Source organism: Onychostruthus taczanowskii, unplaced genomic scaffold (genome assembly GCF_017590055.1).
Source record: "Onychostruthus taczanowskii isolate IOZ18803 unplaced genomic scaffold, ASM1759005v1 scaffold7, whole genome shotgun sequence".
In the NCBI taxonomy this organism is placed as follows: Eukaryota; Metazoa; Chordata; class Aves; order Passeriformes; family Passeridae; genus Onychostruthus; species Onychostruthus taczanowskii.
The window spans coordinates 5,328,157-5,472,335 of record NW_024504786.1 but is presented as its reverse complement, the minus strand read 5'-3'; the positions used below and the strand labels follow the sequence as shown (position 1 = coordinate 5,472,335).

The following is a 144,179-nucleotide window of genomic DNA, read 5'->3' as shown; positions in this document are numbered from 1 at the left end:
CGTCTCTGCCGTCCTGCTCCTCTCCGCCATATTTGTTGTCATCCCGCCACCCCCCCAACGCCGCCCGGCCGTCGCCATGGCAACGCGCGTCACCGCCATGGGGGAGCCCCGCTCCCCCCCCCAACATGGCGGCGGGGCTGACGGCCCTCCCCGAGGACAGCCTGCCCGGGGACAGCCTTCCCTGCGAGCGCCTTCCCGGGCTCATCCTGCCCGGAGAGAGCCTTTCCCGGGAGCGCCTGCCCGGGAACAGCCTGCGAGGGAAGCAGCGTCCGCTTCCATCCTCGCCCAGCCGGGCGGCCGCCGCGGTGGCGGCGGGCGGGGCGTGAGGGGAGCACCGCCGGCCGCCCGCCCCTCACGCAGCACGGCTCCCTCCCGCACGACCGCGCCCGCCCCTCTCCTCCCCGCCTCCCGCGGTCGCTGTGTACCGGCGCTGCTCGGACGGGGAAAGGAGGGTTCGTTTTTCGCTCCCTGGTGGCTGCCCGGCACCTCGGCAATTGCCGTCACTGCGCCCCCGAGGACGGAGCTGTGCCGGTACCAGAGCTCCTCCCGGGGCTCCTGGCTGCCCGTGGGAGTCGGTGTGAGCCTGAGGTGCGCACAGGGCGCTGTGGAGGAGAGGCTTGTTATCACAGAGTATCGGTTAGGTTGGAAAAGACCTCTGAGATCATCGAGTCCAATCTAACACCACTATGTTACCTAGGCCATGGCATCAAGTGCTATGTCCAGTCCTTCTTTAACACCTTCAGGGACCGCAACTCCATCGCCTCGCTGTACGGTCTATTTCCACATGTAATCACCCTTTCTGTGAAGAAATCTTCCTACTGCCCGGTGTCCTGGTGTTACACGTCCCCCTCCACACAGCTCAGGGCAGCGCGGGGCAGAGGGGCCGGCGGTCTGTGTGGGTTCAGGGTCTCTGTCGCCCCAGGGGAAGCGAGCACATCCCTCCTGCTCTCAGCAGCGGCAGAGATGGCCAATGCACGTGTGCGTGACTGCCCCGCCCTGCCCCAAGACTCAGCAGGTGAGTCTGGTCATGCGGCAGTTATGTCAACTTTTTTTCTTTTTTTTTTAATTTCTTAAGGCGGCCCAGTGGGGAGCTTCATTATGTGTGTGAGTGTTGCCCGTCTGTCTCCTTGCCCCAGCCCCAGCAGGGGAGCCTGACCATATGGCAGATGCGGTGCTGGGGACGGGAGGGCTCCTGTGTGCGCGTGTTCGCGGGCCCGCTGGGTGACACTCACCATGTGGCAAACACGGCCATGAAGGCTCTGGTGTACAGGGGCTAATTATGTGTGTGAGTCCCGCGGGACCCGGAGGCTGGGTGTGATCATGCGTGTCTCACTAATGCTGAGGCGCGGGCTCCATTGTGCATCCTCCACGCAGACAGCTCCAGCCTCTCGGAAGCGAGGGTGACCGCGGGATGAGCACAGGGTTACAAGCACAAGCATCAAGACTCTTGTTAATGTGCATACACAGGCAGACGTGGGGCTGAATGCACCCTGAACCAGGCGGCTCTTAAAACTCTGAAACAGGGAGTACACAAGCAGTGCTAAGCAATGGAAACAGGCAAGACTGTGTTTATGGTTATGCACACACTAAGGTGTTTGCTTCCTTAGATCTTAGTAAATTAATGTGGTCACTTCCTAGTGACCAGTGACTATCAGGGAAACAATCCAAGATTAAAAATTAAAGCATGTAAAGTTGTATCTTTCTCCATCTAAGTTCTGTTATTTAAACATCACTTTACCTCTTTGTCTTCCTACCTAATATGTGCCTTTTCTGCTCCAGTTCAGCTCCTCTTAACGACACTCAGGTGTCTGTTATACCTGTCATACCTACAGGTTCTACATACTTAGATTTTTCTGTGGGTCACTTGCTACCTTTCTCCCTAGAAAAGAGAAAGCCTGCTCCTTTTTGCAGCCTTGTTCATTCTTCTTTCAGTTCATAGTTCTCTGGTTATTTTTGCAGCATTTATTTTTGTGGTTTCACTTCCTTTACTGCTTCCTTTCTTTTTCAGTGGCACTTAGGCCTCTTTCCTTTATCTATTCCTCTTCCCTCTCAGTATTTTACTTTAGTATTATATAAGCTAATTGAATGATACTTCAGCCACATTCCTATTCCATGATGAAATACCTGTCTGAAGTGTTGTACCAAGGGGGCTTTGTGATGGGCTTGGAAGATACACCCTTGCCTAGAAGAATGTTGAAGGTCATCTAGATCCAAGCTCTGCAAAAATATTTTCTAGACTTTCCCCTCTGCAGTCTTTATAAACTATAGGTGGTCACTTGCATACTAAAAAGGTGGATTTGTCTCGCTGCTGACAGTGAGCTACACTAAGTGCACACACCCCCACAGACACATTCTTTCTCTTACAGCCTTGCTCCAGGTTAGCAAATCACCCAGGCCTTCTGCTCTTCCTTATCTATTGCTGGGTGAATGATCCTGGGACTTCCCTCTTCAGAATATGTCACACATACTCTGATCTTTCTCTTTTATGTTCCCTGATAGCCATGTCCCATCCCAACTCTCCTTCAAATAATTTCTCATAGTACTGATCTCTTCATTCCTTTACTTGATATTTCTTTTTTTTTCTTTTTTTAGGTCTTAAACAGTTCTGTCCAAGTTTGCAGCTCTAGTCTAGTTTCTTACCATGTCCCCACATCCCCTTATTCCCTTTGTTCTACTTGCTATTCCAGCTTTAGTGTCCCCTCATCCATATTTCATTTCTATCTATTATTACCCATATAGCATTTTTCATCTGTAAATTTCTAAGAATTAAGTGCCTGTGGAGAGACTTTCCATATCTGTTCTTCGGGTGACCTCTTTATTCACATTTCTCTGAGACTCGCTTCTATGGTGACCACAAATACTAATCCAAAGGCCTTTTGCATCTAATTGCCAGCCGATTAACTCAATTGAAATACCTGCAAGAAGTTCTATTGAAATCAGAGACATTTGGGGGAAAGCACTTTTTCCATTCAAATTATCTCTTCTGAGTTAACACACTTGAAAAACCTAGAAATGCCACGCTCATTTTTTTTAGTCTGAGTTTAATGCTATGTTATAGTCACCTCACCAAGCTGAAGTGGTGTTAAATATAGATGATATGCAGTCTTTCCAAAAACAGTAAGATAATTTGACAAGAGAGGACTGGAAAGTTCATATAGAAAGTTCTTTTGGAAATAGAAAGATAACTGAATGGTGTAATTCGAATCAGGGCTGAAGAATGAGGGAAATGGTTTTCAGGAGAAGCAGTTGCTTATTTTTATTTGTGCATTTTTAGAGCACCTGAGAACATGTTGGGGTTGTCATTAGGACAAAGAGGCCTTTGGCCCTAACAGTCTGATTTTGGACATTACAAAACAACAAAGAATAACAGAACACTGTTGCAAGACACTGGTGCCCTGGTTATCCTCACATTTGCTGCTTCAGCCCTATTCCTTGTTCCAGAACATCCCCCCTCCCCCTTCTGCATCTTGGCAAGCAAAAGCTGCCTCACTTCTGTGGCTCTTTGCAGCTTATTCCCACCCCACCATCTTTTAATAGCCTATGGAGAAACCAACGGCTTCCCCCCACACATTTCATTCAGTAATAACTCTCTACTTGTTACATTTTCAAACCAGCACCTTCATGCTTTCCCTCGCTGCTGCTTCGCACTCCCACTCACTTAATTTTCCTCCTTCAAATCCCTCCCTAAAAATCTCCTCTGCTGTGATGTCTACCGAAGGAATGATAATGAATCGTCAGCTGTGTGCCAAGCTCAGTGTCTGTCATGGGGACTGGTCTGATGTGTTGGGCAGCCACTGCTTGTGTGGGACTGGCAGTGCCTTGAGCAGCCCCTCTTTTCACTCTGCTCATTATGGGTCCTGGAATGGGCCCTTAAAACTCATTATATAAGCAAACAAAAATAAATTGAGGCAATCGAAATGGAAATGGAAATGCTGGCCAAAACCGGGAAGATTAGACAATATTTCAGTTATGATTCATCAGCTTAGGTAAATTTACATAAAAATTAATGTGACTGACAACTCCCTTCATTACAAATATTGAGAAATAAATTATTTTTCTAAATACAAATTTGTGCCATTTCTTTACTTATTTTTAATCTATAAGGACTTCAGGGGTATGCTTTACTTTTTTTATCTGTGCTTGTATTTTAAACATTAGATATTCCATTGTTTGTTTATCTTTCGTTTGCAGCCTGCAAGGCTGTGGTGATTAAAGAACATAAGAAAGAATAATAACACAAGAGCAAAGACTTGAAAGGAAAAAAGATTCCCAATCACTTCTTTTTTAACATGAGGATAATTCAAATATGTTGAAGATCGAATGATTTGTGTTATACATTCAATACTTCTGATTCAGCTAGAGGTGGCTGCTGTCAATACATGTCTGTTGAAACCCCAAAGAAAATCAGTAAAAATCCAATTTTACAATCCTGATATTTTCAGTGTTTAAAAAATTGGCAAAAAAATGCCCTTCCTTATACATTACAAAAAAGCCAGTAAGGTGCATTATTGATTTTTCACAAATCATTTGTAAGTGACTGTTAAGGCTGGATGAGAAGGAGAAGATGGGGCATTAGCACAAGTTTTGCATCCGTTTCACATGCCACATGCATGGTGCATGTTGTGGGTCTTCAAGGTGGGGATTTAAGAATCCAGGTGCAATTGTGTAGAAATCACATAATTACTCTTTTTTTGTATCTCTTTCCCCATGTAGAATGCATGTGCATGTGCAAGCATTCAGGTATATTTCAGCTGTGACTGCTGTCAGAGAAAAGGCTGTGGTTCTGATGCAAACAGGACATCGATGGTGGCTGTGCAAGCAGAGCAGGCACAACCCAATTTTAAAAAGAAGGAAAAAAAAGAAAATCAAAAGTCTGGTCAGAGTTTTTTGCCAGGTTGTTATAGTCTGGTGGATTCAGAGATAAAATTAAATCTCATAAAGAAAGAAAAAGCCAAAATGAAAACCAAAGCCCAGACGGAGGTAGCAAAATTGAAGTGAATTTTAAACTATGCACGCATAGTGGAGGAATCCTATAATCTTATTATTGTAACCTTGATCCATTCGTTCTCTCAGCATTTATTGCTCTCATTAGTTATGTAATATCTAAAAGCACACTGTAAATTTTTTTTTGTGTCGGGACAGTATCTTTAATGTATTCTGAACACGCCTAGTATAATTAGAGCTTTATACAAAAATAATATTACCTGCTGGGTTTTTTTCTATATTATTTCTACCCATAGGAAGAATTAAAATGCAGCAAGTCTGGAAAGGTCAAACTGAATCTCCCCTCATTCTGTGCATGATTTCAGAAATAATCAAAAAGTTATGCTGAGATAACTGATATGAAACCAGTGACACTATCATCACAAAACTTGGATCAATTTGTGCCCATGCAGGCGAAGCATCATCTCATTTCACACCTGAAAATATTTTTTTTAATTCTATGTTTTATAGATATTTTGAACTGTTTGTTCCTAACGGTTTGTTCTCACAGATGTGCATCAATATTGTGTAATTACACAGAGACACTGTTGGCCCAAAGGAACCCAGGCTGCAAAGGACAGCTGTGCTGTAGAGAAGGTGAGCAACTTGTGCCTCCAGGACATGGAATGCTACCTTGCTTTTCCACTCTTCCACAAGCACTTCTGGGCTTGTAAAAGCCAGGGATCACCAAGGTGTAGAGCTCTCTCAGGAGCACGTCCTTGCTCTTTCAGTGCCCCTCTAAGCCAGGCAGGGCTGACAAGGGCTTGGCTGCCAGCGTGCGCTTCTGCCCTGCGTTTGACTAGGAAAGGGAAGGAAGGTCAGTGCCAGCCACCTGGGTGCAGAACGGAAAAAGAGATGTTACCCAAGGCCACGAGTAAACCCTTGCTATTACAAAAGTGAGACTTTGAAATTCTTTTCAGGAAATAACCTTCATTTTTAAGTTCCCATCAGAAAGGTATACACACATATGTGGTAAAAGCGCACTTCATCTGGGAAAGGTGAAGGGCTAGGTCAGTTCTCCTGGGATTTGAGCATGTGGATCAAGATGGTTTAGGACTTCAAACCCAAAGAATAATGTTAAGCTAGAATTCTGTGCCACTCAGAGGAGGAGCCCAAAGAACTCTTCTACACTGGAACCCTGGAATTCCTTGGAAGCCCTCAGTGGGGAAAGTGCTTTCCAGGGGGTTCTAATTGTGGAGCTGCTAAACACGATCTGTAACTTGACAGGTGTTCCCAAAAGTCTACAGGATCCTGGTCCACTCCCAGTGGCAAAGATTACTACACCTATACTTAGAAATTAAAATATATGCTTGTGTGATGTTTTAATATACTTACTGGAAATACTTAATATCTAAGTATTAGTTTTTCATTAGTATTTCAATATTATTATGGACATTGTCCAGACTCAGTCCTGTGTCTATATTTGCAGACACATCTTATGCACTGCATTTTAATAATCTATAAATTTTACAGTTCTCTGCTGTCTTTTAATCCTTTTCAGTATCTAGTCTGATAAAATTCTTTTAATGTAGCCAATGAACATCTGGAAAAATGAGAGAGGTACAATGAGAACTTAATTTTGAATTAACAATTGTTTGCTGTCTTGAAACTGTTTATTTGGCCCAAAAACTGAAATTTAATTCTTTATAGAAAAGAAGAATTCATAATAAATTTAGGAACCATGTTAAATTCCATACTTATAAAATAAATTCATGGTTTCTTAAGGTTCCAGTGGCACAGAAAAAGGAGCAGCAAATCTCTGAGACAATCACTACATGTAGCAGCTGGGAGAGAGGAGGTAAACTGAAATGGCAGGAATTTACTTGAGAATGCAATAAGCTTATGTTCACTAACACATGGCAACTAATACACGATAAAATCCCAGTGCAGAAAGGCCATTTTTAGTTTTCACATTTGTTAGCAGATCATGGTAAACAGTTGGCTCACCCTAGTATGCACTTGTCTTCCCTAACATTTTTTTCTCACACTAAGTGGCAAGGAACTCTCTTTTGCTCCTATCATATACAAGTCTTACAAGTACTCAGATAGGAGTGGAAGAAATCTGTGCCAATGTCAGCCACACAGATGAACAATGATGGGTTTATTCCTTTCAGGAATCCAAGGAATGAACTCAGGGGCTGCAGGCTGATTGCCTTTGGTTGCTCAGTTGTTGTGAGGGCTCGAGACTTTCAGTCCTTGGGGTCCTGGTTCACCTTTCACCTTCACTGGAACATTGCTGCACTCCCAGTTACTCCACAAACCCTTCAGTGCCATCAAAACAAGTCCTTGCAGTGAAAAATATTATCAACATTTGCCTTTAACAATAGTACAGTAAGGAAACTCAAGCCCATAGCAGCACTCCATCAGCTTAGCAAAGGGATAAGAACACGTTAGACCCATTCTCTGTGGAATCCGGGGTACAGAGTAAAGCAAAATATGGGACCAACCGAGGCCAACAGCATTCCCTCAAGAATACAAAAACAAGAGTTGTTCAGTGAATCTAGTCCTAAATACTACCTGATATGGCAAAATAACGAGAACTCAAGAGAAAAAGATCATTATGCCCCTAAGGAAGATGTAATTTCTGATGATAGTCCACAAGATGATCAGGGACTAGTGCTCCCCATGCAAACTGCAGCCTGACTGTGGTGAGATAGGCAGGGACCTGGCTTTAGCGGTGCTAGAGAATCAGTACCCCAAGGCCACATTCACAGTAACATTTTTAAATCACTATTTTATGTGTTTGGAGACATGAAACACACAGCACCTTTTCTTAAATCTCCCTATTTCGTCCAAGTAATACAAAATTCTAGATATTACTGAAGACCATGATTACCAAAATTGTTTCCCTTGTTATAATAGCAGTGCTGAGAAGTGAATATCCAGTAAGACATAATCACACCCAATTATCTGTCCCCAACCTTGAACCTAAAGTCTGTGGAAAAAATCACATGAACTTTTTAAGGTTGTATCCATAATATTTTCTGCATTCTAAAGCTTCAGTGACCCTTCCAGCCTGCAAACTTTCTGCCCCTCACTGCAACCTGACCCTGTAGATGGTAAAAAACTCTTCAAATTAACATCTTAAGGAAATGAATGGGTATATATGTATCTGATCAGAATCTGCAGAAATAATTTAATGTAATTACTAACTAATCCATCTTGAAATCAAGGACAATTTAAAAATTAAGGCATTAGTATGAAATTAGAATCACTTGAAGTTTGGATGAAGGAAGTACACAGTAAAAAATGTCGTTACATTACCATGTTTATCTTCTAAATGAAGATATTTGGTGAAGCACAGATGGGCTACATTATTTTGTAATCCTCTGACCCATAACGATTGGCACTGAGACAGTGTTCCCACTAACACATCTCTCACTCCATACTTTTTCACGTGGCATTGAAATACTACATTTGGGAACTCATTGACTCACTTAGGAGGGCGGCTGCTGTACCAGAGAAAGGAAGCTGATTTCCTTTTCATATTTTGAGCACACATAAAAGTGGTAGCAACTTAGGAATCAGCTCTTAGAAAAAGGACCTAGAATAGAAAAGCTCTTAAAATCTTACCTGCCAGAAAAAAAATGTTCTATTATACAGGAGAAAGGAAGCTTAATACGGAGGGTCTGATTAAGGAGAGGGCACAGCCCTGTCCAGGACAGCTAATCTTGACCATTCCTGAAACTGTGCCACAATTGTAATGAGGGGCAGAGCTGCTCACAAGCCAGGCATAGTATCTGCACCTTGACAATTTCTGTAGAGGAGGGCTTCCAAGTAAATTCCAGCTTTGCTTAAAATTCTGTGCTGGAATCTGCAGGATTGGACACTACAGCAGTGACCCCGTCAGCCACCTGAAGTTACACCCTCCTGATGGGGTCATGTGTGACTTAGCAATCACTTAAGGATTCTGCTATAGTACAAGAAACTGATTTGGATTCCAAAATACCAGCCTTACCCATCAGGACCTTCCTCCCATACAGAAAGCAAGAGCTTTTAAAGGAAGCAGCTGCAGCCAGCCAGTGAACATGAAAGTGACAGAAATGTGGGTAAAATGTCCCAGTGTGGCATGGCACTCTGACAGAGATACACACAAGAGGCACAACTAAAGAAAACATAAGAATAGATGCTATTTAATTAGGACCTTCACAGAAAAGCATCTGGTATAATTGGTTAAGGGGAAGTCTTCACTCAGGCAACATTTATTGGGATATAAACAGTGTCCTGTTGCAAGCACTAATTAAACAGCAGGGCTAAGGTAACTGAGTTTTGCCTGCCTGCCTAAGATGTGAGGTTTATAATCCATGCTGTTATAGGACAACTGTGAGAACAAATAATTGCACATCCAAAACGTCAATTATGTCCTTCTTTTTGTAATGACATGCTCCAGAGGTCAGAGAATACTTTGTCTTTAAGTAACAGCCAGTTTTTGATAGATATTGACACTTAACTGCTGTTCTGTGTTTGTGAGGGAAGTGGCAGTGGCAAAACAAGCCTGATGGATATCCCACCGTCTGGTGGTGTCTTATGTGACCAGCACCACCAAGCTCTAGGCACCCTCATGCCCTTTGGTTTCAACAAACAAATTCTCTTGATTTTGAGCCGTGTGGCCCATAACTGTTCCACTAGGAACTCATATCATTGACCACATATTATTTCAAAATGTCCTTTCAAAGAAAGTTCACTCACAAGTTTTCATGATAGTTACATATAAAGTTTGAATTAATGCAAATTCCATGGCAGGTACACGTCTGTGTAGCTACAAATTCATATTGCAAACCCATATTGCAGAACTTCTTCAGGTCTTCTGCAATGGATGCAGCCTGGCTTTACCTCACCCCTCCCAGGCTGCCCCCAGGTTATTCACAGGCCAGCCTGGACCTTCTACAGCATCTCCAGCTTCCTTTCTCCTTGGCAGCACAATACCTGCCATGGCAGTTCTTTCAAAGACAGTCTCTATAACAAAGAAAATTCTGATTTATTAATGTTCTTCTTGCTTATCTTCCTTGTACTGTTGGAATAACCTAATGCTGCAAATGGGAAGAAAATGAGAGGTTTAGAGGGCAGTCATCCAGAAGCACAGAACATCTCAAGTTGGAAGGTACCATAAGGATCATCGAGGCCAACTCCCTGCTCCTTGCATGACTCTCAGTCCATGTCATCTCTGTGAAGAGGGAGGGATGTTTGCCCTTGAATGGCATTCTAGGCACTAACACAATCTGTGGGATTAAGAAGCACCATTTGTCAGATACAATGAACAACTGAAGTAGAGAATCTGCCATGAAGAGCCCTCGTCCAAACCAGTGACACCCACAGGAGCTTTATGTCCTTTATGCAAACACCATTAAGGCTTTATTCTTAACAATTATCACGACACAGTATAGGCTACAGTGCATTTGCTGCACTTTCCCACTGTAGCCCTCAAACAATGTGAATTCTGTGAGAAGGCTGCAGGCTGAGCAGTGACAGACAAATGCACTGACATCTTAGGTTAGTTTATAGCCTTTTAAAGTGCACATAATTTTCTCACAAAATAAACACCTGCAGCAAGTAGAAAATCTAACGTCAAAAACTTGTAATTTCTTTAAAGTTCATAGCCTCTAGCAATATATTAAAATGAGCAGAAGGTATAAAACTGTACTCCAAACCTTAAATGTTTTCACAATAATTTTTACTTTTAATAATTTAATTTATTGCATTTTAGGTTTGAAAGTAGCAAGGACAATTTCAAACGAAAACTTCAAAACCAAGATATAACCAAAGACTTTTTAAGGATGAAAGAACACATGTAAGGAGGATCAAGACCCAACAGTGAGATCAGCTATTAGCTAATTAAATATGTGACTAAAATTCATCATTTTAAATAGCAGCCGTATTGATGGTGAGCAATCTGGTAAGCAAACAAATGATAGTGGATTTTTTTTCATCTCTTCAGAGAGAAACATTTATCTTAATAAGATTCACTGTGCCATAATACACGTGGAATAAGTCAATGTCTACTAATTAAAGGACATTGTCCACCTGATTTTCTAAACAGCTAATTAAAATATGTAACAACAGCATTTCTTGCAAAACATTCTGTTTAAAATACACATCCCTGGAAAAGTTACTTGTTTTTCTATTCCCTTGTGTTTGCCTTTTTAAATGGTTTTTCAAGAAAGGAGGATCTGCTGAGCTGAGGTTCTATTTCTCTACCAAGTTCCATTGATAGACACCCCTGTACTAAGGCAGAAGCCCAATGATTTGTAGCTCTAAAAGGCTAGACAAGACAACAATGACACCAATCCTAAAGGTTTGGTGTTGTTCCTTTTTCAGAGATGACATGATATTCCCCTCTCTGGTTTTTGTGAGGATTTTAGATAGTCTACATGTTACTTGAAACTGTAAAATTTTCAAGAAGAAATGCGATTTTCATATTGATGAGGAATCTTTAACCTCCCATTTTATGTTACATTAGTTTCTCAGAATTAGCAGGCTTCTCTCTTTCTTATTCTGATTCTGTAAGTAGCTTTTTCAAGAGAAAGAAGTTGTTGTAGATCTGTCAGCAAGGCTCTGGGAGTAGGAGGATGTTTGGATTTCCGGCATATTGCAACGCAGTTCTTGGCCACCAGCAAAGCTATGTGTGTGAATCTCATTTTATATCCGTTGTTTGCAATACCACATATTTTAAGAGGCATTTGAAATAGTCTCTGTACTCCTAATCACAAATCATTCCCTAAAACACACTGAGAAGGCAAAATAGAAACCTTTACAGGACTCATGTCAAGACAGACAGTGGATGAAATGATGCTGTCATGGAATTAAAATAAAATCAGTTATATCTTGAACAATATAGTCTGTGTTCAAAGTTCTTAGCTCACATCAGTTTATTGTTATGTTTGTTTTTCTCTCCCAATTCAGATTGTCATTTTCTATGACATACCTTTTACATTAAAATATTAGCTGGCTAATCTCATTAGCCAGTTTTAAATCTATCTTAAAATGTATTTTTGCAGTGCAGAAACCTGAGACAGTGGACAACTCTGTGACTAATTATTTTCAAACCTGGAAGTATGCAGAGCTCATCTTCAATTCTTATTTGCATTATTTTTTTCTCTAAAGATCACCCGAGTCACCACTCCCACCATTTCCCCTTCTTTTCTAGCCTCGACCAGCACAAAGAAAACATCATTTTCCCAGCCAAGGCATATGCAGCATCCTTCGGAATGCGTCACAGCAGATCCCTCATCAGCCAGAGGAATCGCTGAGTTAATATGAAGTCCTTCCTGCCCAGCAGCACAGAACAAGCCTGAGATCACCACACGTTTTTTATTTTCCATCAAAGAGGTGATTTTAGTATTGTTTTACCAAATGAACCTTTTCCTTTGATGTAGCTGTGCCCTTTTGTGGGCAAGCACCCAGCTCCTCCTTTCAAATTAAGACAGCTCAGTGACTGACCAGAGGCTTTGGCAATCTTATATGGGACAATGACTTGAAACCAAACCTCTCTCTTGCAAATAATTCCAGAATAAAATGTAACTTTGAGGACTGTGTAAACAATGACTTAGGAGGGCAAAATATGTTTTACTTTTCTATAGCTCTCTGCATTCTACAGTGTTTACAGGACTTAAAGTCTAGTTTAGTCATTAATCAGGTATGAATCGAAGAAACTCAGGAGATGTTGTTGTTGAAAAAGCAGAATTATTTTCACACAAAGAAGCATTTTCCTCATTTTAACTTCTTCTTAATGGGTATATATCTTTAAAAAACAAACCCATTATTTTGAATTGTATCAAGAAATTTTCATCTGTAATATGGCTCAAACAAAAAATACTAAAATGCTAAAGGCGGTCTGGTTTTTTAAATACACATCTAGTATGTTCATTGCCATAATGCAATATTGTAAATGCCAAAAAAAGTGAATCACTGATATATAATTTTAAAATGCCAGTGATTTCCCAGCTGTCACTGATCTTGGAAAATTTCCCCAGTAGCATGTGGGGATCAATAATTGTTTACAGACTTTTTAGTCCCAGTTTATAAGGAGGATATCACTGTGGACTATGTCAAATCTTTTAAATGTGAAGTTAAAGCCTGGTTTCACTTAAAACTATTCAAAAGCCCATCACGCTAAGAAATGCAAGAATGATGATCCAGGGAATTACTGCTTGTCCTCTGGGACAATAATGCTGCCAAGTCTGCAGGAGCCATTCCTGAAGAAAGAAAGGTAATTGGTAGTATCCAGCATGGCTTTTCCAAGGTTTGCCCAGCCGGACCTTATGTGATGCCCTGGAAGATGTGCAGCCAAAGGCAGAGCAAGGCTTTCAGCACGGTCTCCACAGCAGCCTCGTATCCAAGCTGGAATGTTACAGTGTGGATGGGCACACTGCAACAGGGATGAAGGTCTCCTGCCAGGCCCAAGGGCTAACGAGTCCTACTCCACCTGGCAGCTGCTTACCTTGGAATTCCTTGGGCATCTACCCTTAGACCTAAGCCATGGAATACCTGCCAAGTGTCCTGGAGGAGAACACAGACCACAGATTATTTATCCCTTTTTATTTTTTTTAGGATATTTAAGCACTGAAGCAGGTTGCCCAGAGAGTCTGGGGAATCTCAATCCTTGCAGGTTTCCAAAACTTCTTTGCTTCACGTCCTCAACAAACTGATGTGATTTCAGGGCTGACCCTGATCTGAGCAGTTTGCGCTAGGAAACCTCCTAAACTCCATCCCAACTGAATGATTCTATGATTCTGAGCAAAAGGCTTTTCAAAGCTCACCTTTGCCATCCATCCTATCCTTAGGTTTTCCCTATACATGTGTAGTTCTGGGCTGATGTCAAAAGTAAGTAAATTAACATGTCCTCCTCATCCTTGCAGCTCAGAAGCAGGTCTAAGATCAATACCCTGTGCATGCTGATCCCAAATTCCATGGCAACGTTAATGTATCCCATTAGCAGAAAATACCCTTCTCACTCACCATTTTTCTCTCCTTGCACATGTATTCATGTGAAAGCAGGTAAAGAACCTTTCTCTTCTAAATCCAGATGATTTTCTATTCAATGTTTTTCAGAAAAGGTACTGAAACATTATTTTGTCTTTGATTATGTCTCTTTACAGCTTATTCATCAATGTTTTTAGTTATGCCAGATCAATTATTTTCTGTGCTCATCCGTTTCTCTTTTGTTTCATCTAATTTTTCATCAGCTGAGTCTTTTCCTTATTTAACTGAAATGAGAGCCAAGGTTTCACACGCATCACTGTGTCCATAGCTCTAAACATTAATTGGATAAGAAACTGTGATACAAATTGGTAAAAGGGCATGCTATATCCCAACACTGTAAAGAAATGGGAGTTTTGCACTATTTTTGTGAAAGCCCAAATTTAATTCCATTACTCCATGTAGTGAAGTCAAAAACACTGAATCTGGTGTCCCTTACAACCTTTCAGAGGTTTCATCTCTTCGCAGCCACATTCATACTGCAAACTCCCTGCTTAGCAAACCAGGCATTGCAGGCAATTGTTCCTCAAAAGGAACAATAACACTGCAGTGTAGTCATTTGTCACAGAACTGCACATTCTAAATGTGACACTATTTAGCAAATAGTAGAAATGCATACTGGAAATGAACCATATATTTTCTGCCTAATTCCTTTATTAAGAGTGGTTAAATACATTAAGTTGTGAAGTTTCATATCCAAGGACTTATTTCCAGCATTATAAAACACTGCCAGAAAGTATTTAAACCTTCTTTGTGTGTATCATCACAAAGAAAAAATCTGAATTGTAAGGAAAACTTCCAAACATACACATTTAAAGTGACAACTGGAATTCTCCAAATTTGTGCAATTAAAACAACATGAAATGGAATTTCTAAGATATTACATATGTACAAAATTATTAAGCATGAAAATAGCCAGAAGCCCCTTTGGGGCAACTACAGTATACATTGGTGGCTCTGCCACAAGCTGAAGACAAATCAACTTCTTTTAAACCCATGAGAAATCCAACACTTTTCCTGAGGTGCAGTACCGTGTATATCAATTGTGGAAGCAGTTTAAACGTTTTCAAACAGAAAAAATATCTTAAAAGTCCAGAAAGATATAAACAACATAGTCTTCTTCTTTATCCTTGTTCTTTTCTTCACTCCTGGCTATGCAAATTAGAAAAAAGTAGAAGGTTGTGATAGCAGTGGAAGACTCACCAAAATACATTTCAAAACTAAGAAAAAATATTTAAATTGGTATTAAAAAAAAAAAAATCAATAGTTGTACTGACAGTTGAAGGCAGAGTGAATACGAAGTCATATGGCTCTGAGGCCTGATCTTTTAAGCTGCTCCTAATTAAATGCAGCTTTGCTCTTACTGGATGTTAAGAGCTTTCCAGGTTACAGCCCGTATTAAAGGAAAATTAGATACTTATCTGTATGAATGTTGCAAAGTTGATTGAAAAAAGATAATGTGTGAAGACTGTGTCAAAAAAATAATATTGCTGATTCATTCTAATGTGCTTAGACATTCCTGAACTCTGATGGTTCATCAGTACTTCATAGTATGGGTCATAATCCTTAGCAGATAAATGCTTAATCCGAGATAAATCGCAATAAATCCAAATGAGATTAGACCTTTACCAAAATACCCAATGAGTGGTATAAAAACATGTTTGAGTGACTATGATACATCAGTGGGAGTCACCAACTGAATTCTTTACAGAATAGCAGAGAAGGTGCAGTAATACTTAAAAGCAAAGCAGAACTGTTCTGATCAGCACCACTCGGGGGCTGGTGTTGAGTGTTCTTCACCAGCCTCCCTTCTTAACAATGTTCCTCTGATCTGCGAGGCTTCATGGTTTACATCAGTGTTCTGTCAAAGTCACCTACTTTCTGAAACAAATGTTTTATTTATCTCCTCCTTCCCACTCCTACTATTGTGAATCCGAATAAAACCTGCAGGAGCCTTAAGGCTAAAACATTCAGAGGGATCCACTGGCATTTTCATCCCCTCTGTATTTGGTATCTTATGATATCAGGTTAACTCGTTAGGTATTTACAGTAAAGGACATCTTTGCATACCATTTTAGAAAATCAAAAAGCCACAGTTACTGAAATTCATGGTGCTATGAATAAGCGCATTATGGTTAGAGAGGGGCAAAAATATAAGAAAAGCTGTTTGCTGCTAAGATCTGAGATTGCTGTGAAAATCTAGACTCTTTACCTGGAAGAAATTTTGCTTGCCTTTACTTGTGACACAAATATAATTTCTTAACCTGCTAAAAGTAAACAAAAAGCTATTGTCTTGAATAAAAAGTACTTCGGCTACATTTTTAAGTTTTTTCTTCTGTAATAATAAAACCTCCAAGAAATTTTATTCTAAAAAATTTTGTTGCCTTATATCCAGCGATTTAGAGGAAAAATCCTGACAAGAAATCACTATTAAATAAATTGCAACCTGAATAAAATTACAATTGTGAATGAAGTTGCCCATGAAAGTCTGAGTTCCATTAGCATTACTGAACATACTCAGAGTTGTGATCCTGGGACATTGACTTCATGGGAGTTTTGACTGTGGGAAGAATTAAAGTTTGTATCTGATGTCCTCAAAGCCTTTGATGTGTTTATAGCTTTTATAGGTCAGTTGCAAAGATAAGCTTTGTAATGGCTTTCTACACTTACCCTGGAAAAGCACTTACACTCTCTTTCCATTGCTTAAAATACAGAACTATTTACTTCTGACATTTGCTATTTGTTCTAAACACCGTGGTGTGCATTACCCGTGTATCGATTCACAAAGCATCCTCCGAACGGGCAATTTCCTCGCCCTGCTTGACAGCCCAGAGAAGCCCCCAGATGTTGTCACTGTCTGACTTCGGCTGCTGCTGTCATTTCATCACCAGGGGATGCGAGCACAGCTCTGCCCTGGGTGCTGTGATTTTAGCCGTGACCTGGGTAAGCGCTTCTCACTGGCAGCTCCCGCCCTCCATCCAGCCCAGGTTTCCAAACTCCAGCAGATCCCGTTGCCGGTGGCCCCGAGGAGACAAAGGAACGGGGCGGGCAGTGGGAGGAGAATGGTGAGCAGGGTGCTCAGGTGGAGACGGAGACACAGAGCAACACAGGTGAGCTCTAGCGCAGGTGCAGAATGAGCACTCATCCTCTGAGCTGAGACTTCACTTTCACTGCCTACAACACACGACTCATTTTTCTGAAGGAGAAAGTAAGTTCTTATTTTAGAAGGTGTTTTTGTTGGTGGTTTTACCATGTAACTAAGAAATGAAGTAGCATGAAAATGAACTAAATCTTTTACTCTGTGTAGCCTCTAAATCATGCATTAGCAGCATTCAGTTATAAGAAACATCCACAATTACTTCCTATTTGAGCAGATCTACCTAGAATTCTCTTTCCATAATAACTACATTGGTCTTTACATTTCTCAAGGGTACAGAAGGCTTTCCTATGACTATTTTTGGTTACATTTTTAAAGAGTTGGTAGGAATAGCCTCCGAATCCAGACTCGCATCATCAAGCCAATGCCACAAAATGATCATTAGTTGTACAACAGTGTAGACCTTTCTCTCCACCTGTGGAGAAATACTTGCACTGTGACCAGATCCAGTGGGAACTATAAAATAATAGATGTGCGTTTTTGCAGTATTAAGTAATTTTTTTTTTTTCCTGAGACCTAAAACTTCTAGGCAAATAACTGAAATCCTGAATAGTGCAGCCTGGGTATGCCACAAATAAAAAAGCTGTGTAAGAGATGTCATTTTCTTGGGTATACAGAGCTCAAAGTGAAATGCTTTTAGAAAAGCTGTTGTCTAATGTGGTGATACCTTATCATTTAATGGATTGATGCCCTTTTCCTGACTTGTTGTTTGCAGCTAGACTTCTCAGTTTTTAAGAATATCAATACCTCTTCAAAAGTTGTAGAGGCTGTAAGTCAGGAAGGATTTTCCATCATTCTGTCAAAATCAACACGAGAAAAATATCCAGCACACCTAAAAGTACTGCAAAACTATTTTGGGTAGGAGAGAAGCACTCTGAGCCCAGGACACTGGGAAGGGGCAGATGATTTAATATAAGAGTGCTGTGAGAAAATCAAACTTGTTCACAGGAAAACAAATAATCTTACTTTAGCTTTGTCTGGATTTCTGACAGTGGCATTTCATATCTCCTCTGTTTAGAATAATTCCTGTATTTTAGGGGTTGCCTGCACAGAGTGTATCACAGATCTTTTCCCTATGTGATAGCATGTCTCTAAAACAAGAGAATTTGGACCAAACTAATAGACAGATGAAGCCAAACAAACAAATTGCTGCTATGCTAATTTCTGAAACAGATGGCTCTGATCCAGCATTTGCTGGGAAATGCAATTCCTTGTCAATCTAACACAGAATCATGTCTGCCTTTCTGTAATCCTGTATGTATAGCATATAGGGAGGAATCTGGCTCAGGATACTCCACCCACAGCTAAATTTATACACAAAGAACTGAAAATCAAAGTGCATAAACAAGTACAATTTCTGCCGTCCATACTGGAAGCGGAGATTGGACCCTGTTTTGAAGTTTCAGGTACAGATCTTCAAAAGGCCCATGATGTTCAGTCTTACCTCACTTTGTGGTAGAAATACCCTTGAAATTAATGCTAGTTGTATACATGGCTTGCAGCACTAAAGTAAGCCAGGCAAGCTGGAAGCTAGAATCTTCTAATTCTTTTAGACTCCAGGTATTTTATTTAAATGTCTGAGATTCTGTTACTTTCAACCAAGCTACCTGAAACAAAAATAAGTCAGTAAAAAGAGAAATAATTTCACACCCGGGTTCCTGACCAGGCCGCAGCTGAGGCTGTGGGTCTAAGTCAGTTTCCTCAGACAGTCTGTTTTCACTGCTGGTGCATCTTCATCTAAATTTAGCCTAATGTTAGGAATGACCTACACAGCAAGAAAATAAACTGTTTGAAAAAATATAGGACAAAGCTTATGTCTAAGGAAAAGCTTCCCACAATGTTCTATTTGTGGCACACGATCATACATTTGTGTCACATCATCTTATCCTTTCCTTGATTGAAAAAGAGGCTTTTTAACCTACTGAAAATTCTTCCTCCATACATCTTTACGGCCGAGGGTCACGGACCCGGTCAGAGACAGCAGGAATCACCCACATGGCGGAGATCAGCACAAACCTCGCCCTGCCCGCCGCACTTCATTAATTTCCATTCCCACACCGGGAGCCTCCTGGGAGGCACCGGAGCTTCCCGGACCCTCCCGGGTGCGTAACCCCGGCTCCGGCTCTTCCCTCCCGGCACGCCCGCGTGGGCCTCTGCCCCCCACACGTGTTCCCTCTCGGGGCTGGCCCCCGCACCCCGCACAGCTGCCGCGGGTTCCGCGCTCCATAAGAGCCCTCCCCGCGGGCTGCCAGCGGAGCGCTCCGTTGGTGTCGCCTCACGCCGCTGCGGAGCGCCCCTGGCCTGCGCGGGAGACCCCGTAGGCGCCAGCGCCACGTGCGGCCGCGCGCCCCTCCTCGTGGCCGTCCCGCGGCGGCGGAAGATGCGCGGCCGGGGCGCGGGGAGCGGAGCCCGCGGCGCGGTGAGCGGTGGGCACGGGGCGCAGGGGCCTTGCCGCGTTCTCCCTTTTCCCGTCGGCGAGCCCTCCCGGAGCGCGGAGGTTAAACTCCCCCTTTCCCACTCCCTTTCAGGCGGTGGATCCGCCGCTGTGGCGTTGAGTGCCGCCGGGGGCGGGGGCGGGGGGTGCCGCGCTCGGACCGGTTCGGGTGATGCCGGCTGCGTTCGTTCCGCTCTAAGCAAAAGGCTTTTTTCTTTTTTAAACGACGAAAATGCAATTTTGCGCTGTGTTTCCTAAATCAGAGGTTTTAGAATGAAAATGTATCCATCGGGGGCTTGCGGGGTGCGGCCTGCGGGCCGCTGGCCTCCCCCGGCGCCCATGGCCGGGCGCTCCCGCTGGCCGTGCCTGGGGGTGGCTTCTCCCTCTGTCTCTACCTCTTCCCGTGGCTTCTCCTCATTTTTCTGCCTTGCTTCCCTCTCTGCCTTAGCTCTTCACCTTCCTTCTCCTCAATTCTCTACCCTGCTTCTCCCTCTGTCTTACCTCTTCACTTCCCCTGGCTTCTCCTGGCTTCTCTACCTGTGTTACTCTGTGACGCATATGCGAGTTCCAGGCTCAGACCCGTTTACTGTGATGAGTACAATTAAGGTGTTTTTAATTAAAGTCATTACCCATGACTGTAGTTTTAATTGCCTAATGGTTACTCTGGAAGTTAGTGCTGTTTTTATGCTGATAGCATTTTTTTTTCTTCCTGCGGCAGGCTGATGGTATATATGACGTATTCCCAGGTGTTAAAAGGTTGGCATGGATAGAGTTTAGACTTCTGTTCATTTCTTATGCCATAAATAAAAGTCCTAAAGCAAATTCTATCAATGAGCATTTATGTTAAAGAACATAGATCTCCCTAAATATTTTCTCCGAGTTCTTTTTCAGTGAAGTGGCACGCTTTGAGTAAGACTCTGGTTGTGGAGGCTGGCTGGCAGTGAGGCTGCCTACAGTGATAAATCATCCTTTAAATTTCACCAGAGCAAGAGCAGGACAGCTCATATTGCATCACTTGCTCAATTTGTTTATTGGGTCTTAAGTAGGTCTCCCACTGGCGTCATTGGAAGGTTGTTGTATCCAGTGGCACCCTCAGTGCTATTTAAGACTTTTATTATCTCCTTGTATTAATAGAGGACCACAGAATATTATTTAACAGGTATATTGGAGGTTTGGTTTTGTGCCAGCACTCGGCCTTTTCATGTAAGAAGAGCCAGGGAGAGCAGTTGAAAATTCTTTTAATAAAAACAAAGCAATAGTTCCCCCTGAATTTTTTAATTCAAAAATTCCAAAACAGTATTGGAAACCTTAAACAAGAAAGTTCTAGTGGTTGAGAAGCACAGCCTGCAACACATTCAAAGCAAAAATGAAATTGATAGTCTAATTTTACTATCCACACTGAGTGACATCCGAAATAGTAAGGAAGCCCAAATGATGGAAAGTAAATTAGATTTTTAAATTAGATAATGTTTGAAGATGTTAGAGTATTACTACATTTATTTCCTTGTTAATATTCTGAGATGTTTTAGGAAAAAGTAAGGAAAGATAAATCATACCAAAATAATTTAAATGACACTTTAAAAAAATCAATTACAGTGTGAGGCTTATTGCTATGCAGAGGAAGAAGCCTTTGCACAGAAATAAGCCTTTTGCTTTATTCCACCTATTGAACAGAAAAGTGTAGACTAGGGAGAAAGTGCTTGTCTAGCTTTGGCAGTAGAGAAGCCTGGAAATAGTCTGAGGAAATGGAGATTGCATTCCATTTCAGCACTGCTGGTGAGTTACCTGGCACAGGCATGTGCATTTTTATCTAAATTTTAAAGGGGTTTTGAAACACAGTTAACTTTTTTAGCCATTTGCAGGAAGGACTTGTTATTTTTGTCTCAATATGGAGGAAATGCCCGAAATTTACAAGTTTAAAATGAATGACTTTCAAGGAAGATGTGTACTGTGTCATTAGTGAAGAGAAGACTGCTTTATATGTTTACTGGTTTTTGTGAAAGGGGAAAAAGGTGACACCCTACAGCCATCAGTCAGAAAGCTACAGGCAGGACAGTAATTGTCTGGAACTTTAAGTGTGGAATGAGAAAGGTGCTGTTGTGTGCAGACAATTATTCCTGGATAGTTTAAGGATTACCTTATTAGTGTATTTTAGGAGGCTACAGATTTCTCATAAATGTAATAGTATATTTTTTTAAAAAGTGGCATTTGGCTTCTATGTGGGTGCAGAAATAACCTGGAAGATGGTTCCCGAGTTTGGTAATCACAGAGTTAACTTGTATCCCAATGGAGGGTTGGGTTTTGTGCCAACACTGTAGGGGAGAGGCAGAAGTTGTTAATTGCAAGTCATTTTGCTGTTTGCATTCTGGGCTGGGGGTGGGAATTCCTTTTTCCCCCATTTTTATTTTGCCTAGGTATACTTGGGGCTTTTACAGCTGGGAGTCAGCAACTTTTTATTAATTTTCTGGAAATAGATGTGTAGCAAATAAGTTCTTAAATAACTCCAGGTTGTGTCAGCATTTTTCTTTGCTTGTTTCTATCAGCATTAACTGTTACCGTTCAAATCAGCCTAGTAACAGTTTTGAAGAATGGCAAAAGTAATGAGAATGGATGTATTTTCACGAAAGGGTAGTATATAAGAGCAGAGAAGTAAAACCTTAATATTGCCAGTTAGATTCCTATTATCTGTAACTGCTTTCTGGCCCTAAGGGAAGTAGATACCTCTAACAGTAAAATCTGTGTGAAACAGCATCATATTCTTATACTGGTCTAGCTGCCTGGATAAAAGGAAAACATGTGGAGTGTAGCATTATTGATGTTGCAGTTTTATCAGGATCCATTTGTAGTAACTGTGGATTTGTTCAGGATTAATGGGGGGGTGTGTATAATAATTATAATTCTGGCCCTGCAAGAATGATACTGTCTAGGCAGAGAAGAGTGTGTCTCAAAACTAATGACAAAACATGCCTGCCATACAGAGTTAAAGCTCTGTGGTGTTTTCTTCACTTTTGCTTAGTTTTTGAATAAATTGATGGAAGAATCCTGCATTGAAACAACAGAGGAGTTCAAACAAGGTGTAGGATTAAAGAGCAAGCTGAAAAATCATGACTAAACTCAGTAACAGTGGCAAAATAATTGTGGTCACTTCTAATTAGCCTGTTTACTTCATGGTACCAATTCAGATTTTCCTAAGAAAGTATATACGCTGGTGGTTTTTTTAATTAGCTCTCCTTGATTTTTCTTACATATCTTAATTAAAAGTTTGGTGGTGGCTGTTAATTATGATGTACTTGTTTAGCCTTTTGTTTAGTCTTTGTTCTGTTTATGAATGCTGCCTTCGAACAGCACTGCTCTTACTCAAACATCTTGCACGATAGTTTTCCTTGGGGGTTATGGAAATGATAATCAGCCTTATGCTTGCTCTGTTTCCAGGTGCCAGAAAGACTCTCTGGAAACAGGAGCTCAACAAACAGACATTTTGTGTTGTACCATCACCTAGTCCAGTTTGTCAAAGGTGGAAATTTGAAGTATTAGATTGGGCTGTAATGATAAGCAATCTGCTAGGGGGTTTTCATGTTTCTGCCTAAGTTGGACTTCAAAGTTCTGGTTTCAGTGACCTCCTTTGTTCTGTTTTGTGTGAAAAGAGGGTTGTAGTGGAGAATCTAAATTGTGTTGTCCTTCCTGCAGTCTTTTGTATTTTGTTGGGTTTTTTCCTCTCCAAACTCTTGCAGCAAGTGTGGCATAGAAGCACAGAAAACTCTTAACCTCTTGCAAAAAGAAATAACATGTCAAATATTACAGTATCTAACTGGATTCAGAAAGCAATTGACTTGTGAACCAGGCTTGGTGAACCATTTTATTCACAATGTCTTTTCATTACTTATTCAGATAATTGATGCAATGTTTGAAGTCCCTGAAGTGCACAGAAGCATCTGCAATTTCATTGACATAGTAAACTATTTTAGGAAAAAAAGTACTTCAGTATCCTTACAATAGACAAAATATGCAGCCTTTGTTTCCACAAAGATTTAAAAGTTAATGCATGGGAGATTGAGTTTGGGATTTCCATAAATTAAGGGGAGTTCTCACCTTTCAACAGTTGGGTTTTTAGTACTGAAAAACAAATGTAGTTTCTCTGTGGGTTTGTGTGACTTCATTAAAAATAAGCATTCTGGTGCTTCCCCCTGGTTATAAAAACTACTAATAATAAATGGTGGTATTTGTGAAACTGCTGACACTTCAGCAGTCGAAGAACACATTGAACAGATGCCTCCTGTTGCCCTCCACTTCAGTGTGTTTACTGGTGCTTCATGCAGCCTAGGTCATATCCTTGTTTTCGTGTTTCTGAGTGCTCCTGTAGCCTCTTCCCTCTGAATGCAGTCAGCTGCTCCCTGATTTGGTTTACGTGCTCTTAGTGTCTCCCTCGGGTTCTCTCCATTCACCCGTCTTTCACAACAGGCTCTGCAAGCTTTGTTAATCAGCTCATCCATTTGCATTACAAGGTGGGGTTTTTTTTCCAACACAAGAAAAATGGTTTTCTTCCCTCACTGCTTGCTGTCATTCCTTAGTTTCAGGCTTCCTAGTTTATCATCAAATTTTTCACTTGCTGTACTTAGAGCTAATTTTCTGTAGGGTTTTTTTTGCATGTGTGTCCATCTATGTTACCTGGCCCCTTGCCTGCCTTTTAAAAAAAGCTTATTTTTTCTTCTTGATTGATTTCTTCCACTTGGTTCCTTTCATTTTCTTCACTGACTAGTAGTTCTATCACTTCTGGGATTTCATGCACTATTTCCAACACAGTTGACTTTATTTGAACCGTTGTCCTCCATATTTTCATGCAACGTATAGCTAAAGAGTCTTTGTGTAGCTGAAGTCATTGCATCTGGCTGTTGTTAGTTTGTTTTCCTTTGTTTTTTAGGGCTTTTTCATTAGGCACAGTAGCTTGCTGTAAAATACCTACATGGCAATGTTTTCTTTTGTCCAATATATAAACAGTGGAATTCTTCAGCTTCCTATCATGTCTACTATACAGCCTTTTGCATTTACTTCTTACAAATGCATAATTCTAAATGGCTTTTAATGAGTTGTAATATTTCAATGCATGCATTTTTGACATCCTTGCCAGTTTCTTTAGTTGCAGTAGCCCAGTTGCCAAGCTGTTGCTCATTGCTTATGCAGAACCCCAAATTGTCAAAGGTATATAAAAATGGATATTGTTAAAAGAAATAACTTTTATTGGAGGAGCTTTGTATGTCAAAAGGGAAGCTTTCCTATTAAGCTGATGTGATACAAAGCTGGTCTGATACACACTCCTGTATCCAGGTCTGTCACTTGCCAACAGTTTTAGTTGTTCTTCCTCATTCAAGTATTTCTGGTTTTGGATAACTTCTGTCTCATTTTGCTCCTAGTTTTTCAAGAGAAGTCCTTTCTCTACCCTACTTGTCTGTTGTTCATGTATTCTCTGCTTAATAGATTTCTAACCCACTGGGAAGTCTTGAACAGATAGCAGAAAGGTGGAATTTTCAAAGACGCTAAACTACCACAGATTTTGTGAAATCAAACGTCCAGAAAGGGTCTTAATTTGCTCTCATCTCTTAGGGAATTGCACAGCGGCAAGACTGGATGCTGGAGCCTTAGAAAAGCATTATTTCTGCAGGACAAGGTTCCTGCTAGCAGCCTTCATGTGTGGGAGATTATTTCTGCCGTGCCATGATGTGAAGAGATAAAGCACTTTGTATACCCTTGCTGGCATCCTAGGTAACATCTCATAATCCAGACAATTTACTTTTGCTTGTATTGAGATGCTTGTTGATGTTCACAATACCAAGCTTTCTGTTAATGTACTTATTGCTGAATTCCACTGCTCTAAAGAAAACATCAGCTTTAATTATGTCTTGGAAGAGTTGTTCAAATTCCTGTCACTCAGGGCTGCACACTGTGGTTTGTACTGGGCTCACTGAGCTCTTCTCGGGCCCTCAGCAGCAGAGAGCATGCAATAGCATCAGGGCTGCTCTCTGCAGCTCTCCTTGGACATGGCACCAGCCAGAGGAAGTTAATAAACACAACAGATGAAAGCAGGGAAGGAGGCAAAGATGAGAAGAGATTGGTATAGAAGGAAAAAATGGCATTTCCAGAAGTAACTAGCACATTAAGCAGATTGAGTCTGGTTGGTTTGTTTTGGGTTTTTTTTCTGTTCTGAGGAGGAAGCATGATATTTGTGGGCCAGAAAAGCAGATTCTGGAAGAATGATGTGCCTAGAAAGAGAGGACTAAACCTCAGCATGCTTAAAGATGGTTGCTGCGTGTTTCACTCAGGGCTGGGATGTATCCTTACTGTCCTGTACTTCCTCTGATCTGCATAAATTTTCTGTGTAGTTGCTCCTATAGGAGTCAGCTCAAGGATCTCAGGCTTTGTGCAGGTTGGAAGAACCTCGAGCACCTCTGATCTGCATAAATTTTCTGTGTAGTTGCTCCTGCAGGAGTCAGCTCAAGGATCTCAGGCTTTTGTGCAGGTTGGAAGAATCTTGAGGGATGTCCACTAGGCAGCTTGTTTTAGCAGATATGTGATACAGAGGAAGGAGCAAGAAGAAACAAATACTTGATATTTGGAATGTAATTCCATGTCATGCTGGACACTTTTCAGTCTATCAGATAATTTACACTGACTGAATAATGTCAGGAGGTTTTACTGTTTCACATGATCTGTGAAGCCTCTCTTTCCCAATAAGTCAGAGTCCTGTGATAGCTAAACTGGGCTTACCCTGTCATAATAGGACAGCCAAATTTCCCACTTCACCAGTGGGACCCTAGGAGGAAAAGCAGTTGCCAGTTTGCATTTGCCACAGCTAGCAGAGTGACTGGAGAGGTGAGAAACTTCCTCTCCAGCCCAGATATCTTCCTCTGGCAGCAGTAAAGACAAACTGATACCAGATTTCTCTTTACTTGTCCTCTGATGGTATGTGGGGGAAGATATTAAGGTCAGCCCCAGGCTCCGTGTGCTGTGACAGCGTAGGTTGTTCCCTTTACACAGATGGTCTGGCTAATGAGAGTACATTGCTGAACAGTTCTGAATCAGGGTTATTAACACCCAGAACTAACTACACTTCATGGAACCACAGAGTTAAATCATCTGTAGTACTGGGATGCTCTGTGTGGTGCAGACACTCACTTCTTGTGTGCATTTTACTAGTCTTACCATGCAAATGACTGATGAAAATCCCAACCTGAGATACAGTATTGGAGATAGGCAGCATAGCTCCAGCTCCTATTGTCTGTTTTTCTATCCACTTTCTCAGTGGTAAATGGTCTACTTAGAAACTGAAAACTCAGAATTTTGCCCTCTGTACCCCAGCCCTGAGCTTAAAGGGAGCATGTGCACTGGGGTAGTGGTGAAGGCTGCAGGTAGGACCCATCAGGGTGCTCAGACCTGGGAGTACATGGCAGTGCCAAGCTCCCAGCTCTTCTTCCTTGCCTGACTCCCAGAATCTCATGTTTCCCTCTGCAGGTCACTCTACTGGAAACCTATTTGAAATTTTGCCAGGTTATGTTGCTTTTTGTAGCGTTGAACAACACATTTGGGATCTTCTTGCAGTATGGGCATGTCATTGGTTGATGTGCTTTTTTTTTTTTTCCCTGTCCTGTTAACCTGTCAGCTCTGATGCTCAGCAGTTGCCCTTTCACAGAATGGTCAGGCTGAGTTGGTGGGCAGGATAGGAAAATGCTGAGGAGCAAATTTGGTACACTGGAGCATCTGTCCTGTTCATCTTAATCTGAATCTTACCAGCAGTTGCTCTTGTAGAAATTGTGAGGGTTTTTTTTTCTGGTTTCTTAAATAGATGAATCAAGTGAAGCCTCCATTAAGCTTGATTGCAGTGTTTTTAAAATTATTTCTATCTGGGTCTTGTGGAAGCATTTGGAGCAAGATTTTACTGTATACACTTAAATGTTGTTTTTTTCCCAACATTCATTTTTAGTATCTGGTCTTATTTTGGTTTGCATAGTTGATGTGACTGTATCTGTGAGATGTTTTTTTCCTTCATTCATTACTTAAAAGCTTATGAAATGTGCAATAGCATCTAGTTTTGACAGATTTTTTTAATAAATTACTGTTATGATCCTAATGATACAGAAGGAGAGGTTGGCTCTGCTTTCCACATGGAACAGCAAGTGATGAAATTCAGGGAGTTCATTACTGAAGGGAATTCTGCATCTGTCAGCAGCATGTGCAGAGTGCAGTCCTTATCATGGCAGTGTTCATACCTGGTGCTGTGGGCACAGGCCCTGTGTATGGGGGAGTCTTGAACATGCTAAGACCTGACTGATGCCTGTGGAAAGAGGAAAGAAAACCTTTGTGTGTGTCAAGTCATCCAAGTTGCTGAGGAATGTTCTGTGCTAGTAGAAGTTTCCTGAGCATCCAAGTCTTTGTGCCTATGTGGCAGCTGAGAGGTGGCAACAGCAGGAATGGATAGAGCCATGCCATCATCCTCTAGCCTGGGACAGTCTCCCAACCAGCTGAAGAGGGTGGCTTCCTGAACAGATGATTGCTCCTAAATAATTGGCCTCATTTTCTGTGTTGACAGTCTTCCAGTTAACAGTGAGGTCAGTGGGAGTAATTGGTTAATAGCTTCATTGTGCCTTAAATTTAAATAGCACCATTAACCTCAAAGGTCATGAGCTGAAATTTCCACTACCAAACCACAAAATGTTATGGTGTGCACCTATGCTGCCCTGTTACTTTGGCAGAAAGCACAAAATTATGGAAGCAGTCTGGAGAAAGACACAGCACCAGTATGCTGGAGGGATTTTTGCAATTTGTTGCCAGCAGTTGAAATTCTTTGTCACATGTTCCACAGCATCACTGATGTCTGGCTTTCCTTTACCCACAGAAGTAGGACCCTCTACCATAGCAGAATAAACTCTTGTCCTTTGACGCCTTAAAAAAAAAGTAAATATATTTTTTGCACACTAGGTCTATGTTGGTTCTGTGCTTGCTTGGAATATTTTAAGTGAATTTTTTTAGGCATGGGTCTATGGAAAATGTGAAAAATAGACGACTGTTTTGTTTATTACATGAGTTTAAAGTTCCTTCATTGTACGATGTCAGAAGAACAATTAAGTTTTATCTGAGCAGAGCAGGGTGTCCCTAGGTGCAGGTTACAACGCATCCAGTGATACTATTAAAAGAAAGATTGTTTGTTGTTGCATTGGGGAATCCTTATAAAACATCAGGAAAACTGCCTGGAAGAATATAAATGTGTTCAGGCAATGGAGTGAAATATTCTTAAACTGCAGGGTGATGGCCTGTAGCTGGATAGGTTTTCAGAGCAGCTGTTTTGATGCGATTGTTGCTTTTCCCAACAGTCATAAATTGGATGTACTAGAACTCTTTTTTTTTTTCTTAAGGCTTTGCTGTTCGGAGGTCCAGAATCAAAGCTTCCGCTATGAAAGCGAGATTATCAGCCTAGAGTTCATGAAATCAACTTCACTTTTTTTTTTCCTTTTGATGAGTTGTTTACATGCTTCCAAAGATGTTAGGTTTTTTCTGTGTACAGACCAATGTAGTCTTGCAGGGTTTGCTTTGTGTAGCTGTTATGGGTGTATTGAGTGTTGGCCTTGGTGTGGATCTGTGGTCTGTCTGTGCTGAACTTGCCTTGCAAGTACTTATTTGTCCTTATGAACAGCTGTGCTGAGTTAAATTGAGGATTGCACTGTGGCAAGGGTCAGCTGGAGACCATCTGCTTTGGTCACCTGGTAAACCCATGGTGGGTTTGGTCTGACCAAAGATGGACTTTCTGCTGGAGCAAGGCTCCCCTGGTGATCATTGGAGACTTCCTTAGTGTGCAGCCAGTGACAAAGAGCATGATTTATCATCTTTTCAGAGACTTGTAGAGCAGGACAGATGAACTGTGCCTTGCAAGTGCCCATTTCCTAGAGCCTCCCGTACAAAGGGCTGGAGAGAGTCGCTGCCCAGCAGACAGGTAACCTTGGGTGAGGTAAATTCATCCACACTGGCTTCTAGGACTGGTAAAGCCCATCCTCTCACATGCAGCTTTTCTCCAGACACTGGAGAAACCACAAGCAGCCTGGCTGTTGCCTCATCTTTTACCTGCCTGTTCAATGAAAAAAAACAAATCAGCTGTGGCTGTGGAAGAGGCAGTTCAGCTCAGAAGTGAATTCACTCTTGGGTGCCAACCTGCCAGCTTCTCCAGCTGGGCAGCACAAATCCCTTGAAGCCCAAGCACCATATATCTATTGCTAGGTAACTGTAACATAAAGCTATTTATTAGGAAGGTTAGGCTGCAGAACAACTCTTATACCTACTAGCATATTTTTAATTTGTTTTAAAAAGGACAGTATCAAAAATACCCATTGTCCATCTGCCCTACTTTAAAGGAAGCTAAAAATCATCTGCTAAAGTATGTCACGCTTTGCAAAAACAAGTTTAAAGAAAACCATAGGTCTGCATGAAAATCTGAGAATTGGGTAGGAAAGCTGGAGTCATCCTGATCCCGAGAGATGAGCTCCAGGAACTCTAGAGGGCAAAAAGAGGAGCTGCAGATGCTTTCTTTCAGTTGTCTTTCTTTAGCTTCTCCCTGCTTTTGTGTCAGTATGGAAAGTTCAGGGTTGGCATTGCTCTTCTCTTAAATACTGCATTAGTTCTGGTTTTTATACCCATTACCCTCTCTGTATTTTACTTTGTTTTTCCTATTATAAAATTGTAACTTCTGTAATCTAAATTATACACTAAAGACTTGTGTGAGCCATATTCACAAGGGAGCTGTTTATCCCTGAGATTTGGGTACCTTATTTAGGCAGCTTACCTAACCTTTATTTCTTAAGGGGTAAAATAAAACAGATGTACACAGGAAGCTTCTTGAAAGTACTGGCACTTTTACATACAGGCGTAAGCTTTGGAGCATGAGGTAAGCTTGGTTTCTGTAGTAAAACCATTTTAAACTTCTTCTCCTTTCCAGCATCCTTGGTTTGAGGATAAGGTTGCATGAAAGGGTTTACCCAGAAATTACTGAGTATTGGTTTTTTTTAATGTATGAAATGGTAATACTTATTTACCTTCTGCCTGCTGCTACTAAAATACTCTAAGTGCCAGCTGCTCTAACGAGAAGTAATTTGGACAATTAATAGCTTTTGACGCTTTTTGTTGTCTTCATTCTCTTTTGTATCTTCCCTGGTTCTGCATCCTTCCTGTGTAATTGCAAGTTGCAGGAGACATAACCCTTCTGCATGCTGCTCACAGGTCTCCTTTGATTCCTCCTGTACCTCTGTTCTGATCCAGCCACCTTGCACTCGTCCCCAGATCTCTTTCTGATCACTGTCTCAAGGCTTGGAAACATCAGCACATTAATCCCCTTTCAGGTTTTTATCTTTGTTCTTGTTATTGATATTATTTGGCCTGAGTGCAAGGTGGATAGCACACTGTATTACAGATGGGCTTAAAGCAAATCCATCAGCTGTTCTAAAATTAGGCAATGGTGGTTGAAAGACCCTGTTCACATTTTTTATGAAGGTTTTTGTGCTTATACATAGGCACATTAAAAATGGCTGAACTCATGTAAATCTCCCTGGTAAGTCTGGAGTTCTTCAGTGTCTAGATCCTTTCATTATTTACAAGTAAATACATTTTAAAAATGCAGTCATAAATCTTTGAAAACATCTTCATTTGTGCTCAGTTGAAACTTTGCTAACTGTATTATACAAAATTGACAGCAATGTAGAAATGTTTTAACTCTCCCTGTAGGTAGGATTGAGTTCTGCTTGTAGTGATAGGAAAGCAAGCTGTAGGATTTAGTATGTCTGTCGCATGCAACTTTTAGTATCTCTGAATTTAAAAGGAGGAAAACAAAATCAGGGGACTGAAGGCATTAAAATCTCTATTCCTGAGCCAAAAGTAAAATAAATGGAAAGGGGAGAAACAAAAATTACTGGTACCTTACTGCTGTGTTAACATGTTTACCTGCAGCAACGCTGCCTTTTGCTTCTCAGTCTTGTGGTGCTGGCAGTGGGTTCTTTAAAATGTGTTGAAAATGGGCCAGGCAGGACATAGTGGGACCGAGTAGATGCTCTGTGTTGCAGTTCAGAGCTGGGAGAGGAGTGTGGGGCCAAGGACATTGCTGGCCTTCAGACTTGCTGGGAAGGTGCTGAATCATCTTCTCCAAACCCTTCTTGCACTGCAGCAGAGCTGCTGGCCCCCTTCCCTGGCTGGCCTGTGCCCTGACAGTCACAGGAATCCTTTGCTGAGGTTATTCACTGGCACACATGCGTGCCTAAATCTGTGTGGCTGCCCAGCTGCCAGTTGTGGCACTGAGGATGTGGTTCCTATCACTACTAAGGCTTCTCTCACCATCAGAGCTATTTACATCTATTCATTTTGTTACCTCTGTGCTCTGCTGTGCCCTGGAGAGTTTTGTTCCAGTCTCCTGGCGTTCAAACATAAGTATCCACAGTGGGGTTTGCAAATACACACATCTTTGGAAAATTGGCATGTGATACTTAGAGCAGCTATGCAGCATCCAAATTACACATCTCATAAGGCATGAAAAAGAAAGTGGGCAAGCAACATTAAATAGCATATTTGTGCAAAAGCAGCTGAAGTGTGATTTCTGTGGGAACTGTGACTACTTGCCTAAGCTTTGTGCATCTAAATTCCTCATTTAGGGTTGTAAGTATTTAGGAAGGCTTTCTGTCTTGTTTTGTATCTAGTGTCTAGCTCTTTAAGGAGCTAGAGCTCTGACTATTCTTGATTCTTCTTCTGAGTTGGTGGGGTTGTTTTTTTTTTCCCTTCTCCCTTTTCTGGGTTCAGATCCAAAAGGTGATAGTTTTTCCAGGTAGCTGTGTGTTGTATTTCATCTCCTCGGCATCAGGAGGAATTTCATTGCACCACACAGAACATTGCATCGGCAGCAGAGATTGTACAGCTTGTCAGTGGGTTCCACAGCAGGGGCAGGGTAGGAGGCAGGGACAGGTTCCTGTGTTTCTGAGTGGATCATCAAATAAAATAAACTAATAAAAGCTCAGGATCATGTCAGTTATCTTTTTCAACTAGTGTTTTCTCAGAAATTGTATGGTGTTTTTTTATATGGCTAGAGTTCTGTTATCATGACTTACATATTTTGCAGTGAATCCTTAAAAATTTGACTTTGCTTCATGAAACACATTAATTCACTAGCCTTTAAGAGCAAGAAAAACATTTTCAATGTCATGCAAGGTTAGTCTCAATCACCCACTCCTGCCTGATTTCCACAGGGCAATTGGTAAGCTGTTTTATTTTGCTGGTTCTTTTTAAAATTACTCAGTAGATGAACAAATTATGTACATAGACACTTAATTGTAAGCTGTTCAAGTAACAGTGGAAAAAAAACCCCTTGTTGTGTGAGTAAATAACCTGTTTAGCCATTGTTTTTCCCTCTACCCCCAGTCCCTGCCACCTCCTGCACACGTGTTGCAAAGGGTAGTCAGCTTAATTGGGCCGTTTTTTTTTTTTTTCTTTCCTGTTCTCTTTGCTGAAATCTGGCTTTGGGTTAGATGTCATGAACAATTCAGCTCTAGCTTTCTCATCTGAGTTTGTGACTGTCAGTATCACATGAATTACATGTTTAGTTTTTCAGTTTCTTGTAATTTCATGGACGGTTTTAAATTAGTTAATTTCTTCCCTCTGTATATATTTATAAGGGGTTTGCACACCTTCGTGTTCCTGTTTTCTCCTAGTGCACTTTTTTAGTTAGTCATGCAGTGCATTTGGATGGGGTTATAGGTGGTGGAGGATATTTTAAATTATTATGAGATCTTCTGATGAAAACACTGTGTGAGCTCAGTGTTGCTGAAGACAGTGTTGATGTGGTATCTTGAACTGGAGGCTGTTTCCACAGAGGTTCTTGAATTACTGCATAGGACAAACCCGGGTGCTTGCATTGTGTAATGTCCTTTCCCTGCCCGTTATCTTTATTAAATCATTTTGTGCACGAGATCCATCTCTTGCTCACACATGCCTCTCCTTGGTTCCTCATCCACCTGCACCCTCCCATCTGTCAAACAACAAAATAACTCTTTGATAAGAATTAAATATTAATTTTATGGGAGGAATGTCTTGGAAAAGAGTAAAATTGTTCCAGAGATAAATGCTTAGTTCTCCAGAAGAGTAGAAAATGAGGTGATGGAAAATGCCAGGTTGTAGTTCACAGGCAGCAGCATTTAAATGGTTTGCTATAATCATATTAGGATAGAATTAAATTGAGTTCTTTATTTTGTGCTGCAGTGGAATAGGACTGTTACTGATCATTTTCTCCTCCCTCTTGCTTTGATGATTAGTGTGAAAACTCAAACAGCAAAAATTACAGGAGTTCTGCAGCAGTGCAGGGAGACAGTGGTGTGAGGAGGTCTGACTTGAAGTGTTGCGTCCTTGCACATGAGAGCTCTGGTGCTTCCCTAATAGACTGAAAATGAGACCACTGCTGCTTTATAAGAGGTCTGTTCCAGCCACATTGCTCTACAGCTTGGCAGATGGTGGCATGTGAATGGTTTCATATTGATTGGATGGATTTGCCTCGGGGTAATAGGAGTATGGGTCCTTAAAGATGTAATTCTAGATAGTTTGTTGTTTTTTATTAAAAAAACACAATAAAAGTGTGCATTTGTAAAACACCTCTCTTTACATGAGAGGGGTGTGTTGTAATCAAAGCACTGAAGTTACGTGGAAATAAAAAGTCCTTAAATAGATTACCACAAAGACCAAAAAGCCAAGAATACTTATTTACTAAGTGATTACGTTTTTACATTAGAAGAAAGTGACACTTTTAATTAGTGTTCAAGGCATATGGTAAATGAGAAAATAAGCTTATTTCATGCAAACAGAAATCGATGCAAATAACCTTTCTCATATAAAAAGGGATGACTTGAAACTCAATACATATTCAAGAAGGTTAAGTCATTACTGCATCACTTTAATATTAGTTAAAGGCCAGAAAAGAAAATCACTACTCTGCATATACTTACTCAGCATGGATTGCTAGAAATGAAAGGAAATAGGTGATGGTGCTTTGTAGGTGGTAAATCTAAAGAAGCCCTTGTCCATCTGATGCATTTATTCTTTAACCTCAGTAAATAACCTTTTGGGTTCTGCCTTGGCGCAGGTAGTTGCCAGAGGTTCCCTATTCCTCCAGTGATTTTTCCCAGCTGGTAAAGACATTTTGTGATGCTCCTGTATTGTTCTTTCTCACACCTCTGCTTTGTGCTTTCAGTCTTGTAAATGTTGTTTGTAAATCCTTCGCTATGAAATTACTTTCCAAATGTGTTTGTACAGCACCTAACACGAAGATCCCAATCTCATTCATGCCTCTGGGTGTTGCTGTAGAGCGTTGAGTGAATTGGTATTTTTTATAGTAATGGAAGTATTTCTTGAAGTATTTGACCTTAAATAAAGTGGAGAAAAAATACTTAAATAGCTTGCAGACATGATGGAATAGGGACAGTTTGATACCTTGGGAGACTTAGGTGCTCTTGAACACTGGATTTCCATGTATTTAGTCTTGTGCTCTGATGCGTGCAACAGTGGTTTCATAAATGAATTTAAGCTACAGTAAGTCATAGCAGTATCTTATCAAGTTGTCTTCAATTTGCTTGAAGGTACTGTTCATATTTTCTAGCAGAATTATTTACATGCTGAATTTTGTCTTTCCATGAAAGAACCCTCTTTTGAACATAATCCTGATTTTTGTTCTTCTGTAGTACAAACCAGTTAGTTGGGTGTGCTTTCTCTCTTAATTATACTCAAATAATTTGTTCTCAAAACTGATTGGATTTTATCACTTTTGCTGAATGAAAAGCTCCTGTAAAAATTTTGAGGTCCCTTTAAAAAAAAAAAAAAGTGTGTTAAAAGCTAAGTGATGGTAGGGTTTTGTTCATGGGCTTGCTGCTGGGGAGGAAAGGGCATAAAACGGTGACAATTTTTTTTCCTCCTGCTTGATAAGTGTAGGGGGGATTTACGTTGTATATCACAACCAGCAGCTATTCCAAGAAAAATCTTTAAGATGGTTACTTGGATCTGTGTACACTGCCCACCTGGTGGTTATGGAGTGAACTGTTACTTTAAAGAATAGTTTAAACAACAGCCATGTTTGGGGCAGGCTAATCTTGCAAAGAGAGCAGTACATATAACAGGAGTCTACAGTGTGATAAGGGGAAAATTCAGCTCACTGACTAGATGTTTTAATGTGCGAACTCTAGGGAAATAACATATTGACTATTCTGTTGTGCGCAAGAAAATTGAAGAACCCTTTGCAGACAGAGGGCTTGCAAAGGATTCTTTCTGTTTCTCTTAACCAAAATCTGTGGCAAGATGTTTGAAATCAGCAGGACGCTTAATGCTGCTTTGTTAAATAATGAGGTAATATTTTGTCACTTTTTCTGGGCAGCATCTGTTTTTTCTCCTTTTTCATATGTTGGTGAAGGATTCAGTTTAATCTTATGCAAGTAAGATTTTTTTTCTTTAAAAAAAATCATTCTTCAATTTATTATTTTTTTCCTTTTGATGCTTTTGGAGAATTGGGTTGTCTTTTATTTGCGGTTTCAATCGGCTGCTGTTGCCTAGGACATTATGCCACGTAAGGCTTCTAAACTGCACAGAGTAGGTAGTTATTAACGCTGAATTGGCTTCTGGTATAGTCCATCTGGGCTCTGTATGAGAGAGCTTGCTAGCGGCTACTGATGCTAAGATACCCGCAACCTTTGGGATGTATGCGTGGTGGAGAGGGGCTCAGTGATATGAGATCACTTCTTTTAAGGGAAACTGTCATTAATGAGTCAAGAAACTGCTCATTTATGGTAAGGAGAGGGAGGGGGGGGGCTGGGAAACAACCCTGTGATTTCATTTTGATATTGGATTAGCTGTTTAAGACAAGTTTCTTTTTGTGGGGATGGAAGATTGCACTAAAAATATGCTTTGCTCAGGGGCTTGCTGGCTGATGCTGGAGAGACTGTTTAGAGGATCTGATGCTTTACAAATGTCACCACCGTGATGCGGTGGTCAGTCCCTTTCCCTGAAAGATAAATGGTACTATTGGAAACACGAGAATAAGGTTGACTTTTTCAACAATAGGATTCTGCCTTTGTCTTTCCAGAGAGAGGCCTCTGAGGATGTTTGAGCATTTGTTTTAGTGTTTCTCGGAAAGGCTGCGTGTGTGGGGTGCTTTTTGGGAAAGCGGTCAGTGTGCGGAGTACCTGGATTTATAGATGGATAAGATTAGCTAATTTTTGAGAGGAGCAGCGTGCAATTATTGTTTCAGAAAAATGGCTGAATCTTGATGTGCATAACGAATTTACAGTAACAAAGTAGGCTGAAGTTGAAAAGACTTAAAAATAATTTCTGGATGCCTTCTCTGGTCTTATTAACCCCTGAAGAGACCTTAAGTAAAAAATATGCATTACAGATCTAAGTTTAAGATTTGATGTATGTTTGCACAAGAACCTGTGGTAATGTACTAGCTGTTGTAGCATTTTGATGTCTGTGTGTTCAGTCTAATAGGTCACGTAAATTTGAGTTGGAAATGTATCTTACAGGCTAGTTTAATCTACACTGGTTTTTACTAAGCTACAAATGTGCTCAGAGAGATTCGTGGTGAGAGAAATCCTCTGCAGCCTTTCACATTGTTCATATTTTAATTGAATTCAATGCTCATTCCACGAATAGATTCTATGATGCTTTTTAAATGTGATTTTTCTCCTTGCTTGGTTTGTGTATAGCTTGATTTTATGAGCTTTACTACATTTCATATGATTTATTGGTGTGTTTAGTCTCTGTGTGTGTTTGAGCGTGTCTGTGGTTTAAAGAAATTTAAAATGTACTGAATGTCAGTCCCCAGCTTAGCAGTGTGGAGGGAATATTTATACTTTTTAGAAGATGAAACTCGTAGAACAATTATTTGATTTACGTGTTTTGAAAGTGGTTTTGGTGGTTTGTAGTCAGGCTTTCTTTCTCTAGGAAAGAGCTAAGTGAGCTTATAATGTGGCCCATCATAGCTTTCTCAGTTTTCAGCTCTTACATTTAAAAATGCTTGCAATGATACTGAATTTTTTTAAGTATTTAGTTGTTGAAATGAATCTGTGGACAGTAAAGCTAAATGATCCTATGTGTATTAATAGAATAACACTCGGTTGCTGTAGTTGAGATTAATGTAAATTCAAGGTTTGTTGTAATTACACAGTGCTATGCCTTGTTACTTAGTACAGAACATGGTTTAGGAAAATACCTCTTAAGTAAAGAGAAAGAAATGAATGCTTCCTAACTTGTGAGAATTCTTACAAAACTTGCTGTGGTCGGAAGGGGGTAAAATATTGCTGTTTGGAAGTGAAGTTTTGTTAGTTTGTCAGTGGCAGCGAGCGGAGGATTAATGAGTGTGCATTGTTAAGTTAAGCACGTTTCTCTAAGGCTGGAAAAGAAAATTCTTTTAAATGCCCAAAGTTCACTGTTGTTTTATTTCCTGTCGAGCTGAAGAATAATGAAGCGAGGTGGCAAAATAATTCTGAAATACTACTGTGGTTCGGGGGGAGCACCCGATAAAGAGATGTCTGCTGTGCCTTAGACATTGTCAAGTGGCAGCAACATCAAATCCACTCCTTTAAAAATACGGATTTTAAAAAACCTCACCGGGCGGAAGGAAGGAAAGATGGGTTGATTATTAAAATCAATAGTACCTGAAAATAAATGCAGCTTTAAATGCACGTCAAAGTGCTTTTGTTGTGCCTTTAAGCCTAGAGGCAGATCATTAAATATGCATTTCTCCGGAAAGCAACTGTCGAAAAAGATAAGGTGGTTAAAATACGCCGGACCTGGGAGCGGGGCGCGCAGGAGGTAAGGAGATGTAGGCACTGGAGCATGGCCGAGGTATGGCACCGCCGGGCCCAGGGGTGGGAACAGGGGGAACCGAAAAAAAAAAAAAAAATTAAAAAAAAAAAAAAAACGGGGCTGCGTGTTGTTTCTTCAACCGGGCCTTAATTACTAGACACAAGCAGCAGTTCAGAAATCTGGTCTCTGTTGTTGTAGAGGTCACCGCATCATTAACATTGTCAATCTGGCAGCGGCTAATTTCAATAGCACCTGATGTCGCAACGCCTCCCCCCCCACACACACCACACACACCCTCCCNGCGTCCCGCCCCGCGCCGCTCCGCGCTCCGCCCGCCGCCGGCGCCGCCGCCCTCCCGCCGCAGCACCACCACCACACTGAGACAACGAGATAATATACTTAGCTATTATTATTTATTATTATTATTATTATCGCTGCCGCTATTATTATTTTTATTATCGATAATTTCTCGCTGCACAAACGTCTAGCAGTGTGCTTTGTGGCTCTTCAAAAAAAAAAAGAGAATAATAATAATAAAATAATTCCCTGAAACCTTAGCAAAACCGTTAGAAGAGTTGAAGCCTTTCAAGACACCCAATATTTGCCATTAAGAATGGTTATGGTAGGTATTAGTAGTTTTAAAATCTGATCGTAGCGGGTTTATATAGAGGTAGATATAGAAGCTAACATACAGGTTTTCCCCGAATCTGCATCATTCTCAGTCTGTGTTTTCCCATGAATTTAGTTTTCTGCTACTGATCTGTTTGTACATGATCTCTGCCTTTCCCCCCCTCCCTTTCTCTTTTCCCCCTCTCTCTCGCTCTCTCTCTTTCATATTTAATGTCTGCGTATCCTTTAATAAAGGATGTACTTTGTCATTTTAAGGTAATTGCGATTTCTCTCAGAATAAAGAGAAAAGCTCATTTCTAATGCAAGGCTGGTATGTGGCTAACTGAAATGCAAAAGGAAGAAGAGGCTTTTTTTTTTTTTAAGGGTGGGGGAGAGTTAATTTCCACATTGACATTTTGGAGATACAAATGCAGAGCAAAATCCTTGGGGGGGGAATGCTAAAAAAAAAAAAAAAAAGCCTCGAGATTGGTAATTTTGTTGTTGGTGGACTGCGCAATAGGTATGGTAATTTTAAAAGAGGGTGATTTATATGAGCTTCAGTAAATGCTGCATATTGTATTTCAAAGAGTTTCCTGTCGTGACCTCATAAAAAGAGGAGGAGGCTTGTATGTGTTGCAGTGCCTAGTATATGTCGATTTTGTTGCATCGTTGGGCAGCAGCGCTGTAAGAAGGAATGTCAGCTTTTACATAACGCTCTTTTTGCTTTTGACTCTGTGAGGGGCTGTAAGGGTCCATCTTTGTGATCACAGATGGAGTGGAATGGCTTGAAAATGGTAAGTGAACGGGGAGAGCCTGCTCGTGGGGTTTTGTCTCGTTTCTCGTGTGCCTCGCGAATTTCTTTTGTTCAGGGCGGCGGATCGTGAGTCATAAAATAAAATTAGAGGGCCTTTTTTTTTTTTTTTTTTTTTTTTTTTTTCGGTGGGGTATGTCTGCCTGTGTGTGTGCATATGTATCTGTACATCCATTTACCGTGCCTAGCTGCGATGGCACTCCACAGCGTTTCCATTGAACGCTGCGTTTCAGTTGAGCGCGGATGGTCTCTCTGACAGTCACGGTGTCATGGTACCGCGTGTGCCTGGCGGAGCGGGCGGCCGATGATGCCTTTTCATCTCCGTTCCTATTGCACCAGCCTTAAATACAAACCTAATAATCGCCTCTAAAAATCCAGGTATCGCGTTTCCCATGGAGCCGGTGCTGTCGAGGATGGATGGATGGGTGGATGGATGGATGGAAGCAAGGGTGTGTTTTTTTTGTGTCGGGGGGGGGGCTGGGGTTGGGGGGGTTGGGGGAGAGCCGTGTTGTTTTGTGCTTTTTTAAATGCCGGGAGAAGTCAAAGCCATTTATGTGAAAAATAGTATTTCTATTTTTAGCCCGTATTCTCCTGGCGGAGGAGCCCGGACGTGCTCATCTCGTCCCCTCTTTTGTGCTTTTCCTTACAGATTGTGCAAAATGGCATGATCAGGCACACAACTGCGGGCACCGGGGCTGCGCCGAGCGGGGCGACCCGGGTGGGGGCTGGGGCCGCCCGCACAATACCCGGCCCTCCTGCCAGCCCCGGGATGGGGGGGCGCGGGGACCCCCCCTTCCCCCTAATTTAACGTTTTGCAGACTTTTGCCGCGGATATTTATTATAACCGGGGAAACAAAGCGACGGTCTTTTCCCATTCTTACAGGATTGTCTTTGTCTAGCTGCTTGTTTTGATGGGTGTAAAACAAATAAGATTAGACTGAGCAGCCGAACTGAAAGCGATAGCTGGGAGGAAAAGCCAATGAAAGGTTGCCGGGGAAACGAGCATAGGGGAAGCTGAGTGGGGGAGCAGGTGGCAATCATGTGGGAATACTGCAAACAGTGTAAAAAAAAAACCCTAAAAAAAAAAAAGAAGCAGGGGCTACCTCGATTATCTCTGCTCTTCTTTGTGGCAGTCACAACTTTAATTATTCTTTATAAATAGGTGTTAATTACATTTCTGGCTCAGGCTTACAGTGATTTCTAGAAATCTGGTTTTAAGCATCTGTTCTTTCTCCTTTGCAAAAGAGGGTTATCTTTTTTTTTTCCTTCCCCCTCCCTGCTGTGAAATTGTACGTGCAAAAAATTGCAAGGAATCCTGTGAGGCAGTATAAAAAAAAAATGTAAATTATATTGAATGAAGTTGACAGAGGTATAATAGTGAACTCCCACAGCTGATAGCTTCTGCAAATCATTTCTTAGAATTTTCCAGCAAATGTCCCTATGAGAACAGTAGGTAGAATGAATTTACCCTAAGCAATGATTTTGTGTTAAGTGATATTGGTATTTTTACAAAATCAGATGGTTATATGGCAGAATAATCAGTTCAGGGGAGTTCACCATATTTTAGGGTTTAGGCACTGAGAGGAATTTACAAAAATACTGAAATTATTCTTCTCTTCGTCTCCGGCCCCACCTTTAGCCACAGTCTGCTCTATATCTGCTGGAGCAATATCCACTTCCAGTGTCAGGCTTCTTGTGGCAACTCTACTTTTTAAACCACGGCTGAATATTTTTTTAATTGTGATGGTCTCTTAATTGTAGTGACAAACAATAATGGGAAATAGCTGGTGGTGCTAGAAGTGTTAAAAAAGCGTAGTAGACTAGTAAGTGATAGACGGTAGCGTAAAAGATGTAAAAATGTGGTTGCCCAGAAAATGTTCATCTATCACACATCAGGAGGCATAAGAAGCAAAGCAAGAATATAGAACACGCCTTTCTTTCTGTCTTTGGATTTGCAGATATTTTTACTTTATTCCTTTCTCTGGTGCAGGGTTACTTTGAATGCGAATTCAACAGGGATAGTAGTGCTTGGTTGAAATAGGAATAAAAAAATTAAATAATCTTTTTAATTTCCTTTAAGTATTGCTTCTGCTGCAGTCCTTTCTGTGAAAAAGTGATTGAATGGCCCTCTGAAAACTGCGCTGCTTTACAATGTAGAGGGGGAGAAAAAAAATCTTGAGGGGGTGTGTGCGTGTGTAAAATTCCGTATTTTACAGTCTGTGCATGTGCAGAGATGCATTCTGACATGCATTGTAGTTGTACGTGAGAGTAAAATAATTTTTTTCTGTCCAAAACAGAGATACTGTGTTCTAAATCTGTTAACTTAGTCATGACAATAAATAAGGGTGCCTTTTATTATACACAGCTGCATTGTTTGTTTTAAGAGTCATCAGCTAGTAGTTACATTTTCATTTTCTGTTCAATTTCGTGTTTCTACAAAGATTTAAAAATAATGAAATCCTTGTTTTACGGTGCACGTGTTCCTGCCCTGGTCTTCCTCTTTTCTTTGTTTTAAGATTATATTAATGAATACAGCCTGCATGTACATAGTGACATTTTCTTTCTGCATGTAAAAGCTTGCATTGTAAATCTTCCTATAGAAAAATAGCTATTAAGTTAGTGAAATAGAATTAAGATTGCTAGCAATACTACATGATGAAAATGTAAAACCTTTCTGTTGAGACAAAAAGATACAGAAAATGTTGTTGTCCTTAGACATGACATTTTTCTTTTTTTAAAAAAACTGTTGTCTTGGTGTACTAGTCAGAAAGGAGGCTATCTTACAATTGGATATTGATGCAATGTGAATACCAGACATCAGTTTAAAATCCTGTCCTCATGTACTCTGCTAATCAAGTTCCCATGTTAGATACAGGGATGCCTCTCCACTGGTGACTGGCTTGGTTGCCTCCTTTGCTTTCTTCCTCTTTATTAATTTTACCTTTTTGAGCTCTCTCAAAGTGAGCCCGAGCTGTTGTGACAAAGGATGGTTACAATGAGCTGGAAGGGGTATACTTAAGAATCCCATGTGAATGGGTTTGAAATAGTCTTCATCATTTTTATTTGGTCCTGTTAAATATTGTGACTCTATTGAAAGAAAATCTAGTTGCATTAATCTTACATATATTTAATGGATTAATTTTTTTAAAATAATATCTTCTAACTTACAGGGAGTGTGATTTTTTTTTTTTTTCCCTCAGCCTTCCTACTTGGTATGCTGGGAGTGTACTAATTAAATGCAGGTTATTTTCTGTGAGTAATTGTCATACTGTTGGTACATAACCTAGAGCCACTCTACACCCTGAAGTTTTTCAAAAGAAACAAGGTATAATTGCATCCCATATTCTAGCAGGGGAATTTGGCGTCTTCTTTGGGAGCTTGGACTTTGAAAATAATTTCAGCAAACAGCCCAGGCAAGAAATGGGCTGTGGCAGAGAATACTATGGTAAGAGAGATGCAGATAACTTGAGAAATCCACTTGTCTGTTTTGGCAGTCTGTGTCCTCTGGACACCTCATTTACATGCCTGGACACATTAGAATGTACATTTGTTTGTCTGTGGGACAGCTAACTGGATACACTCCGATGCACTGGCAAATACTGCAATGCAGTATTTTTTCAATGTCATTGGGGTTTTGGGGAGAAGTGGGCACAAACAGTTTTCTTGCAAGTGAGGTGATGTTATAATGTATGGTACCTCTGTAAGGGATAGGCCAGATTTTGCAAAATTCACTAATCTGGGATGGAAAGCCACCCCTCCCCCTTGCACTCCTCTCCTTTTGCTCTTTTCCTTTCTGTGTAGGGTGGAGGAAGAGATGGGTACGCATGTATGAGTGTGTGTGTTTGTCCGTGTGTATCTTCCCTTCCCTTTTGAATGGATGTTAAGGAAAACGCTGGGACTTGGATGAGGAGGGAAAGGGTGTTTGTGTAATGTAACACTTCCCAACTGTTTCTGTAAATGTCCAGTTACCAGCAGTGCAGGACTTGGAGCAACTTTAAAAGAAGGCACATTTTTAATTTTCTAAGGAACTTTGTGAAGAGGAGGGCAGCGTTGCAATTCAACAAGTATGATTGAGAGATTAAATCCTAATAAAACATGTTTAAAGGGTACCTGTACCTTGCCTTAGCCTTTGGGTTCATTTAACCATTTGAGGTAATGTAAAGGGAAATGTTGGAGAAACAGATGCTTAGAGACTGCTTGCTTGCTTTTCCCCTCAAATAATCAGTCTTTACTTTTTTTAATACTGGAATATTTTAGGTGCAAGGGGCTTTTGTAGGTCACTAGCTTTACAGCAAGAAGAAGAAGGGGGGGAGAAAAGGTCTCAATGTGTCAGAGGCAGTAATTGTATAAAATTAGCCATCTAGAAAAGGCAGGAAAGGCTTGGAGGAAAGAAGGAGGCACTAATATGTGAAACAGCACTGTGCTAGTCGGGGAGATAATGAGTGATAAATTTGAACTGGTGCAGTGGTGTGATGCCCATTAATTTCTCAGAACCTTGACTTTGCAGGTTTGTTACTCCGTTGTTCACACCTTTAATTATAACTAGTTTTGGATGATAGCTTGGGGCACTGAAGATGAGACCTTTTGTTTGTTGTTTACTCATTTAAATATTCAGAGTTTGCAACAGTGTTGGAATATCAGTGTTAGGAATTACATACTCTCAGATGAGATTATAATAAGGATGCAGTTAATTCTTGGAACTGCCTAACATTGTCTTATCTGTAGCATTTACATTCCTTACATGAATTCATTAAGAATTAGCTCAGCAATGTTAGGTGGAGATTTTTCTGTAGTGAAAACACGTGTGCCCTAATATAGCTCCTGATGCATTATTGCTTCTGTAGAGCCCCAAAGAGTAGGGAGGAAGCGGGGAGAGCCTGTCTTACCTATTGTTCTACCCTTGACAGTGTCTTACATGAGGACTTTCACCTCAATGGCTAAGAAAATGTGTACAAGTCAGGAAATGCTGAGAACCAGTTAGGAATTGTAAAATGGGGAGAAAAGACAGAATATTAAGGAGATAATTAAAATGAAGGATAGCTAAACCTTTGTGTGTCCTCTCTGGAAATGAGATGTAGTTGCACAGTGTAAGATACAAACCTGGCTTTGACAATATTTAGAGGCATGATGTATAGAAAATGCTGTAGTACGCCTTCGTTGCTAAGGCACGCGCAGTTGCGTCAGCAATGCTGTTGTGATGGGAAATTATTCGTCCTTGAATTCTGGGGGAAAAATAAGCTTTCATTTATTTTATTATTTTAAAATTAAACTTCTCTAATTGCTATAAAATTCCGTATACGTTGCTGCTGGTAGTTTTCCCAGTCTGGAGACGTGCGCCAGCATTTTTCGGCGTCAGGGCGGTGACATTTGGTGGCTTTGGAGCATTGGGAACCCTTGGAGCTGAAGGTGGCGCGATAACGTGTGTTTGTTTCAAAGCAGACGCCCGTGACTATGGGAGGTGGCTCTCGCTTGCAGTGCTTCGAGAAGGTTCCTCACGTAACGCGTCTGTGCCCACGTAAGTGATGTTGGTGTTGGCAGAGGGCAGCAACGCCACTGGAGCCTTTCCAGTAGCGCCAGTCCTTCAGATCCAGCCGCTCCGCCGCGCACCTGGCGGCGCTCGCCGAGCCACGCAAGGAAACCCAAACCGCTTCCCCGGGTTTTTGCTTCCTGAGGGACGCTCGGTGAGAAGGTCCCACCTGATCTCCATGTAGAGGCCCCTAAAGGTTGCTGCTGGAGCAGGTAACTGTGCCCCGGTCCTACCTGTTGGCCTGTAGTTGCATGCACTCCCCTTTGGAGAGGCTGAGTGGTTTCCTGAGCACTTCCAAGTGTTTTCTCCCAGGCTGAGTGCTGTTGAAAAGCCTTTGTAGAGACATGAGGGATGAAGGACGCGTGTCCTCCTTGCTTTTGTTCCTTTCAAGAATCTGTCATGGTTGCATTCTAGAAAACTGGCAAAGACAACAATTTACTCACAATTTATAATTGAAGGAGAACTGCCTGCTCTTGTAATGTTATGTCTAATTGACCAGCAGGGACATGGAATCTCTGCTACTGCTGGTCAGGACCGTTTCCAGAAGTCCTTGTTTCCCTACTGTTCTTAACTGCAAAACTGATATTTGTGAGTTTGAGAATTATTATTGCTAGACTGAGCTTTGCTGTAAGGTTTGACATTGATAATTTTTTTGTTTAATGTGTGGATTAATTAAGACTCTTGATGTCTATGAAGTGCTTGGTGTGTGTGTGGAAGTCAACCTGGTTCTGGTAGTTCTGATTAGACAAGGTCATAAAAAACTACATGGGCAAAATACTAACAAACCTTTTCCAAGAGTTGAATGCGAATCCGGAGGGGAGGCCAGGCCTTTTTTCAGTCCCCTTCAGCTGATACATAGACGCCTGTAGTCAGCAGCAGTTTAATGTTAGATAATGTGAAATTCATGACTCAACGGCATGAAATAACCCATATTTAAGTCACTACACTGTGGTTGAGTGTTAACACTTTCTGCTTTGGGGATCGGAGATATTTGGGGTATGTGGCTTTTCTGCTTGCTTGAAGGGTTTATAAATGTGACTGTTAATTGCAGTACTCGTATTAATCTTCTGTTGGTCCTTCTTAATCTTTTAATGGTGGTCGGTGACTTTTTGCTTTACTATGTGCAGAGGATCTTGTGGGCAAAGATGTTATTTCTGTAAAGCAGAAGGCACAGTCACGACTCCGTAGAAGTAATAATGTATGTAAATAAATGCTTCTTAAATAAAAATAGTTCTAATATATCTTTGTTCCAAATGAAGTTACTGGCTGTAGATGAGTAGGGGGAAGTTGATTTTTAGCAGAAAGTATGAATGCTGGAAATTCTTCCTAATATGCCTGTGCCAGCTATACTGTGACAATGTTGCTGTCGATTCCCTTCCTGTGAGAGCAGCTGTTCAGGGAATTAAACTCTTTGCTTGATGCAGAGGGTCCTGAAAAATTCAGTGTGCAGCTACGGTGGTGGCTGTGGCCATTTTTAGTGTGGCCGTTGATAGGAACTAACTCCGTGATCCAGCACAGTAGCATATTGTTCTTTAGCCTAACTGGGCCAGGACAGAATTATCATTTTGTATTTCGTGTGCTCTGTGAGAGATTCCGGAGAGCACTTCAGAATTTGACATTGTGTTTGATAATTTATAGAGCACAGTTTATATTTAACTGTAGACATCCTAATCCAGGGAAAAAGAGTAGTATATTTTTAGAATCCTTTTTTTATTGTCTGTGCTTGTCATCACCCAACTACTGAAAGAAGTGTTCGCAAATGTAAATGCTCAGATAGAAATTGAGTTTAATTTCCATCGTTAGTCTTTGCTAAGTGCAAAAGTGAGTATTATTTGTGTGATGTTCTTTGTGGTGATCAAGGAGCTTTGCAGCCATACGTAGCTGATGTGGCCACATTCTCCTCCAGCATTTCAGCACCAGGCTGGACCAGGACACTTGGGCTGAGTGCCTCCATGGCCGAGGTGCTTAGGTGATGTAGTAGTTTTAATAGTGACAGTGTCACTTCTGTCACCAGCCTGTTTGAGGTGAAATGGATGGAAGTGGATCCAGCTCCAGGTTTAAAGCGCCTGCCTGTGGCCGCTGTGTGTTGTAAGGAAAGCATAGCCAATAGAGGACAGTAACTTGGTTTGACTTTTTTAATACTCAAGCATTAGTTCGTGTGTGTTTAGGCTCGTGGGACATTTCTGCCTGCTGATCTCTAATAGTGGATGTTGTATTTCCAGTTGCCTTTTGACATATAAGTGAAATGTCATTTGTGGGGCTTGGAGTCAGGACAGCTGGGGTGGTCTGTGTTCCCCCCTGTCCCCAAGCACCTGAACTGGGACTGAGCTTTGCAGGGCTCCCATTGGGTGCTTGAGCAGAATTGCTTGAACCAGGGGATTGTTATCTGTAAGGTCTGCTCACCTTTTTAAGAGGAATTTTGGTGCATTTTTAATTTCTTGCTGTTCAGGGTATGTTTGTTAATTTACATTTATTAAGGAAGGTGTTTGGTTTGGCCCATGGCATGTTTTTCTTCTGTAGTACAGAGATTAATAGTTTGTCTAGGATAGAACATAAAGATCTGTTAGCCTGAGCTATGACAGACATGTACTTGATATTTTGTCCTTTATTGATGAATAATGTGTTCCTAATCTCTAATAATGTCTTTGAGCTTAGCGTAGATGCTTTCATGCATGATTGTTTGAATTTAAGCATTACTGGGATATTTATCCCATGCAGTACTTGAAAACTTCTGCTCATTTAAGCCATTTTGTAGCTAGTTTTGTGAGACCATCAGAGTAAACATCTACCTCTGTTTACTCAAAGGTGATTTCTGATGATTTTGCTCCTAGAAGCTTCTCAAGTTTACAGTTTCTATTATCTGCACACTATCTTCAAGATGGGAATGCATATTATTTTCAGTAAGTCATTGTAACTTTGTCTACCATAGGTATGTTACAGAAGTAAGAATGCTTATTTCCGTAAGCAATGTTAGTTTGATACAGAGCTGTAGACTAGCAGGTGAATTGCGGAAAAGATGTAAATTTATTATTATTAATCTAGTTAAGTTTTGAGAGAAATACTGGTAGCTTGCAGCAGGCAAACATTTCTAATGATGGAGATAGGACTTAGCTGAACATCATAGTTTCTATTTTGGGGTCTGTCTTGCTTAGACCTGCAAGCTGCAGTATCCATAGAGATGCTATTGCCAGCAGTTGAGATGTACACATGTTGATTAGTGTTTCCTAATTGCATTTAGCAGTGTGTCTTCATTAACATCCTGTTGAGGACAGAGCCTTAAAACGTCTTGGTAGGGTCGTGTATTTCACTAAGCCATCCATTCCTGCCTAATGTAAGCCTGGCTGTGCATGAAAAATATATGGGCAACATTTTCAGAAGAGCTTATGGCTTAGGAGCTGAAATCCTATTGCAGTGAACTTTAATGAATATTAAATTGCTTAAGGGCTTCTGAAAATTGTAGCTTTTTGTTTCTGGAACTTCAGTAGAAATAACAGCAGTGGGGGGTTGGATGTTCCTAGGCTTCACGGAGAGCCTGCACTGTCCTTGCTTTGCTTTGCCTTCTGGTAAGTAGATGTTTTTAGGTTTCAGTATAGCTCGTAACACAGGTTTCACTGACTAAACTCTGGGGCTGCAGATAATTCTAGATTATTTTTTTAAAGGGAAAAAAACAAAGTGGAATTGTGACAGGTCTACAGCAGCTGAAGACTTGCAGCTGTCTGCTTCTTTCATGAACATGTACGTCCCCGTGGGAATCTGTGCGTCAGTACACAGTGCTACATACATATTCCCAAGTCAGTAATAGAATTCAGTTACAGATTAGCAATATATAAGTCAGTAATAGAATCAGTAAACCAAACAAGTAAGTAGTGATTAGGAAACAAAACTGAGCTAAAAATAAAATTCAGAAAGTAACCAGAAATATAAAAAGACTCTCAATTTCCTTTGCTTTCATTTCAGTGTATTTTTAGGCTGCATGTCCTTTAGACTGAGAATCTGTCTTAAATGTTGATCTCTACTATGTTCTTACTGTCTAATATGTAGGCTTTTGAGAGAACCTCTTCAGTCTTTCAGCGTTTTCCTCATGTACTTAATGTTTTTGGTGGTATATCTGGTTTTTTATCACCCTGTTAACACAAATTTCAAATATGGTTTCTGTTAGTCACAGTCTCTTTTTTTTTCAAGAGGGACAATGCAGTCACTGGGAGACCTCTTGCCTTTCTGGTATCTAATAAACTCTGCAGCCCATGGAGAAAGAAGATGGTTTCATCAAATTTTGGCTAGGAGTGTCAATCAAAGAGCTCTTTTTGCTGAGACTTGATTTTTTTGGATTCCTTTAGCCTTCGTATACATCTTGAGAGAGCAAGTAGTAGCCTCAGTGAAAAGACAGGAGGGAATAAGAAGCAGTCTGGAATGATGAAATTACTAAAATAAAGCCCTTGTAAAATTTTAGGCACAGGGTTGCCTGGTATGAATTTGGCAGAAGTGGAAGTGTGATTGAAGAAGAAATAGATGTTCCTTCAGAACTGAAAGCCTGACCGTGTTGTCTTTATTTCAGTCCAAAAATAGTGCAGACCTTTGAGCAGAGGCGGCGGGTGACCCCCGGAGATGCAGGTGGGCAGGAGCCATTGATGGCCGTGTCCCAGGGCAGAAGTAGGACACATCCCTGCCACCAGCCTCCGTTGCAGTCTGTGGGATCCAAGTGGTTGGAAGGGGTTTTAACCCGAGCTGCTTGGGTCCATCTAATAGACAGGACAAGTCTGTTTTCCGCTCCTGGTGTTTTCAGTGATGGCTTTCTTCAAAGCTGTGCTCCAGAGTGGTGTTTGAATGCTGTGAAATCAAGGCTGTGTTTTCCCTTCTCTTCATGTATTAATTGTGTTTAATGGTAGAAATTATGATAAAATCAGGTGAAACTGTTCTAAATCAAGTAGGGGATATCTGGCTGGCATTCCAAAAGTCAGTTTGTCTTAATGAAAGGACAACCCGGATCCAGGACAGACGGAAACTTCTGTGCCCATCACCTATTACACCACTTTCTTCCCTACCATGTCCCAAGTGCTGTTGCTATAGACTTCAATAAGATACTGGGGGAACACTGAAGAATAGAGCCAAAAACCTCTGAGGTTTCCAACAGGCATAGTTGCTGGAGAATCTTTACAAGAGGCAAAGAAGAAGTTAGAAAGTAAAGCTCAGTAGAAGTTCATAAAGCATCTCACATTTTGTGAGCTGAGGTAATACACAACACAGACCTATAACTATGTTCTTCTTCTGGACAAACATTGTTGTCCTTAAAAATGTGCCACGCTTCCCAGAAACTGCTGTGCATGGAGTTCTTGTCTGTGCACCTGCTCCCCAGTCCTGTGTGTTTCCTCAGAGCTTTGCAGAGTGCTGAGCTGTATGAATGATAATTGTAGTTCTCCTCCTCCAATTTCTTACCCTCAGAGTACCTGCAGGAAGAGTAAGAGATTATGCAGACTATGTGATATGGTGCCTTTGTTCCTATCTTTAGTGTAGTTATTGGATGTGTAGTTCCAAGAGTGTGTTCCCCTACTGCTCAACTAGTAGGTATTGACGTTGAAGTAGTTGCAACTTATTTTGCTGTCTACTTTTTGCTCCCTACTCATTCCCTTTTGTTCTTAAAATCAAATGCAAAACTGTAGACCCCATACTTTGTGGGAACAGAAGACCTTTCTCTGAAACTCTCGAAAAAGCTGCAGTTTGGTGCATCATTATTGTACTGGTTTTCTTTTTTGATAAGGTTGTTAGGAGTTGTACCTTCTCAGCAGGCCAAGTTTGAGGGTAGGGTGGTGCATTACAGGGCTGTCACAGCTTCCTGTGTAACTTCAGCAGTTTGCCTAGATACTTTAATCTGGTTTGACTTTTTTTATTTCACTTCTGTGAAATCTGGAATAAAAAGTAACAGGTTTTTGTCAGGTTTTTTCTGCTTTTTGTCACTGTGTTGGTAGAGCAGCAGTCCCTGCCTTACTGCCCATTTGTACAGTGCAACTTGGTGCTGCCGTGGGTCATGTCCTTCAGGCACTGCTGTGATAACAAGTAATATTACCAATAAACTTTGCATTCATTTCACTGCAGACTGGGGACAGAATATTTTGGTTTAGCATATTCATGCAAAAGCCTATGATGGACTGGTTCAGGATAAATTTAGCTATTAAAGAAAATAATTTTCTCCTTTATTTGAACTGAGGCTTGCATCTTAAAATGAACGCATTTGTTGTCTTCTCCATTTGGATCATTTTTATGCTCTGTACAATTATTGTGGCACCCATAAATGTGAATGTGCTGAAAATGTTTGAACGCCATTTCAACCTGAGTGCAGCATGCTCTGAAAGCAAGTTAAGACTGCTATATCTGTGCCATGAGAGCCAGGGATTGCCAGTTTTCTGAGCTGAGACTTTCAGCTATTTCTATCTTTAAAATATTAAATGTGACTTTTACTCCAAGGAAGGTAAAGATGTAGCATGTAGAAGTGTGTGTGAGTGGGGAACACGTCAAATACAGAGGGTTAGATAATGATTTGTTTCTGGGGTATTGGGTTTGCCTCCAGGCAAATAGACTAAAAAGCTTCATTTTCCTCCTTTATTTCATGTTCATGATGTATTTATTAGGTAAATAATAGCAAAGTCTAGTTGTGCAGTATGGAAGCTTTAATAAAAATGTAATTGACAGTGAAATTTGACAGTTGTTACAGTAAAGAGAATCTGTACTGGGGCTGCACATAGAGCATTGTTTGCTGCTCCTGAGGTCACTTTAGAAAGAAGCCCACGTGTGGTCCAGGTGCTTCTTGCTGTGGCTGCAGTTGTGGTTTTGAACCAAAGAAGGCTTAAAATCACTTTGTTCTTTTCCTTTAACACTCTGATGGGAAGGTGGCATGATGTGTCCTGAACATTTTGTGATCCAGTGCCTCATTCTGCAAAAATGTGCTAAATCCCCGTGGAGCAAGTAGCAGTTTGGTGCATTTTAAACTGGGGTGGGGTTCCTGGGCTGAGAGGGACCTGGATGTGTTTGTGTGTTCTGCTCCATGCCCGTGGACCAGCCTCCTGGCTTTGGCATGGCTATTCATGGCTCAGCAGATGGCAAGGCTGTGGATGGGCTGGTCAGGCAGCCCCCCTGTACATGGGGTTTTTCTCACCTGCAGAAAAGTTCTAGGGGAACAGACTTGTACTGTGCTGACTTCCATTCAAAAGAGCAGATATGCAGGGAGTTAAAGCCTGTTTCTCATTGTTTGAGGGAAACCTTTGTGAATCTACATTTATTTTCTTTGAGAGGTTTTGTTTGTTTCTTCTTTTGTCATCGTTTTTCATGAGATGGCTGTGGGACCTCTGCCATGGCACCATTTGTTTTCACTTGCAAAAGCAAACAACTTGCAATGCTAATTAAAGAGCTTTTTTAGATAAAGTAAGAGCTTTGCATTATTTATCTAAACTCTTTTTTATGGGAGAATGTTCTGAGTTTGTTCATTAATGAACACTTAGAAATAATATAAAATTAGACCTCATGAATTCTTCATGAGGTGTAATTTGCCATGATCTTTTTTCTTGGCATTTAGGTGCTGTGAACAGTTCATTATTCATAGCTAACTTTTTTGACTTCTGAGTCCTCAAAATGGATATGTCTGCATGAATTTTTTGGGGTTTAGGTTTTTTTTTCAGACTTTGATTTTAGGAGAAGATAGTTTCTGGTATGTTTAGAGTGCCTCTTTAGTGCCTATAAATAACACTTTTTCTTAAGATTCTTAATTGTGATTATTTTTTTTATACATACCAAATGAGTTTCTGTTTATTGTGGACTGGTCAGTGGAGTATACATAATTCAGGTATCAGGAAGGTGCTGAATGCAGCTTCCTTTCCTTGTACATATGTGGCAGCCTCAATTCAACATGCAGACCTCCTTTTAAACTGCTGAGAACAAATTTCGTAAATATAAAAAAATGTATATTTACATTTACCAAGCCATTGGCTATTGCTTATGCATGCAATAGGGAGATAAGGCTGTCTTAGTCTGTGGGTAGTTTTCCAAATGATTCATTAACTGTGCTTTGTAATGGTAGATGGATGTCACACATTTACTGTAATAAGTGAAGATTAGTGTCAGTTACTCCAGCTTGTAATAGTTGGTAATTGTAATAGTTCTGTTTATACTTACAGGTATTTTTTGTATTATTGTTGGAGCTAATATTTAGCAGGAATAAATTGAAATTAGTTGAATTAATTGAAAAAACAATGGAGATGAGATGGAAGTATTTCTGAAACATTAGTAATGTAGGAGTAGCTCTAATGGGTATTTGTGGCAGATACTCTGTGGGAGAGGTTTACACCAAGCCTTTTGGTAAGCAGTGTTTTGTAAAACACTGGCAAAGCTTATGTTGTCTTCCCCAAAGCATTTATTTGTGAAATCTGTCAAACTAAAATACCTCATACTTTGCTGATACATTACCATAGCGAGAAAAATAGTACACCAGGAAATGGTCAATTTTTTAAAGCAGCAGTCTGATGAAATACATGCACAATTTGGCACATGTAACTTAGAAAATTAGTGTAGAAATTCTATCACAGATAGTATTTGGCAGCATTAGAACACTCAGATTATTAGTGGCTAAATGATCAAATGTCTATTAGCAATAACTGCAGTTTATTCCTCAAAGATGCTAATACCCTATATAGAGAGTATCATATTGCAGTATTGGGAGTTTGGCAAGTTATTGCCCCCAAAAAAATAAAATGTCTCTTTATACCAGTAGCATGTGAATGTCATCACACATGACATTTGCACTGTAATATTTCAGGACCGGTAGTAGCTGCCTAAATTGGGTCAGAAAAGGTCTACAAAAAGAGCACAGATTTCGCTAAATTTACTTGCTTATGGCGGTTTAAGAATATCTTTAGGGATAACAGTATATTTTGTTTTTAAAAAATTACTGTAGGTGTTAAGTCACTCTCAAATTTTCAACATTTGTTTTGCCTATATCCAGATAAGCCCTTGATGAGTTAGGCAGACTTAGAGCTTTCTTTGATATTTTTGTAGAATTTAATTGCAGCCCAATACTTTCCTGTATTTAAAAAAAGTTATTACCAGTAATTAAAACACGGTAAGTTACCTGTGTGCCCTGGAAACTGGAGTATTGATTTTAAAAACATTCATATTGTGATACAGGTATTGAATTAAAAATTTAAATCTTAGTGTTGTGGATAGAGAAAAAAAAACATACAGCAACTGTCATGTTGAAATCTATTTGAATAAATAATATCCCTCTTATGTAATGTGCTGACTGACGTGAAATCAACGGCTACTTAATATTAAAAACAGTGCTTGACAGTAAACATCCCAGTGCATGCACACTGAACTCTGCCCGGGGTTTGAGCTTCAGGCATGTCGGGGACAGGACCAAATGCCTGGGGAGGAGAGCCGGGACTTACCTTTTGGTTGCCATTAATAATGGAAGTTTTACTTATGGCAGGAGTCAGTATGCACACCTAAAGTGTTATTCCTTTGTGCCTGTGAGAGCTTTGAATGCCAGCTCTGCTACAGAATTGCTTTTGCACAGAAATCACTCTGTAAATGGAGACTTAAAATTATGCAGTTAAAAAAAATGAAGTCCTTTATCAGAAATGCTTTTTTATAATTCTTCAACATTTCTCTCTATCCATTATCTTTTTTTAATACATATATAGCAAATGGATTTTCAGTAACCTATGACTTGGCAATAATTTGAAGGGCAAATAAGTGCCTTGGTTTTCCATTCTACTATTAAAAAGTCAGGAAAACCTAATTGGAGTTGAGAGTAACTAGGAAGAAAACCTGGCACCTGGTGCAAAATTAGTTTATGCCAAGATACTTTGAAGTATATGAGGAAATGTACTTGTTCAGGAACAGATTTTTACCGAGCAGCTTACTCTTAATGTTCTGAATGTGTTAAATGTCTTGGGTTGAATTCTGTTCCTTTGCTTGGTGGGGAAAGCATGAATGCTGAAAATTTAACTAAAAAGCATTTGCAAAATGCCTAAGTAGGACACCAACCAGTTAGGAATTTTGTTTTCTTTCACAGATTTTAAAAGATCCAGGGTTATTGTCTACCGCCGGGAACTATAGATAGCTTTTGAGTCTGTTGCTAATAATAGGTGATGCACCTTCCTCGGTGTGTTGTGCTGAAGTCCTGCTTGTGCTGAAACTGAAACCAGAGGTGTGGTATCCCTGCCGGCTCCGGAGGGGCAGGATCAGTCCCTAAAACTGCAGCTTATCTTGTGGGGTTTTATATTGGGAAGAATATGGTCCAGTGATGTAACGGCGTGCGGGAAGCTGCCGTTAACCATGTCAGCTGCTTCACTCATCCTCTGGCTGTGCCTTAGCATCTCAACTGGGATTTTTTCCCCCAAATTTCAGTCGGGTGGCTGCGGATGCAGCCTGTAGGAGCAGGCTGTGCTGAGCTGGAGCGCGGCCGCCTTGGGGTGCGAACCCCGGCCCCGCAGCAGCTGCTGGCAGAGCTCGGAGCCGTGGGGTCGCGGAGGTGCGGAGATCAAAGGATGATCTTCCACCTGGAATCCCGAGCTAAACAGATTTAGCAGCATCTGAAGCGTTTAAGTAGTACGTGTGAGTAAATACATGGATGGAATTAGCTTGGAGAAGGGAAGGAAGTATGGCCGATGCCGGGTAGAAGGGGGAATCTTGAAGGAAGAGTGTGTGGGGCTGGCACAGCTTGGCCAAGGATGCCAGCAGTACTTGGTGCCACGTGGCTGGTAAAATTGGCAGGGGGATTCTGGTTTGGATGTGCCCATGTCTTTCAAGAAGTGACTATTTTTGTGCAGTTTATTTTCAAAATGATTCTGCTGTGTGGTTTTAAGGCATTTCTGTTAAGCACAATGTGGCAAGGCTTCTTTTTATTTAAAAGCTGTTAAACCAAGTAGCTATTCCTGGGCTTGATAATAAAAATAATGGTAATTCAAAACTTATTTCCATTGATAAAAAAGAGAGTTATTTCCTAAATGAGGCATTAAACTAACACTGAAGCATTTCAATTAAAAAAAAAAAAGACATGACCAGAATATAACCTATTTAGATTCTGAGCCACCCTACTGCAGTTAATTTTGGAGTAGACACCCTTTTTTGGGGGGGGTGTGGGGGGGGGGGGTGGCCCCATTCTCCTGAATTACAGGCCTAAATTGTCACAATATGTACCTCCCTGGATTTAAAAAAGAAAGCAAATTAAGTCTTGAGTAATTATAATAATTACAAGATCGGCAGAATACCAGGTTCAGAGTGTGTGGTGCCTTGGCCCTCTGTTCTCCCGTGTTTGTCACTGTCCCTGGGCAGTGGAATCTCCTGCCTGCAGCGGCAGTTTGCATCACTCTCTCTCTGGTGGAGGGAAGCTGAGCCCATCTGAGGGATGATCTTCGATTCTAGTGAAGCTGCACAATACGAACCTCGCAGCAGGCAGGAAAAGCCACCATTTGTGTTGCTTTAATTTATCCAGAATTGGGGCTAAGCTGTCCCTTCCTTTGGCAGCACTGGGGACAGTGAAGATGGGCTAGAACCCACAGCAGAGGCAAATTATATGGAAAAAGCACAAAGTACCCAGGTTTTTCTGCTTCCTTTGTCTGCCTGTGCAGTTGTGGGATGAAAACTTGTGTTCTGCAGATCAACATGCAGGCAGCTTTGCTCACGTGACAGATGGCACTAGTGACAATGGGTCTACTGTTCTGCAACACACTTTGCTAAGCTGGATTCTTATTTGTCGTTTTTTGGAAAGGTCTATTTAAATATCTTCTGTGAAAACTGGAGACTTATGTTTCAGGATAGATGTGCTTGTTATAATTGCAGCCTTCACCTGTGCCTGATAAGCCTTTCTTTGATTAAACCTTTTTGAGTCTAGTAAATATCTGAAGACCTTTGTATCTGTGAAGATTGAAAATCCAGGGCTTTATTATTTAAACAGGTGTCAGTTCGTTAGTGGAAAATATAGGTGGAGAATATAGGTCATCACTGGAACCAGTCAATGGTGTGTCTTGGGACACCAAGTTTATTAATTGAAGGCAAGCTGAGTGATGACACGGTGCAGATTGACTGTGCCTGGTTAATGTTGTTGTCATTGCACTCTGTGATACAGTTATTAAATAGGTAAAATATTTTACCTTTTCATATAGAGCCATACACTTACTTCATCTGATTTAATGGAACTATAATTTTAATTATGATTATTACCTTAAATTATAATTAAATTTATGTGGTTTAAATTTACATTTGTGAAAATGGCTGCGTGATGAAAGCAGAAATCAGCTTCGCATTAACAAAAAAAGGTTTTTTTTTTCACTGCATCTTAGTATATGCTCACAGCCAAAGACTAGCATGACCTACTTTGCAACAATAACAGAGGAATCAAGCCGGGTTTTTTTGTTGAAGTATCTAAATTGGCCATGAATGCTACCTACTCATTCGTTTGTGAGTATCTTTAAAAATAGCTATTGTATCTATGAAACTTAAGGGTGGTTTTTTTCCCTTTTCTCTTATTTTGCTGTAGATAATTAGCACCATGGAGCCTCAGGTGTCGAATGGCCCTACTTCCAATACAACCAATGGACCCTCCAGCAACAGTAGAAACTGCCCTTCCCCCATGCAGACAGGGGCTGCTACAGATGACAGCAAAACCAACCTCATAGTCAACTATTTACCCCAGAACATGACCCAGGAGGAGTTCAGGAGTCTCTTCGGGAGCATTGGTGAAATCGAATCCTGCAAGCTCGTGAGAGACAAAATCACAGGTAAGCGCTTCGCGTTGTGGGTTTTGCCTGCTAAGGGTCACCTCGTGTTTGGGGTCAGCAGAGCCTTGGTGCTTTTGTATTGCAAGTGCTAACACAGGGAACGCAGCAGATGCAGTGCTTAACTTCAGGGGCAAGCCTTTCCTTTTCAGTGCTGCACACTGGATCTAGAGCAGCTGAGAAGCCCCTTGTCTCTCAGCCTCTACAGATCTGGGGGACAAGTCTGAGCATTGCCAGTCTGCCTGTGTGTAACACACTGTGCAGCTTCTTGCAGGAGAGCTTAGACAGTGGCCTTGCTTTCCTGTTCATTCCCGTTTTCATTTAACATGGACTTATCTGAATAGCTTGAGCCGACTGATGGTTCCTAATTCCGACTCTGCCATTTGAGCTTCACCAAACCCTCGTTAAATTTCTGCCTGTGTAAGGACACTGTGAAGTGAGGGGGTTCTGCATGTCCATCATAGCTTATTGACCATGGTGTTCTGGAACAGCAGTGGGCTGTAGTTGAGACATGCTTCTCTGGATTTCATTCAGACATCTGTACATAATAGTTAATTAACTCTGGTCCTAAAAAAATTTTTAGTTTGAAGGGATCCTTTTTCGTATGAAGCAGCACCTCTTGGTAGGTGCCTTCAGAGTAAAAGCCTCCCATGGCAGATGCTGCCTCAGCAAGGACAGGTCTGCACTGTCACTGGAGGTGTGGATGGGTGCAGATGCACCTGGCCTAATCCACATCCCTGCTGCTGCAGCCAGGAATCCACTGGTGCATAAGATGGGATGAACAATCAGCTTTTATAGCTTGCTTTATAGGTTAGTTTTCTAGGTTGTGTGTCTACTCGCACTGTAGGTGGGAGCAGCTGAAATTTCACTGCTGTTCAGTGCATCACCAGTGCTGTTATGTTTAGCACAGAGAGCAGCAGCCTTGGGAGAGAAAGGGCTCCAAAAAAGGAGTCAGCTCCCCTCAGAGCCTCTCCTGGCAGCTTGGGTGTGTGCTCTGTGGGAAGAGGCACCATGGGAAGATGAGGAATTAAAATGCAGATCTTCATACCTGCTTCTATAACATCCCGGCAGCCATTGTATTGGCAGCATTAGCATGATCTGCTTAAGTGCTTTTCAACATGCAATGCTTCTTTTTTGTTTACTTCCCAACACACAGCAATGCTCTGGTTGAGCACAAGGCACATAACAAATGGCAGTAGCTGCAGGGCAGCTTGAGTCCTCCCTCACAAGTGTAGTCCAGCAGAGCTTTCTTTAGCACATTGACCATGATGTATCTATTGCAATAAATCTTCTGATTTGGCCACAGCTCCGGGTGTTCTGAAAAGAAGATTGAAAAATGGAATTGACTTTTATTTACTTTGGTTTTTTTCTACAGGCCTTTGTTTTACTTCTAGGCTGAAATAATCTGAAAAATTTAACTGCAGGTTAGTTTAGTTATTTCAGGCAGAAGTGAAACCTTCATCTACAGGAGTCCAGGGTGCTCTAGCTTGAATTTTCATCTTGTGTTTCATGAGCTTTTACTACTTACTCTATCCCTCAAATTCATTATGGTGTTCTTACAATATGTTTTCGAGACGTAAGATATCAGTGTTGTTTTCATAGGGAATGGGTTGTCTTTGGACAGAGACCTGTGACTTCAGCAGCAAGGAACAGTATTCTTTGTTTCATTCCATCTCCAGGCATTTGCCTTTCTGTTTGAAGATACGAGAAATTTGGTATATGATCTTCTGACATATTCTTGGGTCGTTCTTTTGCCTATGCTTTTTCTTTCAATACAAAGTGCATAAATCTTTGATCACTAAAATACTTTAAAGGAATCATTATTTTAAAAAAACCTGCGCAGATGCCTTGAGGACATGACCCTTACATGTTGTTTTAAGAAGTGATACAAGTACAAAAGAGCCATATTTGCAAAATTAAAAAAAAATTGTTCTCCAAATTATCTGTGCTGGTTTTGAAAACAGAATTTCATCTGCCAAGGTTTTCAGGCCTGTTATCAAGGCATTGTGCAACATTACTGAATTTGAGGATGCATATTCATTCCTCACATTGAATTCAGAGTTAGTAAATCAAATGCAGTCCTCTGCCAGAAGCAGTTCATGTTTTTAAGGTTCTTAGAACATGTAGAGTAACAAAATGGAAATGCACTGAGGTTATACCCAGCTCATCTTTCTGGATCATCATGTAAGCATGTTCTTCATTAGGCCCCTGGACTGGTTTTTTGGGAGGGGTGGGGTGGAGGTATGCCAGGCTGCAAGAGGAATGACTGGCTTTTCAGGGGTTCTTTGCTTTTTCCTTATTAAAAATCAATAGAACTATTTTTTCTGGCAGTGAAAGCTGTATTGCAAAAAAACCCAGTGAATTCTTAAGCTATTGCTGAAGCAGTGAAGATGTGAAATAGTTTAGATTTTGCTTGCTTTTGGTTTTTTTGTTGTTTTTGTTGAAAATTTTGTGGCTTTAATAAATCTGAGCTAAGCATGCTCTGTTTTGTTATGCCTTTAAACAAATGTGCTGTTCTTTCTGTTAAAAGTCTGGTTTGTCTTCATATACTGGAAGTTTGCTTCCTTCTTGCTGGGCTCAATTATCAGGCAAATCAAAAAAAGTCAGAATAAAAAGCTGTAGAGAGAGCTCGCTTCAAGAAAAATAGAAAAGGTCATAAACCAAATAATGATTAAATAGTTATCCTGGCAAAACCGTAGTAGAAAATCTCAAATGTATTTCTGAAGCTAGGTAGCATTGAATTGGCTCATGTAAAAGATTCTGTTTCCTTTGTCAAGGAGATGCAAAGTTTTTTTGGGGGGGAATAATGTTGAGTCTTCTGAAATTATTTTTTTCAAGGAGTTAAAAGGTATAAAAGTCTTTTTAAACATACTGGATCTCTCCAATAAAATTCATGACCTGAACTCTTTTATTAATTTTAAATGTGGTTGAACAATGACAGGAATAGTCATCTGCTCCAAGTCTTTTTGCAGTCTTAGAACAGTAGTAGGAGTTTTTAATAAAATTGGTTGATGAAGTTGCCCCCTCGCTTTGGAAAGGCACATGTTAAAACAAGCATATTCCTTTACTAAAAAACTATGCTAATTTGGTAGTACACCGTGCTGAGTTGAATAGGAATGACAGCTTCTAAGACAGCCTTTAATTTGGTATTCAAAACCAAAATCGTAAACTTGGGTTTTGTTTGGTAGCTTCTCAGAACAGGCAGGATATACAGTAGCATTTTTTAAAGATGCTAATGACTTGAGAGAGGAGATGGAAGTCAGGCATACATTTTAATTATGGGGGAGGGGTTGCAATAGCAAAAATGGTTTGGACTTTTTTTTCCACTGCGGAGATTTTAAGGGAATGAGACAAGGAAAAACAGACTGAAGATAGTTGCCTTCATTTGGCAGGGGTGTTTAATAAAAGCAGAACTTGTGGTTGTAAAGTGTGCTTATTAAATTCTTCATTTACACTACCTAATTAATTCTAGCATTTTAAATTAACAGTGAAACTGGTCCCTGCTGTACCATTTCATAGCTACAGCATATTTCGTCCAACAACCCAGTTGTTCAGGTTTAATCAGCTGCGCTCAAAAAATGAGAAGGAACTTAGGTTAAAAAAAACCCAGCTAAGTGGCATAAACATTTTAGAACAGCATTAGATGAGAGGAGGTGACTTCAGGGAGGAAACCTATGGCTTCGGATGGATGTGAGTGAGGCTCAGCACTAACCAGAAATGCTAAGTTAGAGTTGCAGATGCTCTTTATTTCTTATTTTGTCTGAAGAAAACCAGTGACAAATATCTTCATTGCTTGAGGGAGAGGACTTGAATTCATGGGAATTTTCAGAGAAGGAATGCTTAACTTGTTTTGTCCTGTGTTTTCAAACAAAAGATCCAGTCAGTGTACTGTCCGTCAGACACTGTAAGTGCTGCTGGCCCTCTGAGTTGTCCTTGTTGACATAGTTTGTGTGTGGGAGAAGAGGATGTTTGTTACTAATTTTTTAATTCGTTTGCTAGGGTTTTTTTTCCTTTTGTTTCTCTGTACCTTACCCAGGAACTTACCTCTTTGAATCTTCAGATGATTGGTATCTAAAAATCTTTGGCTTGCAGATCTTTCACATCTTCAAATGATCCAGGAACACTGCAAAGCAGAATTTATTTATTGATACAAGATTTCTGTGCATCCCTTAAGTTATGGCAGGGTTTGCATAATTCTAGTGTGTGGCACAATTTGATGTTCTTTGCATGTATAATCAGGAGCTTCATTGTTCCTCTATCCAGAATATAACTGTTGTTTTTGGGGTTTTTAATGGCTCTTTTTTGAATTTGCAATTCCTTGAAGATTACGTACAAAGACTGAAGCCTTTCACTTTGGTTTCAGGTATTTATAATAGTACTGATGCAGGTTTAGATTAAAACTACAGTTCAGAAATAATCATGACATTGCAAGTATAATTTAAATATCAGTGAGTGAAAAGGAGAGAAAGAAATAGTGGCTGCTTTACCTATAGTCTTTAGAAGATGTGGATTGTCCACTCCTTGGACATTTAAGCATAGGATCCAAGAACCAAACCTACTAAAATGGCAGAATCAGAAATCATGCAGCATTGTTAGAGTACAGGAAGGTGTTTTTCACATGAGTAATGTGCAGTGCGCATTCTTCTGTGGAAACCAATAAATTTTTGACCTGGGAAGGCTGTTCTGCTCCTTCAATCCAGAAGTTTGTCCACACTGAGTTGGTATTATGTGCCGTCTAGAAAAAAATTTTCCAACTTTCCTGTAAAATAAGAAACCCATATTGAAAAGCTGCTGCTGTAAAAAGCAGACCCAGATTTTATTCAACTAAATGATGGGGAACTATTGTGTTTCTATCTAGAACATGCTGTTCAGAGCTGCATGTTTGCAGTTTGCTGAAGTTTGGAGTTTAATTAAGCAACGTTAATTTCAGCATCTGCATTTGGAAAGCAAGGGATGGAGAAGGTGTATATCCTCAGGAGCAGAAGCCATTAAATGCACACTGGTGATGCCCAGGGAGGCAGGAGAGAAGCAGGCAGGAATGGTCATGTTCTCCAGGGGGGAATTTCTGGGGTCTAATGGCAGGTGTGCAGTAGCAGGAAAACACTGAAGCTTTCCCTGGTAAGCAGACATCACCTAGTATTGGCCCAGTGTTTGCAGCAGCCAAGTTTTTATGTGTTTTAATTGGAGATTTTGAGGCATGATAGAATAGAGAACCAGGAGGTCCCAGTGTGTCCATCTGGGTTGGAGTCAAAGGACGACTCTGGAATCTCATCAAAATGTAAAGAGACAAAGCAAGAATGGGACTAATGGCGAAATTTAGTTACAGGGAACAGAGCTTTGGTAAAGCAGTTTTGACAATAGGTAACTATTGCAGGTTAAGTCTACAGGTGAAACACTTAAACTGGAAATTGCAGAGATATTAGTGAAATTGTGCTGCTTTGTCAAGGAGAGAAAAGATTTATTTTTATTTAAGGGAAATAGTTCACAGCTATTTATGCTTAGAAGCTGCAGATAGAACATGTATTCACTGAAAAATTCACTTACAAAGGCTGGCAGTGTTTCATCTATATTTTCTTTAATAATTTTGTAAAATGGTGTGCCAAAAGTGTCCTGTGGAAAGAAAAAAAATGGTCTGTATGCAGACTAATATAGCTTACAGTGAAACCCAGCATTAGGGTACCTGATCTGACTGCAAGTTTAACCTGAACATAAACTACTTCTGCATTTGATGTCCAGTTCACTGATGGTGCTTTGGAAGTACCTTCCATTTTGAGATATTACTGGTTCCAGCGGTTTTCCCCACGTAAAATGCATTAAACAGATAGGATTATACAATGCAAGGATTATGTTAGATAAGACTTATAAACTCTTTAGAAAGTATGTAAACACTCATGCCTCATAGCATAAGCCCACCTAATAATGGGTTTAGGAGAAAAATACCTTGTAGAGGTAGTTTGTTCCCTTGTTGACTTGGAGGAGGTTTTTAGTAATTCTCTGTAAAGCAGTGGTAACTAGTCACTAATCTCTGATCATTTGTGGCACAGATCTTGTTGCCCTGGACTGAGTGTTAGCAACAATTTCATTGCTCTGGTAGAGGAGGAGAATTAATACAGTCCTTAAGAACAGGGGGAAGAATGCGTTCATGCAGTGGTGTTCACCATAAATTGAATATATATTTCTGGTATTTGGCTTGATTGCATTTAAAGGCCATATTTAGTAGTGCCCCTCAAATTGACTGTATAGAGAGTCTCTGTAAGAAGCAGTGGAGTTCTTGCATTTGACTTCCTTGAAAGCAAAAGCCTTAGTATTTGCTGAAATAGGAAAAATATTTATACAGCAAAGTACTCAGCTAGAGTTCTTTTGTCTGAAAAAATAATACCGAATTAGGTGAATTGCCTTAGGTTTTTCAGGAAGCGACTGTACATTGGCACCACTGTATTTATTAGGTAAAGGAGATTTGTATGGAAGTTACTTCTGTGTGTTGGATGCATAGACAAATGCAGTGAGGAAAGAGTGGTCAGAGCAGTGTTACTGCAGCTGAAAGTCAAGTGCCCAGAGAAGCAGAAGTCTAAGGTAATGTAGTTTGGAACTGAAAAGAAAAAAATTCTTTCTGCTCATCTGATAGAATACAGACTATACTTTATTTTTTCATTTTATGCAGAGAATGAAATACTAAAAGATATGGAAAACCAGACATGTTTCAGAGTCTTTTAAATTTGAAATCTAGAATTATTTTTAAAGGACTAAATATATGGCTCTGAATGTTATTAAAGACCTTTGATAAATTGATCTTAATTTCATAGCCTAGTTATTTTTACAGCTTATTTCCTGAAGTATATTCTGTTCTGGAGCAGAGATAAACGCAATTTCCATGTTGCATATCCTATTTTAAGAGCTGCAGATTCAAGACAATCCCCAAATATTGATTATTTTAATGAACACTTGCATTAAGTATCTGAACTTAGCACTGTGGGGGAGGAGACACAGAAATGGTAGCGAGTGTCTCAGTGCTGGATCTCTAAAATGTTTTTTGTGTCATTTGATGTCTGTGCTGAACGCTGAGAAAAATGGTCAAATTAGCATCCATCATTTTCTTTATCACTTCTCTGCAGTCCCCTGGTGCAGACTCTGTGCTGGCGAACAAAAGAATTTTGATTTCTTGATTATTGGAGAAAAGCAATTGAAATGAGTGTTGGGGCAAATAGGCAGAGAGCAAGCAGGCACGGCCCTTGTGCTGCAGAAGAGCTTTCTAATTAACTTCTCTGGTTTCAATCCTGAGCTGCTTCTGAAGTGTATTAAATGCCTCTAATGCATATTTAGAGTATTCTTCAGTTTTTGCTGTTTGGTTTGAGTAAATACCATCACCTTCCCATCAAGCCCAGTGTGGAAGGATTAGCAGAGTGACTTTGCTCAACAGCACAAGCACGCCAACACCTCTCAGCTCATGACCTCCTGATACAAGGTGACTTGTGAGGCTTTCTGGTGTGTCTGCTGACCTTCTACTCTGAAGCCTTTTTTCCATCCCTCCTATCACCTGTGTTGAAGACAAGCTGTCTGCCAGGGATCAGCCAGTGAAATAGCTCTGGTGCAACCCTCTGTTGGTGGCACTCCACCCTTCACTTCTAGTGTTGTCTCTCCTTTTTGGATCGTTCTGCCTTCTCCTCAAGTAGCCCAGACCCTGTGCTTCAGCACTTGTGCACAGCTGCTTCTCTCCATAACTTTTTCTTTTCTTTCCTTTTAGCCCAAGGAGAAAGGGGAGGAAAGGAATGTGAGTGCCTGGAACGTTCTGGGAAACTGTCAGCCGCTAGCAAGGCACTCCCTTCCAGCTGGGGCAGGGTCCTGTGGGGCAGCAGCAGACAGCACACCCAGGTACCTGTCAGGGCTCCCAGGCTGACTTTCCCAGCATTTTTCCATTCTCTGCTGCTCAAGGAGTTCTGCCCTCCAGCCACACTTACGAGCAGCACAGCTGTACTGCGGCTGTCACCTCTGCCTGGTTCCCCTGTGCTTTTGCTACACAGCTTGTCCAGGAACAGGAGTGACCTGTGTAAAACCAGTCCAAATGCTTTGGAAAGTGATCTGCCTCCTGCTCTCCCTTTTCACAAGGCTAATTTTCACCAACACTGCATTTGGAGTTTCTTCTTGACTTTCAGAAGGTGTTCAGTAAACTCGTGACTGGGGTTACTTGACCTGCCTGCAGTAGCTCATTCTCTGAATCAGTGAGCCAGGGAGTCCTTGTCCCTTCTGTCTTGCAGAGCTGATCCATCATCAGTTGACTTCCCCCTAGCAAGCTGTTTGTTTTCTCTTCAGCCAAAAGAGTTCTGCCAAGGTGATCTTCACCTTGGCTTCTGGGAATGGTCAACGTGAGACCTTCAGACCAGCATTGGGATCTGCTGCTCCTAGGAGTGTGAAAGGCCTCAGCATTCCTGCCTCTCCTGTTTTCTGCTACCTCAGTTGATATGCAGTCGCTAAACTGATGGAAGTCATCCTTCAGTTTCCATCCCCTCAGAATACATCCTTCAGATTTTTGCTTTTGGAGTTACACTCACTGTGACTTGAGGAAAGACCCATTTACATGATCAAGCCAACCTCTTTTCTGTTTGTCAAATGGGATGCAGTTTGTCAAGGGCAAAGTTCCTTTTGGGATATTTACTGCATGGAGGTCTTCCCTGACCTTAAATCCTTTTTTTCCTCCTTTGCTTCCAGAGCACTTCAGAAGTTCAATCTCACTGCTTGGAAACTTAGGCCACCATTTTAAACTGACTTACAGTTAAAACTTCTTCTAATTTTGCTGTTAAACGTAAGGATATATCAAGAGGGTGTTTTCTACACCCTTAATACTACTCACTACCTCTTTTCTCTTGCTTAAAGCATGGCTTCTCTTGCTGCCTGAACTGGGAGTCCAGCAGTCTTTGTGTGCAGCTCACTGGCAGTCCTGTGCTTAGAGTCAGCACAGATAACCATCTCGGGAATCTGGGCTATTGGAGGTTGCTCTGATGCACAGGCTTTGCCAACAAATCTCTGGATTGCATCAGCATTCTCTTCATGTCCTGTGCTTCATTCCTGGAATAGTCATTGATAGGGTACTGCAGCCTCTGACTTTTCAAACTGTTTGTGATGCAGCCTGAGTTTTGCTTGGGCTCTTCTGAATCTCTCCACATCCATTAAGAAACGTTTTGCTCAGGTACCATGTTTCCCATTTCTGTGATTTCACAATCTCGTGGTCACTCTCCACTCTCATGCCTGTCAAATTCTCATTCTCTGAAAAGAGAAGAGGGAAAGAAAGCATCATGGCCAGTTCATTTATTTGGCTTTGCTCACTGGCACTGCTTTGGCTGACTCACTGCTGCATGTTGTTGGATTCCTGAGCAGGATCCATCACTGACTTTGCAGATGTTGCTGCTTGCCCCTGGTAGGAATTTCAGTGCAAGTAACTGACTTGCAGGTGCTGCTGGAGGCAGGATATTGGAGCAGGCAGACCTCTGCTTTGACACAGTACTGCTGTTCTTACGACTCTCAGCATCTGTTTAATCAGTGGAATATATCAGCTTGAGGCGGGGAAAAAAACTGAACACTTATTACTTTTATTCACAAGCGCCTAAACTGCCTTTTTTTTTCCCAGTTAGATGGTTTTCAAGGGGTATTGCAAAAGCAGATGGACAAAAAGCTGCGTCATACTCACCTGCAAGCAAACAAATGGCAGCATTGCCAGCGTGATTAATTGTTCCTGTACTAGAGGGACTGCTGTTCCTGCAGTACAAGCTCTAATCTCCCCGCTGCCCTGTTCAGATAATTGTGCTCACACACATTTGGAAGCACCTTAAGTTAGGTATCAACAGGCTTCCTTCCTCTTGCTGCAGAATTCTAGGACCCAAGAAATGAGGCTGCCTCCTTCTTCCCTGGGAAGCTGTTAGCTGGATGGAGGGGGTGTATTGACTTCCCTGGCTGTGAGGATGGTAGGTAGGGCATGAGAAGATAGGACATGTAACAAGAAGTATTCTCCAGCAGTTCCTTTTTTAGACTCCTCTGTTCTCCTACTTGCTGTATCTGTGTCATTTCTATTTACCAGTGCATATCTTTGCCCAGTTCTGTTTCTTTAAACATTTTCCTGCTCCGGAAGCCACTTTGAGTTATCCAAAAAAAAGTAAAACCGAAATCCCAGCCCCAAACATGAACAGCTTGGGAGCTTGACTGGTAACATATTTTTCCCTTATGCTTTCTGCTGCATTGGAATAGCTGCTCTGGTGCCTTCATTTTGGTTGTTGGTAGTATTGTGGTCCTCACTTGCTCCAGGTTAGGTGTTTTGCCAAACTGGAAACAAAAGGAACAGGTTTATTGACCACTTGACTGTGTAATATTGTGAAAAACCTTTTATAAGAGTTCTGTATCACAGAAATTGCACTGTTTTTTGTGGTGGTAAGCCAACCATGGCAGAAATCTGCCACTTTGAAAAAAGAACAGAATTTTTGTGCTGGAGAAAATTTACTGAGGCGCATACTCATGCTGATATTCTTCTCAAAAAAATTACCAAGGTTGTGATAGAACTAAGTAGTATGTGCACACAAAGTCAGAATATTTTCTCCTTGAAGTAGTTTTCATTACTTCTGTTACCTGCAGGTACCTAAAAGGAATGTTACAAACATTTGAAACCCTACTTAATTTCCTGCTCCTGCTTTAAGATTCTTGGAAGCTCTGTCTTAAAGGCTGAAACAAATTCATGGTGAGGCTCTCTGCAGTCTATATATCAGTGCGTTAGAAAATTTTTATAGGTAGCATGTTTTGGAATATGATGAAGTAGCTTTACCTTTCTCAGCATCTTTCCAGATGCTGTGTAAAGTCATCTACGTAAATCTAACTGTTACAGATTAACCTTCTGAGCTGTCAGGTTGCAGCTTTTATTTATGTTTCTGCTGATCAGATTAAAAATGCTGCAGTCACGGGTTGTGTTGTTAATATTAAATTTTGTATTTCAGTCTGTAATAAATTACTTTCCTCTGTGCATTGGAAAAAGTGGTTAGTAGAGCTCAGAGTTTAATTAGTAGGCTGTTGATGAGACAGAACAGGTATTGAGAGTCATTGTTCTGAATTACTGTGAAATTTGTTAGTATTGTTGTGGCTTTTGTTTTTTGCTGTTTGACAGGGGCTGAGGTACAAAACCTTAAATGTTGCCGAATTAAATCATTTAATGACAAAATTACCAGGGCTTTGAGTTTGCAGTCAAACAGGTTTCAGATATTGATGCTGCAGTATAATATTATGTCCTACTTAATATGCTTGTTTTGCAAAACATACTCTTGTTTTTCTCCAGTTCTATGTTCCTCTGCCATTTCCTTTAGACTGGAAGCATTACTGCCACCATTTCTATGTGAAATTATTCCTAATTTGCTGATGCACTGACTTTTTCAGGTCTTGGCTGTGTCTTCCCCATGTTCTCTGCTTGCTTCCTTCTTATTGACAGAGTAGGTTTTTGGCCTTTTTAATAAAAATCTCTAGCCTATGAATGAAGGTTTTTGTTCAACCAGGACTCTTTTCACTCTGTGGTTCTCTTACCCTTCATGAAAGTAGGAACCTTGGTCTGTGTGCAGAGTCTATCCTGGTTCTGTCCTTTTGCCTTTCTTCTACCACTCACTGCCATCATTTTCTAGTGGAGCTTCTTGTAAGCTTTGACTCTGGGTGTTTGGCATTGCCCTTTTTTGTACAAGTTTGGTACATTTGCACCAAAACTGTGCATGTGGTATGGTATGGACTCACTGTACTCTGAACTTACTGTGCCTTTGGTTGAAGCCTGACCAGTGAATAATCAGTTTCTTTTGGTTTGCCTTCAGCTTCTGGTCCATTGTTCAGTATTAAATTTTTAGTTGCATTCTACTTTCATCTAAATTTCAGAAGTGCCAGCATTTGGGATGATATGCAGGAGGGATGATACATCTGCTGTAATGAAGCGTGTGCCTCTTCTGTGACCTGCTGGCTCATGCTCTTGGAGTGCCTTTTCTCTTTGGTTCCAGACAATGATTCTTTCTACCCTCTTGTAATTTCATCTTTTTTTGAGTAACAATATTAAAAGCAGCACACTTCTAATATTTCATGTTCAGTCATAGTCTTTACGCATTTAAAATATCTATAGGCTTTTGTATCTCACTTTGGTAAAATTTCATCAAAGGATACCGTACTTCAGTGTTTTAACACTGAACACTTCTAAGCTTGTATCTTAAGTCACTCTTGAGCCTTAGGTCTTATTTTTAAAACGTCGTGACTGCAGAAATTTGCCTTCAGTTCATTGCCTTCCTTTTCTCTGGTACGTACATTCCTGGTTGGAGTTGTGTGGTCCTTTACCATTCTTTCTGTACCGCTAGTGCGGTGATGCTGTGTGCTTTTTCCTCAGTGTGACATCCCCTGTTTGGGATGAGAACTGCTTCTTACAGCCTAATGCATGCTTGGTATGATGCAGTGACTTCTTTAATTCCTTTTGCAGATTGTTTTTCCATACTGCTGATAACCATTTTTCTGTGCTACTACATCTTTCAGGGGGTTTTTATCTGGATCTATTTGTTTTCACTTTTTCTCACTGAATCTTGTTTTCACTTAGCCTGTTTGTTTCCAATGTCTGCATTTTTGTGCTTAAGTCGTCTCTTCAGCATTGAATTTACTGTTCAGGATAGACAAGTCATGGCTGTTTCTTGTCCATTCATGCCTGTCCCCAGAACACTGGATTTTTATAGTACAGTCCCTGTTCTGTTCTGGGACAAAGCAGGGAGGAGTGCAGCCTTGCTCTTCTCAGAACAGCTGCTAATTCAGAAGCTGTGTGCTCCTTGAAGGAAGGGGGAGGAGAAGATGAAAAGAAGGGGAAGCAAGAGATGTCAACTGAGGGGAGCAAAATCTAAATATTTGTTCAGAAATGGAACTCACTTGTCTTGTGTATGTCAAGAGCAGTAGCTTTTCAAAACCTATTTAATCAGTTGCATGCAGTAGTATGAACACACCCATGCTGAAAATCCAGTTTTGCATTTAAAGAAACTTGATAAAAGCAAGCAAACAAAAAAGAAAAAGGAGGATAATATATTCTACAGAACACGAAATGTGTGTGTTGTTTACAAGATATCTCTAGCCCAGCACAACTCTCAATGGGCCAATGATAAGGTATCCAATCTTAGCGGGGGGGGGAGCTGCAGTTTTAGCTCCATGTTTTAGTGGCTGTCTTACTCTGTCCAAGTTCACCTTGGAAATTGTGATGCCTTTCAGTTTTTCTTCTCTGTAACAGGAACAAAAGTGCTTTCCTCAATGGTGTGTGTGAAGAAAGATGTGTTTTAGAGGTAAAATGCTTCCATGCTATAGTAGTGGGAACTGCAGAAGACTCCAGCCAAGTCAGCAGCATCTGTCTCCAAGTGCCACTTAAACTTTGCAGGCAGATTAGTCCATGTCCTCAAGCACAGCAGTGGCACAGCTGACTTGGTTGGACTCTGTAGTCTGCAGGTAAGAGCAAAGCCTTGTTTCAGGTGATATGCAGAACATCTGAAATGACAGAAGCCTTTAGGACACTGTAAGGCACGATGTTCAAGAGCAGGTGTGTCTCACCTTGCTGGTGTGGTCAAGTATAAAATGGAGTAGTTGCATGGTTTTGGAAGCCCTCTTGAAGTTTCTGCAGGGGTAGGATTTTTGCAAGGATCTGGTGGCACGGGGCAGCCCCAGGCTGTCAAAGCGTGCTCCATCTTGTTCTATGTTGGGAGTTGGATATATGGGACCATTCCGAAGTGAAAATAGTTACTGTATCTAATTTTGATAAATGGCAGTTACTGTCAATCGGTATTTGATTTAGACAAGAACTGCTAATGCTTCAGCATCTCTGAAAATCAAGACATTAAATTACACCATCTTGCATTGAGAGATTTGTCAGAACTACAGAAGAGGACAAAACTCATGTAATCTCCTCTGGCACTGCCTGGCAAAATCAAGCTTTCTACGTGAAGGTGCTGGCTGAATGATACTTCTTTCTGTTGTAGGTAGCTTGCAGATGGGTTTGGGGAGTCTTGCTTTGATTTTGAGGTCACTGTGTCCAGGTCCTTGTCGTTCCCTTCCAGTGACATGTGAAGGTCCAGGGCTTGCAGTTACCTCACCAGCACTAATTTGCTTTAGCTACATTTATAGAATTTGTTTCACATTTTGGGCAACGCTTCTTTTTATTCCCCTTTTATTTTTCTAGGCTTGTTGTCATGGTATCTGGCACTTCTCATTCAGATATTAAAATTGAGTGAGTGGTGTCTGTATGTCTGGTTCATTTTCCCTCTCTTATGCTCTCCCTGAGGGAGAGTTTTACGTGGGATGTAGCACACTGTTTGCACGGGCTTCCTTTGGGGGATTTTTTAATCACGTAGCAGTGTCTCTTTTGGGGAAGGCCTGGTGCAAGGAGCCCCTTCCACTTGGGCTGGAGTTTATTAAATCCTGTGTGCACAGGGTTCCCGTGGGACCTCATTGTGCAACTTGTGTCTCCCCTCGAGCTCCCCGAAAAAGGCCTCACTCCTGCATGAATGAGCTTTTGGCTGAGTCTCTCTGGCATTAAGGCAGTGATAGGAATTTTCCCTGTGCTGATACCTGAGGGGGAGGGCCATTGCTGTTTGGGTGTCAGGGCTCTGCCTTAGGAGGAGAGTTTGCTTGAGGGGTCTTGACCCATCTGAGGATCTTTGTGTCATTGTGTAGCCTTCGCAGGAGCTCTAGCTGTGGAACATAGAGGATTTTTCCCAGAGGTTTGGGGTTAGCTTTACTTTATTTTTTTTGTCAAACACAGGTGTGTTGCTTAGGAGGAGATCTGTTACAAGTGCATTTCACTGTTTGTCTACAACACAGCTTTGCTCTCCAGTAGAATTTTAAGGATCTACTGAACTCAGATAATGCATGAGGCTGTTTTTAAGCAAGGACAAATCATGCTTCTTAATTGTAGGTGCACTGTATCATCGCAGCATATCGGGGGCTCTAGATTGGATTGCATTTAAATACAGCTGACCTTTCCTAATGTATAGGGGTGGAATCTTCTCAAAAAAGCTAAGGATAATTCAAATATAGTAATTTGATGGAAGGTTCTAAAACAGAGCTTGTATCCAGACACCTTCCTATAAAAAAACAAGTGGTTTATCACTCATGCTTCTTTGTTTTTTGCTTTGAGAAAGATTGTGCGTTTTCCATAAATTCTTGCAAAAGTGAGAGTTAATAGGGGGCGAATGTTTTCTTGCTGTTCATGGACAACGTGTATTGAATGAATCCTAGTTTGTACAAACATAAGGAGTCTGTATTGTAAATAAGCTATAGACTAAATGCGTGCTGTGATAGAGCTGCACTAAGCACAGAACAAGTTACCCTTCATAGATGGGCTGCAGTGAATTGTGACAGTGACAGCCTTAGCTTAATTGTTTGGTCCTAGGAGCACTGTGTGCAGAAGATGCTTCCCTTCTGGTCTGGTTCTCCTGAGACTGCAGTGTGCATTGCTGGGGTGACAGCAGGTGATTCTCCTTGGTAAAGAGGTGGAGGATGAATGAGACCGACATCACTGGTATAAAAAAGTGTCAGACAAGGTGCAGATTTTGAATTGGTCTCATGATCAGATCTCATTTTCCCTTGATCTGAATTTTCTCTCTATAGCTTACCTCCTTTTTAAGGTGAACAGCTCTGTTTGTTGGTGACTGTTGTGAAAACAACAAGAAGAAAAAAAAATGCAAGTCATTTCACTTGACCCTCTTTGTATATTATGAATATATCATCTCAAGGATATTTATGCAACCTTCTCCAAAATCCTCTACTTCATAAAGCTTTCATATGAGCTGCAGTCATTCCTTTTCATCCCACGAGTGTTTAAAAGACTTCTGAATTGGTTTGAAGGCTCACAGGGTGGTGTTCTGAAACAGACCTGCCTACTGGAGCAGGGTCTGCCTTGAATGTCAGAATTCTCTTTGGTTACTCTTCCTTAAAAGACAGAAAGCAATCTCCCTGCCATCCATACGTAGGTTCTATTTATTACAAACATCTCAATCTTGAGAAACACTGGGAAAAGTGGAAGAGTTATATGCAGGTTTGCTTGGAAGAGCCACAGGTGGACAGCGAGTTGCACTGAGCTTTTGTGACAGAGAGAAGCTCACCCCATGACCAGTTTCTTCCCTAAATTTCACTGAGGTTTGAACAGGCAAAAATGGATATGTGGAGAATTCGTGGTGAGCATTATTTATCTTTTGGTCCCAAAGGCAGTGACTGAAGGCTGTTCCTGTCTGACGGCTCCTGCCTGGCTGATGGGAGATGAGCTGTCAGACGTGTCCTACTTCTGAAGGGAGGGATTGTGTCGGCGCTCGCGGTACGGCTGTCAGGAGGGCAGCTTTAATTAGCTTTTACATTTGGGCAGGGGACAACAAAACCACGATTTGAGGCAGTTCAGATTGCTGCTGTCCCATTCTGTGCTTGTTCTCATGAGTGACTGCTTATAGTGGGGACCATAGTTCTTTCATGTGTTACATTCCACAGTAATTTATTTCCAAATAAAAAGGGTGTTTCTAACCATTTCTTTAACTTACCTGGTCACAGATGGGCAATTAAAAGTTGTACTCCTCTCTAAGTTGCTCTTAGAATAGTTTCCTGCAATAGACTTTGAGAAAGTAGTTTGCTTCCGCTTTGCTTGTGGCAATGATTGTTCTTCATAAAACCAGCAGGAACTATGTATTTGTAGAGCTTCAGAGTAGAAGAGATTATAGAGCACTTAACACATCCTGCCAAAACGTTCCCTGGATTAATTTCTGCTTGAGCTAGAGCATAGCTTTCAGAAAAAAATCAAGCCTTCAGAATTTCCGGTGGTAGAACTGACAAAACGGTTGGTAGGTACTTAAATTCATGTTACCTTCTTCAATGTCAAAAACACAGAGCAAATGGCTTCCACAGGAAAACAGCATTTGCTGTATTGTTTCTAGTCTGGTTTCACTTGCCAAGCAGTGGGATTTGGGATGCATAACTCCATGGGCAGACATTAGTAAGAAGAAAAATAATTTGTACTTCAGGTGAATACTAATGTAGTAGTGTTCGGATTCAGCTTTATTCAAATTACTGTTGCAACTCTTTTGGTCGGGTAGGCAGAGTGACCCCTTTATCTCAACTGAAGGAGTTCCTGTGCTGTTGTCAGTTCTCAGGGCCCCATCACCAAGGCATCAGTGTCTTCCTTGGAGCATATGCACCAGGACTGGGCTCTTCCTCAGCAAAGCACAGGCAGATCAGAAGCAGCAATTTTTCTTTCCATTTCTGATTCTGTGACTTGTATGGCAAGAATAGTTTTAACTCGTGTCAATGTTGCAAGCTTGGTGTAGCCTGTGTCAGTCTTTCGTTTCAGCATTCCTAAAGCATGGCGCAGCTAATTTGGTTTGTCAGGATGTAATCTTTGTGCTGTGCAAATGTGTATTTGTGGTTTATTGTGGAACTTAAATTGCTTTGTGCTTTCCCTCTGTCCTCTTTGTGCTTATCCTCTCCTCCTCCTGTCTTTCTGCAGTCAATTTTCTCAAGCAAGGAGTTTGGGTTTTTTCCACTTACTGGTGGAAATAAACAATTTAGGGCCAAGATCTGTTTCCTGAGATAGACCTGTAGGAAAGCTGCTTTCTCGTGATTTCCTGTTCACAATTCCCAGTAAGAGATCTGTTGGCTTCTTTAATCCATTTAATGTGTGCCCTGTTAATTTTGTTTTAGTCAATTAATAAGCAGTACCAAATCAAGTCCTTTAGAGAAGATCAAGTATATCAATGTTGATTTAATGGCATTCTTAAAATTTATAGGTCAAACTTGTAATCTCATCAAGAAGGTTGTCAGTTCAGTTTGACAGAATCTATTTTCCATAGACTTAATTTGATTGACATTGATTTTATTACCCCTCACTAATTCTTTAATAATAAAAGTCCAGTATTGAATATTCAGTAGTTTTTGCCTTGCTCACCATTAGACTGCTGGACCTGTAAGTACTTGGGCTGTCCCATCCTCCCTCTTCGAATTCCAGTGCAAACACTTTTTCTCCAGGCTTCTCGAATTTGTTGATCACAAAAGAGAGCCATTAGCCCCTTTTCTTTGGAGTCTGTTCTCTGCAAGTAATCCAGTAATTTCATTTAAACATACATAACTTTAGGAGCTCCTGTTTAGCAGTCACCTGGATATATCTTCACAGACTTCTTCAGGTGTACATAATGCCTCTTGCCGCTGTACTGTTACTATCTCCTGGTGAGTCAGGATGAGTGTGTTAAGGGATCTTTTTTTCTGTAACCTAAAAAAAAAAATTTATTTTTTTATTCCAATCTTTACTAGCCACAGTGGTTTTATGCCTTTTTTTTTAATTGGGTTTCTATGACATTTCTAACTCAAAGGGGTTTTTCTGTGTGTTTTCCCTTTAACCCTTTATATAAATATGGAATTGGCCAATGCAGACTGGCTTACAGAGGAAATAAAGGAAGGTGCAGGTCTTTGACACTGCCGTTTTCACAGTTGCTGGTTTTTGGATGTATGGATAAAAATTATACAGAATGAATTGGTTTTTTGTTCTTTCTCATGACTTGTTTTAAGTGTAGTTTTCAGCTCTGAAATTGAACTTTCTCAAATGCAAAACATGTAAATTTCAGTTTGGGTTTGGCTTTGCCTGTTTTTTTTTTGTTGTTTTTTTTTTTTTTTAAGACTGTCAAGTCCTTTAAGTTCTAACCCTGTTACTGCTCATTTTTAGACCTATTCCTTACCAGATTCTGGGAGGTCCACTCTACATGTTCTGCTGTTAGAGAAAACATTCAGAAAGAGCAGTGGGAATAGCAAGATAACAAGGTGTTGTTTTAGGATCATCTAGAAATATCTCTTGCCTGACCTACTGAATCACAGCATGTGATGAACTATTGGATTCCAAATCACAGAAAATATTTACTATTTACGGTGCTGTTCCTGGGAAGTGTAGCATGGGAATGAACTACAGTGTCTGTGTGGGATCCCACTGAGAGGTCCAGCTGCTTGCTTTGTGTTGCCAGATTGTGTCCAAAGAAGTGTTACCCTTTTGGAGTACATGCAGGAAGAGCACATGATGAAGAAAATAAGGAAGTTCATACTGTTTACTGTATTTTGGAAGAAATCCTTTCCTTTCTTCACCTGTAACAGTTTTTAGCTCTTTCATATCTGGAGTCTGTTTTTTTCTGACTTAAGGTACATTGCTCTTGAGAGGAATTTGAAACTCATGTTTAGCTGCACATATAAATTTTTTTGCTTCTAAACTGTGAATGTTTAGCACAGTAAAACTTTATGATGTTTGCCACAGTCATCATAAAGCTTTTCACAGACAAAAAACCAATCTGACTTTTTATTTTCAATTTTTTGAGACTGGGGCATTTTTGTCAATTTTCAAACACATGATAATATTTAGGTGAGATGGTGGAAAACACAAAACAACCAAATCAAATACACCCCTGAAGTGGAAAGCTCTTAATGGGAAGGTTTTTTTCCCTTCCATTTCACTGGTACAGTGAGGTCTATGCCAGGATGCAGCAGAAAGAATTTGCTGATGGAAACAACTGCACCGAGCTTTCAATGGGCTGTGAAGGGTGTGGAGTTTGAGAGTTTTTAACATAAAAGGGATACTCATTGAATTAACAGAAATTCAGTGCTCAAAATTCTGAGCATTCACCCTTTTTTGAGAGAGTACAGTACAGCTAATATAGCAATCAGTGGGATATGAATTCATAACCAAATGCTTCTGAGCAACAGGCCTGCAATCCTGTTACAAATTTCATACATTTCTTATGTCCAGGAGTATATACACTAACAAGAGGAAACTGTGTTTCTGCAGACCTGTTATTTGAAAGGAAAATGGTATGACAGTGTAATAGTTTTCATTAAGCCAGGTTCTGCAGTCCTGCTTGCAGACAAGACCAACCTTATTCGTTTTGGTCTTTGTTATCCTTCACCTTGGAGAAAATTTATTTATCCATTGCCACTTGGTAGTGAGAATGAGAGATGATGGTACCTAAATAACTTGAATGTTACTGGAGGACTCAAAAAAATGTTGTGTAATTGTGATCTCATTATTTTCTTGTATTGCCATTTATTTCCCTTTCCTACTGCTAGTGTAGTCTGTGGGTTTGCAGTCCAAGGTCTCTTGTGTAAGTACTTACAGAAGTGAGAATGTCTCTATGGGAGCTTGTTGAAAAGCAGTGTATACATTGTAGAGGTTGGTCAGTCCATGTGCCTTGAGAGTAGCAGTGGCTGGATGTGGAAGCTGAGGATCAGACATCGGCCATAAATCCCAGTCTCACATCAGCTGCTCCTGCTCTCCATCTACCTCTGAAGTCCAGAAATGATTAACAGGGAAAGCATACAAACACAGGTTATCCAAGCTCTGATCCTTGAGTCTTCTTCCCCCCATAAAAAGATGTTTGTTTCCTAGGGAATGGCTTTCCTCTCCCTAGGATTGTTTAGGATTAAATGCATCAAAGATTTTATATGTTCAGAGGCACAGGGATTGGGGCTATATAAAATACCTCAGGTAGGCAAGCAGAAGAAGGCATGGCAGGGAAAGTATCTTTACAGTATTTTTGCTCCAGGCTTTATGCTCTGCCAGACTTCAGGTCATTCTTGGTTAATGTCATGTAACTTGGGTAAGAATATTTTTGCTGAGATTAGTTCAGCTCTCCAGGAAGAGCGAGTATGTTTTTATACTTTTTTCTGAAGTTAAATTGATGGGATGGAGTTGCTCCCTGGCTGTATTGTATGTTAAAACAGCCATTTCTTCTCCTTCGCCTGCATGTGGGCATTTCAGGCATGAACTGCAGTGTTTCCATGGATTTTTCAAGTCTTCCATTGCATAGTTAGCAGCTTTTAGGGCTTTGATCTGATTTCGTAAGACAGAAGCGCTCCCTGTATTTGTGTTACAGCAAACGCTGTATTTTTGGTGGCGTCTGACTTTGAGAAACACACAGATGCTTTTTTGTAGTCCAGGAGACAAAGAAACAAAGCTTTGTGCTGGGAGGCAGGATCTGTGCCTCCAGGGGACATCAAGGCACTTGGTGTGCAGCTGCCTTCCCAACCTCCCCTTCCTCCTGGTGAGCAGGAGCTGCGTCGCTGCTTGCTGCTCCCGTGGCTAGAAATCTCCACAAATGCTGCTCCTCTCCTGGGGAGGGATTTTCACACGTTTCCTTTCTCACTGCCTGTGAGCAGGAGCATTTTGATCCCCTGCACATCGGTGCCGAGGGACAGGTGGTTTTTTGGCTTGCTGTGCTCCAGATATGCAGAAGAGTGTATGAGAGGGAGCCTGACAGGATGGTTCACCTGCCTGCTTGGGCTTAGTGATTCTCGAAATGTAATTATTTGTGCGTGTTTGTGTTCATGTGCCTTAAATAAAACCCAAAAAACTGTGTTTTCCAAACATGCAAAATAAGTTCAGTAGGATGCTGGAAGGAAGGGATCTGGAAGCGGCTGTCTGTCACGTTGCATTAATAGAATTGGTGCTGCAAAGCTGCTGCTTGGGAATTGGGAAGAGATCCATGTGGAGCGGGTTCTCCCAGCCCTGTGTGTGTCTGTGATCCCTGCAGTGCCCACAGCATGGCCTCTCCAGCCCCGTGTCACTTAGCCCAGTTATTAACCGGGTCTGTTCCTGCTGCAGACACACACACGGGTCTGGCTGGGCAGGCAGGAGCTGTTGAAAGGCTTTTGGCTGCTGCGGTGGCCTCCTGCCATCCCGTGCACAGCAGCAGTTGTTGCACTGTTTGGGTTTGCTGTCATCTCGAATGCTCCGAGGGGAGCTCTAATGCGGTCCCTCACCCGGCTGCAATTTGGGCTGGCCCTTCTCCTATTTACTGGCTGCATGTAAAGGTGGTTTTCTGTTCCTCAGCTTGTTCAAGGTTAGTGTTAAAATGCAGTTTCCTGATTTCTCAGTTTAAATACTTCAATACATGTTTATAAACAGCAGCAAAATTATATGTGTGTGTTTATTTAATTTTAAGAGGTGGCCTTGTTACTGGCAGGTCAGCCAGTTATATTTATTAGGAGCTCAGCACAAAACTATTACGGAGTTCTGTTGCTGTCAAGCCTCATACATGCTTTGCAGTAAACTCCTGGGGAAGGCAGGGTGAGGAGTTGCTGCTTCTTGTTCTTACAGAAGGATCTTCAGAGCAGCAGTTTAATGTTATGATGGCTCCCCCTGTATTAAGGAGATAAAGAAATGGTGAAAAACAGCATAGAAGACTGTAAGGGAAAGCAGGGATGAAATGAACAGTGTAAGAAAATTGTGCTTCCACTCTTGGAAGTTGTTCCTGTGCTGAAAAATACTAAGTCCTTTTTCTTTATTTCTTGTGTTTCAACAGGGCAGAGTTTAGGGTATGGATTCGTTAACTACATTGATCCAAAGGATGCAGAGAAAGCCATTAACACTTTAAATGGACTCAGACTCCAGACCAAAACCATAAAGGTAAGACAATATAAAATGCTTTTTGCTCAATTCAGGAATGGGAGAAAGTAGTTGGAACTGTTTCTGGCAATTTCATCACTATTTTATTCTCCATTGTACGGGGGTTAATGAGCTCCTCCTTGGAACAATGGGGAGACATGCAGAAGATGAAATCTCTCTTCTCTGAAATTGCTGCTATTGTTAAAGAGAGGGGAAAGTAACAGGAAGCTCTTTAAAGTGTGACAGTGAGGCTTAAATGTAGAATAGAACAGCCAGAGTGATACCATTATCCATAAACAGGGGAAGTAGGTGATGGTGTATTCACAAGTTACGTGTTTTCTTATGTTTTAATGGGAAATACTTTGTCACAGAGTTCTCCTTTAGTGACACTCCTGTCATTATCAGGTGTTGAAAGCATGTTTCTCACAAGTTAGAATATGTCATTCTCAAAAAAAAAATTTTTCTCAATTTCCACATCCTTAATTTGATTTATTCTTTTAAAAGCTGGAGGCTTCCCACCGAAGTCTCTTATTTCATTGTTTGTAATAGACCATTAGTTATTCAATGACCTTCTTAAGTGGTCTCACAAGAAAAGCAAGCTTCTACACTGTCACAGTTTTTGCTGCATGGCTGATAAAGCTGTTCTGGAACAGCTTACGGAAGATTTCCACATCCCAAATTCTGACAAATAATACAGCTTAAGGGATGTAAATCAAAAAATTGAGGAAGAGCAAACAGCAGATCAGATTCAAATTATCTCAAACTGCTTTGATCATTGTTTTGAATGCTGGCTTTTGATTTGCACCATTTTCTTAATTTTTCTTCTGTAGTTAGTTTGTATTTCAAAGCTAATATGTTAATATAAAAATAAATTTTTTACTGTACTGACTATTGGTACAAGTAATGTCAGTGATGTTGTATCTTGCAAAAAAAATACAGTGTAATGTGGTCGGTACTGTAGGTTTTGGCAGTCTGGCTAAAGATTATGGTTTAGACAAAGTGGTATTCCTTGAAGCAAAATTATTTATTGGATTCTGGGGTACTTCAGGGGAAAAACTTGCTTGAAACAATCCTTAGATGTTTGATCAGTGAAGAGCAGAAGTGCTGAGCTGAGGGTTATGAAAGTGGTGGAGCAGCTGCATGGATTTCATAGAAAAGGCTGCTTCCAAACCTCCCTCAGACCATCCAGATTCCATCCCACAGATAGGCATGTGGGCCATGCATCAAAATGCTCACAGCATGGTTTTGTAGAGCTAATGGAAACACTTACAGGAATATGTAAGGCAAGGCAGCAAAATCTACCATCTTATCAACTGCTGCAGGTGGAAATGCAGGCTTGGACTCAGCAGTTTCCACTTAGAGTGAAAAGTTGCTCTCCAGATTGCTTTTAAGGCACATTACCAGGGAAAAAATATTTTGAAAATACCTATTAACAACTCAGTAGAACTTGAAAAATCTAGATCAGTTTTTCATGCAGCAGATGTATATTTTGAACATTATTCAGCCGTAGGAAAGAACTGCATTTCTTGTCCCTAAGTACCTTTGTTGCTTTGCCTGTGTTTTTCTTCTTTGTGAACCAGAGCAATGCTATATACATTCATAATATTTCAAGGTTACAGGAAACTCATGTGGTAAAAGGCTCCAGAAACTGCAGTCCACACCAATTATTATACATTTCTCACACGCAAAATTAAACCATTACACATTTATCATCTGTAGCAAGACCTTTGTTATCTGTGAACTTCCTATGCAAAATCTTATTTGTGGTATGTTTTTTAATTTTAGAAATTCAGTGGCTTGTTTGTTTTGGCATTTGCATGTATATTAATAGCTCATAGACAAGCATAAAATAAAAGGATATTTTTGGGGGGTGGCTCTTGAAAGTTGTTAAAATTTAATAATAAGCAAAGCAATTGATCTAATCTATATGCACAGGGGTGCATAAGTTCTTCTGTGACTGGGAGAAAGCATGGAGTTTGGGGTTTTTAAATTGAAGTTGTGTTTATGCAGTTGCCTAAAACCAGCCCAAGGGAGCCTTCTATCCCAACAGCAAAAGTTTTGGCCCTAGGGACATCTAATCAGTAGTCTCCAACCCAATTTTTCATTGTAGAATCCATGTGATTACCTTACCTTTACCCCCTTGGTTTTTTTTATATTTTTAATTATGTGGTACTTCTGGAAATCCTGATAAATTAGGTCTGCTTTCCCTAGTACTCTGCAGTGGGATGGAGCTTTCCCTGTGTTCATGCTGAGGGATAAATCAGGTGTATTCAGTGCTGCCAGTGGCATTTCTGTCGCTGGAGATAGCTCTGGTTTCAAGGGGGTGTGGGACAGTACTCAGCACTGCTGAACCTCCTTGCTTGCCCATTTCCCCCATATGCTGATTTCCAGCCTCTCACTGTCGTTCTTTGTAAGGCTGAAGTATTTAAACTTGTGGAAATACTATATTTAATTATCAGACCCAATTACTTTAGCTACAGATGCCCTTTACAGTTACTAAAAATGCACCATTGGTGCATTAAAAAACCTCTCTCAAGAGAACATCTAGAAAGGAATTTGGTGACATATAGTTTTGTAGACCAAAAAACATTTAGTAGAACAACATGGAGCTGAAAAAGTACTGAACATTACTTTGTTCTGCTTTCTTCATGAACGTGGCTGGGTTTTTTGCTTCAGAATCAATCTGTAAATATCTTATTGATGGATGGGCTGAACCTTGGCCCCTATTCATGTGTGGTGGGTAGCTGCAGTCCTCCAGGTAGAATTTCTCTGGCTGTCTTTTGGAAGCTGTTTTGATTGAAAGAAAGTTGAAATGAGTAATCTGTGAAAGCCCTTTTACAGTGGCAAATTACTTCTGCTTGCCAAGGTCACTGTGGTCCTGCTGGTTTTGTCCTATCTGTGTTGTGGGCTCTGCTGTTCCTTGCACCTAGACTGAACATAAGGTGGCTCTGGGGAGTTGTATTTGCACTCCTTTTTTGAGCCCACAAGGCTAAATTCCTCTTTAAAAATAATATATGTATTTTATGCATGTGGCCCAAGATGCTGTCCTTTTCACTTCTGTAACATTTTTGTGGCAGCTTAATGTTCTCTCTCTCCCCTGATGCCTTGCAAAACAGCCATGCAGTCACAGGAGGAACTGGCTTAATAGCAGGATCAGCAGAACAGCCAGGCACAGTCGGCTCTGATGTGTGGACTAAAATAACGGAAGAAATGTTCTTTTTATTCTGTCATTGTTATGATAAATAATCCCTTTTCACTCTAGCAGCTAAAATATTTATGTGCATTTTATTTAAGTCAATGATGCCCTTTCAAGTCAAAGTTGAGAGGTGACGATTTACAGAATATCTGTTGGGGGAAAGCATTGGAGGGAGCGTTGTGTTTGGTGGTAATAGGTTATACACATTTTGTTCCTCCTCAACTGATCATAGTGCATCTTTTATTTACGCCATTTCATAGCAGCATCATCATCTTGTGAGAGAGAAAAGCTTCACTTTATTTTTACAGCTAAAGCTTGACATAATTCTGCGAAACATTTTAGAATGAGGGAAGAGACTGTGTGTTGAAATAAATATATATTCCAGAAATTGAATCTATTTTTAGAAATTAAATTTGCCCATCCATAAAAGCATATGAAAGGTCACTGCTGCTTTTGAAGATTGCCTGGCAATTCAGTTGCATCAAATATCAGAAGGAAAATAAGATGTGTGATGCATGGGGTACAGATTGTTTAAACTACTGCTTTGCCCTGAAAAAAGGACAACACCTGAAAGGATGTGAAGGAAGTGTTTTACAATTTACTTGGGGATTCAGGTGACCTGGCTTCATTGGAACAAGGGCAGAACAGTTTTGAAAGGAAGTTTGAAATCTAAAAAGAGCCAGTGACCCCCTGAAGTGCAGTCTTGTGCACCCCTCTCTTCCTTTTTCTCTGTTGTCTGAGAAGTAGGTTTGCTTCTTCCTTCTCTCTCAGGAGCAGGTACATGCTGTGACACTGCTGGAGCAAAGGGAGATGTCCCCAGAGAGGGGAGAAGGAATCTGGGTTCTCTGAGCCCTTGATAACCTCCAGTTTTTAAATCCATCATATCTATCCAATGGTAAAATACCAAATGGATAAGATGATTTCTCTGTGCTCAGAGGCTTTTTCTAGTTACTTTAATTTTCAGTTAAATTGAATAAATAGCATGGAATTTTGTATTTCTGCTTTATTCTCCTGTTTTGATCAATAGGTCTGGATGGTCCTAGTTTAAAATACAGCAAATAAGGCTGTGGGAGAAAGCAATGCTGCTTTTTCTGAAAATAAAGTAGTAGCATTGCTGCTGAAAGATCTTCCTATTTATCTTGGTTTCTGTGGCATTTCTCAAAATGCCAGCTATTTCCACAAAACTCAGGCTCTAAATCTGTCCATGTTAATTCTTGTAGTTGTCCACAAAACTACAAACCATCCTGTCACTGTAGGGTAACCAAATAACAGCAGCCTCAGACTTTTCTGTCCTACAAAGTCATTTGTCAAAAAGATTGCCTTCCAGCCGTGCTCAGCGGAGGCGGAGGAATTGCAGCAGGGAGCGCTGGGGAAGAGACTGCATCTCCTGCACCCCATCCTAGACTCCTGGGGAGGAGTGGGGGGAGCTCAGCACAATTTGAGTGGCAGCCAGAAAGCGCTGAGTTGCTGACAGTGATGGTGGCAGAGCTCTGGTGTTGGGTGCCTTTGGTGCAGTGCATGGCCAAAACCCTGTGTTTTCCAACCATGTTCTTCCACAGCCTCCCTAGGGCCACCGAGCCTGCTGGGCACTGCCTGCAGCCTCCTATCCCTCTGAAGAAATGGGATGTTGTGCAAGGCTGGGTGGTAAGGAGAGGGTGTACAGAGAGATCGGGGCAAGGCACAGGAGGAGCCTGGATGCTCTGCAAAGAGGAAGAAATGGAAGGTTGGACTATTGGAAGATGCTGGGAGTAGCTGAGTATGTTGGACTGCAGCAAGGAGGGATTTGCATTTTTGAGTCTCTTGTGTGTAGTTGCATTGAACCCCCTTTTTTCCCCTTTCCTGCAAATTCACGTTACAGACACAAACTGCAGATTGGGATGTAGCTATTTGATATCTCCTTCTAAAATTGAAGTAGCTGCTTGTTCTCTTTTATGGTAGCTCAGAGTTAGTCAGAGGGGTTGTCTACTGTGGCTGCTGCTCCCCACGACAAAGTCTTGGATCAGAAAGTTGAAAGATGCCGCAGACCTGGAAAGCCTCAACTAAGTTGACTCCTGCTTTGCTCCTCAGGAGCCTCTGTCAGTGTAACCCTTTGGGATTCACACTGCTTGTTAACAAACCCTCCTCCACTCTTTGTGCCTGCAATGGTACTGGTGCTCAGAGGACCTTTCAGTGCTACATTTGTCGGTTCAGCTTCGGTTCTGCTCTTTCAGCAGGCACCAGAGAGTCTCTGCCTCTTAATTTCATGCATCTTCTCTTAATCGGGATTTCTCTTTTTACTGCCTCGGTTTTGCCGGTGAGTCCTTTTCACTCCACAGAGCCAGAGCAATTATTTCTCTTAGCCTTGCTCTTGATACATCCAAGAGTGTTCCTAGGTTATTATCTATGGATGTCTTTCCTGAAATGATGGGATAGACCATTGTACCTGCAATTATAATTAATCTCTGTAAAATGGCATTGAATCGCTCAACAGTGAAGTGCATCATCACTCCCCTCCATCCCCCAGCCAAGGGCTTAAAGAGAAAGGACAGAGCAGTGCAAGCATCAGATGTGCAAGTATTCCAGATTCTGGTCTTCATCCTCTGAACCAGAGGGCTTTTGTGTTTGCTTGTTCTGACAAAGCACAGAGCTTTCACAGGAGGGTGTCTCAAATCTAGTTTTGCACAAAATTAGGACACAGTTGAGGGTCTGGAAGTGGCTGTGAGGAAATATCTCTTTCTGCCATAGCCCATTCACTGATGCTAAGATGATTTTACTGCTAGTTCTGGATGCGCATTAAACAAGTGAGACTGTGCTTTATTTATGTGTGAGACTTTTGACCAGCTGTGTTGAAGCTCTTTGAGTCCGTACCAGTGGAATAAGGGCCAACAAGTGAGGGTAAGGGTTGTCACCATTTTAAACTGGACTTAAGGCAGAAAAAGCCAAGTGACTTACCCCAGAAATCACAAAAGAAATCCGAGATCTTGGGGAGTGACAAAAGGACAAAGCCGAGTCTCTGTTTTAAGGTCACCATGAAGTCTGGTATTTTTGAATGTTACACAAACTTTCTGAAAGCTGTCCAGGGAGTCACTTAACGCTGACTGCCCCTTAGCTGCTTGTGGCTGGAGGTGTCTTGGGGACTGCAAGTGCCCTGGGTGGGTGACTTGGTGGTCCTTGGGTGCCTGTGCTGCACCCTGATTCAAGGCTCCTGCATGGTTTCCCATTCTCCAGGTGAGGAATGGTAGAGGCAGAGCAAGACAGATCTCGGAGAAGGTTGGTATCTGCAGAATTCGCTGCTTGGTTGCTGCTCACATGTGTCCAGGGCAGGGTGGCTGTGCTGGCAGAGCATATCATTCCAGGAAAGGATGATGCAGTTCCTCTTCAGAGCAGACCAGAGTTGAATTTTACAAGGAGGCTTCTAGAAATGGACTTGGATGTTTGAGAAGTCCAAGATTAGCTCAGGAGTTGAAGGCTCCTCTTACAGGCAGCAGCGGCAAAGTGGTTAAGTGGCAGCGTTCAAATGGCTGCTGTTGCTTGTTCTAGAAGACAAATGGGATGTCTTCATGCCTCTGGGTGCCTTTGCTGCGGGCTCTGGTTTGGGAAGGCCAGACCAATTTATGTTCTGAAGAGTCTCGAGGTTAGTAATTCTTCAAAAAGTTTTCTGTATGGGAAAGCAGGTAGGAAATCGATAGGAAAGATAATTACTTGGAGATATTTTCTGTGCACCTGAAGAAAAATTGCTTTGCCATGGAAGATGGGAAATGCTGGACCTTCTAATGCTGCAGTAGTGTTGGGAAACAGTGGTGCAGCCTCTGGAGATAGCTGTTTATTATGAAGAGAAGCCCTTACACAGGCTAATGCTCAATGTCAGATGAGAAATGTCCTATTAAATGTTTTTCATAGTTATTATATATGTATTTATAGAAACCAACATCTGAGGCCAGCAAGCCATTAAATGAATTGTACAATATTTTATTATCTTCCTTGCAAATTTGACCGCAGAACTCCTAAATGATCTTATGCAGTGAAATCCAACACCACGGTTCGACCTTCAACCGTTGTACGAGCGGACAAACATTTTAATGCTGAGAAATGCCTGGGTCAAACAGTAGTTTGGTGTTCTCTAGCTCATTATTTGGAATCCTGGCCACCACAAGGAATTCATACTCCTTTTGTTTTCAACGCTCTGTTTCATTACAGGGTGCTAACACTGCCGTGAGCAAAGGAAGGGAAAAAAAATCATTTTTGAGTGTGAATATAAAGAATTAATGCAGTGTCCTCACACAGCACTTTGCGGTTTGCAGAGATAAAATGGGAGCTGGTTTTTGCTCCCATTTTAACTCACACAGCATAAGGAGGTTCTGGTGTGATGGAGGGTCAGGGTGGGCGATTTCTTCCTTTGATAGCTCACACATGGGAAGACATCCCGTCCTCAGCACTAACTGAATAATAGCTTGAAAGCAGGATGGCACACTCTAACCGATCGATTTGTCATTGGCTGACCTCAGAGGGAAGATGAAAAAGATTCAAAAGCAGATAAATAATTGACATTACTAGCCTTGAGTCCATTCAGCTCCGCAACCTTTTCTCCTTGATATTAAAGACGGCTGAGTTGCTTTTGGCAGCTTCTTTCTTTGGCTCAGGCTCCCCTGCAGCCTGAATGTTTGATTGCAGGAGGAAATAAAAACTAGACCTGAGCAGCAATAGGTGTTCACATGTGCTGTGAGTGGAGGGTTGGGAGTGTGAGCAGCCTCTCCTTCCTCTGCCTGCCTGCAAGGCCCGTGAGAGCAGAGAGCCTTCTGTAAGTAGAAGTGTGTATATATATATATAAAAATGTCAGGCACTCATTGCTCTGGGAAGTAGTGTTTTTTGCATATCCCAATACTTTTCATCTTCCCTGTAATGTGGCATTTGGTTAATGAATGTGCCAGAGTGAGAAACCCAAAGGAAACCCCTGGCTGTTTGCCCAGGAACTTTATTCATTTTGCTGCTCTCAGTTTTGAGGAATAGGTAAGATCCCTACCCTCACTCCAGAGAGGCTCTTAAATGTTTTTTAAGCTGTTCTTCCTAAAGTAGGTTAAACTGTAGATGCCTGAACTCTTACAGTGCCCTCTCAAGGTGAGGCATTTGCAGAGTGGGGAGGGAGAGTCTGCTTTTACAAAGGCCCCAGCACCAAACCAAGCTGTAGGTGAAAGCACTGTGTGATTATCCCTGGTGTCCCCTAGGGTCTGGATTGAGCCTTGTTATATAAAAGCCAAGTGGTGCCATCCATGTGTGTTTTGGTCCTGGGTCCATCAGAGGGGGCATTCAGGACCTGCAGGGAAGTGTTGGAAATGCTGCACCCTATCAGGAGCTCGTGGTCTGTGGCACAAAATATTTTCTACCCCAATATCCTTCTTCCTTTCAGCCCCTGAGGGTTTCTCTGCTCCTCATGTCTGCTTGAGCCTTTGTGCTGTGTGCGTGAGTTTGCCTCCATTGATGCAAATGTTTTATCTAACCTCTATTTCATATTTCTTTCCCTGAATTTTCCACCTCCTCTCCTCAGCCTTCTCTGTAAATGTTAGATTTAAAAGGTTATGGACAAACATGTAAGTTATGAAGAAATTGCCAAAAACCTTAAAATCTAGAATCTTTAGAGTTTGTCTGCTATTATGCAGAGGAGATTGTGGAAGCAAATATTAGTCATTAACATAATTTTCTCTGTTGAGTCAACATCTATTTTTAGGTGTGGAGCGCATCAAGACAACTCTTTGACACATAAAACACATAGACATCCATTTGACATCATCTGTGTTCAGGCTGAGGCTTGGGAAGAGGGGAAGACAATTGCTGAATGTATTGTATTCGTGATGGGAACCCCCCCACTTCCTTCCTAGACACATTTTAAGACATAATGCAGGAGAGTACTGATGTGTTTATATTGAAATAAATCAAAATGAAGTGCAGAATATTCAGCTTGGGTTCCAATGCTTTTTCAGATGTGCTGCAAAGTAATTCATGATCTGTGCTGAGTATTTGCCATCAGGCTTTATCCAGGAAGTGTTTTTATTATGTTAAATGTGTTTATTCTAAATGTATATATTATTTTAAAAGTGCAGAAGGCTTTTTATGCACCTATTATAATTATAAATCTGATTCATAGGTAGAAGAGCAGTTAAGAGGCTTGAATTAGTAATTTTCCAACAGCACACATGCAATGCCACAGCTAGATTTTCTTGTTTGCTTGGTCATAATATTTTATGGTCTGGTTCTGGGCTTTAAAATGCAAGGGAACTTCTCGTGATAAATTGCAGATCCGACAATGAGTGTCAGTCTACAGCTCCCTGAGCAGATGTTCGTTTAGTCTAATTTCACCAGTACTTTACTGTTCATCCAGAACAGATCTTGCCAGCTCAGGATGCAAACACAAAGAGAGAGAGCACAAAAGATCATTCCGCAAATAACCTGATCTGTTTCAGACACTTGGAGGGGAAAAAAGAAAAACATGCGGGAACTTGAGCGTGCGGGGCTGGCTACGGCAAATCATCCACACACCCACAGCCGTGGGGGCAAACTTACAGAGCCGTGCGTGGGAAGGTGCACATGAATCCACCTCTGAACAGTGGGGATTTTATCACTGCACTTCAGAACCCTTGTGTCTGTTTTAAGGTCTCTGCAGCTCTTGCTTTGTTCCTCCAGCCTTTCCTGGCTCTGCTGGTTTCACAGAACAGGTCCTGTCTGAACTGCAGGGTTATGTCTTGTAAAAGAACAGAACGTTATTTGTCCGAAATGCCAAGGGTGGCTGTAGCTCGCTAACACTCCTCTCCTTTTCTCTCCGTAGGTGTCATATGCCCGTCCAAGTTCAGCCTCCATCCGGGATGCGAACTTGTATGTCAGCGGCCTTCCCAAAACCATGACCCAGAAAGAATTAGAGCAGTTATTCTCACAATATGGGCGCATCATCACCTCACGGATTCTGGTTGATCAAGTCACAGGTTAAAAGAGAACTTTTCTTGATAAGTGCATGGGTTTTTTTGGAAATGGCAAAATTGTATATGTCTGTAGCTGGTTTTTTTTTGACTTCTAGTGTAAATTGCAGTGCCTTGTTTCCTTATAAATGTAACTGGAGGTATAACTGCTGCCTCTTTAATGAGGGACTGTCAAAATACAAAATATTGTTTACTTAAAATCATTGGGATTAGGAAGAGAATTTTTCTTTACAGGACTTTCCTTAATTTGCAAACCACCTATTGTGTGAAGTCGAGCCCAACGTTCGGTTTGTTCGTTGCATAAATGAGGCTGTTCCTACGAATATTCATCTCTTCACATGTTTTTACTTCCCAGGGGTTTCTCGAGGTGTGGGATTTATCCGTTTTGATAAGAGAATAGAGGCAGAAGAAGCCATAAAGGGACTAAATGGCCAGAAGCCTAGTGGTGCTACAGAACCAATTACTGTGAAGTTTGCCAATAACCCCAGCCAGAAAACAAGCCAGGCACTCCTTTCACAGCTGTATCAGTCTCCCAACAGACGCTACCCTGGACCACTTCACCACCAGGCTCAGAGATTCAGGTAATTACCTGGAAAAGAACTGAAGTTCCACCAGCTACAACAATGTGGGGCAGGTGCTTTGCAGGAAAATATGCTTTAGTTGCGTAGGCTGACCTGATTTTGTTTGTAAAATTAAATATTCTTTCCTGGAGAATGAGGAGGAAAATCTGCTGACAGCAGTAGTCATGTTGTATTTACTAAAACAGCTGAAGTACTGTACAATCAGATCTCATGAAGGCTCATAGAAAAAGGGAGGACAGAATAGAGTTACTCTGGTAATCAAATGAGCAGTGACTGTCCTGTTCTTTCTCTCGTTTTGGGTAATGCTTTTATTTTCTGCTATATTACTACAGTTTTGATGCAGCTTAGACTTTGATGTTAATGACAGTGGATTGGTAGCAGGAAAAAAGCTGAGTCTGTCCCAGTCAGCAGGAGTATCATTAAATTTATTAGCCTGAGATATCTGCTCTTAGTATAAAGAGCCCTTGTATTAGTCTTTGGTGTGAGTCTTCAGATGCTGTTGGGGATGTTTTATGCTTTGCATTCTGAATATACTTTTTCCATCTGATGCATAAGGCAGAGTTAGCATTATGTGATGTTCCTATTACTTTCATACTTAATAGTTCTCAGGCAACCTAGCTTTCAAATAAAAAAGTCTGCCTTCAAGAAAGAAAACTTGGACATATTTGCATAACTGAGTTGCACACTGGCTTTAGAGAATTATTCAGAAGTAATTTTAGTTTGTCAGTGATGAAAAGTGCTAATGAATTCAAGATCATAAAAAGTCAGTCATTGGATGCATTAAATTTACACTTGTTTTTGTGTCTTTGGCATGCAGCTGTGTCCATTGAGGTTATCACTGAATCATTCCATGGACAGAAGGACTTTATTGTGCTGCCATGGAAAGCAGATTATATTCTGCAAAATTTGGTGTTCAATTTAGATTGACATGTCATGAAGGGATTAATGCTAACTATATAGAATAAAATGGGGAGAATGTATTTTACTAAAGCAGATTATCAAGAAATTTTCCAGTTCCAGCAGTTTTGGACTTAATATTTTATTTTTAAGTTAACTGTAAATATGAGGTGACCAGTTGAATTATGAAAAAAAAGTTGAATTATTAAAAAAAGACAAATCCTAAGTGCATTTTTTAAAACCAAGTTCTGGAGGCTAAGCTTTTCTCTAGACTGTAGACAAGTTTAAAAAAGGTTTTTAAATGCTCTGGTGGAAATTTAAGCACAACCTCAGACTTAACAAAGCAGGCCGGGAGTTGTTAGGCTCCTTAGATGTGTGGGAAACTTGTTGAACGTTTCTTCTTTGAAAATGGAACACTATTAATAATAGTTCCATTGAGCGATCTTGCCATCTGTGAGACATTAACCCAAAGACCCTCCTTCTCTTTTCAGGCTGGACAATTTGCTTAATATGGCCTATGGCGTAAAGAGGTAATTAGAATTCCACAGATTGCCAGATGTCCGTGTTGGCACAGATTGGTGCTACAATTTATTTTTTTTTAATTCACTAACTTTATTTTTTTTATCCCTTCTTTTCTTCCACCAGCATGTCAAATTCTTTTTAAGTTTGGACTTCAGTTGGTTTTGTTACTTTAAAGGCCTCACGCACAAGTTTTGTGGGGTTTTTCAACCTTTTTTTATTTACAGGTGGGCTTCTCAAATGGTTTAGGTGCCACAGCTACAAGCATTGAAATTGCAGTTGCTCTGCTAAGTGGTACTTTTTCCAGAATCAAAACTATTAATTTGATTTTTTTAATAAATCTCTGATCTGATAATGGAAAATTTAACTCAAAAATCAGAATTAGGCTGCTGTTGTCTCTCATAGTTAAGACCATCTTTCTCCCACATCTGACATCATAAGTTTGACGTGAAAATACAGCTGTGTGCACCTCAATCAGCCCAAAGTTTCTTTTGTTACAGGTTTAATACTTTGAATTTTTTTTTCAGTCCTTGAATTTTTTTTTTGTTTGTTTAAAATAGCTGTGTGTTTGTATGTGCACGCATGTGTGAAAGCTCAGCTGATCTGTCAACATTTCTGCTGTTCCATGAGTATGTTTGGTAGCTAAAATGAGATGATGTGTTAGTGTTTCTTTTAATGGCAACATCAGCATAAGTGATCCTTGCAGCAAAACAAAGGTGTAGTCTTATTCCTGATGTTACCCTAAGATGTCCAGATTAAGATGAAAAAGTACTACTAAATCTTCTGAAATGGTCTGCTCACCACACTTGAAAATTACTTGAGCTTTTGTTTGAAGCTCATCCTCTAAAAAGGTATGGTAAGTATATCTTTACAGTAGCTAGCAGCAGACAGGAAGGTGGGGTTTAACCCCTCAGTAACTTGGTACAGATCTGAACTCTTGAGTGCTCACAAGAGGAAAGTCAAACCAGAGCTTTTCCCCAGCAGCAGCAGCAGCGCTGATCATGGGCTTGTTGGTTGTGTCAGGATATCCTTAGTGGTGATGGGGATACGGCGAGTCAGAATCCCCTGCCTGATTTTATTAAAAACCCTTCTCCTGGGTTCTCCCACTTTGTTTCTTGCTATTTTGCCAGAAACATGGGAACACTCCCAGTTGAGTGTCTGTCCAGGTCAGTGTCAGAAGGATGGGTTTGTTCTGGGAGGTTTCCCTGGGTCTTTGCTGCTGCTGCTCCTCCTTTGCTGGAATTGGGCTGTTTGTGGTGCAGGTTAGGCTTAGCCTGAGCAGAGGAAACGAGCAATTACCTGCCTTTATAGGTTATACGTCTGCTTTCTCAGCATTGTCTGCATTGTTACTCTAAAAACACAGCAGTGTTCAAAGTCATTTTGCAGGCATCTTAAATTAGTTCTTATCTCCTCTTAGCAAACCTTGGCAATTGTACCTGCACTAGCAAAACCTGAATTTATAGGTGCAGGGTCACAAAAAAATACCACACTGATAATTTCTGAAGCTGCTTCTGAAACAGGAGATTGGCTCTCCCTATGCTAACTGTGTGGTACTGATGGAAAATGAGACATGCTGATGTAGAAAGAAGGTTTTATTGAGGCTAATTTCAGATCACTTGCTAGAAGCAAAGCTTCTTATGCGATAGGTGATCTTGTATTTGTGTCAATACACTTGCACCAGTTTCGTGCATGTTTTGGTGGATTTACAGCAGCTGCTGTGCTCATGGCACATAAATAGTTGAAAGCTGGGTAGCTCCTAAAGGTTTCCAGGGAAAAGCTGCTCTCCAGTGAACTGTAGGAAACTTTAACCCTTTGCACCAGTGCAGCATTTCTTTAAAATGCAAAGCCTTGTGACACACATGGCTTTGCATTGTGTGGGTTTTATTTCATCGTCACTTAGAGCATGGTGTGTCCCTCAGTGTTGTACTTCACATTCAATTTAAACGTTCCAGAAAAGCAGTGTTTGCTGGCTTATGTATGTTACTTGCACATTCAGCACTGGCCAGCAATGGGCTTGAAGTCCCATCTTCTAGATTTCAAAATGAGCTGCAGCTGTTGGCTTGTACAAACCCTGGCTGTGCCTTATTTACAGTCCTTATTTCCACCTACAGTGGAAGGAACAGTAGAAAATGGCCTTGTCCAGGCTTTCTGTGCTGAACTGTTGTGATAATGTCACTGGTTTCACTGTGCTGGAGAGAAACTAAAATGTGTTGAGATAAGGATTTGCAAAAGTGAAGTTGAGTTGGAAAATTGCCATGGATTTTTAATAAACTGTCTGCAAACCTTCCTGAGGATCTGATGCTGTGAGCATTTGTGAACTGCTCATTTACAGCACAGCTACACCCCAGTGATGATCCTCAGCTTAAGATGTATATTCCAAGTGTCTTCTTTTTCCCTGAATATACATAAGAAGTGCCATCAGGCGTCAGCAGAACAGTGAGCAACCATCAAGTGTATAGTTTCCTTTATGGTTATTTAATATACACTGCATAATATTGTGCAGATTGCGAAATGTGGAAATTATTACAAGTGTAAAAAGTTTTGGAGAGCACAAGAGCTCGCTCAGCAACAGAGTCTCTCCCTCTGCTCCTTCAATCATCTCTCAGAAAATCCTGAGGAATTATTATTCCATTCTGGTATTGAAACTCATCATATTGAAGGTACACGTGAAACTGGATTTTTAAGACGTTTCCTCTGTGCAGTTGTTATTTTAAAACATATCCCAAAGTGTAGCTTCAGAAAGCATGTCAATTTTTTTTCCACACTGATGAAAGGAAAATTATGTTGATCCTGAGGGCTGATACTGCTTAACATCTTCATTAATAACCTGAGTCATGGGCTGCTCTGCGCCCTGCTCGCATTAGCGGGTGACACTAAATTGGTGAGGAGCAGGGGCTGTCACTGCTGCTGGCCATGGCTGCCACTGGGGAGACCTTGGAAAGCTGCAGGAACACGCTGAAATTCGGGAAAGGCAAATGTGGAGTTTAGCCCCTGACTGCTGCCTTCAGCTGCCTACAAGGGGCTTTAGAAAGAAGGTGAAGCCAAGTTTTTTGCAGAGGTCAGACACAGGAGGACAAGAATCTGCAGTGACAGGCTGCAGCAGGGGAAATTCCACTTGAGGATAAGGGAAACTCATTTGCAGTGAGAATGGAGCCCTGCAGCAGGGGCTGCAGGAGCAGTGTTCCTGTCCTTGGAGATTTCCTAAGCTTCCCTCTGCAGTGCCATGAGCAGCAGGTCTCATTTGGGAAGTTTGCCTTGCTTGGAGCAGGAGGCTGATCAGATGATCTCCATAGATCCTGCCCAGCCTTTGTTATCCTGTGATGGATCTGTGTTCGTAAACACCTGGCTTTATCTGCTCTCTTTGGATACTCAAGGTAAAGTCCCAAAGGACAGCGAGGGAGAAAACAGTAGGGTGGTCTGTTGAATTCTGGGAGTCAGTCCCTGCATTGACTTTTTGAAGGACCTAAAGCCTGTCATGGAAATGAAGCCTCACGGTATGAAGGTATCAGTTGATGTGCTCATTAATTGTATTTATGTTCTACTTATTCTACAATTGCTGCATAAACCTTCTTTCATATGTGGCTGGCTTTAGGACTCTTTATTACCTGGATTTTTTCCCCAGTGTATGTCAATTAAGGACCATGTTAGGTGGAGAAAGAAAATCTACCACTTAGGGACATCTCTCTAATAGTATTTTTATCTGAAGAAGCTACCGTTACAGCTGAATCCTGACAAAGGCATTTCTTATTAATCTTTAAAATAGGTCTTGAAGTTTGCTTGGGTTTTTTCACTGCAGACTAGTAGGAGACGAAGCATTAGATCTCTGTTGTCCTGAAATTTATATTAGTGCTGGAAATAAGTGGCAAATTTCTACAGGCCCTTTTTACACGAGCTGTTGTTTATCACAGTGTGTGCAGGCCCTCTCTGACTCAGATTGTCCTTGAGCATTTCTTTTCTGAGGTCTTTGTACACATCTAAGCAGGGCTTATCCTCGGAGGGAGATGCATTTATGCCCAGATTTGGCGATTCTATTTAGCACAGCTCCCCTCCGCTTCAGCAGGAGTTAGAGAGCAAGGGTGGCTCTGTGGTCATCTTCCAGGGACAGGATCCAGAACCTTCAGTACCATTGGCTTATTTACTTTAAAGTCTTGGACCCCTATAGCTCGTGCCAAGAGATGTATTTAGAATAGACCCCTCTTTTTGCTCGGTAGGTTTTCTCCGATCACAATTGATGGTATGACGAGCCTTGTGGGAATGAATATCCCTGGTCACACCGGGACTGGATGGTGCATCTTCGTCTACAACTTGTCTCCCGACTCGGATGAGAGCGTGCTGTGGCAGTTGTTTGGTCCCTTTGGAGCGGTCAATAATGTCAAGGTGATCCGTGATTTCAACACCAACAAGTGCAAGGGATTTGGCTTTGTCACCATGACCAACTACGACGAAGCTGCCATGGCGATTGCCAGCCTTAATGGATACCGTTTAGGAGACAGAGTATTGCAAGTTTCCTTTAAAACCAATAAAACCCACAAATCCTGAATTTCATATCCTTACTTACTAAAATATATATATATAAATATATATACGAACAAAACAAAACAAAAAAAAAACTCTTCAAGGCTTATATTCAACCATGGACTTTATAAGCCAGTGTTGCCTAAGTATTAAAACATTGGATATCCTGTGAGGAACAGGAAAGGATTTTATAATGCTTAGAAAAAAAAAACCTTTGATGCATTGAATGTTCTTTCATAGCTGTCGTTGTTGAATATAATATACATAGATAACAATGTGCAGGGATTTTTACCCGGCCAGCTAGTTTTACTACCTTCCTTGAAGGTGGGTCTTTTTAAGATGACCATTCACTCATTTGAAAAAATAATAAAACAAAAAACAATTTTTACGAACTAATGGGATTAAAAGCGAGAAAAAAAAGATTTTTGTTTTCTTTTCTGTTTTTTCAAAACATTGATTGAATCAGATTGGTAAACCCCCCACACAAATTAAAGAGGAACAATAAAAATTGCAAAAAGAAGAACATAATTTTGCAACTTTTTTTATTTTTCCTTTTTTCTTTTGTATCATGTGAACTAAACAGTCTTCTGTTAGGGAATGGGGTAACGGGGGATACCTGATGACATAACAATTTAAATAACATTAACAATGTTGCCAAAGAGGTGGTCTCTTTGCTGAAAATGGGTTTCAAGAAAAATCTATTTTTATAAAATATAAAGAATTTTTACAAGAGAATCTGGATTTGAGAAAAAATATTTTGACTGGCTAATTTAGGGGAAATTGACAACTTTGTCATGTTCATACTGCACTGGTAACTTTTTAGAGATCAAGATGTGTGTTTTAAACTGGATTAGTAGATTGTTTTTTGAAGGATGGGCTACAAACAGATGATCTTCGTATCTTTTCATAGCATGTAATAAAAATATTAAATACAGTACGGGAGAGTGTTCTTCCCAGGCACGCAGTTACCCACAGTCAAAACCCAAAAGCAAGGAGATGAGTTGCAAGACGGTTTTTCTTTAAGTCATCAGTATGGGATATCAGCAGAACAAAAGTTAAAAAAATTAATTTTTTGATCAAAAACTTCCTTGGTTTGAGCAGTAGGTGCTACAAAATTATTTACATATCTTAGTATCATAGTTAAATGTAATGTGTTTAGAAAAAAATACATTTGCTTTAAATTTGTTAAGAATTTTCAAATTCACTTTATAGCCCAAGCTAATATAATTGGGCTGTGTTGGCACATTTGGAACACTGTTTATGTTGCTTGAAACACTTATTTATTTAATTGCCGATGTGATGCATATGGCCAAAATCAAATATAGCTAGTTTGGCTAGTCTACTTATTTGTTTACTTAAACTATGGGAAGAAGCATATTATTGTGTCATTTTGTTGTGTGTGTATGTGTATATATAATATAAATATATATATATATAAAGTTATTTTTTCTTTTGGTTAATTTATTATAAGTTGTAACACTTTGCTAGTTTTGTTTGTATATGTCTTAAAATGTTTTCTTATGATACTTAAGTGACAGAGGTATCAAGGTAACTTGTGTAGAAATATTGTTTGATATATTGTCATGTTTGTTGTGAATATTTTTTCTTACTGCACAGTAGAAAAGAAAACAACTGGGTCTTTATTTTAATGTAATTCAGATTGGGGAAAACAGAGCTAAGGGAACAAAATGACTGAGGGGGTGCTCTCCCATGTCCAGTGCACTGATCATTTTAGTATGTTTGTGCTTTGTACGGTTATATATTTAAAACAAAAAAGGGTCATGCTCTTCCCTGAGTACTAGAAACAGTTACTCGCTATGCATAATCTAGTTGATAGTTAAATTTGCTATTGCTTTTCTTGTCTTGTTATATAAAATCTTTTCAATACAAGTTTAGTCTTAATGGTAATAAAACGTTATGGTTATTTATAACTTGTGCTTATTTTGTGCATTTTTTCCATGCTATACCCACTAACTGCATGTAGACTAAGTATTGTTTTTTCACACTGAAGAGGCAAACTTTTGTAGTAGACAAATAACTAAAAGCAAAGGCTGCATCATAATTTTATCAGTTTTTTACTTTAACAATGTTAGATTTTAGTTTAAAGGAACACTCATTCAATGTTCAGGGAAACCTTTATACATCATCTGCTATGAATGAGCGCAGTTTGCTGGGAAAGTTTTGATGCATTTGCTAAGCATTAGTGGGGAAGGCATGTCAGAATCTTTTCTCTACGATGTGTTTTACTATCTGAATAATAATAATAATTTAAAAAATCTTTCTTAGGACCAGGCAGTTGTATACTTTAGTTATAATGAATGACTTCATGTTAACCTTGCTAGTTTAGATCATTTCTGAGGGAAAGTATTGTAAATGTTTTTTTCATAACCTTGTTGTGTTTGAATTATTTGTACTTTAATTGTCCAGACAATAAATGAAAGTGTGTAGAATGGCTATGGACTTTCCACCTTTTTAAGTGTGTTCAGATGTTTTAGTGTTCCCAGCCGCACCTCAGCCGAGGTAGAGGTTTAGTCTCTGATTTCAGAAGCAAGGTCTTCAAGAGAGAAACGTTCTAGTCAAACCAGATTGAGCATATTCATGATTTGTTTTTCCTTCCGAAGGCCAGAAAGAATCGGCCGTTTAATTTAAGATGTTGAACACCAAATACCAAACTGTAACTTTCATTTATTTGAATGTGGAAGATGCTGAAGGGTTTCTACTATATACAGTATTTTTACACAATGAAAATATTAACTCAGTCAATATCAACACTTTAAATCATAGTGAGCAAATTTCAGTGATAACAGTTTTTAAGCCATCATTTAGTTTGACTTTTCTATGAATATGCTATGAATGTCATGCAATATGAAACAGTGTACATATTGTCTGATGTACAACAGTATATATGATCACATTCCAAATTTGATTCTTTTCACCATGTGTTATAACTAGAGTTGATACTTTCAGTTGACTTGTTTGAATCTCATTAATACAAATATTCACTTCATGTTTATGTTCTGTAACATTCACTAATTGAGAATATGTACCTTGTAAAACTGCAGCGTTGAATTTCGTAACTGAGATTAGGAAACTCTATCAGAGGGCTGGATGGACTGTGTGGTTCTTCAGCTCCTTCACCTATTAATAAACTCGTGTTTTTGTGAGATTAAGTTACCATGTTGGTTATAATAATTAATTTCAAGCCACAGAATGAGTTTGTTCTTAAATTTACAGCTTGCTTAATTCATCCTTAAATCCACCTCACCATACCATAGTAAAAAGCAGAAGTGCTTCATTTGGTCTGTTTTAAGACTTGGCTCTGAAAAATATCATCTTCCATCTACCTATACATGTATATACACATATTTTGATCATATACATATATATATACTTTACAACATGCATCAGCCCATCTAAAAAAAAAAAAACCACAACCTGCACTTTCCATTTAAGAAAGTGATATTTTATAACCTGCACTATTTACTATGATTCTATCCGCTTTATAGCATTTGTTAGGGTTGTCACCTAATTTTTTTGCAGTCCTTTCTTTAGAAAGTAAGTGAGACCAAAACCACTGTATGGTCTGGATGCTCTTAAGACAGAACACAACTGGCACTGGGGCCAATTTTGATTATCTCCACCCTTCCACTTAATGGTTGCCTCCTTGTTTTTACACCTCACGTGGAACCTGTTCTCCATTCAGCAGCTTGGTGAGCTCCTGTGAGCTGAAGCACACCAGCGTGTGAGAGAAAGGACTCTGCTAGCTTTAGGGATCTGGGATGCAAAGTTCAGTCCCCCTTTTGAGGGTATCACAAATGGGAGCAGGATAAAAACAATCTCAGACAGGTTTCCCATGCTGCTCCTATGGGATCATTTTTCAGAAAGTTTTACTGAAACACAGTTTCTGCCCAGCTGCGATCAGAACCACATTTCACTAACACACATTCAAAGTAATCAAGGTTTATATTTCCTTCTTGAAAGGGTAATCACTCTTTCTGCAATTAGTGAGCCTGCTGCATAAATGGAAAACCACCTGGGGGAGGGTGTTTCAAGTGCATTCACTTTGTGTTCCATTTCAGCTTACCTTAGACACGGAGCTGGGCTTGGAATGCACTGAGAGGGGAGCGTGTGTTGGGAAACAACAGCTGACAGCTCCAAGGGAGCAGTGAGCTGCCCTTAAATTCATACTGAGGCCATTCAACTTTCCTGGTTTTCAGGTGCCCCTGAGCTTGTGGCAGCCAAACACACAAGTACTCTGGTGCTCCTCCTTTCCAGTGGGGAGGGTGGGTAGGGGGGCCTGGATGCACTGCATCAAGCAGAGGGGCTGCCTGCGTACTTGGATCAGCCTCAGGATCACTGAGGGGAGAGGCACACCTGGGGCTGTTCCAGGGAAGCCTTTCTCCATCACCAGAAGGCAGGCAAGGCTGTTACCTTGCACATCTCACTTACATGGCTACAGAGAGATGAGGTCGGAATGTGGTGACAGCAAAGATTTGCTCCCTGCCCTGGAGATCTTGCAGACTGAGCTCCCTGCACAGAAGTAATTATTTGTGCATAAGGAGCAAAATGAAAGATCAAATCCAACATAACTTCACAAAAGCTCTGACATCTCAGACTAATACCCTATCTCTCTTCTAAAAATGCCTAACTTCCTAAACCCAGGAGATGGGATGGAGCCACTCCAGCTGAGCCTCAGTAGCTCACAAGGGACATATCAGCTGGGCACAAACAGGGACTGCTGCAGGAGGGAAACAAGGCACCAGCCACACACAGACACAAATCCTGTGGGATGCTGCACCAGGGCCTTGCTGCAGTGCAGCCCCGTGCTCAGCACAATGCCTTCATCCCAGGTGCTTTGGGGGTACCTTCAGCACCCAGGGGAGTGGCGGTGCTGGTGCAAGAGACACTGTGGGCCCCTGATGTGCCCCAGAAATTCCAGTGGGATCATGTGCAGTACGGCACCAGGGTGATCAGGAGAACAGAAACTGAAGTCACCAAGCTTGAATTATTTCTGCCACCCATCAACACAAAACCTGTGTTTTAAAAAGCCTGTTCCTGTAAATCTTCCAGAGCTGAGCATTAGAAAGGGCTGTAAGAAGAAAAGTGCCCAAAAGGAGGGCTCATACAAAGGCACCCTGATTTAACTCACCCACAGTTAAAGACAAGAAATGAGACTGGTTCTTCCAGATTAGCAGTTTTCTGAAATACTCTTTCTGCTCACAGTAGAAATAACTGGGAAGATGGAGACACACACACGCAACAGCTGCTTTTCAGACACAGTTGGAAGTTTTGCTTGCCACACTCCTAAGGCATCACTGATATTTTTAAATATCAGTCCAGCATATAAATATTTAAAATATTTCGTCTAAAGTTTCATTGAGATTTTAAATATTACAGAGCTGCAAGTTTTTTCTTGCGCAGTAGCAAAAAATAAAATCCTAAAACCTTTATTCTATTCATTCCACAATAAACCTCCTGTCTCACATCACTGGGTTTGGAGCTGCCAGCGAGCAAGACCCAGCTACTGCTGCTTACAGGCAAATACAATCTGAAGCAGGTTCATATTCCCTGTCCCAGAGAGCAAGCAAACCCATGTGCTAAGTGGAGCATTGCTCTGCCAGGAAGTCCAGAAGTTTGTTTTCGTCACCAGAACCACGTGTCTTGTCCCCAAGCCCTCCAGCCAAGCCACCAGCCTCATGCTGCTGAGACCCCCAGGCCCATGTCAGGTGTGACATCCTCATCCTGCCACTGGGGCATGCTTGGGGTGAGCCCAGCCTTGCTCTGGAGTCTGAAGGACAGAGGGGACAGGATTTACTTTGTCAATCCACCCCATGGCACAGGGTCCCCCACAGCGGGGACTCTCTCTGCAGGCCATTCTCTTTCCTGGCCCACAGCACCCACTGCATCACTGAAAATAACCAAATTCCCTCAGTTCCATTTCTGATAAGCCATCTACAGTGGCCCAGTAGCCATCACTCAGGAGGAGGAGGAGCAGGTGAACGACCACCTCCGGCCTTATTTTGTCCATCTTGAACCTCTGCTTAACACCACAACCATTCAGGCCCGGGCTTCCCCCGTTTCCAAGGCCACCAGTGTGACCCTGTCCTAGACAAAGCCACATTTTTGGTGCCACCCGAGGTTTGGTGCCTGAGCACGCAGTGCCGTGGGGCTGGTGAGTGCCTGACCTCCACTGAAATGCTCCCAAGTTCTCTTCTCTCTTCTTCATCCCACGCAGGAGCCTGAGATGCTGCATGGCCAGAGCACAGGTGTTTCATAATGACACAAGAGTTTATCAAATTAGAGGAAACAAAAATCCCCTAAACACTGAAAATTAACATAAGCAATGTTAATTACAAAGAGCAGTTATTTACAAATAAATCCCTGCTAAGGAAAAGGAGTTCAGTTTGGAGCCTTGGCTGTGCTGGGGTATCACTGGGTGTGTCACTGCATGTGGCTGAACTGCCCCAGAAACCTTCCCAAGGAGCATCGAGGCAACCTGGCAGTCCCACAATGCTACATTTTATTTAGTGACTTTTAAATACACACAGTCATTACCTCCTCAGTCTGCACATCAGGACTGACTAGAGTTGACACAATCCATTTGTTTTAGAGCAGCACTTAGACTTTTCTTCCTTGCATTTTGTTGGAATTGTACAGGTCCCAACAAAATGATATGCAAGAATTAGCTTTTTACGAACAATACAATTCTGATTTTAAATCAGCACATGAGACAATTAATTTTGTAAGATAAGGAATCTGTTGCAAATATACAGCAGTACACCCACACATCACCATCTGCTGTGGAGAATTAAATGTACAACTCACAAATTAAATCCTGCAAAGTTGGTGCAAAAAGGTCCTTGCCTTGAATTTAAACAAGGCTGTGGAAACCTGCAAACACATTGCAAAAGATCATGAAAACAATAACAAATTTGTCCATCTGTGAGTCAGTTCTAGCAGGGTTGGGGTTTTGTTTTGTTTTTTTATATTGGTGCATTTGCAATAAATGTTGCAGCTCACAATGCAAGTTGTGTAAACTATATTTAGTTGAGCTCTCCTGGCCAGGAAAAGTCACTCTTGGAGATGCTCCTTACAGGTCCCATAACTTTACCCCAGGTCTTCTATTCTTACAGGGAGAAAAAAAAAAAACAAAACAAAACAAAATTCTTTTTTTTTTCATACTCAGTTTATTGAAGAAAAAAAAAATTGGCAAATCTGGCAATTGTTGTGGATGTTTTATTATTAGATTTATTAACAAACACTGTTCCACTGAAGTGAGGAAAAATAAATATCAACAATTACTGCTGCCATGAAAAAATTCTGACAAGCACAAATTTCTACATCACTTTGACTCCCCTGGAGCCAAGCCTTCATTCTCTGATTTTGCCTCCCATGTTCTTCTAACACACTGCTCTTAATTATTTTTACACCTGGCAGAACCACCTGAGACTGAGTCACGTTCCCTGATCTCCTGTACTGAGGAAGTAGCTATGAAACCTTGCTGGCCAAGAAAGGCAGTGAAGCTTCTGGACCTGGACACACCACTACAACACAGGGGTGGATGTGAGGAGGAGGCTGGAGAAGCCTGGAAGCCAAACTCTTTGCACCTCTGCCTTTTTTTGTGTTTGGCTTTGACCCCCAGGTCTGCTGGGCACTCACTGGCAGCCGTGGGCTGTAAATGAGCCTGGGACCTGCTCCTCACTCTCACCAGCTGTGCACCTCAAAAAAGTTGTCTTTTGCAGCATTAGGATGACCAAAGCTGTGCCAGTGATCTCTGAAATGCAGGTGTTCTTCTCTTTTCTTTTTTAATGGGATGCTGGGAAAACACGCTGGCATTTTCCCTGGTTACTCCTTGATTGTATCAATAAAAGAGCTATAAACACTGTCTCAAAGCACACACTTAATGCCGCCAAGCCCATCAGCATCTGGAGTTCTACCTGCACATCCCCAAACCATGGGGTAGGAAATACAAGATACAGCATTCCCCTGCCACAGACAAAAATTGCACTGGGTTGGTTCTCAGGGATTTTAGCAGGGTGGGTTTTTTTTTAAAATGAAAAGATTTCTTAAACCTTTTCTGAGATGCATGTGCTGCTTTAACACACACTTATCCTCTCACACACCTGGGAAGTGCTCTCAGTACACACACCCCGAGTATAATTTATGCTGAGGGGCCTGCTACATGTTTAACTCAGATAAAGTGTATCCGTAATTAAGAACTGCAGCATCCGAGGTACAACGTGCGGGGAAATTCGCGGAAAGGATTCTATCAACGGAACGAATGCTGCCGAGGACTATTTAAAACCACAGCCTAATCAGAATACTACGCCTCTCTATATATTTATATCAATATCACCAACCTTTGACATCCCCAGCACTGCTAACACTCTGCCTGGAAGCCGACTTATCGCAGCTGCCTTGGGCACACTCGCATGCATAAAAAATCAAATGACTTGATTAATCAGTGGAAGTTGCTGAATCATGGGCTTGCAGCCATGCCTGCCTAGCCCTGGCTATCGATGGGGAACTGGCAGCCTGGGACTGGGATTAATCCCTATCAGCTGGTCCACAGACCTGTGTGGCCCTTTGCCAACATTTCTATGAGAAATAGAATCTTAAACATTTCAGGCCTGAAAAATAGCCATGTCAAAGGGGTGGGAGTGTGTGTATGAGAAGAGTCTCCAACTGCAAGTGGCAATAGGGAAGTGGAGCTCAGAAGAGAGAGGAAAGCTGTGAGCAAGAAAATCCTGAGTCCACCTGGAAGCACAGCCAGAGGCAGAAGCTGCTGGTGTGTCCCAGCTCAAGCAAACCCTGTCTGAAATTCAGCAGCCCCACCAAGGTAAGAGCAGGAAGAAGTGAGGGATGTGTGCTATGGGTGGGGATGGAAAGCAAAGGCAGCCAGGCTGTAGCAGCAGTGCAACCACAACAGGAAAATAGGAGCATTTCTGGGTCTCCTGGGCATGAGCTGCCTTGCCTTGGGCTTTCAGAAGTCAGAGAGGCTCGGGGGAAAAAAAAAATTCCTTAACACATAAAGATCAATTTGTTCAGAAGTAAAAAAGGTAAATGTCTAGGGGATATGTTTTATTTGACACTCTTTGTGGAGGCTTCTTGCAAGGCTTACCCTGCCCAGTGTCTAGCAAGCTTCACCTGCTCTCAGGATGGCTGGAGGTTTTGGGAGAAGGAGCTTCCTTTCTGTGCCAGCCTGTGTCTGGAAAAAAAAAAAAAAAAGAAAAAAAAAACCTTGGAAACAATTCACTGAGCCCTACAGGGACCATGTGCAGCAGCCCTGCTGCCTGGCCATGTGCCTCAGATGGGAATGGTGCTTTTTGTCTTGGAGTTCAAACCCTCCCATCCAAAGGCATTATCCTTTGATTGGATCTTCAGGTGAGACAAACAGCCACTGCTCCTCTGAAGGACCCTGTCCCAGCTGCTTTCTGCTAGGAAATCAAGAAACTTTTTGTTTAAAGAAACACATTTGCCAAATCTTTACTGCCAGGCAGCTGGTCGAGGCTTTTGCTTTGCTTTTTCACAGGGTAAGTTAAGTGTCCTTGAATGAGTGTCTGGAATAAACGGAAAAGGAGGGCAAGCACCCTTTGTGCCAAACCTCTTATGCTTCCTCCAGTGTGACTCTGCTGCACTTGTGAATAATCATATTAACATATATTAGAGGTGTTGTGTGCCAGTAATGGAGGAGATTGTGAAACCACAGTACCTTATCTATTAAAATAGCCAAAGCAATAATATCATGTCAACTAAATTAAAAAGCAGAAAAGACACCATTCAGGTTGATCGCTGCCTAAATCCAGTGTATCTTTGGCTACACACATATATATTTCAATATGAACTGACTCTGTGTGTATTTTCAATATTAAGAGATAAAATACTGCTCTTTGCCATGTTATAAACCAAGTTTGTGCAATGGAACAGATTTTTAAAGCTAAGTTAAAACCTCTTGAGACTAAGGGGTTTATAATGGAAATGCTGACAGACTCTTAACTGGAGCACTGGGATCTCTCTTGCTATTATGACCAGATAAACCAACAAGGTAATTCAATGTAGTGTTCCAGCTCCAAGACACTAACACACTCCGTCTGGTCCCAGGTGCTGAGGGGAAGTTAAATATAAAACTTAATGAAACTGCTGTGACTGACTACAGGGCTGGCTGGTTGCCCTGCACCAGGGAAAGGTGAATTTCCCTCCTGGGAAGGTGTCTGAAAGGCAGGCAGCGACCTGCTGGTTCAAGTGCCAGCTCTGGCTGGAGCCTTCTAAACTTCACAGAAGTCAAATGGCTTTCTAAAGCCTAATGGGTGGCTAAAGTTGGAAAGTTGTGAGAATCAAACCCAGTCTCTGCACACACACCAGAGCAAGAACTGACTGGAAACACAGAGCAGGTCCAACACTCCCACACACACCACATAAGAGTGCTGGGGGCAGGATCTCTGCTCACATGGGCTGGGAGTCACAGACCTGCCCTCCCTCCCTGCAAAATTGCCCCAGAAGCCTTCAGTTTAGCAACTCAAATCCAGCTCTGCTCTCAAAGCAACAGCTGCAGGGAAGCTGGGGCGTGCATGGGTGCCACCCCCAGCCCCAGAGGCAGGATACAGCAGCAGTGAGGTTGTGCTCAGCTGGCACAGCAGTTCTTCAGCTTCTGTGCAAATAGACAGCAAAGCTGCCAACATCAGGAATGCCATTCATACCATGCTTTGACACCCAGAAAACTTTTCTACTCCTTTTTGTGACTCTTATAATATTACCAAGACTACTGGGAGGTGCACACGCTGCCTCTACCTACACATGAAATCCTGAGCAAATGTCCCGAGGTTGGAGGGCTGGTAGCACTGCCTACTGTCAAGACTGTCTGACATTTCCAATTACAAGACTCTATTTTCAGCTGCTTATAACTGTCATATTTTGACCAGTAACTTGTCATTTTTCCATCCTGGGCATCTGCCGCAGGCTGAATTTTTTTGGAAAGCTTCAGCCAAAACAATATAGCTATTCCCAAGGGCAAGGCCAGGGAACAATGCACTGTTTTGTAATGGTAAAAGAGAAAAAGAACTGACATCTTCTTCTTTAAGATGCACCACGAGGCCTCACAGTTTGGATAGGGGAGTAGAAATTTAGTCGATCTGTGACCTTTGTATTAAGGATGTGCCTTTTTGTTACTGCCATGAAAATCTATGCAAGTGTGGCAAAGTGAAAGCATTTGGAAAAATTCCAACCTGATTTATTCAGCAAACACTTTTCTTTCATTGAGAATCCTAAAAGCTCTGAGGATCCTGTTCTGCTGGACTCATCTTGCCCTCCAGCTTGTGCAGAAGGGAGTAGCCTCATCCCAGAGGGAATGAGACGGGGAGAGAAAAGACAGAACTGGAACAAGGAGGAGATGGAGGGGAGCAGGCAGAGTGATTTGCACCCACCAGAGTTGCTGGCTTTCCAGGGCTGGGAATGGGATCCAGGATCCTGAGTCTCACCATCAGGAGGCTGCCAGGGAGTGCTGTGAGATCCCACTGTGCCCGCTCAGAAGCGGCAGCTTTACAGCTCCGAGCTCGGCGTGGCTTTCCCTGGGTTCACAGGCTGCCAGCAGGAGCTGCAGCTGGAAGTGCTCCACACTCTGGAAATCAGGTGCCAAAATGAGCAGCAAACATTTAGCAACCCCATGCGAAACACTGGGTTAAACGCCCTTCCCAGGCCTGCAGAGCTTTTGGCAGGTCCATCCAGGCAGCTGAACAGGGACAGGCTCCCATGCCCAGCTGCATTCCCACAGCCCTCCCAACCTCCACAGCAAACAAAGCAGGCACCTGTGGGAAAAGCATCCCTGATTCACTTGTGCTCCCAAAGCCATCCTGGGCAGCAGCCTCTGCTGCACCAAAACCACATGCAAGTGATGCAGGCAGCTGCTGTTTGTGGATTCCCTAAATTTTTACTCCAGGAATACAATCCTTCATTATGCCCTTTGAATATGGAAATCCAGGAGAGAGAAAATGGAGGGTGCTTTCTTTCTTGAGAGTTGTCTTTGACTGGCACATCCTTCCTTTACAGAAAGCTGATGTTTACTATTGCAATATATTTATTTTGAAACTCAGTTCATCTGCTGTAAGAAATTACTCAGACCATTAATTGTGGAAGCCAATGCTGAGAGATCACGAATGTTAAGAATTCTAATTATGTTTGGTCTGGAAAATTTAATGAATAAAAGAGACTTTTCATAAGAATCTCAAGCCATAATATTTTAATGCTATTGGTATTAATTAAAATATCTGGAATTTTTAAAGGAGCCCTCTCCTTCTCCCTTTAAATATTTTACTCCTACCATTAGAACAGAAACAGAATTTTGCTAAAGCCACAAAAAAAAAAAAAAAAAAAAAAAAAAAAAAAAAAGTGTTCTCTGTGGCTGATCATCTCATTTATAATCGTGTCATGGCGGGAACAACCTTTCGCTGAAATTTTGTTTATGCTTCAAAAATTTTTCTCCTAATAACATCTTCCCCACCCCCCTTCCCAAGCACTAGGAGGCCTGGATTTTTCTTCTGTGCAGGGCTGGGAAGATAAAAGTCCAGATGATTTGGCATCCTGCAAGGGACTGAACTCTCAGTGCCTGATTAATGATACTATCCATCTCAGAAGGTAGTGACTCCCTCCTTTAGAGCTTACAGGCAAAAAATAGCCTAACCTTTGAATTCATACTTCATCATCTTCCTCTGGCATTTGGGGCTTTCTGCAGGACACAGGGCTCAGTGCTGCCTGCTCCCCACACCAGCCAGCACAGCAAACACCCTGGGAGAAAGGGGGCACCTGCTTCTCTGCTTCTGCTTCGCAGGCACCCTGGGTTCCCACGGGTTTGGTGCCATGTCCTGGGTGCCTGGCAAAAGGAAATTTCTAGGAGAGCCCTTGCACTGCAGGGTGGGCAGATCGTGACTGCTAAGGTCTCTGCTGCTTGTGCTGTGAGCAGTGGCAGCAGTGCTGAATGCAGAGGTTAGAGACAGCCCTGGCTCTGAGGTCTTGGGAAGTGGGCTCATTCCCTGACTTGAGAGCTCAGATGAGCTCAGAAAGATAAAAGGGGTTTTTTTGTCTCTGATCTTAAGCTCACGGGTTTTTACTTGGATTTTTCTTAGTATCTAAATACACAGTCACTTGCTAGTTAGTAATAGTGGGACCTCACCTTGTTTGATGATGTTCTCAGTTTTTAGAGTGTCTAATTAAAGGAGGAACACAGGAGCTGCCAGCGCTCAGCCACTGAGAAAATGGAGCCAGTGGCTTTTCCAGGCACCAAACATGCCAGGAACTGCCTCAGATGGAACCAGCACTATGCCATTGCCTGGGCAAGGCAGAGGCAGGTGAATGGAACATTTGGGGCAGTGAAGAAACTGCCATGCCCTCAGACACATTTAAAAAGGCATTCTCTCTTGAAAAGGCCACAACTGTAGTTGTGAAATTCAAAAAGTGAAAACAACAAAACAGCATTTTGCAGTGGATCGGGGAAAGCAGTTTCTACAAAAACAGCAAATAACAGAAGGAGGAGGTTGAGCTTTATTTCTACCAAATTGGGCACAGCCTCCTCTGTCTCAGAGGTGCTTGGCACATGACAAAGCTGCTCCTGTTGGGACGCTGCACATCACCATTGCAGAGAGGCAGGTCACTGCTTCCTGGCAGCCCTTTCTCCTCCAGCACAAACATGCGGATTCAGCAGGCTGCCAAGCCTGCCTGTGCTTATTTCTGTGCTGGGCACAGCCAGGTGTCACACAGGTGAGGTTGCACACAGACATACAGGAGGCCCAGAGGGCTTTTATCTATTTTCTCCGTGTGGCTGAGAGAGCACTCAAAGGCACCTGCTGATTTTGTATGTTCGGTGCTGCGGAGAGGAAAATCGATGTGGGAACTACAGATGGCTTCAGTGGTACAGGCTATTCCAGCCTGCTTTTCTGATGCAAACAGAACTGATTTACTCTTAGTGCCTTAACGTCACTGACCAGTATATTTCTTTTCATTATTCAAAGGCAAACACTGAAGAAACATGTTGTGAACATGCCTGGTTCTTTCAGGTGGAAGGAGGTGAGAACCATTTGTGTTGACGCATTTCAGAGACTTGTTTTAGTGACTTCACATGGTTTCAGGAAGATTTTCTTCTAATATTGAGCTGCCTTTTGCAGGTGTTTTTTCCCTACACCTTGGGATCCAGTATCATTTCCTTGTTTTTTCTGCACTCCAGAGCTATCAGCCGTCCTCAAGTGTTTGTCTCATCACTTTCAAGACTGCACCCCTACCCAGGAAAACAGTGAGGGACAAACTTTCTGCTCTCTGCAGGCATTTCTCCCAATAAGCTGGAAAATAGTGTTTGTTTGGCTCATATTCTTAGCTAGCTGCAGACTCCCCACTGATACCCCCTGCCCTGTCAATTGCTAACTAATCGTGCCTGCAGTAAAAGTAATCCAAACTGGGGAGTTATTCAGCAGCAGCAGAAGGATCCATTAAAACAGATTATGCTCTGTGCTCCATTTCTGTCCTCATCCTCTGGGATCACCCTGCCTAGGCTGTGCCCCAGGGTACACCCACGCTCTGCAAAGTCACCCTGGAGTGTCCCCTCAAAGGGCTGCAAGGCTCATCTCAGAGGGACAGGCCAAATCCGGGCCAGGGGGCTGTCCCTGCGGGACCTGGCTGCCAGGTGGTGTTAGCAGGCAGGCTCTCCAGGAATGCTCAGGGGCAGGAAGATGTCCAGGAGGCTGCTGCGATGCTTTTTCAGCTTTCTTATCCTTGACACACAGGCAGCAAAGCAGCTCTGTATTTGGTTTGACTGAGGCTTCAAGGGGAGCAAACCCCTGTAGTATTCAGACCCTAGGGAGGCTAAAAAAAAAGGCACAGTAGTGATGGCCTGGAGCCAATTCAGCCTTGAAACTCAGGGGCTGCCTGGCATCAGGAGAGACCCCGGCCTGGAGGGAGCAGCAGGGTTTCTGAAGGCCTTTGGATCAAAGCCTGTGGTATTTCACAAAGTCATAAACTCACAGAATAATTTGGGTTGGAAGGGACCTTAGAAATCACCTCATGCCACCCCCTGCCCCGGGCAGGGACACCTTCCACTGTCCCAGGCTGCTCAGGGCCACATCCATCCTGGCCTTGGACACTTCATGGATGGCACAGCCACAGCTTCTCTGGGAACCTGCCCCCCTCACAGGGAGCAATTCCTTCATAACAGTAAATCCATATCTGCTCTCTATGAGTTTAAACCATTCCCCCTTGTGAAAGGCTCAATCCATATTTACATCCCTTCCCCTGAGAGTGCGTTGGTTACAAGGCCTTTATGTCTGTCCCCGTGGGTTTTGTCGGCCCCGTGAAGACCAGCTCAGGCTCAGCCTTGCTCCAAACATTGGCTTCCCGGAGATCCTGCTGTACAGAGTAACAAATACCCTCCTGTTACAGCCATGAGCTTAATTCAGCCACCTCCAGCTGGGATATAACCACTGCTAACAACAGCTGAGGTGCCCTGTGGGGCCAAGAGGCCCTGGAGCTGGATGGTGAGGGACACTGCTGACATGGAGTCACCTCAGCTGGGCACTGTACCAGCCACCATTCCTGCTCCACAGAACACCGTGCACGTGGCTGGACCTTGCTGGGCTTCCTCTCCCCACTTTGTTTAATTGTGTGACATTAAAGCTCCCCCTAAGCCAGTAGGACAGGCGTGTGCAGAATGTACCTATTTACCTTGCAGGTTTTTAAATTCAAATGGGTTATGTAAAGCAGCACAGTCTACACAATTTAAATTGGCCTGACTTCTGAAAGCTGCAGGTTCCAGGACCTGAAAGAAAGCCTGCAGCTAGGCTGAGTATCCAAGGGAGGTCCTCTTGGCATACAAAGATCAAGCACAATCTGAAATTCAAACATACCTTTACGCTTAGTTTTTATCTTATTTCAGTTTCACGCAAAATAATGTTGCCCTAGAAATGAAATTTCCCCACATGTCTGGCACAGCTTTACAATGGCCATTTAGTGGAGCAGTAAAGCAAAGCACCAGGTACTTGACAGCTCTTTTTGTGTCACTCGCACCATGCCTTCTAATTCCAGAGAGCTGCTGCCATGTACTCCAACAGGGTTTCTTTGCTTTCCTGAAGCAGTTACATGACTTAAGAGCTTGGTCATCTTTCCTGCTAATAGGAATTGAGGAACTGTACATAGGAAGAGTACACAGGTAGAAAGCCCTGCACATTAAAATCGAGCTTGCTCAGGACACCACAAATATCATCCACACAGCTCTGCAAAAGGAATTTTTATTATTTTCCCAGCTTAACGTGCTAGCATTAATATTTCATTACTAGATTTCACTATGATTTTAGTCCTGTTACTGTCTCAACCAATTTATTGCTTGAGAAGGTTATTTTTAATCTTCAGCAGTAACTGAGAATATACCCTCAGAAAACCTTTCCCAATGTGGAATTTCTTTGCTGTTTCATTATAATTGAGGTGATGCTGTATCCAACAGCTCTTTATGAGAACAAAATATATTTTAAGAGAAGAGGGAGGTTTATCGGTTTCTAGCTGAAAGCCTGTATTGCCCACTTGTCTTAATTTGTAATTATAGAATTTCAGACATTACGAATGAGCAGAATGAGCTAAAAAGATGTGACTTGATACAGAAAGGCTGGGTTTAGCACTGAGCACTCAGGCAACTGGCTTCTGAGGTGCTGCAGCACTGGGGCTCCAGCAGTTTCCCTTTGAAAAATGGTGGTATTTATTTGGGTTCTGATTCAAATAAGGTCAAGACACAGGCAGCATTAAGTCCCTCTCTAGGTTTGTGATTTAGAGCCATGTCTCAGAGACAGTCCTGGCAGCCAGAGAATGAGAAAGGACCAAAGACTGCACAGAGAGTTTGGTCTTGACCTCGTCTCCCACCAGCCTCCAGGCACCAGAACAGGGTTTAGCACACAGGCTGTGCACTAACTGTAAGAGGAAAAAAAAAAAGGCTCAAAAAAGGTCTCTCAAAATCTGCTTCAGAGTTACAAAATGTTTCTCGGTGTCAAACACAAGCAATTAGTGTTATTTATTCATCCCCTTAAAACATCTCAGTCCCCGGTTCCAATTCTCTCCAGCCAGGTACTGACAGTGATATTGCACCTCCCCTTACTTCCAGCCTGATGGATTTAGGACAGGATGTGCCATTTTGGTCCCTTATCCCACCCTGGGGAGTCTGCTCTCTTTGCTTTGTGGACAACTTCTTGTCCTAAGTGCAGGGTTATTTTCCCAGCTGTTGTGGGGATGGAACAGGGATGCAGACAGTTCTCTACCAACCACTGGCATAAAGAATAACTGACCCTTCACCAGCCAGGAAATTCAGACTATTCCCAAAGGTACACAGAAAGGCACAGGGATGCTGACCTAGCATCAAGCAGATGATTTTCCTTTTTATCCCCTTGGACATAAACTCAAAATGTTGTCACATCTCTTGAGGGGATCTTCCTTCCTCTGCTGCCCAAACCCTCCCCTAAATTCTACCTGGGGTAATACCACCCTCCATGTGTACCAAACCAGCCATGCAGGGGCTCCCCTGGGCTGCCTTGTACCTCTCCAGAGTGCATCCCCAGCAGTGCAGTCCAAAGGAAAACATGGATCTGTGCCTGTCTGTGCAGCCTGGGGCAGCACTAACCTTCATGGGCACCTGAAAGGGTCACTGAGGTACAATCCCCACATCCAGTGCACTCTGTTCAGTGATAATAGCTCTTCAGCAGACCTCAGGTACCTGCCTTTCGAGGGGTTTTACTGCTCAAGTGTTTATTCTAAAACCTCTTCTGGGGTAATCATAGTATAATCATCTAATTTGGGGAACTTAAAACCAATTCAGAGCAGAACCAAAGGACACAAATTTTTCACTCTGAGTTTCTATGGTTCTCAAAGCCTGCTGGCGAGTGGCCCAAACTGAAGAGATTGAATGAGTTCATCAGTACTTGGACAAGTAGGTTCTGGGGAGAAACCAGGAGGTTTCATACCAGGAGCTCATACTTATCCCTTTAGCAGACTCCAGGAATTAAGCTAATCCAAATCAAATGGTCTGTCTTTGACACAGCATCAAGCAACTCATAAAAGCCTTCCTGGATTCTAAATATTGGGTACATTCTTCACAGGGAAGATGAGCAGCAGACCACATTTTCCACTGAAAACATTTTCTCCTGTAATTTTTTCCTGATCTGAGAATTGTAACAAGTGCATGGAAATTACAAGCTGCTATAAAAATTACAGAGACTAAAACTACAATTTTATCCTCCTGCATTAGAACAATTTTAACATTGTTAGAGGAATATATCTCTGCAATTTTAAAATTATTTGAGTCATGACAGAAAGACTCACAACTGCAATATTTATCTTTCAGATTCATCTTAGGATGTTCCTGAAGACTTGTGAGATGTCACATTATATAGCATTTTGTGGGGACTGGAGAATGTCACTTTGACAAGCAACACATGTAAATTGGAGCCATTGATTATGGGGAATTTAATTTTATCTATTGTGTATTCATGGTACAATAAATAAAAATACTTCAGTGGTCACTGTAGGACTGCAACAACTTCTACAGAAATGCAATTTATAGTTGCATATTTTTAACAGCGAGCTTCGGCGTACATTTGATTAAATTCTGCTTTCCAGGGCACTTAATGAGAATTCTAATTCTCTAGAGATTTCTATAGGCATGCCAGGTAAAGAGGAGTCTATCAAGTCAGAGCTGTGGTTGTTAGCACAAGGAGCTGGTTCCTTTGAAGAGAAATAAAATTCATAAGCATGCATGCATATATTTTAATATTGCCAAGATACATATTGGCAGAGCAATAAATAGTAAGAAGGTTTATTACCCATTCTATTTTTCAATGTATACAAATGGAAGTGATACTTGTGAGGTATAACATCTTTTGGGCATGTGTTTGAACTGAGTGGCTGGAGCAAAGCTTATTTATTTTGGGTTCTCAGAAAATTTGAGGTTGAGTCAGTCTCTGAATTTCTTCAAGTTATCCCATTGATTTCCCTGCCTGCCTGACAAGGAAGTTGAAGGACTTCCTCTAAAGATGCAATGTCAAGCCCTGACTGAGGGCCATCCACTTCTCTAAATAAACAGGGTCAAAAAATAAAAAAAAACTTTTTCTTACCTGCTCCTATTTGGTATCTCTCTGCTCCAACTCTCAGATCAAGACCATTTTTATAAGGACTACCTCACTACCACAATCATCTTCTTACAGCAACTTGGAAAACACATTTACCCTTCCTGGTAGGAATATTGTGGGGCAGACAGGGCAGCTCCTTCCTATGTCAGTCTGTAGACACAACCTCACCTCAGGTAAATTCTACAGGACATGGTTTAGTGTTGGCAAGTGTTTTTCCCTTGGCTGCAGAGCTGGGAGAAAGACAAGCCCTGCTGAACCCAGGGGTAAGTTTGCCTTGCTTGAGCCTGGGTGCTGGAGAGGGTGAGTGAAACCCTGCACACGTTCACCTCAGTGGCAAAACCCCTGTCAGGAATGGGACCAGGACTTCTTCCATGCAGGGACAGGTGCATCTGCCAGGTCTGTACAAATTATAATGGCTGTTTGTCTCCAGACTTGTTCTGGATTCGCTGCAGAGTTTATTGATTACTGGGTGTTTAAGTCATTTTTTGGTGTGAAAGTATGAACAAGATTATCTAGCCTTATACCACTTTTAATATGCATCTTTCAAATTAGCTGAGGAGTTCAGTAAATTTGCACCCACCTTTCCGATGGGGACCTAGTGAGAGTTGCTATTCAGGATAGCAGAAGGGGGGACACTGGCAAGATAGGGAGAGAGCAGAGATTGTGAAGCTGTGCCCCACATTGCAGTCATTAGGTCACAGTGTTATTCTTCAGGTGATTTTTCTTGCTGTCACACTGTTAGTCCTGGAATTAAACTAAAGTCAGTCTCCCCTAAAGAATAGAAAAGAATATAATAATCCTTATTTTTTGTCGTCTCAGCTGTTACACTCTGAACCAGTGGGTTATTGTAATACTGACCAATGCTCAATTTCTAATTCTTACAGTGGAATTAAAAATAAAAAAAAACACATTGGGAGAAAAAAAAAAAAAACAAAAAAAAAACCAAAAAAAAAAAAAAAAAAAAAAAAACAACCAAACCCAAACCACAAGAAAAGAACAAATTAAATACAGCTTGTGCTTATGCTGATTTTCAGAAATAGGTTAATAAACATTGCTTAGATGAAAGGAGCTTCAAGCGTTAAAGAAAGAAATCAGAAGGTCTCACTTAAGTGATTTTTTGGCAGGAATCAAATTAACGAATATAATATGGATTGCTGACAAGGTGCTTGATCATTCTCAGCAGCGAGGAATTTTTCTATGTATATATTATATTTATTTATATAGATATATATGCATGAGTTTGTGTTTGAGTTGATTCCATTAACACTTCATTTGATAATGATAAACAGCATTTTTATTGAAAAGGAAAATATCATGAAGCCCTGATTTGCAAGAGCAAGTTAGAATGTATGACATTATTATGTCCTACTGCTTTTTCTTCTTCTTTAAAAAACACAAGCCTTCAATGCTATCACAAAAGAATGCAAACATTTTATTTAGTGCATAGACAATTTCCCTCTAATTCAATGTGCAAATAACAAAAAGTACTTCTTTTGCAAGAGGGTGGAGGATAAACCAGAAAGGGAGACATAAAAGAGACTTAATTAGATCATGGAACCCTTTCTTAAGCAGTTCAGCATCTTAATTTCTGGTAAATTCAAGCAACATCCATCTGGGGGTTGATTCTGTCAGTGTGGATCTGTGTCTGTCTGCCTTTATCCATCTCTCTAGGCATCCATGGCTGTGGCTCCGGAGCAGCAGCGAGCATCCCGAGCAGTGCAGGCAGCGAGCTGCAGGATCCAGCCCCTCTTTGACAATGATTGCGGCTGACACTGACAAGCACTTACACCCCATTCCCGGGCTCTTTTTGTTTGGCCTCACATACACGTGTTGTCTGGCAAAAGTTAAAAATAAAACATTTAGGGCTAGGCTGTGGTCAGTTTTCCTGCGCCTCCGCAGTGCGAGGGGGAGGAAGGGGAGGGAGGGGAGGCTCCGCGTTCTGCACCACTCGCATCAAGGTCAGGCAGAACTGCTGCGAGAGCAGAGCCGGAGCCACCCAGAGCACGTGGTGTGCTGGAAAAGAGCTTTTCCTCCGAGAAAATCACCTAAAAATTTCCTCCTAATCACCTGCGGGTCCGGAGGGGCTGAGAGATGCTCAGGCGTTGCCCCCACTGATTCAGGCAGCAGATTTAGCTGGCCACACCCCGATGCAAGCAGCTCCTGAGCCTCAGGGCTCTTTGAAAATTTTCCATCAAAACTTTCAGGGGAAGTATCTGATTTCCTTGAAAATGTCAGCATGTTTTTATTTCATTCTGCTAGACAAATTAAATATGGACAATGGAAAAGATATTAGCAGAAACCCAGGAACCTTAATGGCAGGGGAAGGGGACAGTATGCATTTTGTCAACGAGAAGCTGATATTTTCAGCTGGACATTTTGGATTAAAATAGTGATGGCCTGACTAGGCAAAATAATAGCTGGACAAACCCACCTCTTCTTTATGAGGAGCTCTGTTTCAGATATTTATGTAGTAAAGTTGACTGCTTCCCACCCTCCCAACTCCCACATTTCTCACTGCCAAAGAGATAGATGCAGACAAGACATTTTCCTTTCCCAAATTTCCTAAGGCTGTAGAATCTCCTTGCTACCCTATGTGCCAAAGCTGCAGAACTGCTGTAACCCTGCTCTGTATCAGGGGTGCTGGGGGCTCACCTGAGGGGATTCAGGGGTAAAAGCTGAGTTGGAATTCTGTGAATATGGGACCAGAATGAATGAGAACAGGAGCATGGGACAGAGCCCAGTGGTCACAGAGCCCAGTGTGCTGCTGCAGCAGACAGACATCTGCTGCATCCCCCAGACACACTGAAACACTGACAGGGGTTCTCCCTACGGCTGCTGTGGAAGCCTTTTCCAGAAACTCCCATCTTTCTTTAGAAACCTTGTGCTAAAATATAGGGTCATTAACTGATGACCAGCTTACAGTTATTTATGTATCAATAGTGTCTAATCTTAAAACAATCCCCTTCATTCCTATCATGTTTATGGATTATTCTCTGCAGGCTTTAATCTGCTATGGCACAATCTCTCTTCTCCCACTGAACTATTTACCATTCTCTGCTCCTCCTCTAGGCTGAATTTCTTTCTTCAGACACAGGTGGTTACAACTGGTCACTACATTCCTGAAAAAGTCTCACTATGGCCTTTTAAAGGGTATTCATTTTTTCCCAGCTTGACTGGAAATGCTTCTTTTGATATAGTGCCAAATATATGCCCCATTCTTCTGTATCTGTCCAACCAACAAGCCTTATCTTATATTAGAAATTGTCATTGGTTCCCAGCTACCTGACCTGCCCAATTGAACTGTTCAGTGTAATCCCATTTACAACTTCCTGGCCCCTGAGGATATTCTCTTTTTCTGTATGCTGTCTGCCTCCTTGATATGGACAAACCCTCCCACCTCCAGCCATCAGCACATTCCTCCAGCAGGTTCTTTTTGTGCCTAGTTGATTAATGAAAATATTAAGTGATATTGGTCCCCAGATTGTGCCATCAGAAACTCCACTTTTAGCTTTCTCCAGCCTGGAATTTCCTCTTTCAGCATCATCTGTTATTATCGCCTTTAGCCAGTTTCTATTTATTTTACAATCCTGGGCCTAATCTTCATCATTCCCAATCAAACAATTCTCCATGTAGCTCTGTGTCAGATGTTTCTCTCACAGTGTATACACATCACATCTACTGCCGTTTTCTTTGTCTAAAAAGATCAGGATAATCTAAAGATTATCAAGTTAATCTCTTAAATCTGCTTTCAGTAAACCTATTCTGTGTGTTATCCTACTTCTGCCATTTGATATGCTCTCTATTCCTCTGCTTTCCAAAAGCACTCTAATGCCTTGTGCACTACTGATGTCATGTTAATACAACCACATTTAACTAGAAAACAGTTTTTTCCTATTTGGAATACAGGAATCATATTTGAAATTTCCCTTGCCACTCCTACTTTAACACAGTTCTAAATACCCTTTAAGCAGAAGTGCAGTTTTGAATGCCAGCTCCTTCAGACAGCTGGGACACAGATGCTTGGAAACCACTTCTTGAATTTTACTTCTATCTCAAAGGCATCATTTTCACCCTTCCAAACTCACTCCCATAAAGCCAGTTTTCTCCCATCCAAGCTCAGAGCCTTTGTCCAAATTGAACACAGACCCACAAAACCATCTCAGTTTTAGAAAGCAACTATGCCAACCTTAAACCCATCCTCCCTCAAGCCAATCTCACTGTTACTTTCCTTACTGTCATCTAATTTTGATGGCTGAAAAACTCACTGATTGGGGTTTTTTTCATTTCTTTTGAGTTGACTTCAATTCCCATTTTTCTTCTGTGATTTTGGATCTTACACTTCCTGTTGATCACTGTTTCCATTCCTGGGAGACTTTAGCATTTTGAAATTTCATCATTTCCTCTCAATAAAAATACCTGCAATGGAAAAATATCAGAAGAACATTATATTCTACAGCATTGCCAAAATTTGTTATTATCCTTTTATACAGTGTAACACAATTTCTCTGTATTTATAGACTTCAGTAATGTCTTATATTTGAAAGCATTGCTCCACACCTTCAGAACAGCAGATTCACTAAAGCTGAATGTCTGATTGGAAAGCAAACTTCTGGTGCTGTGAGCAGTTGGACCAGGGTTCTGTATGGCCCATCCATCAAGCTAAACCCACCCATGCAAAGTGTCATTGCAGCTGGAAATGTCCCCCCATCAGAACAAAGCTCCTGGATTTAATCCTTCTCTGTCTCTGTGTTAGGTTTGCAAGTCAAAAGAGGGTTTCTCTAACGTCAACTTTGAAATGTCACTTTCAGGTCTGCAGACAAACCCTGCCTTTATTTCCTTTTCCCTAATCACCAGCACTAGGCTGGTTTAGCAAAGGAATGACAGCTCAGGACCCACTGCAAAGCCCAAAGTGTGAGCTCGTTTAAGGATCAGGCCCTTTAATTGGAACAGCAGAAGGGATATGGCAATCCATCCGCTTCTCCATGGTAATTTTGACTTTGTAGGGCTTTGAGCTTAAAACTGTATTGTGGAGAACAATGGAAATTGTGTTGACAGAGGGAAAAAACAGCTCTCTAGAATATGTACTTGTCAGACTTCCAGGTTAAACATATTTGCAGAACCCTTTCTCTGGGCTGGGCACTCCCAGCAAGGTGCACAGCTCTGGAGCTTTGCAGGTTTGGGGACTGGAAATGTCTCTGCAATGCACAAAGCACCATGCTGCTGTTCCCACCACACAGTTAGTCTCCAAAGCAATCCCATGAATCCATAGCTTATTTCTATCAAATCAAAAGCTAGAATAAAAATTTTCAAGTGCTCTTGGCCACATCTACTTGGCCGAGTAGATCTTGTTTCATAGAGAAGCAGATGTATTTCAAATACTTTTTTTGTAATATTCCTAGTATTTGATATATTACACATGCTCAGGAATGCTTGATTGTAACTGTTAGTAACTTCTGGCAGGTTTCATGTATAGGAATGGAAACATACAGATTCAATGATTTATCTAATGACAGGACTGAGATATAGCTGCCAAGTCAAAACTGAATTCACCATTTCAGCCTCATGCACACGGTCAGCTCCCTTTAATGTGAGATATGTCTGTAACTCATTTCAAAAGTAACTGAAATCCTACCCTGCTTCATAAATCAGATTATAGTTTCTCTGTGAAGTAGAAATTAATTATTAAACATGGCTCCAATCTTAATTTTAAGTATCTCCTATTAGTACACAGCTATATCCTGGACTTGGTGCCATTGAAAAGACTATTCTTGTCTTAACATCTAAAAAAGATGATTAATGTCCTATACCTCTGGTCCTGTGGTATTGATTTGCTGCCCCACTTAACAGGAATATGTTGCTAAGGTAAGTGGCTTATTTCTATCCCTTTCTTTATTGAATTGTCCTCTAAGTGAAGAAAGCCGGCTCCCCTATACTGAAAATTATCTTGTTTCCATTAACAAGATGGCAAAAAATAATACATTATTTCATGCTTCAACATTTCAAGTAAACCTTTCCATTTTGTTCACTGGCACACAAAGAAGAATATTTATTCAGATAACCACAAGGCCATATATAATAAATGGATAATGTGACTTTTAGCAGTAACTTTTTTCTATCACGAATTTTGCTTTGATACTTGTCTTCTGTTTCATTTAGAATTCCCAGCCCTTCATTATTAAATTATAGCCTACAAACTATTAAAATTTACCAATTAGAACTGACAGATACTTTTTTCAAAGTGAAGATTTATTGCAAGAAAATATTCACAGCTTTCATGCACAAGCAGCATTTGCCCAGCTTGCTCACAGTAGCTGCTGCATTTACCAGCCCAGGCTCCCCCATGATTGCAGGTGAAAGGAAGGGAAAGAGGGATGAACAGTTTAACATGGAAAAAAGCCTTAGACAGAAAAAAAAAAAAAAAACCCTCTGCTACAGATGGTTGTTGGCACTAAAGCAAAAAGTATAAATGGGATAACTTAAGGAGAAGGTTTCTAATCAGAAGAGCAAAGTTTTTCTAGAAGAGACTTCCATAACAGTAGTGCAACAAAAGAAAGCCCAACTGCCTGCAAGATGGAACTCAATATAAATGTACAGGATTATGTGATTTGAGCACCAATAACAATTGGGGGTTTGACTTCCTGCTTGTTTCCATTGTGAATTAACAATGCAACAATCAGACTTTTGCTTGAACTGTATTATCAATAACAATGTGTAATTTTATGGTTTGTGTATTGCTGGAGCTCAGGTCATCTTCCAAACTCCCCAAAGGAAATGCAATGAGTGCAAAAGCAGCTAATGAGCTGGTGAGCTTGAAAATGTGGTTGAAGTGGAATGTGTTAAAAACAAATGAGGTGGAAAGTGACTGGATCACAGCTTAGTCCAGGTCCAGGTCCAGGTCCAAACTTGTCTGGAAAAGCAAAGGTGGCAAACCACAGCAAAGCAAAACCTGAGATGTAAAGAGAGCAAAGAAAACTGTCCTCACACATAACTGAGAAGGAAGACAGAGAGCCCTCCAGAGGAACCATCCCAGAACTGGGCTGAGAAGGAGGGAGGTCCCTGGTCACAAAACACTCCTCTGCAGGTGAAGCCCACAAGTAAAATCAGGAACCTGAGAGGGAGAAAGGGAGGTAAAGGAATTCTGAAATTAGGTTTGCTTCTACAAATTAGTATAGGTTTGCAGGTTGAGGGAGAATGGGAGCAAGAGTTTTAACATCTAGATCCTTGCTGGTGTCTCTGTAGCTTGGGTAGCAGCACAGTCACCTAAATACAAGTGGGGCTTTGAAGAATAAGTACATGATAACTCTGAAAAGGAGTCAGCACCTGTATTTACCTTCAATTTACTGCTGAAATTTTGAAATCCTGAAAGTGACCCGTTCTAGCTTTATTTCTAGGATAAGATTCTTTTGACATGTTCTGAAACCTAGAGGTAAGTGACTAAATATATTTCCATACAATTTAACACCTGGTTGCATTAATCTACATTCCCAGCCATAACATACTTATTATTTTAAATATTAATTTTCAACAATTTTTAAATATCATTTCTAAGTGAAAGGTGACACAAATCAATATTGTTTTCAGTTCTACACAGAAGGCTACAGCTACCTAAATCCATGGAAAAGTCGCTGCTTCTCTTATTATATAGGTATGGAAAATAAGGAAGTTTGTCACTGAGATCACGTTTATTTCAGCCACTGCAATGTGGTAGCAGGATAATTAGGAGGGTGTATTGTTGAGACAACCTCATGGTAGTGATCACCATCATCTGCCATTATTGATCACACCAAAAATTCAAAAGTGAATTGGAAAATAGATGCTTCTGGCTCCTTATTCCTGTGATTAAGCTTCATATCCTTCCTGGTGTCAAATCAAAGGAATCCGTTTTTAGGTCTCCATAGCATTTTGTTTTCCCTAGAAAACTGTCTGATGTCAATCTCTGCATTCACTGTAAATGAAAAGCCATTTTCTAGGGGAAGGTCACTTCTGTAGGCATGTCCATGCAGGAATTAAATGTTTCCTCTTGCTTCAGACAGGTATTGCAGCCCACCTAACAGCTACAGCCAGAGAAACCTTCTAAGTCAGTCAAATCTTGGCAAAATTTCCAGCTACAAGCTTGTTGGTAATTAATTATTTTGAGAATGTTTATTAGGAAAAATTACAATCCATATATAAAATTGTCTTACGCCAGGTGTGAATTTTCTAACTAAAAGTGACAATCCTCATACTCCACAAAATGTGCACAGAGGTAATAAATCCAGCATTAAATAATAATTTCACTATGCCTTTGGCTATACAATGGTTTCAACTGCTTTTCTTTTCCACATTATAACCAGTCACTGATATGTGTTCTTTAGATCCATAATGATGGCAAAGAGTTAAATTCAGGAGTCATTCTTCATGACACTTTTTTTGACCAGAAGAACACCATAAGGAAACTTATCTTGCATTTCACTGTGGCAATGTTTTCCTATCATTTCACTCAAATTATCATTCGTGTACAGTATTTATTTTTAATTTAAAATTAAAACGCTGAATAATTAAGTACCATAGAGAATACTGATGTGTGGAACAAAGTGGGACAAATAGACTCTGTCTACAAGATTTCTATGATCCTCTCTCCATTAACATAAGCATGAGTTCTACTGGGTATTTACATATTAGATTTGGCAAGCAATAATACAATGAGAAGTAATTTCTGCATTAATATTTTTCTTTCAAATAAGACAAGTTCCTGAACTTGTCAAACATAAATGCAAAATTATGAAAAACAATCCTTACCAAAAACTCTTGTTATTAAAATGCATGGCAACTAATTATTGATCTGATGCTATTCTGCATAAAGAAGACATGCTTGACTGAACAAAAATATTTTAAAATCATTAATATACATGTGTTTATTTTACTGAGTCTAAATTGGAAGTGGTAGATTATTCTTATTGTCTAACGAATTAGGAAGTGTGACAATACTGCTGTACAGCACTGATGTATGATATCGTTCCCCTTAAACTTATTAATTTCTGTCAAATTAAAACTCAAACACTACTGCAAACCTTGAACAGCCACAGTATGAAAATCAAATGTGAATTGCTATTAGAAAAGCCATAGTACCTTAGATTGCTCCAGGCAAACACACAGAGATACAATACTAAACACTGTCTTTGTATAAGAAAGGAAAGGAAAAAATCTCTTGTGGGACGTGCTGCCAGTTGAAGCTGAAGCCCTGTCAAAACTGCAGTTCTTCTGTGGGAACATGGTGAAATCGAAAATCTTTGTGCAGCTGGGGTTTCTCTTCCCTTCAGTTTTCCACTTAAAACAAAAACCTAAGTGAAATTCAGTTCACTGCGGATTTGCCAATGCATCATTTCACTCTAAGGACAGATTAATAATTTCTGAACTTATTTCAACTGAATTTCATGGTCAAGATATCCCGTAATTTTACACCTCCCCACAATGACCTTTATACTGTACTTATTTTACAAAATACCACTGGTAACGTTTTTTCCATTCCAACAAGCTTCAGGATACATATATCTTGATATTACTTTGCAATTACTATGGTGTGGAGTGCTCTGTAAATAATCAATGACATGTAGCCCGTTCACTATAAAATTCTGAGGAGCATAGTACTGAAGACTGTTCATCTTTAATGCATTTTTACAAGTCAAAGCTAACCTTTATGGAAGGTACAAGCTCATTTCGATGGATTCCTAAATCAGCCCTGCTAATCTAACTCTGGATAATCAGAAATGTATCATAGAACAATAGCATCACACCTGCTGCACAATGTGACTTCCTCACAGAAAGCGCTGTGAGAGAGCAACTCCATAGCCTGAACATCCCAAAAAAAGCTCTTTGATAATTTCTCTAAAAGCAGGTTCTGACACCCTTGGCATATTTCCTTTCTGTTATTCATGGGGGCAAAGCAGCAAATGCTGCTGTCACAGCTGAAAGTTTTTCTGAGTTTATATGCCACTGCCAGAACACACAAAGCACCCAAATGGTGCGTGATGCACCCAGAGGCATCGAGTAGTTAAACAAATCCCCCAGAGCCCTCTCTTCCAGAGAATATTAACACACTGATACACTGCCTGCATGTAGATATCCTATCTGAAAGTGCAGTGGCACATTTCTGTAAAAAAGATCCCAACATTCTGACTCCTGTACGGCCCTGATTTTAGGAAGAACTGATTGCCACCTGAGAGCAGTTGCTGTACAGCACTGCTGGGGACAATTGGGAAAGTTCTTCTAGAAGGAGAAATACACTCTAGGTTATTCTGGTGATCCAGGGGCCAGCTGGGTGAAGGATCATCCACTTGAGCCCTTGACTTCCAAGCCTTTCCTTTGCCAGCATGAGGTGCTGCTCTGGAGAACACGAGCAATGAGTACCCTACAGAAAACATACAGCTCGTGTCATTCATTAACTCCTGGTTTAACAACTCTTTTGGCAAGGTATTAATTGCTCTAGACCTGTCTTCTCTTTTCAATCAGGCCTCTTACAATTCCCTGTGCCCTGTTCCTGCTCTGTCAGTGCTGGGTGTGGGACATTGTGCTGCCGTGACCCACTGCTCCTCACCAGGATTCCTGCTGCCCAAGGTTCTTCTGGCAGGGCCAAATTGCTCTTGAATTGCTCTTGCTGTCCTTCTGCTGAGGTGTTTTATTGCTTTTGAAGATATTGATTTGCTTTTGGAAATGTTGGAAGCAAAAATCTCTTTCCATGAAAATGTCCAAGAGAAGAATTTCTTCAGGAATGATAAGCTCCAAAACTATTCTCTGACAAACTCCCTATAAGCCATGGTTTTCAGAAGCACAGGGATGATTCATATGGAACAGGCTACCAGTAAAGACTGGAAGAAGCCATAGTTGCTCACTATGACATGCTATGAAAAGGGATATTCAGAGTTCTAGACCAATATCCTCACAGCCAGGAGCCTCTAGGCTATCTCTGGGACTGGTGTCTCCCATCTGCTCTCTGACAGGAAAGCTCTGTTAGAGGAGAGGTGTGACAGGCAGTACAGTGATTGTGTTATTTTGGTGAAGTCACTTCGCCATGTCAAACATAAAATCAGATTTCCCTGAAAACTGCTCACTAGATCTGAGCACAGTTTTCCAACTTTCAGTTTAACAGGAGGATCAGTGCAATAGGAAACACCATTTTGAAGGGAATTGTTTCATTTCTTTTGCAAAATAAGACTATACTAAGATTTTCCTGCTGTTTACTCAGTAGAATATACTTTTGATTTTGGCAAATACAGTTCTTTCCAACTACATCAAAACTCAATTACAAACAAAAAGTAATCACCAAAAAAGGGCTGATGCAAGCACATCACCACAGTACTGAGGATTTGGGTCAACAATTCTCCAAACCCTTTGCTTGCCTTCTCCCCTGTACAGTTATTTTTTCACCTTTATTACCTGCCACTGCTAGATGAGAAAAGCAAGAGTTTTATTTGTGTTGTGGTGACACGTAAGAGCTCATCTCATAAATGGACCCCACTGTTTTATGTTATATAAACCTCACAGTAACACATTATTTCTACAAATGAACACAGTTAAAATTCTAACAATTGGTCTCACATTGATCTTCTCCTTCATCTCAACCTTTCCCATCACCGAAAATTGACTAGGATATAAACATGCAAAAGCAGAAATAAAGATTTTTAATAGGTCAGATCCCTAAGAACTGGAGCAGCTTGGAGGAGGTCAATAGAGTTGTACTGATTTACAGCAGCTGAATATGCATCTGCAATGGCATACTGGCCCCATATGTATGTATGGGAAGAAAAATTGCTACAAAAGAAAAGGAAAAAAAAAATCAGCAATACTTTTGTAATGTTTTACACTAATCCCTAATGTAAGCAGCTCAATAAATGTTTTGAATCTCTACTGTAAGAATATAATGAGTAGTAAAAATTTGGGATGTTGTTTTGATGTAGTAAGGTGGGAGCTCTTAGTGAATCAACTTTAATTCTTTCAGATACTGATGGTTTACTTACCAAGGAACTTAGCTTGATTTTGAAATAAATGTGGTCATTTAAAACTACTTCGGTAAAAAAAGTTTAATGACAGCTGAAAACTGAAAAGTATAAAAGATGGAGATTCAATGAAGAAAGCATTTTCTCCTTCTGCTTTCCAGGTTTAGCTGATGGCTAAACAAGTGCTGTTTTCCAGGACTATTAGTTATTATCCCATAACAAATTGGTTGAGTTCAGCTCCTCATATGGTGGAAAGAAAAATTACATAAAAACTCCCAAATAAACTCTGGCTGTGATGAAAGTGGTGGCAGAGCTCCATCATTTCCCATGTTCTCAGCTTGCTTCCAATCTTCATAAACTCACTATAATGGCAAAAATTGAGCAACAGAAATGGTGGTAAACTGTGGACTGCCAATTCTCTGTTATCTCATGTCCTAAAGTCACAAAAAACTGCAGTGTTCACTCCTGATGTCTAAAATTATCAGCAACAGGAACACAATACAATGTGAGAGATGAGGACAAGAAAAGGATTATTTGCAGAGGTTTGGATTTGGTCATCAGTGAAAAACTGTTCACATGACCACCAACAATCTAATCTTATTTTCTCAACACATGAGGAAATGATTCATTATCTAATCTTATTTACATCATGAGTATCCAAGTCATTCTCTTACTCTCTTTTTTAATCCTTAAATCCCAGCTAAATGGATTATGCCAGTACAATTTGTGTTTTGAAATCCTACCTCTGATTGCCTTCTGGGCAGAAATAAATACCATCATGTGTATTCAGTCTAAACTCTGGAGTCAAGTCCTCGTGTGAGCTAAATTAGCAGAGCTTTGTCAGATGTATAGCAAGTTGCATCTACTTTATTTGTTTACAGCTATTGAAATATTGGCTCCTAGCGTAGCCAGAGAGAAATTCGGGACTCTACAGATATTTTCTTTACCACCTGAATGTAGTTAAGCATCATATTACAATAATTTTTTCATAACTATTAAATATCTATAACAATTAAAGTCTATAACTATTAAATGTACATTAAAAATAGCTCTCAATGGCACCCTGTCAGTACCCAGGTTGAAATAAAGACAGAATGTGAAGTCTGAACAGCAGAAAGGAGTAGAGGAAGACTCTAGATGGCCAATGAAAAACTTTATAGGTATATCTTCTCTATTTTTCTAAGCGACCAAGTTATCCAAACAACCTGGAATATGTCCAGTCAAAAGGCATACTTTCTCCCGAAAGTCTTCATAGTAGCTTTGTTCTCAGAGGACACAGAATATTTTTTCAGAATACAATGTCTAGTTACAATAGAAAATCTCCAGGGAATTCTGGCCCATGTTTTTAGCCCTTGTAAATCCTCTTCATACCTTTCTGGCTGCACTTGTTTGCAAGGATTCATAAGAAATGTGGAAGCCACATTTTTTTACCAGTAGGTGCAGGAGGCAAACTGGTTTAGTGAATGATGTGGTGGCTGCTCCAGAAATCACCTCTGTCCTTCCCTCCAGCTTATTTAAACCCAGGCAGGTCTCCTGGCCATGTCTGAGGATTTGGTCATTAGGAACTTAAGTCTAATTGCTGCCTAAAAGCATTGCCCTTGCTTCCAGTAAAATGGGATTACAAGGAGCTTGTCATCTGAGCCCTTTATTTTGTTATATGGTCTCTATGACCGTGGTTATCCAGTGCACTCAGCATTTACAGGGAACCTGTCATCAGGGAGAAACTGAGGCAAAGATAAATTACATGACTTGCCCTGAAACTGAACTCAATTGAACTCAAACTGAACTCAAATTTCCTAAGTCCCAACCTGACAACTACTGGAATCATCTGTCACTAAAATAATAAGAAATTTAGAAAATTGTATGCTCTACCCATTCTCCTCTCTACTTACCTACTATGGTGTTTGACTTTGTTTCTTTACTCTGGAACAGTATCTTATAAATTTTTAAGAGCAAATGTCTGGATTTATGATAAGGTTCATAATTCTGAATGTGTCTAAATACAAGGTTCCATGAAATCCTAGGAAGATTACATGACAGAATGTTTGAGGGAAGAAAATTAGGCTTGGCTTTGTCCAGAAAAGAGGATCATCCATATTTAACTGGACAGAAACTTTGTCCGCATTATAGATGAATTGTGAGGGGTGTTGGTTGGTTGGTTTGTTTGTTAGGGTAGTATTTTATTTGAGTATTTTAGGAAAAATAAAAGTTTGTACCTCTGAGAAAATCAGACCAGCAATTTAGTCAGTATTTTTAACATAACCTATATCCCTACTCTGCTATCCTCAGACTGTCCCTTTCAGTAATTCAAATGATGCTAAAATAGGGCTGGTCATTGAAACTCTGAGAGATTTATGTTTATAGAATAGCTTTGATAGTGCTAATGTAAATGTGAAGGGCATAAAGGAAGCATGAAATATAAAGCAGAAGAGAAGACAAATTCCAATTAAATCATCCAAGTTTTCAAAAAAAAAATCACTGATTAGTTTCAATACCTCACTTCCTATTACAATGTCCTCTTCTCTTCACAGAAAACTAGTGCATACACAGTAAATAATGTTGTATTAACAGAGATGCACTAAACTAAAAAAAATATGAGTTGGTAATGAAGTAGTTAATGAGAAGAGGAAAAAGCCCTGGGTGTATTTGGCTGATCCAGCTCATGCTCTCAGTTCAACAGGCAGCAGCAGAGAAGGTTGGTAAGATGCTAGCACACATTTAGAAAGAGGTATATCTGTAACAAAGCCAGTAAAATTACATTTTTACTATGTAAGACCCTATGGTGGTAGACCAAATCTGGAATATAATGTCCAATTTTGGTCATGAGACAGATGTAAATAAAATGGAGAAAGTACAGCAGAGGGCAACCAACATGATTAATGTACTGGAGAATGCTGGCAGAGTAGCTGAGAGAATGATGAAATGGGAATTATTTAGCCTCAAGGAAAGGTGATTAGGAGGTGAACTGACTGAAATATTTAAACTACCTATGGGTTATTATAAAATTAAGCTTGAAGGTGAATTTGAAATTTTTTGACAGACCAGAAATAAGGGAGGCAGGATTAAATACACATTAAATTAATGTCCTCACAGGCCGCTGGGGTACACACATTGGCTGCGTGAGATGCCAACACGTGGAAAATGCAGCACAGGCTTTGTGCTCCAACGTGTGGGCACACAGGTTCTTTGAACAACCTGGCATTTCTGGTAGGAGCTGCAGGCTCAGCCAGTGACAGCATCAGCAGCAAACTCCCTTCTGGGCAGTGAGATTGCTCAGTGCAGGCCACGTCCATGTGGAGAGGGGCTGCCTGCTCCTTTCCACACCTGCATAGTGGCTAAAAACCTGGATCCCAAATGGAGCAGTCAGTTCCCTGCCAACAGCACTGGTTTATGGGGTAACACATTCTGCATCACTGCTCTGAACCTGGGGGGAATTCATCCCAGCTGCCTTTGGCCACTCCAGGCAGGGCAAGGCACTGACTTTGAGCTGGTCCCCTGAGCCCCCACTGCAGGCACTGGAGGGAGGAAGAGGAACTCAGGGGCCTGGAACACAAGCCCTGTGAGAAACGACTGAGGGAGCTGGGGGTGATCAGCCTGGAGAAAAGGAGACTCAGGGGTGACCTTATCACTCTCTACAGCTCCTAAAAGGTGGTTGTAGCCAGGTGGTCTCTTTCTCCAAGTAGCAATGGACAGAACCAGAGGACACAGTCTTAAGCTGAGCCAAGGGAAATAGAGGTTGGATATTAGGAAAAAGTTTTTTGCAGAAAGAGTGATAAAGTACTGGAAAGCCCTGCCCAACGAGGTGGTGGATTCACCATCCCTGGATGTGTTTTAAAAAAGCCTGGATGTGGCCCTGGATGCTAGGGTTTAGTTGAGGTGTGGGGGCTGGATTGGACTCGATGATCTTGAAGGTCTCTTCCAACCCAGTGACTGATTCTGTGAGTTCTGTGAATTCTGTGAATTCTGTGAATTGCCAATGCAGAGCTTCCTGCCTGTTCTAAGGCAGGTGCCTAAGACAAGTAACATTAATTGCTCTCTGGAGGTGTCTTTCTCTTTCCATGGTCTCTGCTGGCAGCCTCACATGGAACCAGGCTGGAATCCCAGTGCTAGGTACCTTTTTGGCAACCACTGCCATGATGCCTCTGAGCGGGCATGAAGAGGAGAGTCCATGAGCACACAGAAAAAAACAGAGGCTACTGAGAAGTGGGGGCCAGAATGTAGGTAGATGGTATTGAATACAAGATTTAAGTCCCCAGGGAGAAGTGAGGGAGATGATGAGGAGAGGTAAAGAGTTCAAGCTCACTTATAGTCATTCAGGAATCTGGGAGTTAAGCAAAATTTTTGATGAACAAACAGTTCAGTTTGTCACTGATGGATGAAGGCTCTGGATCTGCATTGAGGCAGTCCTGACATGGTACTTAAACAATGAAGACTAAGAAAAATAAACTCTACATGAACAAAGAAATGAAGAGGACACAGTGGCTATTAACAGTGAAATATGATGGTTTTAATTAGCAAATGCTAATTGTAGGACTGGATATACAGTGGAATGGAAACACTGAATCTCAGGTGGAAGTAGGTGATAGCAAAATACTATTAATCTGAAAAGGTATAATGAGAAAAACAAAGTAAGAGAAAATGGAAAGGCTGATTGTTCCTTCCAGCAAGAAAATGTTATTATCAATAAAAAAATTAAGTGAAGCCTATTTTTTCTGTATCGGAACAAATTTTATACAGTATGTACAATGCTTGAATTATATGTTTTTGCATTAAGAAGCCTAAAAAGGGATAATATTAATTTCCAAAATAATATAGACTTGAGTAAATCATGGAAATCCAGTAATACATTAAAAAATTCTGTAGATTTCACAGCAGTGGTATAAGCAGGAGAAGGGGAACATAAGATGGAAGAGCTAGAAAGTGAGGTATATGTATATGTTCAAAACAGAACATAAATGTGTACAAAGATTTAAAGATAACCAAAAAATGTATCAAGCAAGATTACCAATTTTCACCATTTGAAAACTATGTTAGCAGTAATTGGGAGGGAAAAAACAATAGCAGAACCATAATTTCTGATGGACTGTCTCTATTTCAGACTCTGTTGGGTTTACACCCCACCTGCGTGGGATGCAAGAGGATCATAATTGCCATGGACTTTGTTTCCAAAAATGAACAAAGCTGAGCAATAAAGCACACAATTAAAATTCAGTGATCATACCATTAGACCTGAAATATTTGTAAGGAAAAGGCAGTAACATCATGTAATGCTGTTATTACAGACTCTAAAAGAACATATAATAAATTTTAAAAATGTCTTGAACAAAGTGTTGAACAGAAAAGAGATTACAGTGTACTGGTAAATATTTAAGAGAAGGTAAAGATGATAAAATCAAAATTAATTCCATCAGAGCCCACCAGATTGCAGCTGAAGAGTTTGGAAGCTGCATACAGTTTAGCTGAAGCATAAAATCACAGATAAACAGGAGTAGTCACAAATACTGGGAAAAAACATTAACATTAGTGTCTGCACCATACCAAATATATTGATTTTTTTTAAGGTAACATAAAATGGTTTTATTTTACTGGGTGGAAACATAAACTGAATGTGAGGAGAAATTGCAGATATTGGGACTATTTACACTAAAAAAAGACTGAGAGGTTATGATAACAGTCAAAAAAAGCAGTTTAACAGCCCCACTCAGTTCCTTGGGATTGTTTTTGTCCTTCCAGAAGTACAAGGAAAATACAATGAGACTGAACAGTTGCAAATTCAAAAACATTAACTTGATAACTCTGGTACTGCTACCTCACCAAGACTCTGAGGGTAAACTGCAGCAAATAGGCAGTATGCACAAGATAATTCTTTTCTTTCTTTTTTTTTTTTTTTTTCTTTTAAATGGTTTGGAAGCACTTTGCTTCAGAACCTGCACCCTTCTTGACCTTTCAGGACTGGTAGGAAAGGATGATGGCCACAGTTATCCCATAATTGCACCTTTGCCTGCAGGAACTGTCATGGATTGTTGTTAAAGGATTGGACAATGCAAATCCTTGTGAGTCAAATTGGGCAGTCAAATCTTCTTTGTGTGTGTTTTTTAGAAGGGACTAAAGGACATCTTAGAGAAGAGGGAAAGAATCCATCCATATTTCAAGCACTAAAATTGCACATATGTGTGTGTTTGTACGATGTATGCACATTTAAGAAACACGTGGGTTTTGCTGCGGAAACATAATTATCATGGACCTAAAAACATCTAGACGGAAAGATATGACTCCTATCCTTACTTTCACCTTCCTATCAGAGAAGAAGGATGATGAACTGGCTCCTTTTAATAGCTCCAGAAAAATGGCAGCATGTTTCTGCTCACGCACTGACAGGGAAGGACTTGGCTGCTTGAAGAAATAGTGGTTGCCAGCTGTGCTCTGAGTAAAACTAGGGTTGGTCTGATAAAACTGCCAGTCCAAGTGCAATATAGGAAATGAAGCCTTGGCAATATCATGTAAGGAGAGGCTGAAAATTATTTCATATATTTTATCAAAACTGAACTCTGAATATGGTATGTGTCTGCAAGGAGTGGAGGCTAATAACAGGGTGCTTCAAAATCACAGACTCATGGCTGCGTGGCCCCTGGGACAGTCTCTTATCTTTCACAGGACCAAATGTGAAGAAGGTGTTGGTGTAGCAGCAGTTTTCTGTTGCTCTGTGCCTTCAGGAGGAGCATGTGAGGGGACATCGGTACAGGAGACACCTCCTGAAATGCTGCTGGGACCTGCAAGGCTTTGCAGCTCATTCACACAGACAGTGATGCAGGGAGGGATGGAGGCCCTTGGGTCCATGGGCAGAGTTTTGGAGATTCTCCACCCTCCCATGCCATTAACCTGCAGCAGGATAGGAAGGATGCCAGCTAAACACTGTGCCTCAGTTTCCCACTTACAAATGAGGACAGCAGAGCATTTCTGTTGTGTAGTGTAGGATAACCCTCACCATTACAGCCTAGAGTGTGTTCTGATATCTCAGAAGTAAACACAGATGAACTGCACAGCATTATCAGTCTTAAAATGGCAAAGCAGAACTTAGGTTGTTACAAGCTTTAGCCTTTTCCTCCCACTTTGCTTTCCACTCAGAATGCCCCAAACACATGGTGAGGACATAACGCTGCGATGGCAGCTGAGGAAGGGCCAGTGGGTACTCAAGTGTGGCTTTGTCAGTTTAATAAACTGCTGCTCTTGCAAAAATGGCTGCAGTCTCTAAACTTAACCCCTGAGAACTTCAATTATTTTATCTACCAATCTTTTGGATTACTGACACCCTCTAAGGGAAAAGCTGTTGTCTTGGATTAGCCAAAGCAGCTGCAATGCTGTCTTCCTTAGAGACGGAGGATGACTTAGCTGTCTTATCCTTGGAAAATCTATATAATCCGAAGATTAATCCAGAAGACCCTGATCTCTTTGCAGCAAAAGGCCATTCCTAACAAACTGCTTTCTCTCTAGCAAAGCTAGCTCTTCGCTTTCTCTTTCAGCCTAGAGTAAAAAGAGCTGTAATTGTCCTAATAAAAGCATTTTAGTGTCATGGATAGCAACTGTCATAATACAATTTCTTGCCTAGATAAAATTTATCCAGAGAATAAAATGGTTCCTACATTGCTTGCTATGGAAAAAAAAAAAAAAAAAAAAAGAGTTAATTGCTATCAGTTAAATGAAAGCATGGAGGAAACTGGATGAACTGCTTTCCCTTGGATCTCCTAAAGGTGTCTTAGGCTACAAAATACTTGGTACTGTATGTGTGTTGACTTTAAAATCATTGTGGGATACAAAATAATGCACATTGCCTCTCTGAGCTGCTTCATTAGCCTGATTTACCTCCAAGGTTCCTCTTTCAGGCAAGTCTGCTAGTCTTGCATACAAAAGGATCAGCCAGAGAACTCTGCAGCGTGAGCCGAGCCTTTTGTCCTTCCAGTAAGAGGCAATAAAGTACAAAACAAAAACAAACCTTCCCTACAAAACTAGCCTGTCAAATTAGCAGGGCATTTCAAATACAAAGATCTCCAAATCCTCACTTCTGCTCTGTTTTAAACAGAGGAGAAAAACCTTATTTAGCAACAAAACACAGTCCTTGAGACACACGGCTTTTAAAATACCTAATCGATCAATCTCTCCTTTCCTCTGTCCTTCTTCTAAGAGAGAAGATTGAATGTAGTTTGAAACGAAATGTCCAAGAGAGCTCATCTGTGTGACAAAGCGAAAGCCAGACCTAAAGCAAACAGTAAAAGCTGAAAATGTCTCTGCTCCTCTGGAAAATGTAGGAAAAGAGGCAGAGTCCTGGGGCAGGGGGTGGGAGCTCCACGGGCTGTCGAGGTGCGCTGCAAATGAAGCCACATGAAGTGTCTCACCTGCCCCTACCAGAGACTGTGGGACATTGCAGAGTGTGACCTTTTGAAATGTACATAAAATACTGCAGATCGTCTCCTCTCCTGAGGGCATCTGTAGCATGAAACTGAAGGTGGCCTCACAGTTGGCAGAAAGTGTGCGGGGCTTTCTGTTTACATTTATTTGTGTACAGACACTGGCTTGTTTGCTGCTTCTTTTCTAAATTACTGCCCTCTGCATTTCCTTCATTTTACATGCACTGCTGTTAAATCACTTTTTTCTGATAAATATGGAAACATGATGAGTTGAAAAAATCCTTCCATGTCAATTCTGCAGTTCATATTCATGCTGAGATTGTATCTAATTTTGAAAATCTTCACACTTGTGCCCTGCCATCATGTGTAATCTTTTATGCATGGCTACCTCCACTGCTGCTGAAGCAGTTGCTATGCGACAGATGAACCTGCTCCGTGGGGCCCTGACATTAGTAAAAGCAAATTGACCACAGGAGCACTAATCTAGCATGAAAAGCAGTTGGTGCCGTGCATTTCCTAGAGAAGGATTACCTAATCAACAAGCAAAACCTCCTTTTAAACGTGAGCTGAATTACCTGGGTCTGGATTTCCCTGTTTCACACCTTTTTGCTACACCAAATTGTCCTGAAGAGTGAAGCCTGCAAAGGTGCATTACTCAAGAGGAACAGGGACTCATATCAGATTCTTCAGCTCTCACCCTGGCCTGCTGGCAAATTTGTCACCTGGGCTGATAGTTCCTGTAACTTCTTTCTCCAAGGTTACCAAAAACTGGTAATGAAGACAAATAAAGACAAAAGATGGCCAGACTACAGTGAATGTCACCCTCTTAGTACCTCACAGATAAACCACATGAGCTTTAAGCATCAGAGAAGGGTTATATGAGAAAGTGATCACCTAATGCACATGGAACCCAGGGTATAATGCCTGCTCAAAAACCACCACAACACACTGCTGCCATTTTTTGAGAAAGTGATCTCAAGGGAATTATACTTTGCCAGCCAGATCACTACTAACATCATTATTAGTGATTTAACCCTGCAAGTACTGGCAATTTTCTTTGAATCCATCACCAAACATATGATTATATTAGAGAAAATGAGTCCTGACTCACATAAAGGTTCTGCTGACCTCTATCTGGATTTTTCTGAGGAGGGTAAAGCTGATAATCTACTGTTTTCTCCTAGAGGTAGAAAGGCTTTTTAACCTTTATCTTGCTACAGGAGAACAGAGTTGTTAGAAAACTTCACTTCAAAAGCCACTTTTGAAGAGGCAAAGGTTTGAGGGATCCAAATTTGCCCAACTGAGGTGTCTGCAACTTCGTTACATCCCAGTGAGATATGATTTTTTTTGTATAAAAGATCATCCCCCTGCCCTCCTGTTTCTAGTGTGGTGCACAAAAAGAAATCCAACAATCCAGTGTGCAGTGCTCCAACATGTTGGAATCATGCACCTGGATGTTGCAGAAACAGCAGCTCAGGTAGAACACCTGGGAATGCTACAGACAAGCTTAAAATCATGCCTTGACTGCATTTTGACTGCACCCAGTTTGTACCAACAGCTCAACATTCTTACCTCTAAGTGTAGATAAAGAAAGAATTTGGTGACATCTTCATGGGGATAATACTGGAAACTGTTGCATCATAACCCTCAGAAAAGGACTTCAGATAGGAAAACAGAAATCACCTCTTACAAAGTCTTAATCTCTTCCTTAACTCTTTGTTTTCCTCAGCTTGTGAACACAACAGCAACCACAACAATACTTGCTGTTCTTAAATTAATAGTTTCATTTAGTTCATCAAATGAGTTTTATTTCTAGTACTGCTACTGCTTGTGACTATCTCTTGTTAAGGCTCATGGTACAAGGGTTCCTGACTATTCACCAAGTGAAGGGACTTAGTGGTACAACTTCCATTAACCTTGATAGGATCCACACAGCTAAATCCCCACCCTGAATATTTAACCTCCATGGTCTCTGTCTCTTCTGGTCTGTATAAATTGCCTTGAAGAGGAAAATAAATAAATGCATCTATGCTGTCTTTGGTGCAGTGCTTAAGCACAGCTGCACCTGTGCTCAGGTGGGTCCTGCCCCACAGCCCCTCACTGTACTTTTTTGACATATGCATTGAGTATGAAGCAACCTTTGTACCACAGAACCCCAACCTGATGACTAGAACTTGGTGTCCAAAACACTCTGTAGTTTCAGGCCAATCTTCACTTCCATGTCCAGGCTTTGCTGAGGTTGCCACGTGCTGTAAATCTGTTGCCACCCGAGTTCTCATCCACAAGGGGCTGGACAAGTTCAGCTGGTAATTCTGTGGTGTCCTTTAACTTGCTAGTCAGGGCAACAAACATCTCCTACAAACCAGGTTCAATATTCCTAATGAAAAGCAAAACTTCTGCTCTGCCTAGGCCCTAGGTTGGGCCTCCTACTGTTTTCATGACCAGTTTAAGTGCATCTTTTCTTGCCTCAGGTTTAACTAGTTCTTTTCCTCCTTCACTTCCTCCTTCACTTCCACACGTGTAAGCATGCACACAATTCAGTGTCTATCCTTATGAACTGAAAAATAACACTCATCTGGTCTTGACTTGAGCAGACTCAGCAAGATTTTCGGCTGGGTGTTATGGCCCAAGGAGAAGAGCTGTGCAAGCCAACTCTAGTTCTAGAAAGCTGTAAAGGTGCTTCAGCACATCCTTCCACCTGAGCAAAGTATTTATGCATTGCAGGGCACTTCAGTGGAGCTTCAGGGCTACACTGAGGCTGCTATTTCCCGATTTGAGTGCACCATCTGGACGTAGGAGCTTGGGCAGGTGCTAGCTCAAGGCTTTCTTTGCTGTACTTCAATACACAGAATAGACACATCCCCACTTGTCAGGCAGGCTCTCCCCCTTGTCACCCACTGTCCTTTCCAGCACCTGTTTCAGCTTGACTTTGTTTTCCTTGAAGGAAGATTATGACAATTATAAGGGTGAGATTGTTATGAACTCATCAGTGTTTTGTACAATGGTCCTAATAATTCCCTCTTTCTCCTGGAAATACCTGCCTTAATGGATCCTGTGACCACATATGGGGCTTCTGCCCATTCATGTTAATTTAATCTCTCCCATTGTTCATCAGAGCTCTTTTCCTGCCCTAACAGCCACTTCTTTTTTTGGAGCAGTGACACAAATTATCATTAAGCAGGGCAATGCTCAAACCCTCAAGGGCTACAATTAGGTTTCAAGGTTCCGTGTGGGAGGACTGCACCAGAATACTATAATCCTTTCTTTATTCTTTAATGATCATTACACTCTCTATGTATTAATAAAACTCATTTCCTATCCTTCTGGATATGCAAGACAGAAGTAATTAAAACAAAAATTAAGAAGCTTTTTTTGTATATAATAACAACAAGGGTCCAAGTTCAGTTTTCAGTAGAGCTCCTACAGCTTGATTCTGTGCCCAAAAATGTCATTGAAAAATCTCGTGGAATCACAGAATGGTTTGGGTTGGAAGGGACCTAAAACATCATTTGGTTCCAGTCCCTCTGTCCCAGGTAGGGGCACCTTCCACCAGACCAGTTGCTGAAAGCCCCATCCAACCTGGCAGGGAACATTTACAGGGATGGGAAACCCACAGCTTCTCTGGGTAGCCTGTGCCAGGGCCTCTCCACCCTCACAGGGAAGAATTTATTCCCAATATCTAATGTAAGTCTACCGTTCTCAATTTAGAGCCATTGCCACTTGTCCTGTCTCTCCAGACCTTTCTCCAAAGCCCCTCTCCAGGTCTCTTGTAGCCACTTTAGGCACAGGAAGGTGCTCTAAGGTCTCCCTGGAGCTTTCTCTTCTCCAGACTGAGCAATCCCAACGCAGCCTGTCTCGACAGGAGAGGTGCTCCAGCCCTCTGCTGATCTTTGTGGCCTCCTCGGGACTCACTCCAGCAGGTCCCCGTCCTTCTGTGACCTTCTCTCATATTTTGGTGCTCTGAGAGTTAAGTTTCTGTCCCTTTATGGCTTACCAAGGGCTGGGAACACAGCTGGGAACAGAAATGCATGAACTTGAAAGTCAAAGATGGGAGGAGAGGAGTGTCCTAAAAAATTTGAAGCCCAAACTTATATGTTTTCTGTGATGAAAACTAATTATAAAATCAGAATGCATTACCATAATTGTTTATATCTGTGTTTTAAGGAATTTGCTGTCTTCTGAATCTAATAAACGAAGGAACTGAAGCTTGACTGCTACAACAGTTTTTAATCTGTTTGGAAATTAATCCAAACAATGAAGAAATGCTTTCCAGTACTACAAGAAAACGTTACAGTAAGGAAAGAAAATGGAAGGGAAAGAGAAACCTTTAAAGAAAGAAAGAAAAAAAAAGAAAAAGAAACTAACAAAACATTTAATTATTATCTGGGGATAATTAGGGACAGAGTGTTCCTGCTTCTCCTGGAGTGGAGGGTGGGAAACAAGGCAGAGGAAGCATTGTCTTTGGCTCTTTGACCCCACCCATCCCTGGCAGATGCCATACATTGATCCCCAAGGAAGGGGGGAGCCAGGGGCCCTTGTGCACTGGCCAGGAGGGGTTGGCAGGTCACAGATGGGGTATTGTGATCCCACCCCTCATAAAGACTTGTGAGCTCCACTGTGTCCCTAAGGTCCAGCTGCAAATGAATATGGTACACTCCTGGCAAGCTAAATGTGAAATATTTGTCAAATATCACCATCTCTGTGTTCTCAGCCCTCTGAGCAAGGTATTCTTCAAGCACCTGCTCATACCTCTGCAGCTGAGGCAGATTAATTCAAAGGATAAAACATCAGATAGAGAATAATTGCTTAAGAGCAGCCAAAGCAGACAGAGTTTTAGCATAACTATGTTTAGAATTAGCACAGATCCTTCATCCTATTCTTGGCCATAAAAGAGAAATTAGTCTATTTCCCACATCTCTCACTTCTACAGCTGTTCACCTCATCACATTGTGCACAGAGTTGTTAGAGCTGCCGCAGATTAAACTAGTTTTTGGCAAAGATTGCAAGGTAGGCAGTTTTCTGTCAGATGGGGAGGACTGTGTAGGAGGTTAATAATATCAGGCACACCCAATGAGAGCAGTCATGGCACAGAGGCCAATAAAAGCCCTAAAATCAACAGCACTTTTTAAATTCATCTCAACCCAATTTTTCACAGACATGGTCAGGAGGCTTTCGTTTGCTTCCTCATGAGAACCTGTTTGTATCACCTGAGCTCAGCTAATTCCTGTAGTTCAGGGTCAGCAAAGTCTCCAAGACCTGAATGAGCAAAGAGAGCCAATAAATGGTGTTTTTATCCTACTCATGACCTTCCAGGTGCACACACAAGTGCAGCCTGTTGTTAGTGTTGTTACCTGTGCTACACCTGCACAGGGCATCAAAACCCAGCTTTGGTTCCTGCTCATTTCATGGTGCATCTCCTCAGCCTAAAGCTGAGTGTCACTGATCCCATGAATGGATGCTGTGGCTCTCAGTCCAGTATTAACACCCTCTTAATCATCAGCCAAAAACAGTAAACTCAGCAACTCCACACTGTAATATTGCAGGGAGTGCTCCAAAAACTCTCTAAACAAAAGTTCTATCTCTGACTCAGAAACAAATCCTCTGACATTTTGTCTGCAGAAGCCAGCTAAAAATATCCTTTTAATCATGATTTGGCCAAAATAATCTCTAGCAAGGGTGAAACAGTGCGTGTCCAAGCCTTGCTGTAGAATGAATATGTCAGAAGTGCAGCTGGGTGCCCAGCTGAGGCAGGGCTGGGTGCTGAAGGCAGAGGTCAGCTGGTTACAAACAAGGGAAGCTACAGTGGGGTGGGGTGAATTTCTCACATTTTCTCAGTGTAAAGTTCTTTCCCTCTTCTCTTTTTGAGGATGAAAGTAGCATTTGTGACTTGCTAAAAAAAAAAAAAAAAAAAAAAAAAAAAAAGGTAAAGCTTGCTAGAGGACATTCAATTTCTAATCCAGCTTGTGTGCATCTCCCACATATTCCTGAATTTTCTGTGTCAATAGGTGTTTGTTGTACTCCTGTATGGAATCTTAAATAGCTTTATAACACCAACTCCTCAGATGTCTCATTACTCCTAAAAACCATGTTGTGTTAGAAGTGCTTGCTTTCTTTCATTTTGGTTTCAAGATTTAAAAAGGCAGATGCTAGAGATCGATTTTCAGTTTTTAAAATACTCCACTCCTAAATAATACAGCATCATGTGCCTCTTAGATGGAGATCACAGTTTGGCCGCATGCTTAACTGAGCTGCTTTCCTTGGGAAAATATCACAGCTGGGATGTGACCTGCTTCAAATCCCATGCTATGGATCTAGACTTTGATTTCATTTCTGCAAGAAAGCAGTCCACCTCAGTTTGTTAGCCCTTGGAGCAGGATTTATGTATTACTCACTCAGGCCAAGCACAGTGTTAGCCCTCAATAATAATAATGAGTTGTGAAAGGAGTTCATAACTGGATGTGTGAGATAAAGAATATTTGAAGAGCAAAGGTTGACAATATTCTCAGGGATAATGGCATTATTTCAGGGAATCTCTCTAAGCAGCATGTCTGAGAGGAATTTGTCCCCCACAGACCACAGTGCCAGCCTGCACCTACTTTAGTTTCCCAGCCATTATCAAACCAGCATTTCTTCTTCAAACCCTTTGGAACCATAGTCCTTCTGAAAACACATACTCCCAGAAGGAGTTTAGCACTCAAATAAAATAAAGTAATTAAGCATAATAAAATGAAATATGAAGGTAACAAAGCCAGAGACTGATTAGCAATACCTACGCAAACCTTGCTATTCAAAAAGTGCTACAGATTTTGTTGTACATTCTTCCTGCTAGGACAAGTGCTTTGCAAGTAATCACAATTCTGCTGCCTCAGGGAACGTGTTTTCAGCTGCTTCCTGCTCAATATAGTAAACATCCGAATCACAGTGGAAAAAATTTCAATCAGAAATCTCTCAATTTTCACAAATTTCTTCCAGGTGCTCTGCATCGCTGCTCACAGTGTATTCTGCATGCTTTAATGAACTGTTTGTTGTTGCTACAACAAGAAGCACTGGTGTGAGGAAATGAACTCCCTGGCATGGGAAGCAGTACTCTTCTGACCTCTTTCAGCCTCTCCATTTTTGTATTCTCATCAAGAGGTTTGTACACTGAAATCAACGTGCACAAACTCAAAGTGTTTGAATCATACATAGACATCAGCTTTTTTCCTCCCTCCCATTTTCTTTTGTATATCTTCCTGTGCCTGTAAATGCCCAGAAAAACTGTAGAGTATATCCTTTTGGGTCCCAATTAAGATTCTGAACTGCTGTTCTCTGTATGATAACAACCTGAAGTGCTGACAACACGCTACCTGTCAACAGGCAAATGAAGGCCAACCATCTGTTCTACTATAAATTGTCTCCATTACTCTCAACTTGAAAATCTGCTTTAAAGACTCCCCAATTATCTAGTAACCTGAGCCAAACGATGTAGTGTTATTTTAACTAAAATCGTCATT

The 144,179-nt window shown here is 41.2% G+C and overlaps 2 protein-coding genes across 2 annotated transcripts in view; one reads left to right on the top strand and one right to left on the bottom strand.

Moving 5' to 3' along the window:
• The window catches only part of AGBL4 (AGBL carboxypeptidase 4), an 880,299-nt gene extending 880,014 nt beyond the window's left edge, over positions 1 to 285 (bottom strand). Inside the window, exon 1 of the mRNA XM_041421668.1 lies at positions 1 to 285. This exon is cut by the window's left edge and continues 1 nt beyond it. Coding sequence (XP_041277602.1) covers positions 1 to 99 — 99 coding nt within the window. The 5' untranslated portion in view covers positions 100 to 285.
• Positions 286 to 39,515: 39,230 nt separating this feature from the next.
• On the top strand, positions 39,516 to 99,107 carry ELAVL4 (ELAV like RNA binding protein 4). Its single transcript, XM_041421443.1, has 7 exons — positions 39,516 to 39,805; positions 57,876 to 58,116; positions 80,442 to 80,545; positions 90,517 to 90,670; positions 91,020 to 91,245; positions 92,634 to 92,672; positions 96,873 to 99,107. The coding sequence occupies exons 1-7, from the start codon at positions 39,782 to 39,784 to the stop codon at positions 97,198 to 97,200; spliced, it is 1,116 nt and encodes a 371-aa protein (XP_041277377.1). The 5' UTR covers positions 39,516 to 39,781; the 3' UTR covers positions 97,201 to 99,107.
• The last annotated feature ends 45,072 nt before the right edge of the window (positions 99,108 to 144,179 follow it).

What these genes read in the sequence shown, in the direction of transcription:
- ELAVL4 (XM_041421443.1), top strand. Translation starts at nt 39,782, where the DNA reads ATGGAGTGGAATGGCTTGAAAATG. An exon ending in TCCAGACCAAAACCATAAAG is followed by an intron (nt 80,546 to 90,516) that starts GTAAGACAATAT and finishes TTCTCTCCGTAG; the next exon opens with GTGTCATATGCCCGTCCAAG. An exon ending in CACCAGGCTCAGAGATTCAG is followed by an intron (nt 91,246 to 92,633) that starts GTAATTACCTGG and finishes TTCTCTTTTCAG; the next exon opens with GCTGGACAATTTGCTTAATA.